Source organism: Loxodonta africana, chromosome 20 (assembly GCF_030014295.1).
Source record: "Loxodonta africana isolate mLoxAfr1 chromosome 20, mLoxAfr1.hap2, whole genome shotgun sequence".
Taxonomy (NCBI): domain Eukaryota; kingdom Metazoa; phylum Chordata; class Mammalia; order Proboscidea; family Elephantidae; genus Loxodonta; species Loxodonta africana.
In genome coordinates this window covers 71,743,783-71,886,149 of record NC_087361.1, presented here as the reverse complement: position 1 = coordinate 71,886,149, position 142,367 = coordinate 71,743,783, and the positions used below count along the sequence as shown (strand labels likewise).

The 142,367-nt window shown below is 47.5% G+C and overlaps 3 protein-coding genes and 1 pseudogene across 6 annotated transcripts; 2 read left to right on the top strand and 2 right to left on the bottom strand.

Moving 5' to 3' along the window:
• LOC100676223 (small ribosomal subunit protein uS2-like) overlaps positions 1–460 on the top strand; it is an 878-nt pseudogene extending 418 nt beyond the window's left edge.
• Positions 461–48,677: 48,217 nt separating this feature from the next.
• Positions 48,678–96,188, top strand: ADORA1 (adenosine A1 receptor). Of its 4 annotated transcripts, XM_023548274.2 has the most exons (5): positions 48,678–49,712; positions 49,803–49,878; positions 50,064–50,227; positions 50,867–50,931; positions 94,202–96,188. In XM_023548274.2, exons 3-5 carry the CDS (start codon positions 50,102–50,104, stop codon positions 94,839–94,841), a joined length of 831 nt encoding a protein of 276 aa, XP_023404042.1. In that variant the 5' UTR covers positions 48,678–49,712; positions 49,803–49,878; positions 50,064–50,101; the 3' UTR covers positions 94,842–96,188. The 4 variants fall into 4 exon arrangements, with proteins under 4 accessions (XP_023404042.1, XP_064129437.1, XP_064129436.1 ...); XM_064273367.1 differs by having other exon boundaries at positions 48,678–49,878; XM_064273366.1 differs by lacking the exons at positions 49,803–49,878; positions 50,064–50,227 and having other exon boundaries at positions 48,683–49,712; positions 50,555–50,931.
• A 54-nt stretch (positions 96,189–96,242) lies between these two features.
• Positions 96,243–108,208, bottom strand: MYBPH (myosin binding protein H). The gene is made up of 10 exons (XM_064273368.1): positions 105,873–108,208; positions 105,636–105,770; positions 104,544–104,711; positions 101,790–101,878; positions 101,209–101,404; positions 100,896–101,035; positions 99,770–99,929; positions 97,998–98,134; positions 97,659–97,845; positions 96,243–97,340 (listed from the first exon to the last, which is right to left on the bottom strand). The coding sequence occupies exons 1-10, from the start codon at positions 106,081–106,083 to the stop codon at positions 97,324–97,326; spliced, it is 1,440 nt and encodes a 479-aa protein (XP_064129438.1). The 5' UTR covers positions 106,084–108,208; the 3' UTR covers positions 96,243–97,323.
• A 1,425-nt stretch (positions 108,209–109,633) lies between these two features.
• CHI3L1 (chitinase 3 like 1) lies at positions 109,634–119,434 on the bottom strand. The gene is made up of 10 exons (XM_003410238.4): positions 118,101–119,434; positions 117,601–117,630; positions 116,324–116,525; positions 115,734–115,790; positions 114,636–114,786; positions 113,712–113,833; positions 112,447–112,570; positions 111,438–111,620; positions 110,703–110,819; positions 109,634–110,305 (listed from the first exon to the last, which is right to left on the bottom strand). Exons 1-10 carry the CDS (start codon positions 118,123–118,125, stop codon positions 110,165–110,167), a joined length of 1,152 nt encoding a protein of 383 aa, XP_003410286.1. The 5' UTR covers positions 118,126–119,434; the 3' UTR covers positions 109,634–110,164.
• Between the last annotated feature and the right edge of the window lie 22,933 nt (positions 119,435–142,367).

Here is a 142,367-nt window from a genome sequence, read left to right as displayed (position 1 = left end):
GAACCTGCCCGCCATTGCTCTGTGTAACACAGATTCTCCTCTGCCCTGCGTGGACGTTGCCGTCTTGTGTAACTAGGGCCCTCACTCGGTGGGCGTGATGTGGTGGATGCTGGCCCGGGAAGTTCTGCGCATGCCTGGCACCATCTCCCAGAGCACGCGTGGGACGTCATGCCGGGTATCTACTTCTCGAGAGACCCGGGAGAGTTGGCGAAGGGAGAGGAGGCCGCTGATGAAGGGCTGTGACCAACGAAGAATTTCAGGTGAAAGGACTGCGCCCGCTAAGTTTACTGCTGCTCAGCCCGAGATCACAGACTGGTCGGAAGGCGTGCAGGTGCCCTCTGTGTCTATTCAGCAGTTCCCTGCTGAAGACAGAGTGCTCAGCCTGCAGCGGAAGACTGAGCTGCAGCCCCCACTGCTCAGGCCACCGAGGCGGGGAGGAACAGCCACTGAGTGGTCTTAAGCTGCTCTTCCACAGTCTTTTAGAAAACGGAAGTAAGGTTGATGGAAAATAAACATCAGTTTTTAAAAAGAAAAAATAATCATTAGCAAAAATTTTGGGAAAATCGCCAAATATTTGGAAATTAAACTCTAAGTAACCTTTGGGTCATTATTTATTGAGCCCTTTCTGCCAGGCCCTGTGCTAAGTGCTAGACAAACTTTGGCTCCTTTAATGCTCACAGTAACCCTGTGAGGATATTACTATTATCACCATTTTGCAGATGAGGACCCAGAGCTCAGAAAGGATAGGGAGCTGGTAAATTGTGAGGCTAGGGCCAGAAACTCAGATCTGTTGCACCACAAAGGTCATGATCAGTATGTTAGTCTACAGCCAACTCGTTAGAGCATTCAGGATGGTGCTGCACAGAGAGCTCTGCTCGGAGTGTCCTCTTGGGCATGGGGAAGAGGGGCTGTGTGGCTGATGTTCTGCTCCCTCCTCACCAGCTCCCCATCCCAGTCTCAGGGGTGACGCTCAAGAGCCTTTCCCACGGGGAGCCTCCCATTGGATGCTTTCTTGAGCTCTTTCCCACCCATATTCCCCCGTCTTGAGGCTCTTGTCCCCAGTCAGCTCTCTTTTTAGCAGGCTCACTAGCCTTTCTCAGGTGCCGAATCCAAACTCCTCACAAGCCCTTCTGGCCTTGCTCTTCTAGGGATCCTGTCCCGTCTTTCTTCACTCCTTGCTGCCCCATCCTGATCCCAGCAGGCCTGCTTTCCGCTCCAGGGCTTCCTGGGCCTACATCCCTATTCCAGGCCCTAAGCTCCAAGCAAGGCCTGAGATGCTGTGCTCCTCAGGTAGCCTTTCCAGACCAGCACCAATGTCATTGGTCACCTGGAGTGCACCAGCACTCAGAGCATCCCCAGACTGTCCAGCACTACTCAGTGGCTCCCCTTTTCTTTATATTTTGCTTGAGAGATCCTTGAGCTAGACTTGTTGCTGTTGCTAGGCACTGTAGAGTCAATTTTCGACTGATAGCGACCCCATATGGCACAGTAGAACTGCCCCATAGGATTTTCTGTAGGGTCACTATGAGTCAAAATTGACTCGACGGCAACGGTTTGTTTTTTCTTTTTTTTAAATCTTTACAGATGCCAATTGCTAGGTCTTTCTTCTGTGGCACTGCTGGGTGAATTCGAACCACCAACATCTTTGTTGAGTTATCAGTGCTCCTTTGAGCCAACCTGGTTGGATTTTAGTCGTCGCATCATCACTTTCTAGCTTTGTGATCTTGTGCAAGTAACTTGACCTTCCTGTGCCTCTGTTTCTTCACCTGTTTAATTAGGATAAAAAATGAACCTGTCTCATAGGGTTGTTGTTGTACAGATTAAATGAGTTAATATTTGTAAAGTGCCTGGCACACAGGATGTAGTCAATGAATATTAGCTCTGTGATTATTACTATTGAACCTACAGTGTTTTATGTCTCCCCCATCAGACTGGGAGCTTCCTGAGAGCAGAAGTTGTGTGTCTTCTATCACTTTATCATCCTGGGAGCTCTCTGGGAGAAGGACTGCACCTCCCTTCAAGTGCGGGGGCTCCCTGAGGGCAGGGAATGTGTCTCCTGCATCAGAAGGGACTGCGTCTGCCCCCTCAGCCTCTGAATATCCTTCTTTGCCAGCCCCTCAGTGCTCAGGACAGGGCTGTGAATGCCAGAGGCCGAGTGGGACCCCTGGGCGGTGAGGATGTTGTGGTGAGGAGCCCTGGAGGCTCTGCCTTATGGGGAGGTCCTGCCCTGGTAAGGGAGCCATGGATCCTAGAAAGAGTTTCCAACCCAGGGCAGGATGGTCCCCAGAAAGAGCTGGGTAGCTGTAGGAACCCTGCAACCTCCAGGGGCTATTTCTCTCCCCAGGAAGTGGCAAGCCAGGGAGTTCTCCCAAGACCCTTCTGTCCACACATACCAGTGTTCTGAGGAAGTTCAGCCCAAGACACAACCCTACTCCTTTCTCTGTGTCAGAAGAAAGGAGATGCAGTGTGCACAGGGCAATGAGCAGATTGAGATGGCATTGACTCCTGCCTTGCTAACTGTGTGACCTTTCGTTTATTTAACATCTTGGAACCTTCATTTCCTCATAGGCACAATGGTCGTCAGAAAACTTGTTTCTCTGGGTGTGTTATGTGCTCAGTAAATGCTGTGGAATGAGTGAATGAATATTCATTTCATTTCTTTTGGGAAGTTTAGGGGAAGGTCTAACTAGCCCTGCCTCTGGTAAGTTGAAATCTAGCATCTGTGGGCTGAACAGGTCATCACGATGACATTTACTTCATTTCCCAGCCTTTAATCCATCCCAGGCAGACACTTAAATAAGCTCCCAAAATGGAGCCCTTGGTAATGCATTCCTGTGCTTTGGCTGTGAGAAAATCCCGTCTAACATCTCTTCTCCCCCACCCTGCCCCACCCTGATGGCACAGCGTAGGCATGTCTTTCTTACCTCCTCATAAGTCTTCTGTGGTGGAGATGAGGAATGTGGTTGACTCTTACTGGGTTGAGAGTCAAGACATCTGGATTCTAGTTCTAGCTCTTTTATTAACCCCATGTGACCATGAGAAGTGGCAACTAATGTTTATTGAGCTTCTACTGTGCACTGAAGAAGCCCTGGTTAAGCGCAAAGGGTTAAGCGCTCAGCTGCTAATCCAAAGGTTAGCGGTTCAAGCCCACCTAGCAGCTCTATGCCCACCTAGCAGCTCCACGGGAGAAAACACCTGATGATCTACTTCTGTAAAGATTACAGCCTAGAAAACCATCTGGGGCAGTTATACTCTGTCACATGGGGCTGTTTTAAGTAAAAAATCAACTTGACGGCCCCCAACCACAACTGTGTGCTGGGCCCTCAGCTAAGTGGTCTATATACATTGCTTCATAAACTTCTCAGAGCAAATCTGTGGGGTAGGTGGGAGGGCCCTCATTTTACAAAGGAGAATTCTGAGGCACAGAGAACTTAAGGAACTTGCCCCAAATCACACAGCTATTAAGTGGTGAGCTCACATCTGCCCAGCTCCACTGCTAACCAAAAGATTGGCAGTTTGGACCCACTAGCCTCCCCTTGGAAACTCTGTGGGGCAGTTCTACTCTGTCCTATAGGGTTGCCATGAGTCAGAACTGTCTGGTCGGCAATGGGTTTTTTTTTATACCACTCAGAAGTGATTAGGTTTAAGACATACCCTACGCTGTGTCATGCTGACTTCTCTAGGGGCCTCAGTTTCCTGATCTGTAAAGTAAGGGGGTAGGATTCAGTGTTCTGGAAGGTCCTTCCCAGCTCTGGCATTTTGTCACCACCTGTCAAGGCCTCTGGAAGGATCTCAGGAAATTTCTACTCAGCTTTCTGGCTTGGCTTCCCTGCCCTTCCGCGACCTTCTCTTTTGTTTGTCTATCCCTGGGCCCTCCTCACGGATCCTCTCCAGTGAGTCTGTGTGAGACAAGGAACCAAATGTTTCCCTGGAGTCAGGGCAGTCCCATCTGCTGCGTTCCCTGCATAGCGGGCTGTGGGAACACTGCGTTCCACCCTACAGACCCTGGTGCCTGCAGTGTTTTCCCTGAGCCCTGTTGCCCGCCTGCATTCCCCTTTCTGTGATTGCTTGGCCCAGCCTGCGGCAGGGCCCATTAGCTTTCCTACCTCTGAAAGCAGATGGCCTCCTGGTGGTAGAGGTGGGGCTGGAGCTGGGGCTGGGGCTGGGTGGACCTGCTTCCCAGGCCCAGGAACTTCTCACCAGGCTGTTTCCATCTCTAAAGAACCAAGCCTTGCACCTTCAGACCACAGGAGTTCACACAGCCAGACACTCATCTGTTCACATGTTCCATATCTTCACCCCCTCTTGGCTCCTTGGTATGGACTGAATTGTCCCCGCGCCCCAAATATGTGTTAGAATCCTGTACCTGTGGCTATAATCCTATTTGTAAATAGGGTTTTCTTTGTTACGTTAATGAGGCCATATCAGTGCAGGATGTGTCTTAAATCTAACCACTTCTGAGTGATATAAGGAGCCTCATAAACACAGAGAGGAGCGAGCACAAATGTGAGATGATAAATACCACGTGAAGATACCAAGGAACTGAGGAACGCTGGAAGAGACATGGACTTCGCCCCAGAGCCGACAGAGAGGAAGCCTTCCCCTAGAGCCAGTGCCCTGAATTCAGACTTCTAGCCTCCTAAACTGAGAAAATAAATTTCTGTTCTTACAGCCACCCACTTGTGGTATTTCTGTTATAGTAGCGCTGAGAAACTAAGACACTGTCTCCTCCACAGTGGCGACAGCCCTGGCTTCAAACTTCCAGCCCAGGCTCATCACAGCCTATGGTTTGCTTTTCCCCATTTACATATGGGGAAGTTGAGGCCTTGTGGGTGGCTTAGGGGACCAAACTGGTATAGGAACTTAGGCACCTCCCCTCCCCCACTCCAGGTCCTCATCACCATAAGCCTTCCAGTTGCTTTCACAACACTGTGTCTGGCTTTCCAAGTCACCAGTTGCTGGTTCCTCATCTTCCTTGGCTGTAACTAGATTTCTGGAAGTGGCTGTTCCCTTAGTTGGCTAGTGAGGCCCTCACACTTCCTGGGCCAGGGGTGAGGAGCAATGTTTCCTTGGATTCCTGACCCCAGAGCCAGCAGCACTCTCCATGTGGTGTCACCTGGTAGGGCTTGCCTGTTCAGGGGCAGCACTGTGGGCCCAGGGCAGGATTGCCTCAGAGAGGACAGCGTCACCACCACCACATCATCAACAGCTACATCATCATTTAGCAGCTTCCTGTTTACCCGCTGTGGTGATAAGTGCTTTATACACATTAACTTATTTAGTCCCTATAATGATCCCATTAGTCAGGTATTAGTATTCGAATTTTCAGCCTAGGAGTCAAGGTTAAGGAATTTGATAATGGTACTAATAGAAGGTGGAGGCAGGATTAGAACCCAGCATGGTCGACTCCAAAGTCAGTTAACAGACTTGTCCATTAAGGTCTACTACCTACGACTCAGGCCTTGGGCAACCTTGGTGACTGCCTCCTCTTCGAGTGGGTGTACAGTAGGCACTCGGAAAGTGAACACTGTGGATATGCACTACATACTTAATGATTAAACCACTTTAACCCACTGCCGTCGAGTCGATTCCGACTCATAGCGACCCTATAGTACAGAGTAGAACTACCCCTTAGAGTTTCCAAGGAGCGCCTGGCGGATTCAAACTGCCGACCTTTCGGTTAACAACTGTAGCACTTAACCACTATGCCACCAGGGTTTCCTACTTAATGATTAGCTAAGCTAATTTTTTTTTTTTAAGCTAAATAGTAAAACCCACATCATCAAAGCAAGTCCCCTCTAAGGCACAGAGTGAGTTTGCTGGGTCTTTCTCCCTCTCTAAGAAGACCTGAATGTCATAGCCCAGGTACTTTGTGACCTGGAGTAAATTCTCGACCCTTTGGACCTTGGTGGTACCCATTTGGAAAAAAAGAGGATGTCGTATGGCATGCAGAGGGGCATAGAACTATAGACTAACAGAGACTTGGGGCTGGATGCCTTGACGTTCACAACGGTTGCTGCAGCCCAAGGAATGGGCAAGCTGCATCAAGTTGCCTGGGGCTTTGTTGATTTTGAGACAGCCTCTCTCAATTTCTGAACATTCCTTCCACCCGCCAGCGGGGGTGCCTGGCACCAGTGCCCAATTCCCTGGCAGTGGATGTTGGCATGCTCAGTTGCACTCATGGCGCCTCCCTCCCTGCCACACACTGCTCCTGGCCTCGGGCTGGGGAGCAGACGGCGCCTCCTCACTCATTTTCCTTTCTCTTTGTTCTTGCTGGCTGCCCCTGCTGGTGCTTGGCTCTTGGCCTTGGGGTTTGGGAGCCAAGAGCTTGACCTATGATCTTTGACATCCCCCACTCTCTTGGCACTTGTTAACAGCATTGAAATTATAGACACACAGATTATCAGAGCTGGGAAGAATTTTAGACCAACTGCTTCATTTTAAGGAAGAGAAGCAACTAGAGAGGAAGGAGTGGCTTGCCTAAGGGGACAGATGGTAGAGTAAAGGAAGCCATATTGTACTTCCCAGCCCACCTGCCTTGTCCTCAAGGGCCAGACAATATTCATTTAATAAGCATTTAATGTCATCTACATATAATCAACACTGCCTTTACCTGGGTAGTCACTAGGTGTACATACACAGACACAGACACAGACACAGACACACACACACACACACACACAGTTCAGAGCTTCCCTCTGCTCCTCTCCTGGGACTACCAAGTTCCAGATCCTTCCATATCCCTGTCCTCTTCCCCACCACCATCAAAGCTCCTTGTCCAGTTTTCTACCTCTTGTGATCTTGCCTCTGTTAGGCCGCGGTGAGACATAGTGGGAGATGATTAGACCCCGGCCTCTCCTCCCTTCCACACAAGCCAGGGTGTCAGGTGGAGAGCGCCACCACTTAGCTATGAGCCTTTAGGCTGGTTACTTACCCTCACCAAGCCTCAGTTTTCTCATTTTGCAAACGGGGATAATAAGGCACTTAGCTCAGTGCCTGGCATACCCGTACCTGTTGCTCTCAAGTCGATCCCGACTCATAGCAACCCTATTTGGAAACCCTGGTGGCATAGTGGTTAGGACCTATGGCTGCTAACCAAAAGGCCAGCAGTTCGAATCTATCAGGTGGTCCTTGGAAACCCTATGGGGCAGTTCTACTCTGTCCTATAGGGCCGCTATGAGTTGCTATGAGCCTGGCATACAGTCAGCAATTAATAAATGTTGTTAGCTGCCATTGAGTCTGCCCGACTCGTGGCAACCCCATGTGTTACAGAATAGAACTGCTCCATAGGATTTTCTTGGCTGTAATCTTTACACACGGGGTTGCCATGAGTCAGAATCTACTCAATGGCAACCAATAACAACAACCTTTATGAGAGCAGTTTGCCAGAACTGTCTTCCATGGAACAGCTGGGTGGGTTTGAACTACCAACTTTTAGGTTGGTAGCAAACCACTTGTGTCACCCAGGCTCCTTAATAAATGTTAGCTATTATTTATTACTGTTAGTGAGACTATTATTATTCCTGAAAGCAGTGGTTCTCTGGAGGACTTTCCACCTAACCTGGAGACAGGGATTTGGGCTTCATCTCCTTTCCATGATGGTTCCCCCCACCCCCGCAATCGCACATTCTAAGAGTCCTTGTGGAGGTCTCAGTCCCTACCCTGGCCCCATCCGTTGTCAGCCAAGCCTCTAACATTTCACGGATCTTAACTTGCCTGTTGCAAGTTATAAATAACCCTTGGCCATCTGTTCTCCAAAACGCCAATACTAAGACCGAAAGCAGACACTTCCTAGATCCCTGCCTCCATCCTTTCCCATCTTCCTCTGCTCCTGGCAGGATTTTTATTTTCTCTGCTTCAGAATTTAAAACTTTTCCCATCAGTCTACCTTCCCCAACCCGAGCCTGTGTGTGGACTCTCCATCATTGCAGATGTTGAGGTAATCTCTGGGGAGCAGTTCTCTGGGAAGGAAGTGCCCATTTAATGAAATTGTACAGGAGCAGTGTGCTCCCTCCTCAGTCCCTGGTTGGGCAGGGCCAGCAGCTGTGAGGTGGATGGAATGTGCATGGAAAAACTGAGGGGACTGTGAGGCCTGTGCGACCCACATCACAGAGGGGCTCAGAAATGGTGACTTTCTGCATCTCCAAAGCCAAGCAAGTTCTCAGCCTTGTTGTTGAGGGGATGAGGTGAAAATGCTTGGGACCTTTCTTGACTTTCATTCTCACCCACTGAAAAAAACATATTCTTCAGAAGTCCTGTATGCCTCAGCCCCTCTCAACCTGCCAAAACAATAAGTAGGTAATCTGGATGGCTATACATAAAAACAGAATGGCCAGGACAGTCCCTCTTCTCAGGAAGTGCATTTCAGCAGGGGATTCTTGGAGTCACTGCCAATGACTTTGTGGTCGGCTCCCTTAGTGGCCCTAGTACAAAGGCCGGCATATTTTTATTTTTTTAATGGAAATCCGTAAGTGTGTGGAACACAAAGTTTTAATCCTTTTCTGTTAATCAAATTTTTAGTAAATACAAAGGAATATTTATAACTTATAAGGTATAAACATAACAATGCAATACACAATCTTCTCCCCACCATCCAATTTAATAAAAGGATATGGCAACATTGCTTTGAATGCTTCCCTGATCTCCTCCCATTCCCTCCTCTGTCTGAGGTAACCCTCATCATTAATTTTGTGCTTATAATTTCCTTGCTTTTATTTATATCCATAAATGACATATCATTTGATTTTATATGTTTTTGAATATTTTATGAATGGAATCAAAGTATGTCTCTTTTTTGTTACCAATTTCCTTCATCCATGTTGTGTGTGTTGCTACAATTCATTTCTTTTCATTCCTGTGCAGAATTTCACTGTGTGAAGATACCACGATTTATTTCTCAATTCTATTGTGATGGAAATTTTTTCTCTCCCAGTTGGGAGTACTGGATACTATGCTGCAATGAATATTCTTCCTCATGCCTCCTGATGCATATGTGGAAGAGTTGTTGTAGGGCACGTGCATAGAAGTGGAATTGCTGGGTCATAGAGAATATACATCTTCAACTTCTTTAAATCAGATAAAAATTGTTTTCTAAGCGACTGAACAAATTTACATTACCACTAATAGCGATGTTGTCAGACTTTAAATAATTTTGACCTTCTGGAGGGAATAAAAAGACATCTCATTTTTTAGCATTTTTCTCAGATGTTTTTTGGCTGTTCAGATTTCTTTGTGAAATTCCTGTCCAAGTGTTTTGCCCATTTTTCAATTGGATTGTCTTTTTCTTTTCAATTATAGGAGCTTCTCGTATACTCTGGACAGCAGTCCTTTGTTAGATATGTGTGTCACAAATGTCTTCTCTCACTTTGGCTTGCCTTTTCACTCTCTTAAGGGTGTCTTTTGATGAACAGAAGTTTATTTTAATGAAGTTTAGATTATTAATCTTTTCCTTTAGGGTTAATGATTTTTGTTCCTATTTAAGAAATCTTTGCCTGTTCCAAGGTCATGAAGATATTTTCTGCTGTCTTCTGGAACATTTATAGTTTTACCTTTCACATTTAGATCTTCATGGGTCTGCAGCTGAGTTCTCTATGTTGTGTGAGGTTGGAGGCCAGGGTTCATTTTTATTTTCCGTGTAGATATTCAATTGATACAATATAATTTATTGAAAAGACTATCCTTTCTCACACTTCATTGCAGTGGCACCTTTGTTGTCAGTCAGGTGACAGTACACATCCTTTTCTGGACTCTATTTTCTTCTATCTATCCTTGTATCATCTCACACTCATAGAGACTCTATAGGACAGAGTAGAACTGCCCCATAGAGTTTCCAAGGAATGCCTGGTGGATTTGAACTGCTGACCCCTTGGTTAGCAGCTGTAGCACTTAGCACTTAACCACTACGCCACCAGGGTTTCCATGAGTCGGAATTGACTCGATGGCAGTGGGTTTGGTTTTGGTTTTGGTTTTATCCTTGTACCATAACCTTTTTTCAAGATGATCTCTTCGTTTAGAACACACTTGCTAATTTCTCTCCCATTCCGTCACAAAAAAACTTGCTAAAATTTTGATTGCTATTGTACTGAGTTTGAGGACTGACCTCTTTACAATATTAAGTTTTCTAGTCCATGAACATGATACATCCTCCCATTTATTTAGATCTTCTGTAATTTCTTTCAGTAATGTCTAGTAGTCTTTTCTGAAGAGGAATTTACAAATCTTTCATTAGATTTATTCCAAGTATCTGATTTTTTTTTTTTTTTTTTTTTTTGATGCTGACATAATCAAAAACCAAACCTGTTGCCATTGATTACAACTCATGGCTATCCCATGTGTCACAGAGTAGAACTGCTCCATAAGGTTTTCTTGGCTGTAATCTTTGCAGAAGCAGATTGCCAGGCCTTTCTTCCAGGTGCCAATTGAGTGGGTTCAAACAGCCAACGTTTAGGTTAGTAGTCAAGCCACTGGCCCACCCTGCACCTCACAGCAGGCCTGGGCCAGCTCCTCCTCCTGACCAAGGTAACCGCTGGTGGCCTCGCTCCCTCTCTCAAACCTCACTCTTCTCTTCCTCCTCCTCTCCCTCTTCACACTGCTTCTCCTTAATGTGCAAAACAGTTGGATAGTAGATTTCTTACTATTGTAAATGTGAAATGCTAGATAATGAGGTAGTCAATAAGTGAGGAGTAGGTATATTGCCAAATATTTTTACTCATTTCTTGAAGCACTGTTTCACAGGTTCACGACTTAGGGAAGTACCTTGATGGGAAATTGGCTGTAGAATGATGAACTTAGCGCAGTGCATTTCCCTTTTCTTTGGATCTTGGATTGTGGTTGCTCCTGTGCCTTCAAGAGAGTTGTTTTTTTGTGGGTGTTTTATTTGGCTTTTAAAGTTATTCTCAATCTGAGGACTAATAAAAAAAATTTTTTTCATAGGTAGAAACAAAAGTCCCTCTGTAGGGTTAAAACTCTATGGCAACAGGGACCTTTTTGCCTTATCACTGAATCTCAGTTTCTAGAGCACTGCATGGCACTTACAGGTGCTTAATAAATGGGTGGCCTGTCGCTGGCTTCAACATGGGCCACTGCAGTGATTTGATTTATCCTCCGATGTTATTGTTGTTCGGTGCCATTGAGTCTACCCTGACTCACAGTGACCCTATGTATAACAGAATGAAATGTTGCCCAGTTGTGTGTCATCTTCATACTAGTAGGTACCTTTGAACCCATTGTTGCAGCCACTGTGTCAATCATCTTGGTGAGGGTCTTCTTTTTTGCTGACCCTCTACCAAGTATGATGTCCTTCTTCAGGTATTGCTCCCTCCTGATAAAGTAAGCTAAATGAAGTCTTGCCATCCTCGCTTCTAAGGAGCATTTGAGCTGTACTTCCTCCAGGACAGATTTGTTCGTTTTTCTGGAAGTCCATGGTATATTCAATATTCTTCACCAACACCATATTTCCAATGTGTCAGTTCTTCTTTGGTCTTCCTTTTTCATTGTCTAGCTTTCACATGCTTATGAGGCGATTAAAAATGCCACAACTTGAGGCAGGCGAACCTTAGTCATCAAAGTGACATCTCTGCACTGCTAGTGAACATCCAAGTCTGGAGAGATGCTACACCTGAATCACTACGGCACCTCCTGGGATTTTGATTGGAATTGCATTGAACCTATGTATTATTGATAAACATGATGTCTCTCCGTTGATATACCTCACTATTAGAAGCAACACAAGACAAGTTTAAGAGCATGAATTCTGATGCCAAACTGCCAGGGTTCAACTCTCAGGTCTGCCACTCAGTAGACTTGTGACCTTGGGATAGTTTCTTCAATTGTAAAACGGGAATGACTCTAATAATAGTGCCTTTCTCACATAGGTGTTTATGAGGATTTAGTAGGGTGATAATTGTAAGAATTAGAACCACTTTGCATGTAGTGGATTCAGCGTGTTTGTTACTTGAAATAATAACGCTACTTTATTGTTTTACAATGAAGTTTTAAATATTTCTCCATAAAAATCTTGCATATCTTTTCTTAGATTTATTCCTAGTTACTTTATATTTTGATGTTATTTTGAATGACCGTAGTTTTAAAGTTTACATTTTCTGTTTTTGCTGATTCATGGAAATGAAATTAAGCGAAATTGATTTTTTGTAACTTAGCAGATATTTATTGAGTGCTTATTATGACCACAGAAACATAGTAATGTTAATTTAGGTTACATGCATAATATAATAGAGGTTTATTTTTATGAACAATATATAGTCTAGGGTACACTGGCATTTCTATTAAGCTGTATGGTTCATTTAATAATTTTGGGTTATGTTTCTTACTTTTTAAGTCAGTATAAGATTTATTGATTTTTTTTTTTTAACATTTTATTGTGGTCTGGGTGAAAGTTTATGGAGCAAATTAGTTTCCCATTCAACAGTTTGTACACATTTTTTTCATGACATTAGTTGCAACCCCCTCAATATGACAGCACTCTACCTGCGTCCTCTGAGTTCCCTGTTTCCATTCATCCATCTTTCCTGCCCCTGTCTGCCTTCTGACCGTTGTTTTTGGGCAAATGCTGCCCTTTTGGTCTTATGTAGTTGATTGTTCTGAGGAGCACATTCCTCATGGGTGTTATTGTTCACTGTATAGGCCTGTCTATTGTTTGGCTGAAAGGTAATCTCTGGGAGTGGGTTCAGTTCCAGGTTTGGAGGGTGTTTTAGTCTCAGGGGTTCCACCAGTCTCTATCAGACCAGTAAGTCTGGCCTTTTTATGAATTTGAATTTTGTTCTACATTTTTCACTCACTCTGTCCAGAACCTTCTATAGCGATCCCACTCAGAGCAGTCCATAGTGGTAGCTGGGCACCAACTAGCTCTCCTGGTCTCAGGCTAGTAGAAGCTGTGGTTCATGTGGTCCATTAGTTCTCTGAGCTAATTGTATCCTTGAGACTTTGATTTTCTTCACTCTTCTTTGCACCAAATGGGAAGAGTCCAAAAATTATCTTAGATGGAGGCTCACAAGCTTTTAAGATCCCAGTCATTACTCATGAAAGTAGGATGTAGAACATTGTCTTTATGGACTGTGTTATGCCAGTTGACCTAAATGTCCAGTGACTCAGTCCCTTGAGGGTATTTGGTTACGGCTAAGAAATTTTCACAAGTATGCCCCCTGTGTGCTCTACTACGTATGTGGATATATTTTCAGCACATACAAATGTGTATGTAGAAATATTCCCTATCAAACCTATATATGCTTACCGGGTACTACCACATGCCATCTCACACCTGTTCAGCTTACATATCTACCTATGTAACCAAACCAAACCCATTGCCGTCGAGTCAATTCTAACTCTACCTATGTATCCACTCGTAAATTATTTTTAGTTATTACGGTTATTGGCGCCCTGGTGATGCAGTGGTTAAGAGCTTGGCTTAAGAGATCGGCTGTAACCAAAAGGTCGGCAGTTGGAATCCACCAGCCGATCCTTGGAAACTCTATGCAGCAGTTTTATTCTGTCCTGTAGGGTCACTATGAGTCAGATTCAAATTGGTGGCAATGGGTTTGACATTATTGTTATTGCAGGATTGCATATGTAATAGTATTTTCCGTTGTTGCCTTTTACTCTTACATACCTCTCAGTGTCTTCTTTTGCCTTGGTCATGTTGTGCTGGCATCCTCCTCATGTGTATTGCCTTTTTCTTTACCCAAGTTAGTATGTGTCTACCGATTTTCCCTCCCCTGCACCATCCCTGGTAACCATCAAAGAATGTTTCTTTCTGTGTGTAAACCTTTTCTTGACTTTTTTATAATAGTGGTCTCACACAATATTTGTCCTTTTGTGATTGATTTATTTCACTCAGTGTAATGTCCTCCAGGTTCATCCATGTTGTGAAGTGTTTCACAGATTCATCATTATTCTTTAATGTTGCACAGTGTTCCATTGTGTTATGTACCACAGTTTGTTTATCCATTCACCAGTTGATGGGCACTTAGGTTGTTCCATCTTTTTGCTATTGTGAAGAATGCTACAATGAACACGTGTGTGCATATATTTATTCGTGTCACGGCTCTTATTTCTCTAGGATATATGCCTAGTAGTGGGATTGCTGGATATATGGTATTTCTATTTCCAACTCTTTAAGGAAGTGCTGCAGTGGTTGTACCATTTTACATTCCCACCAGTAGTGTATGAGAGTTCCAATCTCCCCACACTTTAGCCAGCATTTATTGTTTTCTGTTTTTTGATTATTTCCATTATTGCCGGGGTGCAGTGCTATCTAATTGTTGTTTTGATTGCATCTCTCTAATGGCTAATGATCATGAGCATCTCTTCGTGTATTTGTTGACTGCCTGAATGAATTCTTTAATGAAGTGTCTGTTCATGTCCTTTGCCCATTTTTTAAAGTGGATTGTCTTTTTGTTGTTGAGGTGTTGATGTTTTCTATAAATTTTAGAGATTAGTCTCTTGTCAAATATGTCATTGCCAAAAATTTTTTTCCAGTCTGTTCATTCTGTTTTTACTCTTTTGGAGTAGTCTTTTGATGTGCATAAGTGTTTAATTCTTAGGCAGTCCCTGTTGTCTAGTTTATCTTCTGCTATTTGTACATTTTTAGTTATGTTTGGTAGTCTGTTTATGCCATAAATTAGGGCCCCTCAGTTTGCCCCTCTTTTTTCTTCCATGATCTTTATAGTTTTAAGTTTTACATTTAGGTTTTTGATCCATGTTGAGTTAGTTTTTGTGTGTGGTGTGAGGTGTGTTTCGTTTTTCTGCAAATGGATATCCAGTTTTGCCAGCACAATTTGTTAAGAGACTATCTCTTCCTCATTTGATGGATTTCAGCCCTTTGTCAAACATCAGCTGTCCACAGGTAGATGGATTTACTTCTGGGTTCTCAGTTCTGTTCCATTGGTCTACGTGTCTGTCGTTGTACTAGTATCAGGCTGTTTCAACTACTGTGGCTGTATAGTAGGTTCTGAGATTGGGAAGTGTGAGGCCTCCTTCTTTGTTCTTCTTTTTCAGTAGTGATTTTCTTATCTGGGGCCACTTTCCTTTCCATATACAGCTGGTGATCAGTTTTTCCATCTCGATAAAGAATATCGATGCAATCTGGATTGGGATTGCATTATATCTATACATTGCTTTGGGTAGTGTTGACATTTTCATAATGTTAAGTCTTCCTGTCCATGAGCCTGGTATGTTTTTCCATTTATGTAGGTCTCTTTTGGTTTGTTGCTGTAGTATTTTGTAGTTTTCTTTTACATTCCTGGTTAGGTTTATTCCTAAGTGTTTTATCTTTTGGGGGGCTATTGTAAATGGCATTGTTTTCCTGATTTCCTTTTTGGAGTTGTCTTTGTTAGTGTAGAGGAATCCGACTAATTTTTTTATGTTGACCTTGTACCCTGTCACTTTGCAGAATCCTTCTATTAGTTCCAGTAGCTTTCTTGTGAAACCTCTGGGAAAAAAAAAATCATCTTATTGTCTTTTAAAATATCTGCAGCATATGTGGTTTTGTCCTCCTTTTCATTCCTAATATTGTTGAGTTGTGTCTTCTCTTTTTTACTTGATCACTCTTGCCAGAGTTTTATCATTTTATTAGACTTTTCAAAAAACTTGACTTTATTGATTCTATTTTATTAAGTTTGGTTTCTCCCATCTACTTTCTTTGAGTTTAATCTACTCTTTCTTGAATTTCTTAAGTTGAATTTTTGGCTCATTAATTTTCAGTTTGTTTTATTTTCTAATATAAACAGTTAAGATTATAATTTTCCTCTAAATTACCAAATTAGTTTTATTTTACAAGTTTGACATGTAGTGTTTTTATTTTTAAGCTTTTCTAAGTGTTTTAAATTTCTATTATGATTTATTCTTTAATGAGTGGGTTATTTAACATGTTTATGTATCTCTCATGAAAGATATTTTCACTAGGTGTAACACTTCTGGAATGACAGTTATTTTTATTTAGCACACTTTAATAATATCTTTATTAAAGATATTATTACACTGTCCCTGGCTTTCATTATTGATAAACAGAGCTGTCAGTCTAATTGTTATTTGTTTGAAGGTTATATATCGTTTCCCTCTGGCTGCTTTTAATTTTTTTTACTTTTAGTTGATCTGAAAGTTTCACTGTGTTGTATTATTTATAGTGCTTGTGATTACCCGAGCTTTCCAGTTTTGTGGCCTGTGTCGAATTCTTCAGCTCTGGGAAATTTTCAGCTATTAATTCTTCAAATATTGCCTCAGCTCCTTTTTCTACTGTCTTCTGGTATTCCAATTTAATTTCTCTTTTGTACTTTCCATATCTTTGTCTCTCTGAACTGATTTCTGGATAATTTCTTCAGATCTGTCTTCCAGTACAATAATTCTCACTTCAGCTTTGTCTAATTTGCTGTTAAACACTCCACTTGATCTTAAAATCATTTTTTTTAATTGGGAAAATGTAACACAATTCAGAAAAGTTAAAAAATGTAAATGTACAGCTTAACAATTAAATACAAAACAAATTCCTAAGTAACCACTCTAAAAATACAACATTGCCAATGGACCAGAAGCTCCCTGTGAATCCCTTTCTAATCACTACCCCCTTCCCACACAAGCAATGGTAACCACCCTAAGTCTTATGTAATTGTGTCTTTACTCTTCTTAATACTTTTACCAGCTAAGTCTAACTTTGTCTTCTTGCTTGTCTTTTAACATAATAATACTATATGCATATTTTGAGTCTTGCTTCTTTTGTTCAACATTATATTTGAAAGTGTGGTGGTTAAGGTTGTGTATCAACTTCACTGGGCCATAATTCTCTGTGGTTTGGCAGTTATGATGTAGTTTTGAAGCTATGTAATGATGTAATCACCTCTATAATGAGATCTGTTATAATGTAATCACCTCCATGATGAATCTACTATGAGCAGGCAGTCAGTTGAAAGGAAGTTCCCTTGGCGGTGTGGCCTGCATCCAACATATGTGGACTTTCTGGTGAAAAAATCAGCTTTTGCTCACTCTGGATCCTGCAGCTGGCTCCTGTTTACCTGATCCCCAGTTCTTGGGACTTGAGCTAGCCGCTTACCTGCCAATCTTGGGATTCATTGGCCTCCACAGCCTGTGAGCCAGAGGCCCAATGTCTGACTTGCCAATCTGGGGTTCATCAACCCCTACAGCTACATGAGTCAGGAGAAGCCTTCAGCCTGACCCACGGACTTAGGACTTTCCAGCCTCTGCAACCACGTGAGCCATTTCCCAGAGATAAATCTCTCTCTCTCACTCTGTCTCTATATATACATGTGCTTCACTGATTTTGCTTCTTTAGAGATACTTGGTACCTTGCAAGAGTGGTTGTGGAGAAACAAAATTATAAAGACGAGCTTTCTAAATTGGTTCTCAAGTATGGTTAGTCTTAAAAATGTTTATGACTGTTTCTAGTAGTAAAGAGGGCACTGCTAAACCATGGCATGAAATGGCAGTAGAAATATGCAAAATATCACCAGGAATTGGTGAGAGGTGAGGCTCTGGGTGATGACGTGTTTGTTACCTTTCTACAATTTTGTCGTAATAAGAAGTATAAAGAATCTGGTTGGTTGGTCCTACTTTCGCTAGACAAAGTGGTGAAAGAAAAAGATTAGCTCAGGGCTTCAGAGTCACAGCTCAAGCACCACATAAACAACTTCAAAGTTTCCACTTGGGCCTTGATAGAAAGCCTTATTTCTTGCAGGAACAGAGTGGATATTGTCGAAACCAAACCCAGAGTCTTATTGTAAGAGTGGCTGAGTTATAATGCCAATTGAATTCCTAACCTCAAATGGTGTCTGAAGTGAGGTCATTGATTAGGAAGAAATAGGATCCTGAAACTTGGGATGGGAATATATGGGCAGATAATCAGGAAGCTGGGGGCAGTGAGCCCCTAAATTCTGCTGGGTCACTCCTGCCAACAGAACCAGCCCTCTTACGACCATCTGAAGAGATTACTCCACGTTTGTCTGCCAAGCCTCCCCAGTAAAACCATTAAGCCTTCCACCTCCATCTGATGAGATTAACTCAGCTGGGTCTGAAGAGGTTTTCTCCAAGTCATCCCCTGGGTAGGTGGCTGAGTCATTGCCTTGGACATCACCTGAGGCAGATGCCTTACAAGATTTTGCTGAATATTCTCAGAACACATCTCCACCACACAATTTTGCTTCTAGAACTATAACTAGCCTTAAGTTCCAGTGAGCCCCCAAAGGTGGAATACAAAGAGTGATCCAGGAGGAGGTATGTTATATTCCAAAAGAACTGCTTGAGTTTTCTAATATGTACACATAGAAACTGGGGGAATGTCTGTGGAAATGGCTATTAAGGGTGTGGGATAATGGCCCAAGGAACATAAATGTGATGGTTAAGATTTTGTGTCAACTTGGCTGGGCCACGATTCCCAGTGTTTATATGTGATCACTCCCATGATTGAATCTGCTATGAGTAGCCAATCAGTTGAAGGGGAGTTACCTTGGGGGTGTGGCCTGCACCCAAATTTAAGCAGATGTTCTGGCTTCTTTGCTCACTCTGGATCCTGTGCTGCCTCCTGTTCGTCTGACTGCCAGCTCTTGGGACCTGAGATATCAGCTTATCTGCAGATCTTGGAATTCCTCGATTTTCACAGCCTGAGAGCGGGAGCCCTGCTCTCTGACCTGCTGATCTTGGATTCGCCAGCCCCCGCGGCTACGTGAATTGAGAGAAGCCTCTATCCTGATTCATGGACTTGGGATGTTTCAGCCTCTACAATTGCGGGAGCTGTTTCCTTGATATAAATCCCTTTCTCTCTATATATTTATATGCTTTACTGGTTTTGCTTCTCTAGAGAACCCAGCTTAAGACAATAAATTTGGATCACTCTGAGTTTATTGATGTTGCTGTTGTTAGGTGCCATTGAGTTGGTTCTGACTCATAGTGACCCCATGTACAACAGAATGAAACACTGCCTGGTCCTGCACTATCCTCACTATCATTGCTATGCTTGAGCCCACTGTTGCACCCACTGTGTCAATCCATCTTGCTAAGGGTCTTCCTCTTTTTTGCTGATCCTTTACTCTATCAAGCATGATCACCTTCTCCAAGGACTGCCCCTTACTGGTAACATGACCAAAGTATGTGAGACTAAGTCTCGCCATCCTTGCTTCTAATGAGCATTTTGGCTGTACTTCTTCCAAGACAAATTTGTTCTTTTGACAGTCCATAGTATATTCAGTATTCTTCACCAACACCATAATTCCAAGGCATCAATTCTTCAGTCTTCCTTTTTCACTGTCCAGCTTTCACATGCATATGAGGTGACTGAAAACACCATGACTTGGGTCAGGTGCACTTTAGTCCTTAAGGTGACATCTTTGCTTTCTGACACTTTAAAGAGACCTTTTGCAGCCAATTTACCCAATGCAATGCATTATTTGATTTCTTCACTGCTGCTTCCATGGGCGTTGATTGTGGATCCAGGTGAAATGAAATCCTTGACAACTTCAGTATTTTCTGTGTTTATCATGATGTTGCTTATTGGTCCAGTTGTGAGGATTTTTGTTTTCTTTATGTTGAGGCGTAATCCATACCGAATGCTGCAGCCTTTGATCTTAGCCAGTAAGTGCTTCACATCCTCTTCACTTTCAGTAAGCAAGATTGTGTTATCTGCATGTCACAGGTTGTTAACGAGTCTTCCTCCAATCCTGATGCCCGTTCTTCTTCATATAGTCCAGCTTCTTCGATTATTTGCTTAGTTTACAGATTGAATAGGTATGGTGAAAGGATATAACCCTGACACACGCCTTTCCTGATTTTAAACCACTCAGTATCCCCTTGTTCTGTTTGAACGACTGCCTCTTGGTCTAAGTACGGGTTTCTCATGAGCACAATTAAGTGTTCTGGAATTCCCATTCTTCGCAATATTATCCATAATTTGTTATGTATGATCCACACAATCGAAAGCCTTTGCATAGTCAATAGAACACAGGTAAACATCTTTCTGGTATTTTCTGTTTTCAGCAAAGATCCATCTGACATCAGCAATGAGATCCCTTGTTTCACACCTTCTGCTGAATCCGGCTTGAATTTCTGGCAGTTTCCTGTCAATGCACTGCTGCAACCGTTTTAGAATGATCTTTAGCAAAATTTGACTTGTGTGTGATATTAATATTGTTCAATAATTTCTGCGTTCTTTTGGATCACCTTTCTTTGGAATGGGTACAAATATGGATCTCTTCCAGTTGATCAGCCAAATTTCTTGGCATAGATGAGCGAGTGCTTCCAGTGATGTGTCCATTTGTTGAAACATCTCAATTGGCATTCGGTCAATTCCTGGAGCCTTATTTTTTGCCAATGCTTTCAGTGCAGCTTGGACTGCTTTCTTCAGTACCATCGGTTCTTGATCATATGTTACCTCCTGAAATGGTTGAACATCAAGCAGTTCTTCTTGGTTCAGTGACTCTGTGTATTCCTTCCATCTCTTTTGATGCTTCCTCCATTATTTAGTATTTTCCTGATAGAATCCTTCAATACTGCAACTTGAGGCTTGAATTTTTTCTTCAGTTCTTTCAGCTTGAGAAATGCTGAGCATGTTCTTCCCCTTTGGTATTCTAACTGTGGGTCTTTGCACATTTCATTATAACACTTTACTTTGTCTTCTTGAGCTGACCTTTGAAATCTTACATTTAGCTTTTTTGATATCAGTTTATCAATATGGACCCACTAAGCACAGATCCTTCATTCCAATGTTTCAGCTCAAGAGGTTAGAAAAGGATCTAATAATTTATTTGGTTGACTTGCTGAATCATGCATTATGTGGTAGCTCACACTAAATCAAGCTGAAGTGCCAGACCTGCCTTGGTATATTGTAGAAGAAGGAGTCCAAAAGCTTAGGGAAATTGGCATGTTATAGTGTGTTTATCAGGTTAGACCCAAAACCCACACATGGTGTACCCAGAGGACATACCTTTTACCACAATGAAGAGGAAATTTGTGAAGGGAGCCCTAGCATCCTTGAAAACTGCTGTGATTACTGTTTTATGTAAATCAGATTTGACAGTGGAAACTGCCCTAACTACAATGGGGCTGATTGGATCCTGTGGTGGTAGAAGCCAAATGGCAGCACTCAATTGGCAAAGACAAAGTAGGCATGGTTACCATAACGGGGAGCAAAGTTAAAGCAGTAATCAGAATAGTTTGACTCATATGTACTTATGGCATTGGCTACTTAGGCGTGGAGTCGCTAGGAGTGAAATAGATGGGAAAACTACTAAATATTTATGTAATCTGTACAAGCAAAAGAATTCTAGGTTAAGTGAATGGCAGTCGAAGTATTAGATCCTTTCCTAACCTCTTGAGCTGAATGAACATTGAATGAAGGATCTGTGCTTAGTGGGCCCATGTCGATAAACTGACATCAAAAGAGCAAACAAAAGATTTCAAAGCTCAGCTCGAGAAACAAAGTAAATTATGGAATGGCCAGAATAGATAGTCATGGCCCCTGAATCAGTTCCCACTTGAGCCTGTTTATACACCCACAACCCCTTCAATGAAGGAGAGGCTGGATCCTCTTGAGGAAGGACCCCACTACACTGCCAAAAATGTATACTCTTAATTTTTCTCCAGCCTTCCCCAAAAGGATCTATGGCCTTTTATGAGAGTGACTGTTCACTGGGAAAAGAAAATAATCAGACTTTTCAGGGATTCCTGGGTACTGGCTCTGAACTGACACTAATTCCAGGAGACCCAAAACATTGCTGTGGCCCACCAGGTAGAGTGGGGGACATATGGAGATCAGGTCATCAATGGAATCTTAGCTCAGGTTTGGCCAACAATGGGTCCAGTGGGTTCCCAAACTCATCCTGTAGTGATTTCCCCAGTTCCAGAATGCCTAATTGGAATAGATATACTCAACAACTGACTGAACCCTCACACTGGATCCCTGACAAGTGGAGTAGGGGCTATTATGGTAGGAAAAGCCAAGAGGAAGCCATTAGAACTGCCCCTACCTAAGAAAATTGTAAACCAAAAGTAATACCAAATTTCTAGAAGGATTGCAGAGATTACTGCCACTATCAAGGACTGGAAGGATGCAGGAGTGGTGATTCCCACTACATCCCCATTCAACTCACATATTCAGCCTGTGCAGAAAACAGATATATCTTGGAGAATGACAGTAGATTATTGAAAACTTAACCAGGTGGTGATTTCAATTGCAGCTGCTGTTCCAGATGTGGTTTCATTGCTTTGGCAAATTAATACATACCCTGGTACACTTGGTATGCAGCCACTGATTTGGCTAGTGCCTTTTTCTCCATCCCTGTTTCAAAGGACCACCAGAAACAATTTGTCTTCAGCTAGCAAGGCCAGCGATATAGTTTTGATGTCCTACTTCAGAGGTATATCAACTCTCCAACCCTATGTCATAATTTATTCTGCAAGGAACTTGATTGGCTTTCCCTTCCACAAGATGTCTCATTGGTCCATTACATTGATGACATTATGCTGATTGGACCTAGTAAGGAAGAAGTGTCAATGATTCTGAACTTACTGGTAAAACATTTGTATGCTAGAGGGTGGGAAATTAATCTGACAAAAATTTAGGCACCTCCCACCTCAGTGAAATTTCTAGGGGTCCAGTCATGTGGAGCACGTTGAGATATTCCTTCTAAAGTGAAGAATAAGTTATTGCCTCTGGTCCCTCCCACAACTAAAAAGGATGCATTACACCTGGTGGGTCTCCCTGTATTTTGGAGGGAACATACATCTCACTTGGGTGTGCTACTCCAGCCTATTTATCAAGTGACTCAAAAAACTGCTAGTTTTGAGTTGGGCCCAGACCAAGAGAAGGCTCTGCAACAGGTTCAGGCTTCCGTACAGGTTGCTCTGCCACTGGGGCTGTATGATCCGGTTGATCCAGTGGTACTTGAGGTGTCAGTGGCAAATAGAGATGCTGCTGTTTGGAGTCTTTGGCAGGCCCCTGTTAGTGAATCACAGCACAATTCCTCTGCAGATAACTACTCTCCTTTTGAGAAAAAGCTTTTGGCTTGTTATTGGGTCTTAGTAGTGACTGAACACTTAACCACGGACCACCAAGTCACCATGCAGCCTGAGCTGCCCATCATGAACTGGGTGTTATCTGAACCACAGTCATAAGGTCGGATGTGCACAGCAGCACTCCATTACTAAATGGAAGTCGTATATACGAGATTGGGCCTGAGCAGAACCTGAAGTCACAAGTAAGTTCCATGAGGAAGTGGCCCAAATACCCACAGTCTCCACTCCTGTCACATTATCTGCCCTCTCCCGGTCTGCACCTGTGGACTCATGGGGAACTTCTTGTGATCAGCTGACCGAAGAAGAGAAAACTCATGCCTGGTTTACAGATGGTTCTGCACGACATGCAGGCAGCACTCAAAAGTGGACAGTGGCAGCACTATAGTCCCTTTCAGGGACCTCCCTGAAGGACAGTGGTGAAGGGAAATCCTCCCAATGGGCAGAACTTCAAGCAGTGCACCTGGTTGTGTTCACTTCTTTTGGAAGGAGAAATGGCCAGCTCTGCGAGTGTATACTGGTTCACGGGCTATGGCCAGTGGCTTGGCTGGATGGAACTTGGAAGGAACATGGTTGGAAAATAGGAGACAAGGAGGTACGAGGAAGAAGTATGTGGATAGACCTCTCAGAATGGGCCAAAGAAGTGAAGATATTTGTAGCTCATGTGAATGCTCACCAAAGGGTGACCACAGCAGAAGAGGATTTTAACAAAGATAGGATGACACGTTCTATGGAAATCAGTCATCCTCTTTCCCCAGCTACTCCTGTCATTGCCCAATGGGTTCATGACAAATTGGTCATGGTGGCAGGGTTGGAGGTTATGCATGGGCTCAGCAACATGGATTTCTACTCACCAAGGCCGAGTTGGCCACAACCACTGCTGAGTGCCCAATCTGCCAGCAGCAGAGACCATCACTGAGTCCCTGATGTGCACCATTCTTAGAGGTGATCAGCCAGCAACCTGGTGGCAGGTTGATTACATTGAACCACTTCCATCATGGACAGGGCAACAGTTTGTTCTTACTGGAATAGACACTTACTCTGGATACAGATTTGCCTTACCTGCAAGCAATACTTCCACCAAAACTACCATCTGTGGACTTACAGAAAGCCTTACACACTGTCATGGTATCCCACACAGCTTCACCTTGGATCAAGGAACTTCACAGCAAATGAAGTGTGGTAGTGGGCTCATGTTCATGGAATTCACTGGTCTTACTATGTTCCCCATCACCCTGAAACAGCTGGCTTGATAGAACGATGGAATGGCCTTCTAAAGACACAATCATGGTGCAAGCTTGGGGGCAATACCTTGCGGTGTTGGGGCATTGTTTTCCAGGACGCTATATATGCTCTAAATCAGCATCCAGTGTATAGTGCTATTTCTCCCATAGCCAGGAATAATGGGTCCAGGAATCGAGGGGTCGAAATGGCAGGGTCCCCACTCACTATGACCCCTAGTGACCCACTCACAAAATTTTTGCTTACTGTCCCTGCGACCCTAGGCTCTGTGAGTCTAGAGGTCTTAGATCCAAAGGGAGGAATGCTCCCACCTAGAGATACATCACTGATTCTATTGAACTGGAAGTTAAGAATACCACCCGGCCACTTTGGGCTCCTTATGCTTTTGGATCAACAGGCAAAGAAGGAAGTTACTGTACTGGCTGGTGTGATAGATCCTAATTACCAAGAGAAAATCAATTGATATTACGTAATGGAAGTAAAGAAGAACATGTCTGGAATACTGGTGATTCCTTATGATGTCTCTTAGTACTACCATGCCCTGTGATGAAAGTCAGTGGAAAACTACAGCAACCCTATTCCAACATGACAACTAATGGCCCAGACCCTTAGGGAATGACAGTTTGGGTCACCCCACCAGGCAAAGGACCACGACCAGCTGAGATGCCTTCTGGAGGATAAAGAGAATATGGAATGGGTGGTGGAAGAAGGTAGTTCTAAATACTAGCTACGACCACATGACCAGTTGCAGAAACGAGGCCTGTAATTGCTATGCGTATTTCTTCCTTGTATGTGTTCATCAAACACTTTTTAAAAATAAAATATAAGATGTAAACAGAGCTAGTACATTTTCAGTTGTACATGTGTTACTTTTTTCATGTTGTGGGCAGGTATGGCTTTATAATTGTCTTTATTTAGAAATGGTTTAGGGAGCTGTGTACAGGTGCCAAATTGACAAGGGACAGACTGTGGTGGTTAAGGTTGTCTATCAACTCGGCTGGGCCGTCATGATTCTCAGGGGTTTGAGAGTTATGATGTAGTTTGGCAACTGCGTAATGGTGTAATCATATCAATAATGTTATCTGATTGTCATGGATTGAATTGTGTCCCCCCAAAATATGTATCAACTTGGTTAGGCTATGGTTCCCAGTAATGTGTGGTTGCCCTTCATTTTGCGATTGTAATTTTATGCTAAGAGGATTAGGGTGGGATTGTAACACTACCCTTACTCAGGTCACCTCCCTGATCCAGTGTAAAGGGAGTTGGGGACCGCAAACCACCAAGAAAGCAGCACCAAGAGCAGAGCACATCCTTTGGACACAGGGTCCCTGCGGCTGAGAAGCTCTTTGACCGGGGGAAGATTGATGACAAGGACCTTCCTCCAGAGCCGATGGAGGGAGAAAGACTTCCCTGGAGCTGACACCCTGAATTTGGACTTTTGGCCTACTTTACTGTGAGAAAATAAACTTCTCTGTGTTAAAACCATCCACTTGTGGTGTTTCTGTTGTAGCAGCACTAGAGGACTAAGACACTGATAAAATGTAATCACTTACATAATGAGATCTGCTATGAGCAGTCAATCAGTTCAAAGAGAGTTTCCTTAGGAGTGTGGCCTGCATCCAATATATGTGGACTTGCTGGCAAAGCTCTTGGGCTTACGTTCGCTCCGGATCCTGCAGCTGCCTTGTGTCTACCTGACCTCCAGTTCTTGGGACTTGAGCTAGCCGCTTATCTGCCAGTCTTGGAATTCATTGGCCTCCGCAGCCTATGAGCCAGAGGCCTGCTCTCTGACTTGCCAATCTTGGGGTTGCCAGCCCTTGCAGCTACGTGAGTCAGTAGAAGCCTCCACCCTGACCCATGGACTTGGGACCTTCCAGCCTCTACAACTGCGCGAGCCATTTCCTTGATATAAAATTTTCCCTCTCTCTATATATATGCTTCACTGGTTTTTCCTCTATAGAGACCCCAGCCTAAGACAGAAGGTTAATCTATGTTTGTACCTGTGGTTTGTTTATTTTCACTGCTGTGAGGTATTGCATTCTATGAATATATTAGGATTTTTAATTATGTTTTTGATGGATATTTGGGTTGGTTCTTTCCTTTTTTTGAGGGGGCATTATTTTCAACAGTGCTGCTAAGAACGTCAGTGTGTTGTATGTTAGAACACACTTGCAGGAGTTTTTCTAGACTACATGTTGGAATGGAATTGTTGGGTAACAGATCATGCATATCTTCAGTTTTACTAGATTAATATCAAGCTATTTTTCAAAATGACCATTCCAGTGAATTTTTAATTGTAATTCTTTTACTGCATGTTAGAAATTTATTTGGTTCTTTTTCAAATCTGCTTGATGACATATTCCCTTGCTCCTTACTCTTCATATTTTCAATTTCTTCTTTTATTTTGTTAAGTTTATACTTACATTAATAATATTTTTTGTCTGATAATTCTAATACCGAAGCTCTACAGGTATGCTTCTGATATCACAGGGTTTTCAACCTCAGAACTACTGGCATTTCTGGCAGGTTAAATCTTTGTTGTAGGGGGCTGTCTTCTGCATTGCAGGATGTTTAGCAGCATCTCTGCCCTCTATGCATTAGATGCCAGTGGCACCTCCCCCCCGCCCACACACATACAGTATGACAACCAGATATGTCTGCAGCATTGACAAATGTCCTCTGGAGGGTAAAATTGCCCTTAGCTGAGAACCACTACACTATTTGTTTTTCCCCCCGTGGGCTCCCACTCATGTTAACTTGTTCCTTTGTGTGTTTCGTGATTTTTTACTATAAGTTCATGTTTCTTAGGAGAATTCTCTGATGCCCGGGTCAAAGGTGCTTCCCTCCAGGATTTTTTTTCATTTGCTACTGTCAGGCATCTGAGGGAACTCCAGCCCAGGGTTACAAAAATGTAAATTCTTGGCTTGAGGATTTTTGGACCACTAAAGAGAGTATGAATTTGGGTAGCAAACCTACGCAAGAGCTAGCTGGTAGTTATTAATTCTCAAGAGAGATGTTTTACTCCCTTCTGCGCAATGCTGGGTTCAAGACAGACACTTAGATTCCAGATCTTTTTTTTTCCTCATTTAACAGTTAGTACATATAGTGTATGACATTGTCTAACAACCCCAGGACATGTCACTATTCTCCCTTCTCAACCTTGGGTTACTATCGCCAGCTTTCCTTTCCCCTCCTACCTTCTAGTCCTTGCCTTTGTGATGGTATGCCCCTTTAGTCTCATTTCGTCCTATGGGTCTGTCTAATCAGGCTACAAGGTTAACCTCCGGAATGACTTCCTTTAGGGTATCCAGGGACCATACTCTCAGCGTTTCTCCAGTCTCTGTCAGGCCAGTAAATCTGGTCTTTTTTTGCGAGTTAGAATTTTGTTCTACATTTTTCTTCAGCTCTGTCCAGCACCCTCTATTGTGATCCCTGTCAGAGCAATCAGTTGTCATAGCCAGGCACCATCTAGTTGTACTGGACTCAGCCTGATGGAGGCCATGGTGGTTGTGGTCTCTTAGTCATCTGGACTAATCTTTTCCTTGTGTCTTTAGTTTTCTTCATTTTCCCTCTCTCCTGAAGGGGTGAGACCAGTGGAGTATCTTAAATGGCTGCTCACAGGCTTTTAAGACTCCAGACGCTACTCACCAAAGTAGAATGTGGAACATTTTCTCTATAAACTATGTTATGCCAACTAAGCTAGATGTTCCCCAAGACCGTGGTCCCCACAGCTCTCAGCCCAGTAATTTGGTCCCTAAGGAAATTTGGATTTGTCCATGGAGTTTCCATGACCTCATCCTGAACAAGTTGTGCTGGCTTCCCTAGTATTGTGTACAAGGTGCAGATCTGTTTTGAATACAACCTTATACTGAATTGTAGCCTTTGGGTTTCAGGTTTCTGCTGGGGGTGTGGTCTCCTTTAGACTCCCTATCTTTGACAAGCTTTATGTGCACTGCAAGATTTGTGGAAATTGAAGCTCATCAACCCTGGGCTTTCCTCTCTGGGTTCCTGCTTTCACATGGCTTTAGGCTTGTGAGTATAACTTTCTCTTTTTTTCCAGTTCTTTGCTGCTTTTGAAAAGAAGTTTAAAATTTTTTGTTTAATAGTTTTAGTTGTCTTTAGTAAGAGGATCAACCAGCAAACTATTCTACCTCAGAAACTGAAATCCGTAAGTTTTTATTAATCACAGTGGTGAAGCTAGATGAACAAATTTATGGATTTTTTAAACAGCAACACAAAAGTGGTAGAAAAACAGCTGGATCCGCATTGTGTATACCAAGTCACTCTTAGAGGCCTATGCTAGCTGTGGGTCAGTTTTGAGAACATCAGGTAAGTCCACAATGATGGGTATTTAACAAATGGAACCCCGGTATGTGCTCAGTCAGGGCACATCTCAATACAGACTCCGGATTTACGTCACTGGTGATGGTTTTCAGTGTTGGGCTCAGTTGTTTCATGACAAAAAGAAAATGGACCCAAACCTTGCCCAGAGCTTGACCACACAACGGGACATTTTAGGTTCTGGGATTTACCAATGCTTTCTAAAATTCTAGGCAAATCAAGTCTTCTTGGTGAGCATAACTCACTTTCAGTTTAATAAATTTCCTGGAAAAGAAGCCCCACTGATAGGGCTGGTGCTTGGTAATTTAGAGGCATACTCAAGTCTATTCACAAAGTGGTTAAGAGGCCTGAAGCCAGACTGCCAGGGTTGGAGTCCAGGCTCCCCTACTTAAAGTCTTTACCCATGACCAAGTTTTTTAACCTCTCTGTGTCTCAGTTTGTCTTTTGTGAAATGGGAATAAGGCTAGTACCTATCTACTACAGATTGAGTTATATGCCCCCTGCCAAAAGTTACATTGAAGCCCTAACTCCTAATACCTGTGAAGATGATTGTGTTTGGAGATAAGGTCTTTGAATATATCATAGATTAAGTTAACAGGAGGCCATACAGGAGTAGGATGGTTTCTAATCCCATCTGAGTGGTTTCTTATAAAAGAGAAGAGAAACAGAGGAAAGATTACCATGTGGTGACGGAGTTAAGCTGTAGCTGCAAGCCAAGGAATGCCTGGGGTTACAAGAAGCCAGGAGAGACAAGAAAGGATCTTTCCCTAGAGAATCTTCAGAGAGAACCTGGTCCTGCTAATGCCTGAATTTGTACTTCTAGCCTCTAGAATTGTGAGACTATAATAAAGTTCTCTTCTTACAAGCCACCCAGTTTGTAGTATTTTGTTACGGCAGCTCTAGGAAACAAATACACTACCTCACAGGTTTGTTAAGGCTTGAATGAATTAGTACATGTAAGACACCTAGAATAGTGCCTGGAACATATAAGCACTCATTAGATGTCAGCTTCCCAAAAGGTAAAAAATACAGAAACCTAAATCAGATTCATACTTACCAAAATCTGAAAATTTCTCCTAAAAGGTGTCTCTGTGTCCATCAGATAGCACTGCATTTGTTTACTATTGGTGATTTCATCGTGCTCAGATGAGTCAAGCAATGAGAAATGAAATCAGGTTCCCGTGGTCACTTAGTCCAGTGTCCTACTGAAGTTGAGCAAAGCACTTCCTCTGATGTTTCACTTTCAAGATTACAGTGTTTACAAGTCTGGTCACAACAGTCAGATATGAGCTGCCTGAGGTCTGACAAGTTGCGTCCTTGGAAGCCTTTTAATTCCCCATAGCCCTGCATCTGGGGAAGCAGCTCAGTAAATCTCTCCACCAAGTTTCCATGATTTCACCAGCCAACAGTGTTAACACAAACAATGCCTCCACACACGGCTTCATCTTCTTCCAAAATTTCGGTAAATCGACCATGGTTAAAGCACAAGAACAAAGAAAATTCGCCATTTTGGTGACTTCCTCCGTGGTATCACGCCATGAACGTGATCTACAAGGTTTATAGTATGTGCTATGCAAGCAAATGAGGCAATGCAACCTCCTTTCGGTGGGGATAAGCCGCTGAGACTCCTCTGCCCCCATTTCTCCCTTTCACTGCAGGAGCTCCATCTACCATCTGTGAGCTCAGTTTTTGCATGTTTATAGCCCCATTCTCTTCTTGGAAAGTTGAGGTCTAGTTTTGTCAGGGGTCGCTGACGGACTGCCCTTCAGGGCGGGGGGTGACAGGTTCCTGCTTGGGTTCATGGAGCAGGAGAGAGAGGCACCCCGATGAGTTTGAATCTTGCTTTACGTTTCTCTACTTTTTTTCTTTTAAGTTAACATTTATTGAGTACTTACTATGTGCCAGGCACTGTTCTAGGTACTTTCCAAATATTAATTCATCCCAGTGGGAAGGCAATAGGCTCCTTAAGACACATTTGGCTTCTCTGAATGGGGTGGGGGTAAGGAGACCCAAATTGAGATAACTGTCTGTCTTCTGCTATTCCCTGTCTCTGTTCACAGTCCCACTCAACATCTGAGGCAGAAACCTAGGAGTCATCCTAGCCCCCTTGCCCCTCCCTTCCCCCATGCGGTAGATTCTGGGGCTTTCATGGCCTCTCCCTCACTGGCTTCTATCACAACACTTGTCACGTTGATCTATAACCATCCGTCTCCATGTCCATCTTCCCCTCTTAGGAGGGAGACTGTCTAGTTCTCTTGAATACTCAATGCCATAGCAGGTTCTCAAAAGACATTTGCTGAATTAATGAATAAATAATGTTATCATTTCTACATAAGAATTTCTTGAATTAATCCCCCATCCCTACCTTTTCACTGCTCCATCTTTCTCACTGGAACTCTTACCCATAAAAAATTAAAAGCCTGTTGCTGTCAAGTCAATTTCAACTCATAGTGACCCCATAGGACAGAGTAGAACTGCCCCATAGGGTTTCCAAGGAGTAGCTGGTGGATTTGAACTGCTGACCTTTTGCTTAGCAGCTGAGCTCTTAACCACTGTGCCACCAGGGCTCTGGAACTCTTACAATCGCCTCCTAATTGATATTCCTTCCCTCCATCTTGCCCACAGCCGCTCATTTTTCTCATTGCCTCAAGAGTCATCTCTCTAAAAGACAAATCGGAGTAATGCCATTGCTCCGATTAAAGCCTTTGATGCTTCTCACGGTCCTTGGGATAAATTTGAGGCCTCATCTCTTGCCTCTGTTCCTCTGAACCCTACGTCTAGTCCCTCTAAATGGTAGTGTATGTTCTGTGTGTGTTTAGGCCCCAGTGCCTGTGCACATGTTCCAGACTGGATGCTACCATGACTTCACTACCCAATGGTGTTAAAATAAACAATGTCTTCATACGCTGCTTCATTCCCTTCCAAAATTTTAGTAAACTGACAATGGTTAAAACACAAGAACAAAAAAATTCACAGTGTTGGTGACCCCTTTCTCCGCCTGACAGTCTCCTGTCCATCCTTTCAGGATCCGCTGAAATGTGTCAGCCTCTGTGAAGCCTTCTGGGACCCTCCAACCTCAGCTCGCGGAGGATTAGACCTCCAGTGGAGCATTTGTTTACTGGCTGTAATTGTTTGCTCATATGTCTGCACCCTGATCTCCTCCTACCCCACCAGACTGTGAGCCCCCTAAAGACACAGTCCTGAGCTTGGTATCCCCAGATTCTTGGTAGGTTTCAAAAAACAAACCCCAACTTCTGTGTACAGTGGAAACTGTATCTTCAGTCCAACCAGCCTGGAAGAGTCCAAGTCCACACTGGCTGACGCGGCTGCTGAAGACAGTCCAACTCTCACAACATGGGCTTTCATTCCAGTCTCCCTCTTCTTATCCCTTCTCTCCCTCCTCTCTCATTTCTTCCTCCAGGTTCTTCTCCCTTTCCTCTTTCTCTTGTATTCACTTTCCTTTCCATCCTTCTTCCCACTGCTGTTTAACTTCTACATTAATCATATCTTGCACAAAATAATGTCATAGCAACATTAATGAATGTAAACAACATTATTATAGCAACATTAATGAATGTAAACGACATTATTAGTGCATCCACAATTCTGCCACCACAGCAAATCAGATTGTTTCATTTGTCTGTATTCTCTTCCCATCCTTGTATGTCCACATCATTTTGCATAGTTGTCATGATAAAGTAGTTGTAATTTTGTATTCTGCTTTTTAACTTAATAGCAGAAGTGTTTTCCATGTTCCTACATGGTCGTCACAATTATCCTCTTAATGGTTGCATAATACTCCACTGAATGGATGTGCCAAACTTCGCCTAACTCTTTCCTTTCTGTGGACCTTTTCAATTTTTCCCTGTGGCAGAAAGTCCTATAATAAGTATGTTCTTTTCTTTCTTTGTCTTTCTGGCTACTCCCTTTTCTTTTTCTTTCCCTTTCTTATTTCATCATTCTTCTTTATACCTCTTCCTACTTTCTTGGCAGCAGCTGTCTTTCTTAAAACAGAAATTTGCCCTCAAGTGGATAAAGAAATCATCTTAGTGGAATCCGTGACTTTGGGAAAAAAATTATAAAAAATTTGCAATAGAATGACCCTATTTTGCTAGTTTTATACCCTTAAAACAGTGTCAGTGGTAAATCTTTTTGTTCACAGGTGGTAGGAACACAGAAGGTGACCAGGTTGGGGAAGGCTCAAGCTTATGACTGAGATACATTGTTTGTAATGGAAGAAAATGAGAAACAATTTAAATGTCCATCAATAAGGAAATGGATAAATAAACCATGACAATGTCTGTTCTAGTAATATTATGTAGCACTTGAAAAGATTGTTGTAGATCTATATGTACCAACTGAGATAAGACTTTTTCTAGTAAATTCAGTTGCAGAATATTTATAGTTTATAATTTAGGTAAAACATGGCAAAACCCAAACACACATTTAGTACTATAAATTTTCTATGGATATATGTAGGAGGATACCTGGGTGGTGCAAATGGCTAACATGTTTGAATGCTAATTGAAAGGCTGTAGGTTCCAGTCCACCCAGAGGCACCTCGGAAGAAAGACCTGGTGATCTCCTTCTGAAAAATCAGCCACTGAAAACCCTATGGAACACAGTCCTACTCTACACACATAGGGTCTCCATGAGTTGGAAACAACTGAAGAGTTCCTGGTTTTTATGGATGTATACATATATATAACCAATATGCAAATATATAGGAAAATGCCTGGAAATATGCACACCCAACTAGTAATAACGGTCTCCTGTATTTAAGGGAAAAGGCCTGGGTTTGGAGGACTGATCAAAGGGAACTTGAGACTGAACTGTCATGGTTTCTTTCTTTCTTTTTTTTTTGATCAAGGAAAGTGTATTCACGTATTACTTGTATAATTAAGGAATTAATTTTGAAAACATTGCCATTGTTGTGTCTTTCTTGCTTACCATTGTACAATAACCTGCCCCTGGTTTAGGGATTGGAAATGAATAAATAAAATGTAATAAAAGAATGCTAATGAACATCTAGATGTCATGTTTGGGAAGAGCGGGCTTTTGCTTTTTTTATGGGAACGTTGATTGTTTCAGACAGCGCCGGTGGGTCTGAGACAGCACAGAACAGGATCACATCCAGGAGATCAGGGCCCCCCCAGATCAGACCCTGCCTCTCAGCCCGTCCTCTCCATCCTCTCCCAGTAGGTGGAAGCTGGGGGTTTGCAGGTTTAGCCTCTTGCACTGAGTCCTGGATGGAGGACAACAGATGGGGCCACACAGCCCTGCCATGCAGACCGAGGGGAACAGGTGGAGGCACAGGGGCCAGAGTGTGAATGCTGGCGATTCATGAGTAGTGTGGGTGGGCAGAGTGCCCAGCGCAGGCAGGGACAGCTGGGCAGCACGTGGATGGGGGAGACAGCAGGGGCATGCCTCCCCCCCCAAAAGCTGTGGAAGAGGAGGCACAAAAGGGAGAGGACAAGGAAGGGAGAGAGGGGGAACCCCTCTCTCTCACCTCCCAGGCTGGGGCAGGAGTGAGGTCAGAGGTCCCATGCTGATCTGGAAGGCTTATGGAGACTGCAGGGCGAGTGGGCATAACGGAGAGATAAGTGCCCCCCTCTGCCCCTTCACCTACCCTCCCCCATCCCCAGCTGTCTTCCACCTAGCCCTAACCCGAAGCATTTGGGCCATTCCAGCAGCTGTGCCAGTCCCTTGACTGGGTCAGGGCACTGGCAGGGGAGGGAAGCAGCTGCCATCCTCCTTTTGCAGACAGGAGCATAAGGAAGTGAGTAGGATGGGGAAGTCTCAAGCACAGGACAGGGACACACCATACTTTTCTGTCCAGAGCTCCTACCTGTCTGCTGTACCCACCAGCCTAGGTCTCTTTAGTCAAGTGATGGGGCAGGAAAGTGAAAGAACCATGAAAGTAGTAATAGTAATTTTTAAACATTTTACTGGCCCTTCATTCACTATATGCCCTAGTGGCACGACGGAGGGTATGCTAACTGGAAGTCTGGCAGTTGGAACCCACCCAGTGGCTCTGCTTCCCTAAGCATTACAGCCAAGAAAACCCTTCCACCCTGTCATGGCACCCAACCACAACAACATTGTATGCAAGGCACAGGGCTATTGGTTTTACAACGTATCACTGAAGCCTCCCTACAACCTATTAGGAGAGTGTTATAACTTCCATTTTATAGATGAGAATACAGGCTTCTTGGTTAAGTAATGGACCCAAAGTCACACACTAAGAAGGAACAGAACTGGGATTTGATGCCAATTTGTCCGACTCTAGGGACTGAACTCATTACCTTTGAGGGGGACTGAACAAAAGGTTCTAGGTCCCAGTTTCCCCAGAGGAACACCAGGTGGGTGGGTCTCAGTTAGCCTTTCTCACTGTCAGAACTGAGAGCAGCTCGCTGAGGTGCGGTGGAAAGTAAAGGAAGCTGCAAAATCCTTTTCTCCAGCGATTCTTCCAAACTGGAGCGAACCCACCTCGTTGGGTTGGGTTGGCTTAGGTGGCTCTGCCTGGAGACAAGAGCCGAGGCGTTGCTGTCAGGGGGACCACGCGCTGTGGGGCGGGCGTCCGGGGACCCGAGGTCCGCCTTGGCCTACGGCTGGGCGGCCGGCTGAGCTCCTTGGCCTCGCAGCTGTCAGCTGAGCGCCGGGAGAGGCTCGCAGGGCTGCGGGGCGAGGCGCTTCCCCGTCTCCCCTGGGTTCTGGTCCATCCTGGCAGGTGGACCACCTCCCGAAGCCTTGCGCGGTGCACTCCCGCCAGGCGCAGGAACCCAGGGCCCTGATACGGCTCCTCCTTCCTACCCCAGGAAGCCCCGAACCGAATGGGGCGGGAGGGAGCCGGAGCTGCGGGGTAGGGGTCTGGCCCCCTCCCAGCTCCTCGCCCCACGCCCGGGCTTCCGTCTGGCCAGCAGGGGGACCCCGAGCCCCAGGCAACGGCCCCGGGCCGGGCGGCTTCTTCTGGCTCTAGATGTCTCGAGGTTCAGCAGATCCAAGCATCTGCCTGAGCCTCAGTGTCCTCCCTCCGAAAAGGGAAAATAATTATACCTACTTCAGCAGCAATGCTTGTTGAAGGTCAAATGAGGTCAAACAATTGAACGTTTTTAGATTTTCTTCTCGTGGTTGTCCTATTGTACTGTATTCTGGATATTCAGCACTTAGTAAATGTTTCTGGAGCTGTACCGTGCTCCAGGAGCTGTTTGAAGCCCTGGATGAAGTCCTTCCAGCTCTTGGGCCGGGATCGTGGCTGGAATAAAAAGCCCGGTAACTGAAGCCTTTCTCTGTATCTCCCACCCCACCTAACTCTCCAGGCAGAAGGAGCAGCTTGTAGGTGAGGTGTAGGAACAAACTCTCCTGTTTGTTCCTCTTGTCTGGAATTTGGGGATTCAGGGTGGGCCCACAAAGGGATCAGGGAGCTCAGGCCACAGAGCAGTGAGGGCTGGGGCCTCAGACCACCTTTCACCCTGACCTCAGGAGAGTGTATTGCGTGCAAATTCCTTTTGCATGCCCAGTGCTCTCTGGTGACAGTGCCCTGAGTTCAAGGCAGATCTGAACAGAATAACCCCGCTAGCATTTAGAGTCCTGTGTAAAATCAGGAAATCGGGGCTGGGGATAAGACTGGAGCTGAGAGAATCGTCCAAAGCCAGAATCTGTGGCCAAGCCTGTTTACTAAAGCCCCTCTCCTTTCTTCCCCATGAGTGTCGACCAGTTCATATTGCTCGTGCCACAGGGTGAGTGCCTACTGTTTCTACTCCTGGCTGCCATTCCTGCCAGGCAGGGCTTTGGATGGAGGCATCGCTGCGAAAATGTGTTCCTGGTGATCTCTGCACGAGCCCCCCGCGGCTCCAGGGGCGTGGCTGAGGATAGGGGGCATTCTATCCCAGCTAGCTTCTCACCGAGCTGCGTGGAAACCCCACTCCTTCCAAGAAGCCTTCTGGCTTCAGTCTAAGCCTTTATCCTGGGACATGGTCCACAAAGCACCTAATTAGTAGTGGGAGGGACGTGGTAATTGGATAATTGTCTACATGGTGATTATGTTGCTTTCCAAATTCTATATGATTTGTTCTCCCTCTGAGGAAGCTCCAGGGCATCATGATGTGCTTGGGAGAAGCCTAGGTTGGGCACCGGGAGGCCTGAGCTCACAGTTCAGTTCTAGCTCTTGGTGGTTTCAGGCCTCCCTCTGAGCCTCAGTGTTTTCATCTGTTAAGAGGGATCCTAGAAGCATTGTTGGCACAACATTTATTCCAACTCATGGTGACCCTGTGTGTGTCAGAGAAGAACTGCACTCCATAGGGTTTTCAACGGCTGATTTTTTTTAAGTAGATTGCCAGGCCTTTCTTCTGAGGTGCCTCTGAGTGGTTAACAGCTGAGTGTGTTAACGTTGCACCACCCAGGGACTAACCTCTATCAGAACCCACACAATCTCTCCTGCCTCAATTTTCCTTTCTTCCCAGTGAGCAGGGGGAAGCAGAGGCTCACTTGCTTGCACACCCTTGGAGGTGATGTTTGAGGAGCCCTAAGAAGGTGAAGGTCTATCTCCTGGCAGGGATGGAGTGGGCAGCACAGGGAGACGTGGGCTTGAACATGTCCACGCCGTGGTGGAGCAGACTCCAGGTCTCCTAGGTGGTGGTGGAGTGGCGGATGGATTGCCCAGAGGCACTCCTTTGGCTGCTGCTGGGGCCCCAAGAAGCCAAGAGATCGACGGCTGGCGCCTCATGGGCTGGGGTCGGGGAGGGGCTGGCCCATGGACTCCCTGAGGAAGAGCAACGGGTGCCAGGAGAAGGCTGACCCTTTTTTTTTTTTAATTTTTATTGTGCTTTGAGTGAAAGATTACAAATCAAGTCAGCCTCTCACACAAAAACCCATATACACCTTGCTACACACTCCCAATTACTCTCCCCCTAATTTTTTTTTTTTAAATGAGACAGCCCGCTCTCTCCCTCCACACTCTTTTCATGTCTGTTTCGCCAGCTTCTAATCCCCTCCACCCTTTCATCTCCCCTCCAGGCAGGAAATGCCAACATAGTCTCAAGTGTCCACCTGATCCAAGAAGCTCACTCCTCACCAGCATCCGTCTCCAACCCATTGTCCAGTCCAATCCATGTCTGAAGAGTTGGCTTCGGGAATGGTTCCTGTCCTGGGCCAACAGAAGGTCTGGGGGCCATGACCACTGGGGTCCTTCTAGTCTCAGTCAGACCATTCAGTCTGGTCTTATGAGAATTTGGGGTCTACATCCCACTGCTCTCCTGCTCCCTCAGGGGTTCCCTGTTGTGTTCCCTGTCAGGGCAGTCATCGGTTGTAGCTGGGCACCATCTAATTCTTCTGGTCTCAGGATGATGTAGTCTCTGGTTCATGTGGCCCTGTCTGTGTCTTGGGCTGGTAATCGCCTTGTGTCCTTGGTGTTCTTCATTCTCTGTTGATCCAGATGGGTGGAGACCAAGTGATGCATCTTAGATGGCTGCTTGCTAGCGTTTAAGACCCCAGACGCCACTCTTCAAAGCGGGATGCAGAATGTTTTCTTAATAGATTATATTATGCCAATTGACTTAGATGTCCCCTGAAACCATGGTCCCCAGACCCTGCCCCTGCTATGCTGGCCTTCGAAGCATTCAGTTTATTCAGGAAACTTCTTTGCTTTTGGTTTAGTCCAATTGTGCTGACCTCCCCTGTATTGTGTGCTGTCTTCCCCTTCACCTAAAGCAGTTCTTATCTACTATGTAATTAGTGAATGCCCCTCTCCCACCCTCCTTCCTTCCCCCGTAACTACAAAAGAATGTTTTCTTCTCAGTTTAAACTATTTCTCAAGTTCTTATAAATATTTGTCCTTTTGCAACTGACTAATTTCACTCAGCGTAATGCCTTCCAGGCTCCTCCATGTTATGAAATGTTTCGCAGATTCTTCACTGTTGTTTATTGATGTGTAGCATTCCATTGTGTGAATATACCATAATTTATTTATCCATTCATCTGTTGATGGGTACCTTGGTTGCTTCCATCTCTTTGTTATTGTAAACAGTGCTGCAATAAACCTGGGTGTGCATGTATCTGTTCGTGTAAAGGCTCTTATTTCTCTAGGATATATTCCAAGGAGTGGGATTGCTGGATCGTATGGTAGTTCTATTTCTAGCTTTTTAAGGAAGCGCCAAATCGATTTCCAAAGTGGTTGTACCATTTGACATTCCCACCAGCAGTGTATAAGTGTTCCAATCTCTCCACAACCTCTCTAACATTTATTATTCTGTGTTTTTTGGATTAATGCCAGCCTTGTTGGAGTGAGATGGAATCTCATTGTAGTTTTGATCTGTATTTCTCTGATGGCTAATGATCATGAACATTTCCTCAAATATCTGTTAGCTACCTGAATGTCTTCTTTAGTGAAGTGTCTGTTCATATCCTTTGCCCATTTTTTAATTGGGTTGTTTGTCTTTTTGTAGTTGAGTTTTTGCAGTATCATGTAGATTTTAGAGTTCAGATGCTGATCGGAAATGTCATAGCTAAAAACTTTTTCCCGGTCTGTAGGTAGTCTTTTTACTCTTTTGGAGAAGTCTTTGGATGAGCATAGGTGTTTGATTTTTAGGAGCTCCCAGTTATCTAGTTTTTCTTCTACATTCTTTATAATGTGTTTTTTTTTTTTTTTTTTTTTTTTTTTATGCCATGTATTAGGGCTCCTAACGTTGTCCCTGTTTTTTTCTTCCATGATCTTTATCATTTTAGGTTTTAGATTTAGGCCCTTGATCCATTTGGAGCTTGTTTTTGTGCATGAAGTGAGGTATGGGTCTTGTTTCATTTTTTTGCAGATGGATATCCAGTTATGCCAGCACCATTTGTTAAAAAGACTGTCTTTCCCCACTTAACTGTTTTGGGGCCTTTGTCAAATATCAACTGCTCACATGTAGATGGATTTATGTCTGGATTCTCAATTCTGTTCCATTGGTCCATGTATCTGTTGTTGTACCAGTACCAGGCTCTTTTGACTACTGTGGCAATATAATAGGCTCTAAAATCAGGTAAAGCAAGGCCTCCCACTTTGCTCTTCTTTTTCAGCAATGCCTTATTTATCCGGGGCCTCTTTCCCTTCCACATGAAGTTGGTGATTTGTTTCTCCATCTTATTACAGAATGTCGTTGGGATTTGGATCGGAATTGCATTAAATGTACAGATTGCTTTTGGTAGAATGACATTTTTGTAATGTTAAGTCTTCCTATCCACGAGCAAGGTATGTTCTTCCACTTAGGTAAGTCTCTTTTGGTTTCTTGCAGAAGTGTGCTGTAGTTATCTTTGTGTAAGTCTTTTACATCTCTGGTAAGATTTATTCCTAAGTATTTTATCTTCTTGGGGGCTACTGTACATGGCATTGATTTGGCGATTTCCTCTTCGATTTTTTTTTTGTTGATGTAGAGGAATCCAACTGATTTTTGTATGTTTATCTTGTATCCTGATACTCTGCTGAACTCTTCTATTAGTTTCAGAAGTTTTCTGGAGGATTCCTTAGGGTTTTCTGTGCATAAGATCATATCATCTGCAAATAGAGATACTTTTACTTCTTCCTTGCCAATCTGGATGCTCTTTATTTCTTTATCTAGCCTAATTGCTCTGGCTAGGACTTCCAGCACAATGTTGAATAAGAGCGATGATAAAGGGCATCCATGTCTAGTTCCCGATCTCAGTGGGAATGTTTTCAGGCTGTCTCCATTTAGGGTGATGTTGGCTGTCGGCTTTGTATAAATGCCCTTTATTATGTTGAGGAATTTTCCTTCTATTCCTATTTTGCTGAGAGTTTTTATCATGAATGAGTGTTGAACTTTGTCAAATGCCTTTTCTGTATCAATTGATAAAATCATGTGACTCTTGTGTTTTGTTGTGTTTATGTGGTGGATTACATTAATTGTTTTTCTAATGTTGAACCATCCCTGCATACCTGATATGAATCCCATTTCGTCATGGTGAATTATTTTTTGATATGTTGTTGAATTCTATTGGCTAGAATTTTGTTGAGGACTTTTGCATTTACATTCATGAGGGATATAGGTCTATAATTTTCTTTTCTTGTGGTGTCTTTACCCGGTTTTGGTATCAGGGGTATGGGGGCTTCATAGAATGAGTTTGGTAGTATTCCGTCCTTTTCTATGCTCTGAAATACCTTTAGTAATAGTGGTGTTAACTCTTCTCTGAAAGTTTGGTAGAACTCTGCAGTGACACCGTCGGGACCAGGGTTTTTTTTTGTTGGGAGTGTTTTGATTACCTTTTCAATCTCTTCTTTTGTTATGGGTCTATTTAGTTGTTCTACCTCTGTTTGTGTTAGTTTAGGTAGGTAGTGTGTTTCTAGGAATTCATCCATTTCTTCTAGGTTTTTAAATTTGTTTGAGTATAGTTTTTCATAGTAATTCGATGTGATTCTTTTAATTTCAGTTGGGTCTGTTGTAATATCGCCCATCTCATTTCTTATTCGGGTTATTTGCTTCCTGTCCTGTTTTTCTTTTGTCAGTTTGGCCAGTGGTTTATCAATATTGTTGAGTTTTTTTAAAAAAAAAAAAAAAAAACAGCTTTTGGTCTTCTTAATTCCTTTAATTGTTTTCAGCTCTAATTTTTATTGTTTGTTTTCTTCTGGTGCCTGTGGGTTTCTTTTGTTGCTCTCTTTCCATTTGTTCAAGTTGTAGGGATAATTCTTTGATTTTGGGCTCTTTCTTCTTTTTGGATGTGTGCATTTATTGATATAAACTGGCCTCTGACACCTCTTTTGCTGTGTCCCAAAGGTTCTGATTGGAAGTGTTTTCATTCTCATTGGATTCTCTGAATTTCTTTATTCCATAGAAGGCTGATTCTTTAATGGATGTGTAACATGGTGGGACAAACTGCTGGCTGTCAGATGAGGGGAGAGAGGGGGGCTTCAGAGGAGAGGCAGGGCTGGGGTGGAAGGCCTGGGAGCCTGCCCTCAGGCCTCAGTGGGGAGATGGGAGGGGAGAGAGGGGCTTGGAGACCATGGAAAGCTGGACATTTCCAGGTCTGTGCTCATCCGGAGCTCCGTGGCCAGGTTTAGGGCCTTGACAGCTGGGATCTGTTCTCAGCTTCTTTTCCCTCTGAGTCATCCCTTCCTTGCCACTGCCTTCCTCGCTCAGGCTGTGAGCACGCTCAGGTCTCCTGTCTAAAGCCAATCTCTTTTTGACCCCGTTTCCTGCAGGTAACTGTCTGTCTTCGATTCTCTTCCCTGCCAAGCTCCTTCAGAGACTTATCTGCATCCACAGCCTCTGCCTTTTCCCACCTGCTCCAGGGTTACCCTTGGATAGTGCTTCTACTCCCACCCTCACCTGAGGGTTCTCTGAGATCTCCATCCCCTTCTTGTCAGCAAATCCAGCCACTCCCCCTTCAGCGCTCTGGGCTTGTTCTCCAGCCCTCCTCTCAGTGCCCTTCTTCCTGACACACCTGTTAGCCTGCTCCTCCCCTCTGGCTGCACTTTCTCATATCCCTGGTGGTCTCTGCTTCTCCTCTGGCTACTCCCTTCTCCCTACTCCTCAGCTAGCTACTCCTCCTTCTTATCTCCCTTACAGTCATCATCTCAGGAACCCAAGCTTGAAATCTGAGGGTCATCTTCGCCTCCTCATTCTCCTCTGACCCCTCTGCTTGGCTATTCAACAAGCTTGGGAAGTCTTCTTTTGAGCAATCGCTCCCTTTTTTCTTTCTTTTTTTTTGTTGTTGTACTTTAAATAAAGGTTTACAGAGCAAACTAGTTTCTCATTAAGCAATTAATACACACATTGTTTTGTGACATTGGTTGGCAACCCCGTGACATGTCAACACTCTCCCCTTCTTGACCGTGGGTTCCCCATTACCAACTTTCCTGTCCCCTCCTGCCTTCTTGCCCTTGCCCCTGGGCTGGTGTGCCTATTTAATCTTGTTTTGTTTTATGAGCCTGTCTAATCTTGGGCTGAAGGGTGAACCCTCAGGAGTGACTTCATACTGAGCTATAAGGTTGTCCAGGGCCATACTCTCAGCATGTCTCTAGTATCTGTCAGACCAGTAAGTCTGGTCTTTTGTGTGTGTGTGTGAGTTAGAAGTTTGTTCTACATTTTTCTCCAGCTCTGTCCAGGACCCTCTATTGTGATCCATGTCAGAGTAGTCGGTGGTGGTAGCCAGGCACCATCTAGTTGTGCTGGACTCAGTCTGGTGGAGGCTGTGGTGGTTTTGGTCTGTTAGTCCTTTGGACCAGTCTTTCCCTTGTGTCTTTGGTTTTCTTCATTCTCCCTTGAGCAATCTCTCTTATCCGTCTTCTGTCTGTTCCCACTGCTTCCTCTTTGGTTTAGGTTTTAATCATCTTTGGCCGAGACTGCCGTTGTGCCTGACAGGTGTTTCTGCTTTCACCCACCCTCTCCCTGCTCTAGTTCACCTTGTAGTGCCACTAGAGTGACCTTTCTAAAGCATCTCTCAGATCCTTCAGGCCTCCCATTACCAAACAATAGATCATGATATTTGTCTACTGATTTACAACCTAAAAAGTGCTTTCAAATACATGAAATAGGCAACGTTATTATTCCTCTTTTATGGATAAGAGAGCAGAGGCTGCAAGAGAGGAATAATACGTTGCCTATTTCATGTATTTGAAAGCACTTTTTAGGTTGTAAATCAGTAGAGTTGTCCGGGTCACTCCACGGTAAAGGATTAGCTTTGATTGGGTATGTTTTCCTCTACAGTCTCCTCAACTTTCCCAGAGAAGCCTCCAGAGTCATGGCCTCTAGCTGTCACTCTGCCGCCCAGCCTGAGGGCAGAGCCCCGGCCAAGCCCCTGGCCTTGCCCAGAACATGCTAGGTAGTTTCCTGCCTCCCTTGCTCAGGCTGTTTGTTCTTTCTGTCTGCTGACGGGATCCTCCTCCATGCCACCAGCCACAAAACTTCACAAAACTCAGAGTCCTACCCCTCCTCCAAGGCCAAGGTTGAGTGCTGCTTTCTCCAGAAACCTCCCCCGCCCAAGCTGGCTCTCTGTGCTCTCTCCTTGTCTGTGGCCCCTGGAACACATCACCGGGGACTCTAGCTAATTCTGAACAGGGCTTGACACCAGGCCTACACCCTAGCTCCCACGCTGCGAGCTCTTAGAGGCACCTTGGGGAGACGCCATCTTCACAGTAGACCCTTAAGAAATCCCAGTGGAAGGAAAGAAGGAATGAGGGCCCTTGAGATTATTCTCCTCCAGGAACCTCTTTCAGGCCAATCTGGCTCAGCGATTCCAGGCTTCCCCTGACCCTCACATGCCTGAGTGCATAAAACACATCCCACCTGGCTCAGGTAGTCTCAGCTCCACCACACAGTTTCCCTTTAACCTCTCTCAGTCTCCATTCCACATCAATTAAGGAGGAACAACTTCTGCTTTGTTACCGCGCCCCCCCCCCCCAACGTGTGGAGGGCATTCAGTGGGATGCCGTAGGTGCGAACTTCTTCATAAACATCAGAGTGCTGTGAGGGGCTTTTATTATTACATAAGTTTGTGTCCAGCTGATTTTCCCCTGGGTATATTTGCAGCCTGGTCCCTGTGCTGTGAGATATGGGGAGGAGGTGAAAGTCAAGAATGCTCACTTCACCAGGTCCTGAGCTTCAGGGGCTGGGTACTCAAGGGATTTTCTGGGGGATAAGAAGGCCAGGGCTCAGAACGTGGCTCACTTCCAGGCCCCTCCCAGGGTACCAGGCTCTACCCCCGATGCACGGTTAGATTTGGGACTAGTTTATTTCCTCTCTGGGCCTCAGTTTCCTTACCTATACAGTGGAGGGGTTGGACTGGAGCTCAGAGTTTCAAGCTTTTTGAAACTATCAAGCTAATAAAATCTTATACCAGAAACCCATATATCTAATAAAGCAGAGCTGCTCTGGCTAAAGCAGGGCTGGGTTCCTGAGCTCCATGAAATGGCCCTTCTTCCTAGGCGTAGAGGCCCCAGGCCCCTCTGCCATCCCCTAAGGAGACCTCAGTGTACCTATCCAAACCTCCAGGTGAGAGAGCTATGGCCAATCCTTCCAGCACTGGCATTAGCTCTTTTTCACAGCTGTTGTAGTTCCACAAGAGGAAACCCGTGTCAGTGGAGTTAGAAAAGACCAAGGTTAGATGTAGGAAGAACATTCTGGTGCTCATAGGAGGGGCTGAGTAATGGGGTCATTTATGCCTGATGTTTGGATTCCCTGGGTGGTGCAAATGACTAAGTGCTCAGCTACTAGCCAAAAGGTTGGCGGTCTGAACTCACTCAGAGGTGCCTTGGAAGACAGGCCTAGTGATCCGCTTCTGAAAGATCACAGCCTTGGAAACCCTATGGAACGGTTCCACTCTGCACACTTGGGGTTGCTGTTTACTGGAATCTAGCTGATGGCAACTGACAACAACAAGCTTGATGTTTCCCACTTGTTTGTGAGCTCTCTCTGGAGGCTGTGGGGGTAGACTATGCTTTTTATCTCTGTACCCCCAGTGCTCAGCTCAGTGTCTGCCATATAAAAGGGGCTCAGTATGTTTGCTGAATAGAATCAATGAACGAATGATGAGGTTAAGAAATGAAAGCTACCCCCTTAATTCTGAATTTAGGACTGGTTCAGTGCTGTCTGGAAGAACATGGACTAAATGCCCCTGAGCTATCCCACACCTCCCCTCACGCACAGACACACACAGACACCCACACAGACACAGGCATACACACACAGACACCCAACAAAAACACACACGGACACACACACAGACGCAGGCACACACACGGACACCCACACAAACATGCACACACAGACACCCACACAAACACACACACAAACACCCACACAGATACAGAGCCACACAATCACACACAAACACATATACACACATACACCCACACATGGACATACACACGCACATATATACACACATGGATACACACAGGTGCATATGGATGGGCACACACGGGCACACACACACACAGACACACACAGCCACACACAGACACAGACACAGGCGTACATGGATGTGCACACAGACACACACACACAGTGTAATACTCAGCCTGTATTGAGATTCTAGATCTTCCCATAGACGCAGTACTTCCACCACATAAGTCTCTGACCAGGGAGAAGAGAGAGGGAAGGAGGACAGGGAAAACAAAAGACAGAAAAGAGAGAGAGACCTAGATTCCAAATCTGAGGAGGAGGGTGGAGGAAAAGAGGAGTGGCTTTAAGGGAGGATTTGGAAACCCTTCAAGGAAGACACTGCAGGGGCTTCCTCGCCACCCAGAAATCTTTTCGTCTTAACCTCCTCTTCACCCAGGCCAGGGACCAAAATAACCTCCTGCCCTCTGGAAAAGGAACTCTTGTGGAGCGGTGGTTAAAGCGCTGGGCTGCTATCCGTAAAGGTTGGTGGTTCCATCCCACCAGCTGCTCCATGGGAGAGAGATGTGGCAGTCTGCTTCTGTAAAGATTTATAGCCTTGGAAACTATGGGGCAGTTCTACTCTGTCCTGTAGGGTCGCTATGAGCTGGAAGGGGGCAGAGGCCATCCTAAAACTTCATCCAACTCTACAGGCGTGGTGGGGGCAGGGCCAAGCTTTGCTGCCCCCCTTCCCTGCAGATGTCCTGAGGTGTGTGCAGGGATGGGCTCGGTCTCCTTGAGTGGGCCCCATTCCTGCCCTGGAGAAAACTGAAAAACTAAACCCATTGCTGTCGAGTTGATTCCAACTCATAGTGACCCTATAGGAGAGAGTGGAATGCCCCATAGGGTTTCCAAGGAGCACCAGGTGGATTCTAATTGCCGATCTTTTGGTTAGCAGCCGTGGCTCTTAACCACCAGGGTTTCCCTGACCTGGAGGACTTACTGGAATTTGCAGCACTCAAAGTGTGTGAGCCGGGCTGCTCAGCAGGGTGGGTCCTCTGGAGTGCATCTGCCTTTACCTCCCCTACCCCCACACATCCCTGCCAGCAGTAGAGAGACTGCAGGCCTGAGGGGCCAGTGGACACCTAGGACAGGGGCTTTGGGAGGAAAGGAGTAAGGAGCCAAGAGGAAAAGGGGTGTTGGTGTGAGGGCCAGGCCCTGGGGGTATTTATACTTGCTGTGATGTTGAGTTGTCCACAAATTCACATGCAAATTAGAAGCTTTTCAATGGGCATCTTTAAGGGTGCTTAAACCTGGTGCCTATGGGATTTGGTGCAAACTTTCGCCCCACTGGCTGGACAGAGTAGATTTCATAACTGTGCAGTCCCCTATCTTTCCCCCTGCCTTGTGCTCCCTGCCAGGCTTTTTTAATATTATTTTTATTGTGGTGAAAATATACACAGCAAAACATATGCCAACTAGCTGTCTTTTTGATAACGATCTCCTGTGACTCTCTGTGAGTCAGCGCATTCAGTCCTCATAGCCATTCTGAGATGGGATTCCTAAACAGATGAGAAAACCAAAGCTCAGCAGTGAGGAGGCAGGTCAAGCACGGAGGGTCACATGTCTGCAGAGGATGCGTAGACTCTGGCGTAGGGTGGGCTATCTAGTCATGGGGTCCTGGACAGGCTAAATGTACATTCCGATACTGTGTTTCCCCCTGTTCTGCCTACGCCACCCCACATTGTTGTCTCCCCAGTGTCAACCTCTGACTTCTCCCTCAACTCCCGCCCCCCCAACCTCCCCTCCTCTCAGGCCTAGTATCTGCCCCTGGATGGGGTAGTCTGGATTAGAAGGTTTTTAGGTGGGCAGGGCCAGCCCCCATGGTGTCTGTCTGTCTTTCCCACCTTGGAATGGATTTATCAGCTACAGAAGCAGAAAGGATGTTAGACATCAATTTGTCTAAGTCTACGGATGAGTAAATCAAGGCCAGGAGAGGGAAAGTGATTTCCACACAGCCCAGTTGTGGTAGGGTGGGGCCTAGAGGCCAGCTTCCAGCTCTTCTGACTTGCAGTCAAATGCTCTCTTCACCCCACCAGGCAGCCATGCTCCCCAGGAGCACCTGGCACTCATACTCCCGGCTAGAGGACTCCGTGGAGACTGTGCTCTTCCCAGAGCAGCTTCCTGGGAGGGCCCTGCTGTGGCCAGCTCCTTCCTCAAGCAGGCTGCTCTACTCCTCTGCGAGGCCTGCCCCTGGGACTAGGCAGGGGTGGAGGCAGGGGAGAAGGGGAGAGAGTTTTCGCTTATTTTGCCCAGAACTGGGAACAAATAAATTACTCACAGGTATGCGAGTGTGTCTATTACATATGCACAACCCACGGGTAAGAGGAGTTGGGAGTGGGAGTGTGTGTATGGCAGGGGGTGGTCAGGCACCCTCTAGAGCTGAAGGTGCTCCTGAGAGTCAGACGGAGTGACCCCAATCACTCACCCCCTGCCCCAAGCTCTGACAACTGGGTGAACCTGAGATGTTGGGGGCTGGGTGAATACTAGGCAGAGCTCCCATGGGGTGGCTATGAGGAGGGAACACACTCAGCTAACACCTAACAACAACATGAGAGGCTGGGGGATGAGAAGCCTTGAGCCAAGAAGGACTTGAGCTAAGGACAGGGCTGAGAGGCAGGGGGATGGACGCAAAGACCTGCAGGTTCACTTGAGGAGCAGGCAGAACGCTGGGATGCCGGCTGGAAGTTCTGAGGAAGTCCGCAGGGGAAGCGGAGGAGAAGAGGTGGAAGCAGAGTTCACACTTCCTGGTTTCTCCAACGTCACCGCTCTAGGAAAGAATCGCAGTTTTGTAGCCTGAGGCGCAGATTCCTTGCTTCCCCTGAAGGCAGAAATGGAAGTTTTCTTTCCTGACACTGGGCTTCCTCCTCCACTGAAGAAGACTCAGCCTGCTCCCCCGCCCCTGCTCCCCCCAGCTAGTCAGGTTGTGGCAGAACATGTCCTGGCATCTTGAGATTCAACAAGATGGCAATGCCCTAGAGGCCAGGGCATGCCCAGGTGGCTCTGTGGGCCCCATAGCCCACTCTTTTTTGCCCTCCTAGGACTCCTTCCCAATACCAATGAACAAGGATATCTCAGGTTGGAATCCCTGCAAGGCACCCACTGTGAGCGTGGATGGGTGTGCCCCCAGGGGGGTCCTGGTCAGCACCTGTGAGGCACCTAAACTAAAACTTCCCCGAGGCAGCCAAGAGGGGGATGGGGAACAGTGGGGAGAGCACCTTGTGGGGAGTCGGAGTTTTCACGCTGGTGTTTTTTGGGGTTCTTACTCTGGCTCCGTTATGATTTGCTGTGTGACCTTGTGGAAGTCCTTTGCTCCCCGAGTCTCCTTCCTCTGTACCATGAGGGACTGGACAAGATACTTTCTGGCTTCGGTACGTTGCTATGAAGAGGGAGAAGGGGGAAAGGAAAGGGGCACAGAGGGGGTGACATTGACGGAGAAGATCTTGGGAAGCTAGGTCACTTCTTTGAGCCTCAGTGTCCTCATCTGTAAAATGGAATTTGCTAATAGAGGAAAAGGCAGCTCTGAAAGACGAAAGAGAAAGGAATACGTGTGATGACTCAGGCTAGAGCCTGCAGAACGCCGTGCGTTCCAAAGATGTTAGTTCCCGAGAAGGTGCGGGGACGGCTTTCATTTTAGCGCAGGGTTTTCAGATGGAATCGGGGAGCGAGGCTCAGGACAGGCCGGGGGCGGGGAGGAGGAGGGGGGACGTCAGCGAGGGAGGCATTCCGGAGCCCTGCAGGTGACATGCTGCGCCGCTGTGAGGAGTGGAGGGGGCTCTGGGGATAGGTCAGGGCTCCCCCGAGCATCCCCCATCCAGACAGGACGGAGTGGACACCGGGAGGCTGCACCTCTGTCTTGTTCCAGGCTGGATCAATACACCAGACCCTTCGGAGAGCTCACCTCTTCCCAGCTTTTCTCACCCAGAATCACTTCCTTTGTTTAGAGGAGGGGGTTGGGGGAGGAGACCGAGGGAGAGAAGGGAGGGGCCCGCGGGTGCCGCCCCCGCCCCCGCCCTCTCCTGTTGTGCGGAACCGGATTGTCACTCAGCTCCCGCGCCGGGGGCGACCGAGGCGCCGGCGCCGGGAGCCAAGTCCTAGCCAGCTACCACCCCCCCAACAGGCCAGTCCTGGATTCTCCCCGTACCTCGGAGCGAGCGGCAGCTGAAGGCGTCGAGCCGCGGGGCACTTGGGCAATAGAGCTCGGGTAGCCAGGCGCTCTGCCAGTTTTGGTGACCTTGGGTAAGTCTGTGCCTCGGTTTCTCCCTGGCCTCCCCAGTGGGGTGCAGGAGAGCTTTGAAAGAAGCGACTGGAATGTCTTCCTTGGGGCAGGCGGTCTGCAAGGGTCCTTGGCAGAGCTGGAGCGGGACTGGGGACAGCTAGAAGCCAGGTACCAGCAATGTCTCAGGTAGGTGGGCGCAGGGCACGTGTGCACACATGCTGGCGTCTGGGGAGCCCGCGCCCAAGCCTTGTCCTGGGCTCAGTGCCCCAGACCCACGCCTGCCACACCAGTCCCAGGTGCGAAACAGGGGCGCTACCTCTTTAAAAGCGTCCTGGGCTGAGCCTCTGCTGCACCATGTGATTGCTTGAAAGGCCGGGCTGGGAGCGCTGCGGCGGGAGCCTGGAGGACGATGAGCTGCGGAGCGGTGCCCAGAACCCAGCCCTGCCCGGCGCGGCTCCGGAGGTCTGGGCGGCTCCAGGTGCCCAGAACTTTGGGCACCGCCTCTGGGACCCCCTGCCAGCCAACAGGCAGGATGGTGAGCTCCCTGCATCTTGTTTTGTGGGCATGGGTGGACAGAGCTAGGCACAGGGGACCCCTGAGGGGTGTGTGTACGCTGGAAGCTGCCTCACACCTGATAAAAAAAGAAGCCGGTGGAGGAGTGAGCTATGCTATTTTAAGTTGCGAATGGAACCTCTAGGGGTAATAAGGGGAAGAGACAGAGATTAGGCAGGGGAAGGACCCAGGGACCCTCTCCAGCCAGGGCAGGCACTGGCCGTGCCAAGCCGGGCACTGTTCCAAAGGGTGGCGGGAGTCCCAGAGCTGCCTGGACGCCCCTCCCCACCCCAGGCTTCCCTGACCACAGGTGCCTGACTGCTGATGTGCCCAGCCTGTGCCCGCCATGCCGCCCTCCATCTCGGCCTTCCAGGCCGCTTACATCGGCATCGAGGTGCTCATCGCCCTGGTTTCCGTGCCCGGGAATGTGCTGGTGATCTGGGCGGTGAAGGTGAACCAGGCACTACGGGATGCCACCTTCTGCTTCATCGTGTCGCTGGCGGTGGCTGATGTGGCAGTGGGCGCTCTGGTCATCCCGCTCGCCATCCTCATCAACATAGGGCCACAGACCTACTTCCATACCTGCCTCATGTTCGCCTGTCCTGTCCTCATCCTCACCCAGAGCTCCATCCTGGCCCTGCTGGCGATCGCTGTGGACCGCTATCTCCGTGTCAAGATCCCGCTCCGGTGAGTCCACGGCAGCAGAAGGTGCCCACGCTCCCCATGCTGGTGCCCTTGAGGGCCATGTAGAGAGGATGAAAGGTAGACCGTAAGACCCTAGTAAGCCCAGCGATCTGGCTGCATTGTGCCCAGTCCTTACCCCGCCTTCCTGTCATCTGCTCTGCAGGGCCAGACTGAGCTGCAGTTGGAGAAGCAGGAGGGGCTGGGTGGCTGGAGGACCGTGAACTTGGCACTGCCCAGGACCCAGAGTGGGCGCTGCTGCTGTTCTCCTGACGTGGCCAGGGAACCCGAGGCTGTCTGTCAGGCCTGACGTGGTTGGTGGTGGGATTGAAGGGGCCACCAAGACAGGGTCCCAGTGAGCGCGAGTGGAAACGAGCTGAGCTCCACCAGTCTGCTGGGAAGCAGAAGGGCAGAGCAGAGAGCTGGGGCTATGGTGAGGACCAGCTGAGGGTGGTACATGGGGCCAGGACTGCTCTCCCCAACCAGACACAGGCAGGCTTCCTGGAGACACTCTTTCGTGTTCTTATTCTCAGGTATCTCTGTGCCAGCCAGTTCCACCCTCTGGGGCTATCCTGCTGAATCCAAGTGCTCTGATTTCCTCTTCCCAACTCCCACTTACGGGGTCTCTGCTCAGGCAGGAGGAGAGGGCCGTGCCGGCACCTGCTCTTAATGTTGTAAAACCGTGTGTGGCTTTGCCGGTCACAGCAGAGCTGCCCAGGGCTGGTGCTGTGAGCCTTCAGTGCGGGTGTCTAGTGCACGTTGGGGCTTCCAGCCCAGGCCTGCCAGGCCGTAATCTTGTCACCAGGCAGTGCCTGGGCCACCAAGTGCCAGTGAGTACCTAGGCACACTGCCAGGGACTGGCCCTGCTGGGACACTCTTGTCCGGCATGCTTGTCCTCTCTTTAAATTGTTGTCACCAGTAGATTCCCTTTCTATTGGGGAGCTCTGAGCATGTCCGGCACCTGCCAACCCAGGCGTAGTTTCCGTATCTGGGACACGGGGCCCTTGGCCTCACTTGGCTGCTTTCCCGGGCAGGCCTAGGCACCCACGACTCTCCCCTTTGCATTACATTTGTGCACACGTAACTTTTCAAAACCTGTTCTCATGCGCTATTTTTCTGTTCTCACCATGAGGTGGAACAGGAGCTGGTAAAGGGGAAGCTAAGACCCAGAGGGTCCCCTGAAACTGACTGGGAGCAGGGCCTTGATTCTGCTCCTGCCTTCCTTCCTGACCCCCTGGCACCTCCATGCCTGTTCCTCACCTCCTCTACCTTCCTCACAATCTGCTGGTCTCCTAGGGAAGGTGGGCTGAAGGCTGCAGCTCAGGGGAGAAGAAAGGGCTAGGGAGCAACCCAGAATCCCTGAGTTCCACCCCTGAGGCCCTCGTGCACGTGGCACATGCGTGGCTGCTGCCGTTAGTCCCAGGTCACTGTTGCAGATGAAGCTGGCCTGAAACCATTAGGAGGGGCTGGGCCTCGCCCGGCCGTTATAACTAAGTGTTGCCACGTTAGGAGACGCTCACAGATGCGCAGATATGGGAAGGCTGCTGGAGAAAGTCTGGCTGCCTTGTGGGTGCAGAGGTGGGCCAGAGGCCTGGACCTGAATGAAGTGACAGAGGTCATGGCGTGCAGGGCGTGTCTTCCTTCCCGTGAGCAGAGATGGCTGTGCTGGCGGGAGTGACAGGCTCCTGCCTCAGGAGGCAACCCCTGCTGCTCCTTGCTGCTGCCTGGAGAGCTCAGTGTTCTCCTGGAGGAGGAGGCAGGGGCAGGCATAAAGGCTGGTAATACTGGTCTGGGTTGAAGTCCTTATTATGGATTTCTAGCTGTGTGACCTTGGGAGAGTCCTTGCCTAACCTCTTTAAGCTTTAGTTTCCTCCTTTCTAAAGGGGGGCACTAATAATAGTACCTACTTTCTAGGGCTACTGGAAGTATATAACGGGCTTGTACATACAAAGCACTTAGTAAGCAATCAATAAACAGTAGGTTTATGTTTGTAATTTTATTATCATTATTAACATATAGCTTAAAGTGGGGCTGGATGGGAAAGCCCTGTGTGCCCCCTCCACCCCCTGTACAAACACACACTCATGCTCTCATACAGGCAACACACACACACACACACACACATATACAACACTTCCAGGGAGGTGTCAAGTCCTGTTAAGTTTTCCTTATTACATTTCCCAGTCTTGGTGGACGGTTGTTGCCTCAAGGAGAGTGACCAGGCAATGACCACCTCTTGTTTGTTTCCACAATTCTCCAGAATGCTCAGCACAGCGTCCGGCACATAGCAGACACTCAAGGAACATTGACTGGATGGGGCTGGATGAGTTTCCAGAGCTCATACGGTTGAGCCTCAGGAAGCCCTTCCAAATGTCCAACCTCTCACCTTCTTGCTGTGGACCAGACCTGTCTCCCCTTCTCCCTCAGGGCCCTGGCCATAGCTGCCCTCATCAGCCCAGACGTGGCCTCTTCAGAGCCTCGCACCAGCAGTGCATGAGTCAGAGAAAGGCTGCCAGGGCCCAGTTCCCCAAGCAGGGATCCCAGAAGCTGAGCTTAGGTGGTGGGCCGCTCTGGGCCTGTTCCCGTCACTGCCCGGGGCGGGGGGGGACCAGCAGGAGGGACAGCATGCTGTGCTCCCATCTGACCAGCTGGAGTCAAGAGGTGGCTGTGTCTGTGAGAACAGCTCTCAGCCAGAGGAGCCCAGGCACCCTGCTACCTGAGCAGACAAGCCAGTCCAAGGCGGCTGTGTCCTGGGCTCCAGGGAGTAATACTGACCAAGCGTGAGGCATGAATCGGGCATCTGAATGACAGAGTTCAGCTCGGGCCTGCACCAAACCAAGCATGGTTTGGGCAGAGGGCTGGTCAGTCAGCCACAAATTTTATTTCCTCCCGCTTGGCAGAAGGCCAAGACAGAAAAGAGATTCACATCATGTAGTGTGATCTAGTTATATGTAATAAAAGCACAAATTGTTGATTCATCAGTAACCTGTGGTCATTTACATGTATTTTGCATGTCATTTGCATGGCACCTCCACAGGCTTGTGGCAATTTGATGCCCAATCCAGGGGGCAGGTTGTAGGGAGGAGTGCCAACAGGGGCTTCCTGCCTAAAACCCTTCCTGTGGAAAGGACACCCTAACAAGGGGTGTCTATGGGCAGATGGGTTGGGGTGGGGTGAAGGGGTGGCAGGTGTTTGGGAGTTGGACAGACCTGACTTTGAACTCTACCCTGTCACTAACTAGCTGTGCAAACTTGGACCAGTTATTTGACCTCTCGGAGCCTTTTTCTTCTTTTATTGGTTAAATGAAGGAAGGGATTGGATTTGAGGTCTTTGAGGTTCCTTTCAGCTCTAACACTGTGGTTCTTCCTTATCATGGTTCCTACCAGTGCTTCACTGGGATCCTGGGAGGGTTTTGTTGTGTTGCGTTTTTTAGTTCCTAGTGATTGTGTGCTAGCCAGGATGCTATGTGTTTTATTTGCTTTATCTCATTTAATGCTCACAGCCTCTCCCGGTAGAGGTTACTGTTGTCCCTCTTTCACGAATAATTCTGTAGATAAACTGAAGTCTGAGGCTCAGAGAGGTTTAATGATTTGCCCAGACAAACAGCTTGTCAGGAGCAGAGCCCAGATTTGAATCCAGACCTGTTTAGCTGATATCTCAAGCTAAGAGTTGGAGTCGACTCGACAGCAATGGGTTTAGTTTTGGTCTTAAACCAAGAAGCCCTATGCATCTTGAGTCATGCCCCGGAAGCTGTAGGATTTATGGAGGAGTCTTGTCAAGGCTGTAGTGGGGTGACTTTTCTCCTCTGATCTTTGCCAACAGGCTCTGCACTCCGCTCAGCCCATGTAGTGCCCCCTCCTCCCTGCCCAGTGGGTACCTTCTCTCCAGTGGGCAGCAGAGCCCCGGCAGGCAGCACTACCTCTGTCCATAGCTGGAAACCTGCCCAGCTGGGCCGCCAGGCCCGGGAAGCACAGATGGAGTGGGGGAGGACCGGCATGCTGGGCCAGAGCTTGGGCAGGGAGGGAAAGCTGGTAGATGAGGGTGTGCTGGCTTTCAGAGCATCCATTTAGCCTTCCCCACTCTGGTTAGCTGGGCTGTCCTCTACAACTACTCCAGAAAAATTGCTCTCTAGTCCCGCTATCTGCTTTCAGGACAGGTAGGCCATCTCCAGCTCCTCTGTCTAAGGATGGATTAGTCATAGGACTAGAGTGTCTGAGGGAGGATAGGAGCTGGAGCAATCCTGGAAGCCTTGCCCCATTTTGCTTGTAGATGAGGAAACCGAGGCCCAAGGAGGGTACATGCTGGCTCATGGTCACTGTCACTCAGCCTTGAGCTCTTCCCTCCTCTGAGTCCTGCCTCCCCACTTTGGATGTAAAAGGCTAGGGCAAGATTTTCTCAAGGAACAGAGGAGAAAAATGCAGCCTGGGCAGGTTAAGCCAATAAGTTAGTTTAGAGGGTGAAGTAGGTTTGCGATTAAAAAATAATTTGAATTAGAGATAGCCTTTAGCGTAGGTTCTGCTAAAGACTGTGTTGAGCAAGGGGGTTGAAGAAAGCTATAGATTCGTTTGAAGGGTGAAACCTTCACCCAGTGGCCTTGGAATGGTTTCCAGGAAGTCTCAGTGTATGTTAGAGGCCGACTGCCTAGGTGTTAACACTTTCTGAAAGCGGGGGAATGGCCGAGATGCCGGGGCCACAGGAGCAGAAATCACCACCCTGTCATTTGATGTTAACTTCTGAGCATAAGAGCAATCCATGTTTACTGTTAAAAATTTGAAAAATATAAGAATAAAAAAAAAAAAAACAGTGCTATCGAATAAGAAGGAATAGAGATGATAAAATCACCAGTGATCCCACCGCTTCCAGCTACTACTGTAAACATTTGGAAGGTCCAGAAAAATCTCCCCAGTATGTATATATATATGTATAGGGAGAGAGAGAGAGAGATAGGAGTTATTTTTACATTGTTAAGATCATCTATATATATATCCTTGGTGCTATATCCCATTTTGGAAACCCTGGTGGTGCACTGGTTAAATGCTACGGCTGCGAACCAAAAGGTCGGCAGCTCGAATCCACCAGGTGCTCCTTGCAAACTCTATGGGGCAGTTCTACCCTGTCCTGTAGGGTCGCTATGAGTTGGAATCGACTCGACGGCAATGGTTTTGGTTTTTCGGTTTTATATCCCATTTTAGAAGCCTGTTGGCGGAGTGGTTAAGTGCTCGGCTTCTAACTGAAAGGTCGGCAGTTTGAACCCATCAGCTGCTCCACGGTAGAAAGATGTGGCAGTCTGCTTCTGTAAGGATTTACAGCCTTGGAAACCCTACGGGGCAGTTCTACTCTGCGCTGTAGGGTCACTATGAGTCAGAATTGACTTGACTGCCATGGGTTTATGCCCCATTTTATTCACTTAATGTTATAAGTGTTCCCTTAAGTCCATAGACACTACTGTTTATGATGATGTAGTATTGAATTGTATTGCTACTCATCTTTTAGCTTTCAGCTAAAATAGCCCCTCCCTGGGGAGGCCCCCCTGAACCCCTGCCCACTCCTCACCTGGCCCAGGTTGGTTTCCTTTGCTAGGCACTCAGGTTGGATCCTCTTCTTCTACATCACTCGTCGCCAGCGTAGCTTTCTACTTAATGTCTGCCTTTCTGGGCTTGGCAAGTGCGAAAGATTCAGCCAGACCACACTGGCCTTCTTACCCATGTACCCCTGAGCCTGGCACACAGTAGGCATGCATGAATATTTTGAATAAAAAAAAATTGGGGTATCATATTTTATTTATTCATCATTGGGCATTTAAATTATTACCAATTTTCATATTATTGCAGGTGGCACTGCAATGGTACCTCCAGTTCACATGTTCATAGGGTCAGAGCTGAGTCTAGGACCCTGGGTTGTCCCTCCCGGTAAATAGCACAGTCTCTGTCTGTAAGGATTTTCTTATGAGGTTAAGTATTTCCCAACTCCTTTTACTCCGACTCCCCTCCTCGCCCCAATTTCACCGACCTTATGAATGCCCGGAGCGGCATCTGGCACTCCTCAGCCCATTTGCCCTTCTGGGCTTGGGAGGGCAAGACTGTATGGGCCCCAGGTCTCATCCTTACTGCTCAGTCACTATTCCCTGAGGCCTGGCTGTCCTGTTTCCTTGTGTCTTGGTGAGGAGAGCAGCTCCAGGATGGGGGCCTGGTGGGTGGTACTTCTTGGTTGGCCCCATTTGGGCAGAGTGGGCACAGCACACACATAGGGAGGCAGGACGCTGAGAGACACAGCTCCTTGGGCTGCATAAATCATGTCTTCAGCCTCAGCCTCCCTCACTGAAGCCCAGAAGAGCCTCCCAGCAGCTGTAGAATAAAGAAAAGGCTGGGGTAGCAGGTGCTGGGGATGGGAACAGGAAGGGAAGGCATGGGTGGGCTTGGCACCCATATCCTTGGAAATGCTGGCTTGGGGGTAGACAGGGGAAGGAGGGCAGCTGGCTAGGATTTTCTCTGACCCTAGAGAAGAGGAAATCGAGGCACCTTCTCCTGCAGTGTTCATCCCCTGGTGGCTTTTCCCCTAGCAGGCCTACAGAGAAGTATGGGAATAGGGCTGGCAACATCCATTTATCTATTTCATAAACATGCTTTGAGCACCTGCTGTGTGCCAGACACTGTGCTGGACCTGAGGATGCAGAGCTGGGCGGGCTGATCTGGTCTCTGCGTCTGTCTGGAAGCTCTTGGCCATTATTGAGATTGTGGATTCCTAGAGACCAACGTGGCTAAGGGAGAAACTCCCAACATAACTGGGGTGGGAGTTGGGGTGGCAGGAGGCTGGTACCTAACACCTTGCACTGCTTGGCTGGGCAGCTGGACCCTACTCCATACTCTCTGTCTCAGCCCAGGTCAGGTGGCAGGAGGTCCCTTGGGGCTGTCTTCCTGTTGCCGCCAGAACTTCTGTGTCCATTGGGAATGGAAGGCAACTGGCTTGTCCCCACCAGAGCCCTAATACAAGCCAATCAAAACCCAAGCCTGTTGTCATCGAGTCGAGGCCGACTCATAGTGACCCTATAGAATAGAGTTGGACTGCCCCATAGAGTTTCCAAGGAGCACCTGGTAGATTTGAACTGCCGACCTTTGGTTAGAAGCTGTAGCTCTTAACTACTACGCCACCAAGGTTTCCGGCCCTAATACAGATGAACCTATTCATTCATTCATTCATTCGACAAATGCTTACTGAGTGCCTCATATGTGCCAGGCACTGTTATGGATTCTTGGGATACATTTATTAACAAAACAAAGACCCTTGAGGAGCCTGCCTTCTAATGGGTTAGAGGATAGATGCTAAATAATAAACATGGTATGTAACTTATGTGGAGCATTAGAACAGGGTAAATAGATTGGGAACACCAGAGCAGGGGAGAGGAGGCGGGAGAAAGGGTTGCAATTTTTTAAATAGGGGGGATCAGTGAGGCTTCACGGAGAGGACGACGTCTGAGGAAAACCTTGCAGGAGAGGGACTGTACCACACAGACACTGGGAGAAGAACCCACCCTGCAGAGGAGATAATTGGAGTGAAGGACCCAGGGCAGGAACATCCCTAAAGTGTTTGGGGACTAGCTAGGAGGCCTGTGTGGCGGAGACGGGGTGATAAAGGGGAAGTGGTCCAATGGTATGACTGAAAAGACAGCAGTTCTCTGGCCCTTGCAGGGTGTTGAAGTAGGGCTTCGAAGCGGTTCGTTCGTAAAAGGCTTCGAACGCCTGCTCAGAATTTGCATTTCCACCCCAGATATACTGAATCAGAATCTACATTTTAACACCACCCCTAGGTGATTCTTATGTATAATAAATTTTGAGAACCACTGCTCTATTAGTAAGGAGCCCTGGTGGCACAGTGGTTAAAGCGCTTGGCTGCTAACCAGAAGGTCAGTTGTTCTAACCCACTAGCTGCTCTGAGGGAGAAAGATGAGGCAGCCTGCGTCCGTAAAGATTACAGCCTTGGAAACCCTGGGAGGCAGTTCTACTCTGTCCTATAGGGTCACTATAAGTTGATTCTGCCACGAGTCAGAATCAACTCGACTGAGTGGGAGTGGGTTTGGATTTTTGGTTTGGCTCTACTAGTGGTCCTCAGAATTGGTCCCTAACCAGCAGCCTTAGCATCTCCTGGGGACTTGTTAGAAATGCAAATTCTCAGCGGGGGTTTGAGCTGGAACAAACGGGTTCAAAGTGTTGCCTTGAAGCCAACTAGAAGGGTTTTGGCTTTTACTCTGAGGGAATGGGGAGCCATTGCAGGGTTTAGAGCGGCGGAGTAACATGACCTGATTTAGGTTTTAAGGGAACACTGTGGCTGCTGGCTAGAGAATATGCTGTAGCGGGCAAGGGTGGAAGGAGGGGATTAATTAGAAACTATTGGAGGCAAGAAAAGGGGGCGGCTTGAACCGGGGCAGTAGCAGAGGAGGTGGTAAAAGTGATTAATTCTGCGAGTGCATTTTTTTTTCCTCATGTAAACTCAAAATTTAAAATTCCTTTTGTAGAGTCAAATAGGTTCTGCACTGTTTACGGGGTGATTTCTGAGTTGTAAAAATGATCTGGGCCCCCCTCCCCCATTTTTGGTAATTCCTGTCTTCCCCCTTTCCGTTTTGGCTGCCACGAGCAGACAGACAGAAAGCTCAAGGAAACCCTTTTCTTGTATCTTAGAAGCTGATGTTAACTGCTCCAGGTCTGTCAAACAGATGTGTTCTATGCACACTTTTAAATTTTAAAAACTTTTTATTTCCTTTTGCTTGAGGTAACATTTTCATAGAGTCAAGTGCATAAATCGTAAGTGTATAGCGCAATAATTTTTTTACAAATGTGCACGTCTACGTTGCCACTGCCCAGATGGATATTTAGAACATTTTCAGCACCCCAGAAGGGTCCCTTGTGCCCCTCCCAGGAAGCATTCTCCCAAAGGTATCCACCGTTCTGACCTTTATTCCCTAGATGGATTTTGCCTGCTTTTGAACTTTTCAAATGGAATCAAGCAATATGCACTCCCTTGTCTGGCTTCTGGCACTGAAAATTATCTCTGAGACTCATCCCTGTTACTGAGAGAAGCAGCAGATTAAAAAAAAATTTGTTTTTATTTCAGTGTAGAATTCCGTTGTAAATGTACCATGATTTCTTCAAATGCTGGGTAGATTTTGAAGACAGAGACAGAGGACTTACTTATGGATTGGATGTGGGATGTGAAAGAGTCAAGGATGACTCCCAGGTTTTAGACTCAAGCAACTGGGAGGTTGGGGCTGGCATCTGCCAAGGTGGGAAAGGCTGCAGATGGTGCAGGCTTGGGAACAAGGAAGAAGAAAGGGAGTTGAGATTTAGCTATGTTGAGTTTGAGGTGTCTATCAGATATCTCAGACAAGCAGGCAGTTGGATATATCAAGATGGAGTTTAGAAGAGGGGTCTGGGCTGGGAAAATAGATGTGGGAGCCATCGGCCTGCAAATGATGTTGCAATGCATGAGGCTGGATGAGATCCCCAAGAGAGAGAGCACAGATAAAGAGGACCAAGGATGAGCAGTGAGAGGCTGGGGAGAAGAGGAGGCACCCTCAGAGGGGACTGAAGGAGAACCAGGGATGTAGGGAGAAAACCAAGAGCCAAGAGTGCGGTATCCTGGAAGCCAAGTGTAGGCAGTAGATCCAGGAGGAGCAAGAGATCAGCTGTTCCAAATGCCACCAGTGGGCAAGCGAGACGAGGACTGAGAGTTACCATTGGATTTAGCAAGGCCACTGGTGACCTTGACAAGGGCAGTGTCAGTGGAGCGGAGGGGCGGAAGCCCTGATTGGAGCAAGCTCAACAGAGAAGAGGAGTGGAATGGAAGGCAGCAGGGATAGGTTGCTCTTTTGAGCAATTTTTTTGCAAAGAAGAACAAAGTAGGGGGCAGTAGCTGGCAGGGGAAGCGGGTACAAGGCATTTTACTTGTTTTTTTTTTTTTTTTTAAAGATAGAATGGATGTTACTGTAGTTGTGTGCTGGTTGAAATCCCTTGGAAAGTGAGAAACTAACAGCAGAGCAAAGGAGAGAGTTTCTGGGGTGACGTCCTTGTTTAGGAGTCCCTGGGTTAATGCACTTGGATACTACCTGCGAGTTTGGAGGTTCAAGTCCACCCAGAGGTGCCTCAGAAGAAGGGCCTGGTGATCTACTTCTGAAAAATTAGCCATTGAAAACCCTGTGGAGCACAGTCCTCTGACAAACACAGGTCGCTGCGGGTCGGGATCAACTCAACGACAGCTGGTACTGGCCCTTATCTAGGCCAGTCGGGTTGGGGCCTAGGGCATAAACGAAGGGCGTGGCATCAGAGCAGAGCATGGCGCTTCACCTGCCGTAACAGGCAGGAACGCGGAGTACGTGGGGCAGACGCTGGCAGGTGGTGTTCTCTCCCGACGGTTCCAGTTTTCTTAGTGCAGTAGGAAGCAAGGTCAGCAGCTGAGGGTGAGGGTGGGGGGGTGTTGGAGAGAGGGTGACGTTGGAGAGAGGGTGACGTTGGAGAGAGGGTGATGTTGGAGAGAGGGTGACGTTGGAGAGAGGGTGATGTTGGAGAGAGGGTGATGTTGGAGAGAGGGTGATGTTGGAGAGAGGGTGATGTTGGAGAGAGGGTGATGTTGGAGAGAGGGTGATGTAATTCCCTAGGAAGTGGGAGAGTGACTAGACTCAGGAAGCTGAGCATGACTGGGGGCAGCACTAAGGGCTGATGAATTTAAAGCGGGACCAAGCACTGTGGCCGTTTATCACCCGCCACGTTCAGCTGCACGACGTTGGCGCGGAGGAGGTAGAGAGTCCGTTCCTTCTCTAACTCAGCAGGGCCAGATTGTGTCACACGTCCGGGATTGGACACGTCACGGTCGAGCAGTCAGCCCTGGCCCCTGCCCTCACAGAGATGACTGGGAGGGAGGGACAGTGCGCGTGGAAACACATAGGTGGCTGCAAGTACAGTTAGGGGAGAATGTGAGGAAGAGGAAGCCATCCTGGTGTTCTCTGCCACAGGCCCTTGTTTGCTTCTCCAACCCCCACCCCCGCCCCGTCTTAGTGTCCCCAGGGACCCTTAGTAGGGCCTTGTAGACCTTGTGGTTCATGGTCAAGAGTTTGGGTTTTATTCTTCATGCACTGTGAAGCCTCTGAATAGTTTAAGCAGGGAATGACTATATAATCCAAATTACATTTTAAAAAGGTCAAAAATCCTTAACAAAATATTAGCAAATCAAATCCAGGGAAGTAAAAAGGATAATACATCACAACCAAGAAGTGTTTATTCCATGTATGCAAAAGTGGTTTAACATTTGAAAAACCAATCAGTATATTTACCGTATTAATACAACATAACATCATGCTACGTTACGTCACGTCACGTCATGACACGACACGACACGTCACGACATGACACGACATGACACAACATGACACGACACGACATAACATAACAGATTAATATAAGGAGGCCCCTCTGCTTGCTGTTTGTAGGATGGATTGGAGTGGGGTAGGAGAGGATGTGGGAAGACCGATTAGCGGCCCTCGCAGTCGACCGGGATAGGGGCCAGGCAGGGAGCAGAGATGGAGAGAGCTGGGAAGATTTCAGGGATGTTGGAGTTAAAACCAGGGAGCAGAGGTGGTTTGGTGGTAGAATTCTCACCTTCCATGCAGGAGACCTGGATTCAATTCACATGCACAGCCACCGTCCATCTGTCACTGGAGGCTTGTGTGTTGCTATGATGCTGAACAGGTTTCAGCAGAGCTTTCAGACTAACATGGGACTAGGAAGAAAGGCCTGGCAATCTATGTCTGAAAATCAGCAATGGAAACCCTATGACTCATAACAGCGTGATGGGCAACCGGTCGTGGGGATGGGGCAGCATTTTGTTCAGTTGTGCATGGGGTCATCATGAGTTGGGGTGACTTGATGGCAGATAACAACAGCAACAACAGAGTTAGAACCAACTGGTAGTGGATTGGATCCCTGGTGGCATAGTGGTTAAGCGCTCGGCTGCTTGCCTGTTAACTGAAAGGTTGGCTGTTCAAACCTACTCGCCACTGTGTGGGAGAAAGATGTGGCAGCCTGCTCTCATAAAGATTACAGCCTTGGAAACCCTACCAGGCAGTTCTCCTCTGCCCTAAAGGGTCTCTGTGAGTTGGGATCACTGAGATGGCAAGGGATTATGGTAGTGGGTGGGATGTTCAAGGCGGGAAAAGAAGTCAAACGTGACCCTCCAGGTGTCTTAGTACCCAAAGGCTGCTGTAACAAAATACCAGAAAATTATTCTCTCAAGGTTCTGGAGGCCGGAAGTCTGAATTCAGAGCGTTGGCAGGGATATACCCTCTCTCTGTGGGCTCTAAGGGAAGATCCTTCCTTAACTCTTTCAGCATCAGTGGCCCCAGGCGTCTCTTGGCATTCACTGGTTTGGAGATGCATCTTCACCTGTCTTTCTTGTGTGCGCCACTCTATTTCTGTGTCTGTCCTATTTTATAAAACTCTATTTAGAAGGAACTAGGATTAGGACCCAGCCTACTCCTGTATACCCTCGTTCATTTAACTGATAACATCTGCAGAGAAACCCTGATTTTCCCAAACAGGGTCACCTTCACAAGTACAGGTGTCAGGATTTCAACAAACCTTTTTTTTTAATTTTTATTTTTATTGTGCTTTAAGTGAAAGTTTACAAATGAAGTCAGTCTCTCATACAAAAATTTGTATACACCTTGCTATATACTCCTACTTGCTCTCCCCCTAGTGAGACAGCACACTCCTCCTCTCCACCCTGTATTCCCCGAGTCCATTTAACCAGCTCCTGTCCCCCTCTGCCTTCTCATCTCCCCTCTAGACAGGAGCTGCCCACATAGTCTCATGTGTCTACTTGATCCAAGAAGCTCACTCCTCACAAGTATCATTTTCTGTTTTATAGTACAGTCCAATCCCTGTTTGAAGAGTTGGCTTTGGGAACGGTTCCAGTCTTGGGCTAACATAAGGTCTGGGGACCATGACCTCCAGGGTCCTTCTAGTCTCAGTCAGACCATTAAGTCTGGTCTTTTAACGAGAATTTGAGGTCCACATCCCACTGCTCTCCTGCTCCATCAGGGGTTCTCTGTTGTGTTCCCTTTCAGGGCAGTTGTGGGTTGTAGCCAGGCACCATCTAATTCTTCTGGTCTCAGGCTGATGGAGTCTCTGGTTTATGTGGCCCCTTCTGTCTCTTGAGCTCATAATTACCTTGTGTTTTTGGTGTTCTTCATTCTCCTTTGCTCCAGGTGGGTTGAGACCATTTGATTCATCTTAGATGGCTGCTTGCTAGTGTTTAAGACCCCAGATGCCACTCACCACAGTGGGATGCAGAATGTTTCTTAATAGGTTTTATTATGCCAGTTGACCTAAGTGTCCCCTGAAACCATGGTTCCCAAACCCCTGCCCCTGCTACTCTGGCCTTTGAAGTGTTCAGTTTATTCAGGAAACTTCTTTGCTTTTGGTTTAGTCCAGTTGTGCTGACTTCTGTATTGTGCGTTGTCCTTCCCTTTACCAAAATAGTTCTTGTCTACTATCTAATTAGTGAATATCCCTCTTTCTCCCTCCCTACACTCATAACGATCAAAAAATATTTTCTTCTCTGTTTAAACTATTTCGTGAGTTCTTATAATAGTGGTCTCATACAATATTTGTCCTTTTGCAGACTAATTTCACTCAGCAAAATGCCTTCCAGATTCTTCCATGTTATGAAATGTTTTACAGATTTGTCATCGTTCTTTACCGATGCGTGGTATTCCATTGTGCGAATATACCATAATTTAGTTATCCATTCATCCGTTGATGGGCACCTTGGTTGCTTCCATCTTTTTGCTATTGTAAGCAGTGCTGCAATGAACATGGGTGTGCATATATCTGTTCCTGTGACGGCTCTTATTTCTCTAGGATATATTCCAAGGAGTGGGATTACTGGATGGTGTGGTAGTTCTATTTCTAGCTTTTTAAGGAAGCACCACATCAATTCCCAAAGTGGTTGTACCATTTGACATTCCCACCAGCAGTGTATAAGTGTTCCAATCTCTCCACAGCCTCTCCAACATTTATTATTTTGTGTTTTTTTGGATTAATGCCAGCCTCATTGGAGTGAGATGGAATCTCATTGTAGTTTTGATTTGCATTTCTCTAATGGCTAATGATCATGAGCATCTCCTCATGTATCTGTTAGCTACCTGAATATCTTCTTTGGTGAAGTGCCTGTTCATATACTTTGCCCATTTTTTAATTGGATTATTTGTCTTTTTATAGTTGAGTTTTTGTAGTATCATGTAGATTTTAGAGATCAGACGCTGATCGGAAATGTCATAGCTAAAAACTTTTTCCCAGCCTGTAGGTAATCCTTTTACTCTTTTGGTGAAGTCTTTGGATGAGCATAGGTGTTTGATTTTTAGGAGCTCCCAGTTACCTAGTTTCTCTTCTGGTGTTTGTGCCCCATTAGTAATGTTTCGTATACTGTTTATGCCATGTATTAGGGCTCCTAGTGTTGTCCCTATTTTTTTCTTCCATGATCTTTATCGTTTTAGATTTTATATTTAGGTCTTTGATCCATTTTGAGTTAGTTTTTGTGCATGGTGTGAGGTATGGGTCTTGTTTCGTTTTTTTTTTTCAGGTGGCTATCTAGTTATGCCAGCACCGTTTGTTAAAGAGACTGTCTTTTCCTCATTTAACTGATATCGGACCTCTGTCAAATATCAGCCTCTCATATGTGGATGGATTTATGTCTGGATTCTCAGTTCTGTTCCATTGGTCTATGTATCTGTTGTTGTACCAGTACCAGGCTGTTTTGACTACCAGGGGAGTATAATAGGTTCTAAAATCAGTTAGTGTGAGGCTTCCCACTTTGTTCTTCTTTTTCAGTAATGCTTTACTTACCCAGGGCCTCTTTCCCTTCCATATGAAGTTGGTGATTTGTTTCTCCATCTCATTAAAAAACGTCATTGGAATTTGGATCGGAATTGCATTGTATCTATAGTTTGCTTTTGGTAGAATAGACATTTTTACAATGCAACAAATCTTTTGAGGGACACAATTCAATCCATAACACCAGGTTTATGGTTTAAGCCACTGGGCGGATGGTGGTATGGTTTCTGGAGATGGGTACAGGTGGGGAAGGAAGAAACTGGGAAGAGGTTCAGATCTTTTCAGGTGCACTGGTGGAGGTGATGTGATGGTAGGTCCACTTGGGGTCTTCTCTCTCACTCATTTCCAGCTCTTCCATCCCCTTGTGTGGTCAGGCAGATAGGCTGCTTCTTGCCTCACACAGCCTCAAAGAAAGGGTCTTTCAAGCATCCAGCAGGCTTCCTGGTGTTCCCAGTGGCTCCATCCTCTCTAGTCGTTGGCTCCCCACTTTACATCTCAGGAGGCTATTGGCTTGGTTGGGCTGGGAGCAGTAAGAACACGTGGCTCTGAGCCTCCAGAAGGTGACAGCAGGGGACACTCCATTCAGAATGGGGCCCAATGACTTCTGAGATAGCCAAGATGTCATAACCCCCACTCCAAGTCTCTGCCCATGCTCAGTAACATGTGGAAGGAGTCCTGTGCCTGGACACCGTGGCTTGTGAAGACTCACTTCCTGTTCTGTGGCTGGAACCCATCTGGTGGTCTGGCCTACTGGGTTGTATTAATCCCTGGATGTTTCAGCCCCACAATCAGGGTCGTCTCCTAGCCACAGGGCACCGAGCAGCCCAGAGAAGTGGCCTTTTAAGCTAATGCAGGAAGAGGATGGCAGACCAATAAACAGGCAGTTACCAAGTACCCGCGCTAGCTCACCCCTGATCCAGGAACCCCACGGACGGCCTAGGGGCACACTGGGTCAGCTAGAAGCAGCCTCGTCAGCTCTTCCACTTGGAAGCAATCTCCCTTTGCTTCACGTAGCAGCAAAAGCTTGGCAGTGCGGATTGGCAGGGTTGGTGTGGGTGTAGAGAGCCAGGGCTCACAGCTCTCACCAGGCAGCCTGCTCTCAGAGCCACAGTTTCCAATTCTCAACTCCTCACCCCTGAGAGAGCAGGGGCCGAGACCACAGCGTGGCAAGTGCTGGTTCTTAACCTTTTTATTCTACCCCACCAGCACCAAGGAAAGAGCCCTGATGGCATGCACAATGGTTAAGTGCTTGGCTGCTAACCAAAAGGTCGGGCAGGGGCTGGGAGCAGTAAGAACACGTTCGAACCCACCAGCTGCTGCAGGGGAGAATGATGTGGCAGTCTGCTTCCTATAGATTATAGCCTTGGAAACCCTATGGTGCAGTTCTCTGTCCTATAGGGTCACTCTGAGTGGGAATCAACTCAAGGCACACAACAACAAGCAGCAAGGTCTCTGAGGCACGTCCACCCAGCAGGGATGGTAACTCACGAGGCAGTGGTTCTCTGGGGGACAGTGTGTTTCAAAGAAACTCCTCTAACCTGGATGTTTTTAATGATTCCACTTCCCAGAGAGTTATCTCATTCTCCTTGCCCCAGCTGTTATGTAGCTACACTACTGAAAAGAAGGCTGAGAGCAGTCTCCCCAGGCAGACAGGAAAACAAACAAAACCCATTGCCGTTGAGTCGATTCTGACTCATAGTGACCCTATAGGACAGAGTAGAACTGCCCCATAGGGTTTCCAAAGAGCAGCTGGTAGATTCAAACTGCCAACCTTTTGGTTGGCAACCAAGTTCTTAACCACTGTGCTACGGAGCCCTGGTGGCGTAGTGGCTAAGAGCTCAGTCTGCTAACCAAAAGATCGGCAGTAGGAATCCATCAGCCGGATTTGTGACCGCAGTAATCCCGCTGGGTTCAGGTTAATGTCAAAATGAGTTGCTTGCACCAGGTTCTGTGGGATCAGGGTGTGGTTCTATCAGTCTGTCTTCCTTATTTTCTTCTAGTACCAAACATGTGTCTATAAGACATTGGCGGTTCAGTGGTAGAATTCTCGCCTTCCATGAGGGAGACCTGGGTTCGATTCCCGGCGAATGCACCTCATGCGCAGCACAAACTAGTGGAGGCTTGCATGTTGCTGTGATGCTGAAGAGGTTTCCGTGGAGCTTCCAGACTAAGATAGACTAGGAAGAAAGGTCTGGCGATCTGCTTCTGAAAATCAGCCAATGAAAACTCTGTGGATAACAATGGTGTGATCCGAAACTGATCATAGGGATGGTGCAGGACCAAGCAGGTTTTCGTTCTGTTGTGCATGGGCTTGTTATGAGTCAGGGGCCAACTCAACAGCAGCTGTGCCTGGCTGGCACTTAAGACCTGTTGCTGTTGAGTCGATCTCGACTCATAACAACCCTATATGACAGCATAGAACTGCCCCATAAGGTTTCCAAAGCTGTACCAAACCCATTGTCATCAGGTCGATTCTGACTCATAGCAACCCAACAGTCTTAATCAGTGTTAGTGGAGTGAAGGACTGCAGACACTGTAATGGAGGAATGGTGCCTTAGTGGGGAACTGAGTGGACAGGTTGGCTAGTTCACTTCCACCTGCAGAAAGCAGGGCAGGCAGTGGGGAAGGACAACATTCCCAAGTGATCAGAGGAGGGTCTGCGGCACAGAGAGATGGACGCACTCACCCACGCTTCCCTGGAAAGTTGGGGGGGGCATCCTGGTCTCCCGGCTTACAGCCCAGCACCCTTCTGCCCCTATGCTGCCCTTTTCTAGGAGGAGAAGAGAAACTGCCTCCCTCCCCCAATTCCGGGGTGTGAACAGGCCCTCCACTGCATTATATCCTCCCAGGGCTTCATTCAGAGCAGCTCCCGAGGAAGCTGGCATCTGAGGAAGACAAGGGGTCCCTGGGGGCTGGCAGCTCTATAAATTGCGTCCAGGGAGGAAACCATTCAGGGATGTTTGGGCGCTTGCTGTGTCTGGCAGACACGCCTGTGGCAGAGCCCTGGTCTTTTGCAGAGTAAACACAACCTCCCCCTTCCCTTAAGAAAAACATCACATTATGGATTCCTGGGGCCATACTTGGGGGGGCGGGTAGAGCTGGCTTAATGACGATGACACAGGTAACATTCAGAGCTGGGTGTGCCAGGCCCCAGGGGCTGGTGAGAGGCCAGAACAACGGGTGTGAAGGCATGAAAACCCCCAACCCAACGACTTTTAATCATTGTAGGAGGCCACAGTGGCTTCAGAGTCTTGGTAGGGTGTGTGTATTCATATGTGTACGTGTGTATACGTATGTGTGCGTGTGTGCTCATATATGCGTGGGGATGTTATAGCTTGTCTTTTTTTTTTTCAATAATGCTTTATTGTGTTTTTGTTAAAGTTTACACAAGTTTGGGTTCCCACTTAACAATTGCTACACAAATTGTTCAGAGACACCAGTTACATTTTTCATAATGTGTTAATATTCTCATTAATTCCCTTCTGGATGTTTTCCTTCCAGTGATCTGATTTTCCAGTCCCCTTTCATCTTCGCTTTGAAGTAATTTTTGACCGTTTGGTCTCATATAGATGATTTTTTAAAGGTTCGCAGTACTCACTGGTAATATTCTTTATTTTATGAGCCAATCTAATATTCAGCTAAAAGGTTCCCTCAGGGGTCGTTTTAGTTCAAGGCTTAAAGAGTATCTCAGGATGATAGTCTCGGGTTGGCCCAGTAAGTCTGGACTTAAGAATTTGAGTTCTATTCCACATTTTTCTCCCCTTCTGTCGGGGTCCATCTTTTGTGGCCCTGATGAGAGTGGTTGTTAGTGGTAGCTGGGCACCACCTAGTTCTTCTGGTCTCAGGGTACATGAGGCCGAGGTACGCGTAGATTGTTAGTCCTGTAGACTAGTTTCTTCCCTGGGTCTTTGGTTTCCTTCTTTCTCTTTTGCTCCATACGAGATGAGACCTATAGTCGTATCTTAGGTGGCCTCTAGCAATAGCTTTTCATTTTTATTTTTACAAATCAAAGGCTTCCAGACCTTTCCTTGAACTCTGCTTGGTTCACACCCCCCCACTCCACCACCCCACTTCACCCCCCTCCCTCATTCTCCCTGGTCCAGAGAAGAGTCCCAACCAACCTAATATTCCTTGTTTGGTTCCCCTCTCCCTCTTTCCCCCATTAATCCTCCTTGACCGTACACAGTTTACATGTTCAAGTTAAGAAGTGTTTTCTGAGGACACAAGTTCTGTCCCCAAGGGCACAGACCCACAGTCTAGTCGGGGAAAAGGACAAGTTACCAGCTGCCATGTTGGCAGGAGGCCTGAGCAGGCCTGGCCCACACCCAGGTACACAGGACCCAACCTGGGATGCTCAGCCCATACCTCCTTCTACCTATGCTCAAACTCCCTTTCCCTGTCTCCAGCCAGGGCTTAGAACTGAGGAGAAGGAGGAAAGAAGAGATTTGGCATCTAAGACCACCCCCTATATACCCAGACACACAAACACCCCAGAAAGCTGTCACCTTCCCTTGTTTCATTCCTGTTCATTCTTTAACACTTAGCTCAGATGATACCTCCTCCAGGAAGCCTTCCTTGCTTGGCCTTCATGTCCCCACAGCTTCCAGTACTTCCTTTTAACACAGCCCTTGTCAAATTGCACTGTGATTCTCTCCCTCACTGGCCTGTGAACAATTTGAAGGTGAGGTTCAAGCCCATTCGCCTCTATAGCCACAGCGCCCAGCCCAGTTCCTACCCGTTTCAGTATCCAGTAACTGGCCCGGTAAATCACTGAATGAACAATAATGGTAGCAAGTGACTCTTTTTTTTTTTTTTTAAATTGAATTTTTGGTGAAAGTTTACACAGCGATTTAGGTTCCCAGTTGACATTTTCCACACAAATTGTTTGTCGACGTTAGTTACACTTATCACAGTTTGTCAGCATTTTCTTTAATTGTGTCAGTACTCATCCATATGTGCTCAGCGCTGGTAAGGAGTAACAAATACTCTTGAGCACCTAGTATTTGTTTTTTGTTTTGTTTTGTTTTATGCTAAATACTTTATAGGGATTGTTTAAATACTTGAACGATCTTGTGAAAATATACTAATAGCATTTTATACTAATAGGATAATATATCCCCATTTTTTGACATGAGGAAACTGAGGCTCAGAGATATTAAATAACTTGCTAACAGTAAAGTAGGTGATAAGTGTAACCCAAATGCTGAACGAGTAATTGAATAGATGAATGAAAAGGCCTGTATTTGGCTCCAACATTTACTGCTAGATGATCTCGGGTAAATCACTTACCTCTTTGTGTCTCAGTTTCCACAGCTATACAATGGGCGTAATTTCAATCCGTCCATCAGAAAGTTGTCTGTGAGGCAGTATTCTCAGAATGGGAAGAGAGAATGGCTTCATTGTTTAGGAGTGAGCTGGCTCTGGGTGTGTATTTTGGGGCTGGGAAGTGCTGTGTCCCAGCCTGCCCTCCCAAATCTGGTCTCTGGTCTGCAGTTCAGTGTACTGCCCAAGGGCTGGCCTGACCGTGTGGCTGGGAGGTGGCAGAAGGAGCTGATGTTGACTCACTGTGGGTGTGTGAGCCAAGCAGAGACACCTGAGGCAGAAGGAGCTGCTAGAAAGTGAGGAGGGTCAGGAAGTTGTGGTGACGCACACCTGCCAGAGGGGCTGAGTTTGCCTTCGGGATGGATGTTTGAAGAGGAAGCCTTTTCCCTTCTGGGTGTTGCACCTCGGTGCCTGCCATCTCCTGGGAGCTGTAGATAGCTCTGAGTGGTGGGAAGCTGAGCTGTGCCCCCAGCTGCAGCGTGATTCGTGCGCAGTGGGGGGCCAGCACCAAGGCTCAACACCAAGAACTCCCTGACCACACCAGGTGTAAGGTGTTCGGCCTACCTCAGGGCCGGCAGGGAGGGAAGGAACAGTGTTGAGTACGCAGGCTGGCGCTGGGCTTTAATCCCTCAATGCTGGGCAGCTCCTGTGTTTCAAGGGACCCAAATAGGAGTTGAGCTGAGTCCGTGTCCTTCCTTTGCTGAAGCCCATGTAGGCCGGGAGTGGACACTCTTTAGGCCCCACATTTCCTGTCAGAATGTGGCCTGAGTTTGAACTCAGTCTTGTCAAGACTTGAAGAAAAATGTTCAAAGGAAAAACCTGTAAGGAGAATCAAACAGAAGGGAGCCTGCCCCCTACCAGAGGGAAGATGGGGAAGAAGTGACCCCTCAATCTGCCCAGTGCAGAAGACAGACTTGGGGCTGGGAACTAGGAGTCCTGACTCTGGGCCTATTCTCCACCATGCCCACTTGGACAAGCCACTTCATCCCTGTGGACCTATATCCTTCTCTTTAAAACGAGACTGAGTCCCTGCGCTGCTGGGCAGCGGTGGTGCAGAGATAGAATTCTCACCTTCCATGTTGGAGACCTGGCTTCGATTCCCAGCCAGTGCACCTCAAGCACGTCCACCACCCGTGTCAGTCGAGCCTTGTGTGTTACTCTCATGCTGAACAGGTTCCAGACTAAGACAGAGTAGGAAGAGAGACCTGATGATCTACTTCCGAAAATCAGCTAAAGAGAACGCTATGGATCACAGCAGTCCAATCCCATTGTGCGTGGGTTCCCCATGAGTCGGGGCCAACTCGACAGCAGGTAGTGACAACAGTCCCTGCCCCACTTCTCAGGACAACTGCAAGAGCCCAGTGAGCAGTGTGACGGAGCCTGACAGGAAGGAAGGGGTGCCGAGAGGCTCAGAACTCCAGTGCTCCTGGGAGCGGGGGCACAGCGTGGGCTTCGAGAGGATTATATGTGAAAACAAATGTGTAAGCCGAACATCTCCTCCCTCCAGTGTCCTGATTCCTTTTCTTTCCTATTGTTTGGTGGAAGGGAGGACGGATGGCTTGTGTGTGTTTGTGTGTGCGCGCGCGCACGCACACACCTTTCCGTCTGTCTCTGTTGTGGCTGGAGTGGAGAGTTGGTATGGCCATCCACCAGTGTGGGTTGAGGGGTTCCTTTACAGCACGCCAGGGCCTTGGGGAAATGTCTGTGGCGGGCCTGGGAGCGGTAAAAAGCCATATACACAGGTAAGGTATGTTATTGTCACTGTTCTGTGTTCAGTGCCTGGGGCACCTGCCTGTGAAATGTCAGTTGGGCACCTCCCTCCCTGCTTCATGCTCCTCTGAGCCCAGGAGGCTGCCTGGCTAGGAAAGGATCCAGAGAAAGGGAGAAATGCAGCCAGTGGGGAGGGAGCTGACCTGCTATCTCCTGAATGTCAGGTGCAGCACTGGGTGCCTTCCTTAGTAGCATATTTAATTTTATTTAGTTCTGCATGGCTGGTATCAACACCATTTTACAAATAAAAAAACAGAGGACCAGGGAGATAAAATAACTTGAAAATTGCTCCCCAGCTGGTAAGTAACAAAATTGGAATCTGAACAGGTGCTTGTCAGGTTCTGAAGCGAATGCTCTTTGTAATACATCCCACTCCTCCTGTGCCCCTGTCTTCAGGGGCTCCAGACTGTGGGGAAGTGTAGCCCCTGTCCTCAGGGAACTTCTAGGCTGAGGGAGAGACAGAGGGTGCTGACCAAGCTAATAGGGTTGAGACTTCTGGAACAGAGACTGCAGGTGGGCTTGGGCCTGCAGCCTGGTTTCCTTTAGGTCCCCCCTGCTTTCTCTCAGGCCCAGGGCTGCATGTGCTCATTTGTGTGGCTGCCTCAATCACAAGGGAAGCTAAATCAGGAGGTGTTGCTAGCATCAGGGCAGCAGGAATAATTCCACGAGGTCCACGGAGGTGAGAGTGGTGGAGGCGGGCTGGAGAGATAGCTGAGCAGACCCTGGGCAAGGTCCCAAGGTGACCCACCTTGCCACTGTCCCAACAGGTAGATGGTGTCCTGGAAAAAGCACTGGACCTGGAATCAAGTGAACTTGGGTCCAAGGGTTCAGTCTCAGCTCGAACACTAACCAACTAAGCCATGGTCTTGGGCACTCACTGAACTGCCTGGGCCTCAATTTTCCCATCTGTAAAATGGTGACAACATAACGTTGCAACCCGATGTGTGTAGCCAGTAGGATAGTTGGCAGGAAGCACATTGTGATTGACACTGCACTGCTACTGTTGCTGTACTGAGCAGGGAGCCTCTTGCACCTCTCTCTTCCCGATCCTGGTTTCTGGCCTTTTCTCACCCCATATTAAAAAAAAAAAAATTTTTTTTTTTTTTTTGTATGGGGGTGGAGAGTGGCTGTTCATTAAGAGAAACTGGTTAGACTGGTGGACTTGAGCTGGACCCTGCAGGGATTTGAATCCCTATTTTCTGCACCATCTAAGACAATGTCTTTCCTTTTTCGGGGCTTCCACAGTCACCCTCTTCACCCTCCTCCCCAAACAAGGGTGGGGAGAGCTACTTATGTCCCAGATACTAGGCAGAGTGCCACTGGGCCTTGCTACCCCAAGTGCCATCCCAGGTCCAGCAGCCTTGGCATCTCTTGGGAGCCTGTCAGACATAATCTCAGGCCCCACCCTAGACTTGCCGACTCAGAATCAGTTTTAACAAGATCCCCAGGTGATTCAAATGCACGTTACAGTTTGAGGAGCATGGATAATAAGGGGTACAGGGAAATGTAAGACCACACTCCTTGTCCTCAAGTTCCTCGACAGGCTCACAGGAATGTCAATACAGGGAACACAAAATGTGGGCTTTGTTGCCTGCTTCCTGGGTTGGACATCCAATTCTGGCCACTAACTGTGCGACCTGGGGCAAGTCCCTGGTCTCCTCATCTGTGGGAAGGATGATTGTGAGAGATTGTATGCAAAACTCCATGTCCAGTGGTAACTATGGAAATGCTGGGAGGTGGGCTGGGCCAATCTTAGCTCCACTTTACAGGCGAGGAAGTGAAGGTTTTGAGAGGTGATGCCATTGGCTAACCCAGCAAGTCTGAGGTGGGGGTGAGATTTGAACACTGGCTTCCTATGCCGGTCGCATTATTACCCTGATCCACTTGATTCCCTGGCCAATCAGTGTGACTCCAGCGGTGGAGGTTGGGGGAGGTGGAGATGTGGGCACTGAGGCCTTCATGAGACTTGAAAGTTGGAGCCCCCGAACTGGACCTTCCAAGTGGCCCAGATTGCTGTTAGTTATATCAGGTGTGGGAGGGAAGGTGCCTCTGTGCCCGTCACGCTGTGTGCCCCCTGCTGCCACTGCTCACGTCCCCTGGTGGCCTCAGGGCTCATCCTGTCTGATTCTTGCCCGGCTAAGCTCCCCAGGGGCCATCACTGCAGCTCTCTGCATTTTCTCTTTCCAGCTCTGAGCTCTGTACTTTGAAGTTTTCGTGAATGGTGGATGGAAAGAAAAGGCTTTGATTTAATAAGCTCTCTCCTCCCCCACAGACATCGTACGTAATGTGAGATTCCCCCATCCAGGGTCCCGGCAGCTGTGCGTGATTTACATAGGCTTTGCCGAAGTGGGAGAAGGGGTGGGAAAGGAGTTTATTGATCAGCCCTCAGTGAGACTGCCTTGCCAGGCCCCTGCCCTGGGATGCTGCCAGCCACTACGAGCCACTCCATTCTCTCCGTGCAAATGAGAGGGACCCAGGCCAGCTTCCCACCGAGGAGGAGAACAAACTGTTCCCCACCTCCACACAGGGCTGGCAGCGAGGAAAATGGGCTGGTCCTGCAGCAGGAGGAGGTGTGGTTAGACTTGCAGTTCTACCTTGATGTGTTGGGGCTGGCGATTGAGGCAGGACCTTCTCTCTGCAAGGCCCAGTGGGAGCTGGGTGCGGGACTGCCTGCCTGCAGACGGAGAGGTTGTTGTTGAGTTCAGCGAGAAGCCTCAGCCTGGCCTCCCCTCACCATCGTTCCGACTGACCTTCCTCAGTATTACTGAGTACCTCTTGCGTGCTAAACCAGTGGCCACCGAGTCAACTCCATCTCGTGGTGACCCCATGTGTGTTGGAGCAGAATTGTGCTTCCTGGGGTTCTCAGTGGCTGATTTTTCTGAAGGAGATCGCCAGGCCTTTCTTCCGAGGTGCCTCTGAGTAGATCTGAATGGTTAATCTTTTGGTGAGTAGCTGAGCACTTTAACTCCTTACACTACCCAAGGGCTCCAAGTACTGTGGTAGCTCTTTGGAGAGCAGCATTGAACGAGACATGGACCTTGCCCTCAGGGTGCTTGCACTTACATGCAGGGAGGAAAACAAAGAATTTTACTGATTGTCCCCCATGGGGAGAAGGAGCGAGATCCGACATCTTGGATAGTCCTGGGAAAGGGATCCATGTCCTACCTGTATCTACTTGTGCAAGCCTGGGTACCCCTGTACCTTCCCTGTATCCTGGCCCCTTCTTCACCCCAGTCCATCCCTGGAGTTGAGGCAGAAGAGGGGAAAATTTTGAGCAAATGCAGGGACATGGGAGTGGTAAGTTGGGGGTGGGGCTCAGGGCAGGCAATTGTCGCTCATCTCTTCTATGGGCTGCTGCCTTGTGCGGGGGTGGCTGCTGGCTGGCAAGAACTGGTTCCTGGTTGGGCCTAGCCTCCAGCTTCCTGTAAATGCCACTGTAAGCTGCAGAGCTCAGTGAAGACCTGTGCAGTGGGACATAAGGCAGAGAAAGCATCAGGAGACACCAGCAGGGATGACAGGAAACTTCCAGAGGCTACGGTGGTTACAGCTGTTGCTTGGGTTCAGAATCCCACAGACCTGGATGTAAGGCAGGGGGACAGGCCAAACCTGAGAGAATGTGACTGCAGCTTTTTCCAGGCCCCAAGAATAGCACCACCTTGGGTTCCGTTGCAGCGTGAGGGACTGAAGTTAGACCCTGCAAAGGACTTTCTGATGCAGAAGTACCAGCTATGGAATGGAGATCTGAGGGTTGGGGCGGACTCTTTCTTTGGCAAGATTTCCAAGGTGGAGAGCTCTCCCTGTCTTTTCTATCCTTCTCCCACCTCCTGCCATCTCTCACATCTTCTCTAGAGCAGAGGGCTAGAGGCTGTGGACTTTAGGGACCCCGGAAGGCCCAGGACAATAAGAACAGAGCAGTTGCTCCTCAGAGCAGAGCATCTCCTCTGTTCCAGGCCAGGGAAGGTCTGGGAGGGCAGCTCCTCTGGTAACTTCTGACTTTCCGCACTAGGACGTCAGACCTGCCTCCTGTGTCCCCACCTTGGCAACTGCCTTTGGGGTGATCTGAAGTCTATGAGCTGGTGGGTTGGATTACGGTCCCTTGGTGGAAACAGGCCTTCAGGCAGATGCTGAGTACCCATGGTTGCAGACAGGCCAAGAGATGCTCAGGGGGAGGTGGACACAAGGGCATAGGCCCCCCCGAGTCTGCCTTCCCCAATCTCCAGCTTTCATTCTGGCCACCGACTTTGAGAGCTTTGCTTAGGTCATCCAGGGCTCAGCGCTGGGCTGAGCCAGCTCTAAACCCCCACCACTCCCACCCCACGCTCAGACACTTCAGCAGGGGCAGATCAGGAAACACAGGCTAATTGTGTACCAGGGTTGAATTAGGTGGGAGAGCTGACTGCAAAATAGAAACTAGAGCCATGGGACTGACCTCCCATAGTGAAACAGAAGGAACTTCTTGTCTATGTCCTTGAGCCCTCTTTTGTATCTGTTAAAAAAAAAAAAAAAAATTTTTTTTTTAAGAGTTGACTAAAGGGTATTTTCCAGTAGAAACAAGGTGTCCTCGCAGTGGTGATAACAGTAGGCACCCTTTGCTACTATTCATCGAGTGTCTAGATAGGTTACCTGCACTCAGCCTCCTCTTCCATGAGCCTGCAAAGCTGGTCTTCTTATCCCAGCCTGCCAAGGAGGAAACGGAGGCTCAAAGAATGTTATACTTGCTCAAGGCCATGAGTTGTTTACTGATGTAGCCACAGTCTGAACTCAGTTCTGACTCTAAAGCACACTTCTTTCATTCATTCACTTAACAAATACTGTTTATTTCTCTTTCCACTCCGTGTTACTCCCAATCTCCCTGGAGCGCCCAGCAGGCTCATGAAGTCATTATAGTGGGGACTCCCTTCTGCAGAGTTACACATGTCTCTCAGCTGGAGGCCCGGGCTGCTCCTCCCCATACTGGCGGCAGGAGCTTTGCTCTTTGTGTTCCTCCCTCTTCTGCCAGCTCTGAGCACAGCTTTCTATATAGGATGATTCTGACACGTTCCAGCAGAGGGGAACCTTGACCTGTCCAGAGCTTGGAAAACATGTCATTGAGCAGCTCATCATCCAATGAAGACATGGATGCCCCAATGTGGAGGGGTCTCCCCCAAGGCCAGCTCACGCCCGGCAGACCCCAGACCGGAACCCAGATCCACCAACTACCATACCAAAATATCTCAAGGGAGCACTGCCCTCCTTTGGGTCTCCTGATGTTACTGCTATGTGTTCAGAAGCCCCCTCAATGGACAGTGTGGGCCCCTCCGCACTCTCTCAGCCGGGGTAGTTCTGCAGGTTTCCAGTCCCTCCAGGCCTGCCCTCTAGGTGTGCTAGCCCGGGCTGTCAGATTCTCTGCTACCTCTCGTAAGGGGACTTTCTGCAAAGGCCCAAGAGGCCTGTGGGGAGCCAATGCACCAATCAGCCTCCCTTCCCCCATAGCGTAAGTTCTTTCCGCTTCGCCGGAAAAGGAATTCTGCCTCTTTGACCATCGTGGTCATCCCAGTAAGGCCTCACTGCGCCAGCTACTCACAGGTCATTAAATCTGTCCATAGATGGGGTGTTTTTTCCCGTCCCACCAGATGACTCAGAAAGTCACCCACGGCAGGTGGGGCTGTTTGGCCCAAATCTCAGAGCAGGGATTGGCTGGGAATGCTGAGGTCTGGGTCCCCTTCCTGGTTACAGTTTAGGTCAGACATTCTCCTCCTCCAGGACCACTCCCTTCTGGGATGTGGGGCTGCACTGGGCTCAGCGGCCTTTCCATGGGCTGGGGGGAGCAGCTGTATCTTCAAACCACCTAGGGCATTGTTCCAAGGGGCGTGTAGAATATTGGCTACACCTTGGACTGGGGAAAAGCTGTGGGAGGTGGTAGGCAAATAGACTTTGAAAATGTGCCCCCCAAACTCTGAAGACCTCCTTCTGTAGACCCCACCTCTGCAGCCTCCTCTGGATCAGAGCCACGGAGTAAACCAAACCCCTCTTTATAGAGATGAGAGAACACGCCTAGAGAGGAGATGCCTCGTCCCCAGGCATGCAGGTGTGTGGCAGAGCCCACGATGCCAGTTATCTGTAGGGGCTTTGGGCCTGGGGGCCTACACCAGGACTTTGACCTCGTGTATTTTAGCAGGTGCCACTCTCCCATCAAACTGGGACTTCCCTTGGCTCAGGGGCCCTGCCTCCCCCATCAGACTGAGAATTTCTTGAGGTCAGAGCTGTTTCCTCTGCTCTCACCCGGAGCCCAGAAAGAGGGCTCTGAGTCTGAAGGAGGGTAAGTGGGGGAGATGTTCACATTAGCGACCTTATCGAGCCACATAAATGAACTTAATTGTCTTTACCACCAGCCAGCCAGCAAAGTTATTTGTCTCAGAAAGTGACCAGGAGCTATTTCCAAGGCCCATTACGCAAATAACCTAATCAATTTACCTAGCTCTTTTCTTTCAAGGAGCTCAGGATGTCTGCGCCTCCACTCTTTGTTCCTACAGGCTGTCCTCAGGGGTGCCAGACTGGTCCCCCTTCTGGGGACTGGTATATACTGGTGTCTAGAGGTGGTGAGTGACACCACAGGGCCAAAGGGAGCAGGATTCCAGGCAGGATGACTAGACCCAGGCACCCTGGCTGCCTCCCCAGAGCCCCTGAACCAGACTCCCCTGGGCAATGTTACTGTTAAATATTTGGCCCTGGAGTGTGCCGAGTGCCTTTGATGAGATCTGGTTTCCTGTTCTCCTTTGGGAGGAAGAATTTCTCTGCAGGAAGTAGTTTAATAGCCTGAAAAGCTTACTTCTCTGGCTTTGAGACCCAAGTTTCCAGTTACAAGTGGCTGAGATCCTTGATAAGAAGGGAGGCAGGAAGGCGGTGGGTCAGAGCTAAGAAATATAGCTCCTTCTCAGATGCCAAGGGCAAGGGCAGGGGAGGTGGAATTATTCAGTCCCTGACTGTCCAGAAGGCAGGATTGCAAAGACGTGCCCACCCCTTACAGCTCCCAGCAGCCCTCAGCCTCCTGGCCCCTCTGCCCAGGGACAGCCAGGCCTGAGGAACCTGCCCTGGCCTCAGTAGTTGACAGGAGGTTTCATCACCCTTCCCTCCATACAGAATCATGTTTTTAGCCTTTTCCAGACTCACCATGTGGATTCTCTCTCCTCATCTGAGTCACCATGAATTTATTAAGACTCTGGTCAGTTGTCTCAGACCTCTGGCAGGAGTTCTTTGTGATGACTACCCTCAATCCCTCCTGCTCCAGCTTCACTCCCAGACAGCTGGGGTCTAACTAATCAGTTGCCATGAAATTGATTCTGACTCATGGGATCCCACGTGTGTGTCAGAGTAGAACTGTGCTTCAGAGGGGTTTCAATAGCTGACTTTTCACAAGCAGATCACCAGGCTTTTCTTCCAAGACACCTCTGGGTGCGTTCGAACCACCAACCCTTCAGTTAGTCAGTGCTTAACCATTTGGCCACCCAGGGATTCTTAACTAGGAGCATGGAAATCCTTTTAGGTGTCTACACTTGAGGGCTTTTTATGCCAGGGATTGGTTACACAGGTGATGAAGCAGCTGAGAAGGCAAACAGGACAGTGAGAGAACCCAGAGATGAGCAACAACAGGAAGCTACCCCATGGCTGAAGAGGCAAAGAGATGAGGTGATGTTCCTGGAGCCCGGGAGCCAGTGTCAGCTGATGGCAGCTGGAACCATGCTGGGCCTGTCTGGTGGGGGCTAGAGTCCAGGAGGAGATGTAACCATGGCCTGAGACATGACTGGGACAGAGAGAGAGAGAGATAGAAATACCCTGGATTCTCGCCCCTGCCCTCCAGTCTCCCACCAATGCTTCCATTGACCCAGCTGACCCAAGAGCTTGGGAAATGCAGATTGCAGGGGTCTGATGCAGAGCAGGGCAGGGTGGCGGTAGAAGCTGAGGGCAGGTAGCTTCAGGACCATCTCACCATCTTGTTTGTCCAGTGACAGAGTGGCTCTTCGGACTGTAGATCAAAAGGAGTTCTTTAGGACCTCTATTACTACCCCAACCCACCTCACCACCCTTCCTCATTTCTCTGTCAAATGCTCCTGGGCCTGCCTTGGTCCCAGGGCCTGCTCATCTCTGACGGCCCTCTGAGCTCTTCTTGCTCTAAGGAGGTGTGTTGTTCATGTTCTCAGGTCAGCCCCAAACCTGTCCCTATGGTGTCCAAGCGGGCCTTCCTCTAAGGTATATTGTTCATGTTCTCAGGTCAGCCCCAAACCTGTCCCCATGGTGTCCAAGCAGGCCCTCCTCTAAGGTGTGTTGTTCATGTTCTCAGGTCAGCCCCAAACCTGTCCCCATGGTGTCCAAGCAGGCCCTCCTCTAAGGTGTGTTGTTCATGTTCTCAGGTCAGCCCCAAACCTGTCCCCATGGTGTCCAAGCAGGCCCTCCTCTAAGGTGTGTTGTTCATGTTCTCAGGTCAGCCCCAAACTGCCCCGTGGTGTCCATGCAGGCCCTCCTCTGAGGCTGTAGCAGGGAGAAGCCACCCTCTGTGCAGAGTGGGGCCTCCACTGGATATGATCTCATCCATGAAAGGGGACTATTCATGGAGCAGAGAACCGGGAACAGAGCTCGGGCAAAGGACTCCTGCTGAGATTAGCAAGATTAGATGCCAAGGATATGTTAGTTGCTGGCTGGTGCCTGGTGGCTCTTGCTCACACCTCTTATAAGAGGTCTTCATCACAGCAGCCTTATGTCACAGGACATAAGCAGCGATTGGTAGGTGTCTGATTCAGCAGCAGACTCCCTGCAGCTCCCAGTGCAGCAGGCATGAACAAGAGGGTGATTTTTCTCATCCACAACATGGTGTTGTTCCAGGGTAAGGGCTGTTTGTTTTCAATCTGACCATCTCTAATTGAGCACCTACTATTTAGTCCTCCTCTCTATTCCCTGAGGTGTACTCACATGGCAGCTTCTCTGATCATTTCTGAATAAATGGATGTATGGACTCGCTTCTCTATTTTTACGTGTATTCATTCATTCAGCACAGTCGTTGAGCACTGTTCAAGGTACTGGGGATGCAGAAGGGACACAAAATTAAAGCTCTGTTCTAACAGAGCTTACTCTCTGCTAGAGAGAGACAGGTAACAAATGCAGGAACTATGTATGTTATATGTATGTTCTAGGTGTGGTATGTATGTACATGTATTTGTAGACACGTACATGTAGTTATGAAACAGTAAGCTCTATTGAGAGAATTAAACATGGCGAGAGGATTTCAGATGCAGGGGTCTATTTCAATAGAGTGGTCAGGGAATCTAGACTGAGGAGGCAACATCTGAGTTGAGACCTGAAGGAGGGCTTCTTAGACATCTCGAGGAGATGAGCAGGAAGAGCAAATGCCCTGAGATAGGAGGTGCCCAGATATGCACACAAAGGCATTTCCGCTAGTGTGGGGTGGGGTCCAGTATAAGGGGAAGGACTCCTTAGGGAGACTTGGGGGATGGCACCACCCTCCACTCAGTGGTCAGGATAACTCATTCTCTTTCCCTCACCCCAACATCCCAGCTCAGCAGCAGGTTTTGTTGGCCCTGTCCCCAGATAGCTCTCAAAGCCATTTACTTCTTCCCTCTTGCATTGCCACCAGCTAGACCATACTGCCTTCATCTCTTGGCTGAACACTAAAATGGCTTCCTGGTTGGTTTTCTTGCTTTTGCTCTTTCCCTTCCACAGTACCTTCGCCACACAGCAGCCTGAGTAATCTTTTTCTTCTTCTTTTTAATATATTTTATTATTTTTTTAGAGCAGTTTCACGTTTACAGAGAAATTGTGCAGTGAGTCCAGAGAATTCCCATACACTCCTTCACCCCTGCATGCTGTTTCTCCTGTTACTGACATCTTGCATTCCTGTGGTACACGTGTTACAGCTGATCAGCCCGCGTTGGTACATTATTTGTAAAAGTGAAGGCCATAGTTTGCACTGAGATTCCCTTTGTGTTGTACAGTCCTATGAGTTTTGACAAATGCGTAGTGCTGTGCCCACTATTATAGACAGTAGAGTTCCACTGCCCTAAAAATGCCCTGTGCTCCATCTATTCATCCCTCTCCCCTGGAACCCTCAGCAACCATCAGTCTTTTCACTGTTTCTATAACTTTGTCTTTTCCGGAATGTCATATACAGTAAAACCTGTGAAAGGTGGAACCTGTGTAAGATAGAAGCATGTCAGAGAAGGAAAACTCAAACATTTTCCACTAATAGAGAGCGATAGAAAAGTGGTAAGACCCTATCAAAGGCGGAAAAGTCGCGAGGCCCGGAAACCCAAGGCACCCCACTGAGCTCCAGCTCTTACCAGTTTCACTGTAGTTGGAATCAGACAGTATATAACTTTAACAGACTGGCTTTTTCACTTAGCACTACGCATTGAAGTTTCTTCCATGTCTTTTCGTGACTTGATAGCTCATTTCTTTTCAATGTGGAGTAATTTTCCACCCAAGCCATCTTTTAAAAACAGAAATTGGATTATGACACCCCTTTGTTTAGAATGGTTTCCCTGTGCACTTAAGATAAACCTCAGCACCTTTCCTGTGGGCCTCGTGGTCCTAGATGGTCATCCCTGCCCCTCTCTGACCTGACCCAGCCTTGATCCTGAAGCTCTTTCCTCCACGTGAACCCTCCGTCCCTTGAAGCCCACTCTGCCCCTTGAAGCCCACTCTGCCCCTTGAAGCCCACTCTGCCTCCACACCTGGACACTGGCTGGGCCTCAGCTGGGTGGGCTTTGCCCAGACCTTTGCACGGTGATCAGCTTACACTTTCCTCCTCGGAGTGACCATCCCAAACACCCAGCCCACATCAGCAGCACCCCGGCCCCATCCCTCCCACTCATGGTATCCCATTTATTTCGCTTGGTAGATCTTTTCACTCTCTGAAATGATCTGGTTTGTTTACGTATCTGTTGTCCGTCTCCCTGCTTCTGGAATGTGAGTGCCTGTTTACTTCCACATTCCAGAGCCCAGAACCTAGTACTTGGCACCTGGAAAGCGCTCAGTGAGTATGTTTAGTGACTCAACTGCTCAGCTGCCCCCAGTGGAAGCCAACAACTAAATGGACAAGACTGTCAACAACTAAATCCCTAGGAACTCATGAACATACCAGGCTGATGGCTCACAAAGAGGTCGGACTTTAATGGATGAGTTAGGGTCCCAGGCAGGGTAAGACAGTGTCCTCCAAGCTACGTAGTCCAAGGAGGGCTCCTGGAGGAGTGAGGCTTCCCTTCTGGGCCCTAACCACAGCTCTCTTCTCCTACTCTGGGCCCCTACCATCCGATTCTCCTTCCTCCTCTATCTTCTCAGATGGCAGAGCAGGGTCCAGCATGGGCTTTGGACTCGGACAGATCTCTGTCTTAGAAATTCCTTCTCTGCCTCTTACCTGCTGAGTGACCTTGGACATGTTTTTTAGTCTCTCTGAGTCTCAGCTACTGCATTTAGAAAATGGAAATAATTGTAGTACTTAACTGATAGGACTATGTTGAGGTAGCTATAAAATCGGTGCCCAAAACAGAAATCATGCAATAAATGTCAGCTATTATCAACATTATTCTGTTGTAATACATAGGGTTTTCACTGGCTAATTTTCAGAAGTAGATTGCCAGGCCTCTTCCTAGTCTGTCTTAGTCTGGAAGCTTCACTGAGACCTGTCCACCATGGGTGACCCTGCTTGTATTCGAATTGCTGGTGGCAGAGCTTCCAGCATCATAGCAACATGCAAGTCACCCCAACGCTGCAAACTGATGGCGTAATGACAAAAACAATTATCAACATCGTTGTTATCATTGTTATTATTGTCTTGTGATTGTTGCTGTTAACTGCTGTTGAGTTAGCCATGATGCAAGGCAACCCCATGCACAATGGAATGAAACGCTGTCTGGTTCTGTATCATCCCCATGATTCGTTGTGAATTGGACCATTGTGTTGCATAGAATTTTTTTTTCTATTATCTCTTTTTTATTCTATTTTATTTTTTACATTTACTTTGTTGTTGTTGAGAACATACACAGCAAAACATACACCAATTCAACAGTTTCTTCATGTACAACTCAGTGACACTGATTATATTCTTCAAGTTGTGCAACCATTCTCACCCTCCTTTTCTGAATCGTTCCTCCCCTATTAACATAAACTCAGTGCCCCCTAAGGTTCCTGTCTAGTCTTTCAAGTTGCTGTTGTCAATTTGATCCTGTATAGATAGTTCTTAAAAGAGCATAATGCTCAAGGCAGAGATTCTTTACTAGTTAAGCTATACTGTTGTTTCGTTTTAAAAAGACTTCAGGGGGTATTTTTGGTTTACGGTTTAAAGATTATCTCAGGGCGGTAGATTCAGAGGTTCATCCACTCTCCATGGCTTCAGAAAGTCTGGAGTCTATGAGATTTGAAATTCTGTTCTGCATTTTCCCCCTTTGATCAGGATTCTTCTATAGAATCTTTGATCAAAATGTTGAGTAATGGTAGCTGGGCACCATTCAGTTCATCTGATCTTGTGGCAAAGAAGGCAGTTAGTCACATATTCCGTATCCTCCTCCTGTTCCTGACTCTCCTTCTTCCTTTGTTGCTTCAGGCAAATGGAGACCAATTGCGTCTTTGAGGGCTGCGTGCAAGTTTTTAAGGCCCCAGGTACCACGCAGTGAACTAGGAGGTAGAACAGAAGCACTAGACACATTAGGCCAATTAACTGGCAGATTGCCAGGCACTTCTTCCTAGTATTTCTTAGATTGGAAGTTCCTGTTAAGCATCGTCATGACGTGCAAGTCTCTACTGACAGATGGGTAGTGGCTGCACGTGAGGTGTGTTGGCCAGAAATAGAACCTGGGTCTCCCACATGGAAGGCAATAATTCTACCGCTGAGCCACCACTGCTGCCATCCTTATTATCGGCTAGTTAACTATGGCTTTTGGACTCCCTCCTCACTTAGCCTCCAGAATCTCTCTCTCCTCATTTAGCAGCCTGGCCAGGACATTCAGGGAAGCACCAATGGCTACCTCTGCCCTGCCCTATTTGGATGCAGGATTTGCAGACCCCCTCACATCTGTCAGTTTGTCATACTGTGGGGGCTTGTGTGTTGCTGTGAGGCTGGAAGCTGTACCACCAGTATGCAGATACCAGCAGGGTCACCCATGGTGGACAGGTTTCAGCTGAGCTTCCAGACTAAGACGGACTAGGAAGAAGGACCCAGTGGTCTAATTCTGAAAAGAATCAACCAGTGAAAACCTTATGAATAGCAGCAGAACATTGTCTGACATAGTGCCAGAAGATGAGCCCTTCAGGTTGGAAGGCACTCAAAGGATGCCTGGGGAAAAGCTGCCTCCTCAAAGTAGAGTTGACCTTAATGATATCGGTGGAGTCAAGCTTTCAAGACCTTCATTTGCTGATGTAACATGACTTAAAATGAGAAGAAACAGCACAAACATCCATTAATAATTGGAACCTGGAATGTACAAGTTATGAATCTAGGAAAATTGCAAATCGTCAAAAATGAACTGGAACGCATACAGATAGATATCCTAGGCATTAGTGAGCTGAAATGTACTGGTATTGGTCATTCTGTATTGGACAATCATATGGTCTAGTATGCTAGGAATGACAACTTCAAGAGGAATGGTGTTGCATTCATTGTCAAAAAGAACATTTCAAGATCTCTCCTGAAATACAATGTTGTCAGTGATAGGATAATATCCATATGCCTAAAAGAAGGACCAGTTAATACTATTATTCAAATTTATGCACCAAACACTAAGGCCAAAGATGAAGAAATTGAAGATTTTTACCAACTTCTGCAGTCTGAAATTGATTGAACATGTAATCAGGATGCACTGATACTTACCAGTGATTGGAATTCGAAAGTTGGAAACAAAGAAGGAGGATCGGTAGTTGAAAAATATGGCCTTGGTGATAGAAACGATGCCAGAGATCTCATGATTGAATTCTGCAAGACCAACAACTTCTTCATTACAAGTACCTTTTTTCATCAACATAAGCAGTGACTATACACATGGACCTTGCCAGATGGCATACGCAGGGATAAAATCGATTACATTTGTGGAAAGAGATGATGGGAAAGCTCATATCGTCAGTCAGAACTAGGCCTGGTGCTGACTGTGGATCAGACCATTAATTACTCATATGCAAGTTCAAGTTGAAACTGAAGAAAATTAGAACAAGTCCACGAGAGCCAAAGTATGACCTTGAGTATATCCCACCTGAATTTAGAGCCTATCTCAAGAACAGATTTGACGCGTTGAACACTAATGACTGAAGACCAGACAAGTTGTGGAATGACATCAAGGACATCATACATGAAGAAAGCAAGAGGCATTAAGAAGACAGGAAAGAAAGAAAAGACCTAAATAGAAGTCAGGAGAGACTCTGAAACTTGCTCTTGAATGTTGAGTAGCTAAAGCAAAAGGAAAAAATGATGAAGTAAAAGAGCTGAACAGAAGATTTCAAAGGGCAGCTTGAGAAGACAAAGTAAAGTGTTATGATGACACTTGCAAAGACCTGGAGATAGAAAACCAAAAAGGAAGAACACAACATTTCTTAAGCTGAAAGAACTGAAAAAAAAGTCAAGTCTCGAGTTGCAAGACTGAAGAATCCTAAGGGGAAAATATTAAACGACACAGGAAGCATCAAAAGAAGATGGAAGGAATACACAAAGTCACTATACCAAAAAGAATTGGTCAATGTTCAACCATTTCAGGAGGTAACATATGATCAGGAACTGATGGTACTGAAGGAAGAAGTCCAAGCTGCACTAAAGGCATTGGCGAAAAACAAGGCTCTGGGAATTGACGGAATACCAATTAAGATGTTTCAACAAACGGATGCAGCGCTGGAAGTGCTCACCTGTCTATGCCAAGAAGTTTGGAAGAAAGCTATCTGGCGAACCTACTGGAAGAGGTCCATATTTATGCCTATTCCTAAGAAAGGTGATCCAACCAAATGTGGAAATTATGGAAGAATATCATTAATATCACACGCAAGCAAAATTTTGCTGAAGATCATTCAAAAGCGGCTGCAGGAGTACATCAACAGGGAACTGCCCGAAATTCAAACCGAATTTAGAAGGGGACGTGAAAACAGGGATATCACTGCTGATGTCAGATGAATCCTGGCTGAAAGCAGAGAATATCAGAAAGATGTTTACCTATGTTTTAATGACTATGCAAAGGCATTCAACTGTGTAGATCATAACAAATTGTGGATAACATTGCAAAGAATGGGAATTCTAGAACACTTAATGGTGCTCATGAGGAATCTGTACATGGATCAAGATGCAGTCGTTCTAACAGAACAAGGGGATACTGCGTGGTTTAAAGTTAGGAAAGGTGTGCGTCAGAGTTGTATCCTTTCACCATACCTATTCAATCTATATGCTGAGCAAATAATCAGAGAGGCTGGACTATATGAAGAAGAGCTTGGCATCAGGATTGGAGGGAGACTCATTAACCACCTGTGTTATGCAGATGACACAACCTTGCTTGCTGAAAGTGAAGAGGAATTGAAGAACTTACTGATGAAGATCAAAGACCAAAGCCTTCAGTGTGGATTGCACCTCAACATGAAGAAAACAAAGATCCTCACAACTGGGCCAATAAGCCACATCGTGATAAATGGAGAAAAGATTGAAGTTGTCAAGGATTTCATTTTACTTGGATCCACAATCAACACCCCTGGAAGCAGCAGTCAAGAAATCAAAAGACCCATTGCATTGGGCAAATCTGTTGCAAAAGACCCCTTTAAAGTGTTGAAAAGGAAAGATGTCACCTTGAAGACTAAGGTGCGCCTGACCCAAGCCATGGTGTTTTCAGTCACCTCATATGCATTCATATGCCGGACAATGAATAAGGAAGATGAAAGAAGAATTGACGCCTTTGAGTTGTGGTGTTGGCAAAGAATACTGAATATACCATGGACTGATAAAAGAACAAACAAACCTGTCTCGGAAGAAGTACAGCCAGAATGCCCCTTAGAAGCAAGGACGGCTAGACTGTGTCTCACATACTTTGGACATGTTGTCAGGAGGAATCAGTCCCTGGAGAAGAACATCATGGTTGGTAAAGTAGAGGGTCGGTGAAAAAGAGGAAGATCCTCAACAAGAGGGTTGCAACAATGGGCTCGAGTATAGCAACAATTGTGAGGATGGTACACAACCAGGCAGTGTTTTGTTCTGTTGTGCATGGGGTTGCTATAAGTTGGAACTGACTCGATGACACCTAACAACAACAGCATTCTCTAATTTCCACCCCTAAAGTGAGCTTACTCTTGCAGGAGCTGTGATATGAAATGCTTTTCTTTTCAGTCAGGACAGCTCTAGGCAACCCTGAGAAAGTCCACGGTGGCCCCACCCGCACCTCTTTCCTCAAGCTCTCCCTTCCTCTCTTAGGGTCTCTGCCACCCCATTACTGCAGGTACCCAATCTTTTCATGTTATCATCAGCAAGAAGAAGATATTGACTACTGAACTAATTCACACTATGGTGTTAGTGTTCCCTTGGCTTTAAAGATAACACAGAGAGAGGGTAATTATTATTATTTTTTTAATTGTACTTCAGATGAAGGTTTACAGAACAAACCAGTTTCTCATTAAACAGTTAGTACACACATTGTTCTATGACATTGGTTAACAACCCCATGACATGTCAACACTCTCCCTTCTCAACCTTGGGTTCCCTATTACCAGCTTTCCTGTCCCCTCCTACCTTCTAGTCCCTTGCCCAGGGCTGGTGTGCCCCTTCAGTCTCGTTTGGTTTTATGGGCCTGTCCAATCATTGGTTGAAGGGTGAACAAGAGGGCAATTCTTAACCCAAGGAATGTCTCACCAGTGGTGGGATATTACGCTGTGGTTAGGGAGAATCTGGAGGTTGTGGGGGTTTCCTTGGTTCTTTTACTTACATCTTTGAGGAGCTGTATGCCCTGCTTGCCTTGTGGGCAGTCCCTACTTACCATTTTAATGTCTCTGTTCTGTTTTTCTCTTCCTCCCTTCTGAGACAGCACACTCCTGAGGCAGCCATCTCTCTGCCAGTCCCCAGCACAGCCCTGGGGGTGGAGAGGCCTTGGACTCCAACTTAGGGAGGGACATCCTCAAGTGTGGAAGTGCGTTCAATATGGCCTACCCTATTTGCGCCTCAGGTCTTGTAGCCTTTGCTTCTCTTTCCCACGTGTAGGGAGAAGGAAGTTTCTCCTCTGGCTCTGGGAGGCAGCCCTTCCTGTGAGAGCCTGCCCCCCCGACTCCAGGCAAGGTCCTGGGTCCAGCCTTTTCCCACCAAGGAGAAAATAGCAAGAAAAACAGATGAGAACTGATACCCTAAGCCCCAGGGCCTGCTGGGACCTGGTCCTGGAGGAGCCCCAGGAAAGCTTTAACCCCGGGGGCTCCAGGCAGACAGGGTGAGGGGGGAGAAGGCAGGGGTGGAGGAAGACACCTCTGTAGTTAGAAGTTGCCTCCTCCCTCTGACCACCTGGGTCCCTGTCAGCATCCATCCCCTCTCTCAGGAGGTCATCACTGCCCAGCTGTGGGTCCTGGGCTAGACACCCACGCCCTGTCCTCAGGCTGGACAGCAACACCAGCAATCACCTCGCCCATCCTCCTGTCTCTGGCAGTACCCTCTTTGAACAGGGTCAGTATGTTCCCATTTTAAAGCCCTTAGGTAAGAGATATTCCCAGTCTGCCAATCATCCCCACATCTGAACGACCCACAGTCAGCCTGGTGCTTGCCTGAAGGAGCACTGGTCTTGGATTCAGGAAACCCAGGGAAATTACTGCCCATTTGTAACCCTCGGGTTCCTCATCTGGGAAATTCCATTATCTGTGGTGCTCACCTCCCAGGGTGGTTACGGGGATTTCCTGAGACGTGAATGTAAAAGACTCTGTGAAGGATAAATGTGACATAAACGGTAGGTGTGATGGGCAGTGATGGGGATGCCTGGCCTCCTTCCTTCCTTTTGCAGCTGCAACCACATGTGGTCCTGGCGAGGGTTACCTGGAGCCCAGCCCCGCCCTGGCCTTGGGACAGCCGTGGCAGTGCCCCTCAGCCTTCTGTTCTCTCCGCAGAATGCTCTGTGGCCCTTTGCCCTCTCCCCATAGACTCGTGGCCAGAACTTCTGAGAGGGCATGTGGGGTGCACACTGTCATCATCGGAACAAGACCTGAGCAAGAGGTTTTCATAGCCACCAGGCTGTGTTTGCTGAGCATCAGGAAATGCTGGAGTTTTCTCAGGTGTGAGTTTTTCGAGGGGCTCGGAAGGCCAAGAGCTCAGGCAAAGAATAACTACAATAGCACCTCCTATTGGTGGGGTAAGGAGCCCTGCTGGTGCACCAGTTAAGTGCTTGGCTGCCAACCAAAAGGTTGGCAGTTCAAACCCACCCAGCAGCTTTGTGAGAGAAAGACCTGGCGATACGCTTCTTTAAAGATTACAGCTTAAGAAATAGGATGGGGCAGTTGTACTTTGTCACATGGGGCTACTATATGAATCAGAATCAACTTGACAGCACCCAGCAACAGCAACACTGATAAGGTGTTTACAGAACATCTTAACGTTTGATCCTCACCCTCTGAAGCAGGTGCCACTGTCTCATTTCACAGAGAAGAAATTAATCTGTTAGGTTGCAGAACTGGAGCCTAAATTCAGGTCTTCTGACTAGCAGTGTATGCACCAAAAAAACTCCTCAAACCTGTTGCTGTTGAGTTGATTCCATCCTATGGTGACCCTGTGTGTTACAGAGTAGAACTACTCCACGGGGTTTTCTTGACTGGGTGGGTTTGAACTGCCAACCTTTAGGTTAGCAGCCAGTCGCAAACTGCTTATGCCTCTCAGGCTCCACCAGACCCTGGTTACTCTGCTGAGGACCCAACAGTAGGGAATGGGCTTCAGTGACGGCAAGAGGGTGAGGATAAGGATTATATTTAAGGAAGAAGTTCAGTGAGGCGCAAGTGAACTGGCCAGCTTTCAAGGCTCTTTGGTTGTTTGTGAAAACAAGGATCCTACGAACACGAGGCGGGAGGAGCGCCATACAGAAAGGGCTGGAGTCAGCTGGGGCCCTCAGTTTCCCCAGGGAACGATGATGAGATCAGAAGTGAGGTTCCCAAGACCCTTCTAGTGCTCGTCTTCTAGGTGAGGTGGGTTGGAAGACAACTGGTTTCTCCACCTTTCAAACTATTCCCCTTCCCATCCCTGTAAAGCCTTCACGGAGCAGGTGGGCTTTGATGGAGGGGTCTAGGAGAGATGTTGTCCAGGTGAGAGGGCCCTTGAGAATCATCACAGTGAAGGAGAAACCTGCAGAACTACAGATAGTTGGGGCCTCCCGCCGGCACACCATGGGCCTCAGAATCTATTGACGTGCTCAGAAGGGCGCCCCATCCATCTCAGAAGCTGCACACACACACACAAATACACACACACACACACACACAAACTGGGCAGGCTGCTGCCGCTGAGTCAGCTTCTCAGCAGAGCTGGATGGACCCCAGCCTGGGCACTCACACCATGGCAGTGTGCGGGCATAGGATGCGGTGTCTGCGGGCTGTTTTGATTTAAAGGAAGAGGGGAGCCCAGAGATATTGAAACCCTCAGCCCTCAGTGGGGTAAGGGGGAGGCCTGCAGCGCCTAGCTCCGTGGCCAGTGCCTTCTGGCCCGTGGGCAGCCTCGCCTATTTACTGCGTGCTGTACAGATGCTCTCAAAAGGCTGGAAAGCTCTGCTCCTGGACATCATCCTGTTTATCTCCTTCAAAGTACCCAGCTCCTTCTAAATGCCTGGTTTATTTCCTTTCTTTTAAAGTGTTATCCGTCTCTTCACCCAAAATCAAAGCTACGTAAAGGCAGGGACCTTTTATCTTATTCCCGGCACAGAGAGCGATGCCTGGCATGGAAAACACTTAACGTTTGCAGAGTGAACGCATAAATGCATTCAGGGGTGAATGAAAGGAAGCATCTAGCACGCAGCCACTGCTCAAGGAACATCAGTTTCCTTTCCTAAGAATCATTCCCGACTAGCTTGGGGTTGCAGAGCTGGTTCCTAGTGTCCTCGAGATCAGCCCCTCAGGTGTAAGTACTGTGCAGTGATTAGAGGGGTCAGGAGGGTAAAGATGGAGGTGGTGGATGGGGCAGTGCAGGGGAGCATGGGCCAGGGCCAGAAGAAGGGGAGCTGTGGGCAGGTAATGGCAGTTGTGTCATATGGCCTAAGGGAAGGGATGGTTGTTAATCACCTGGCTGTTTGGGTCAGTGTAGATGTGTGTTAGAAAGCACTGGGCAGAGCCGCCACCTTCTGTGTGGACTTGGACAGATCACTTGACTGTTCGAACGTCAGTTTCCTCATCTGTGAAATGGGCGCTCATTCTGCCAGTGCTTTCCTACGCCAGTGAAGTGATGATGAGATGTCTAGTGCGGATAGGCCAAGCACCCGTGAGCAATTGTAGGTGGCGCAGTGGTCAAGTGCGCAGCTGATAACCGAAAGGTTGGTGGTTTGAATCTACCAGCCACTCTGCGTGAGAAAGGTGAGATAGTCTGCCTCCATAAAGATTTACAGCCTTGGAAACATTGTGGGGCAGTTCTACTCTGTCCTACAGGGTCGCTATGGGTTGGAATCAACTTCACAGCAGTGGGTTTGGTTTGGTTTGGTTTAATCTTAATTAAGAAGTCCCTAGTAGTGGATGGAGCCCTGATGGCACAGTGGTTAAAGCACTCAGTTGCTAACTGAAAGGTCGGCAGTTTGAACCCACCAGCTGCTCTGTGGGAGAAGGATGTGGCAGTCTGTTTCTGAAAAGATTTACAGCCTTGGAAATCCTATGGGCAAGTTGCTATGAGTCAGAATTGACTCGATGGCAGTGGATTTGGGTTTGGGTTTTGGGGTAGTGTAAACAGTTAACAGGCTTGGCTGCTGCCTGAAAGCTTGTGCTTTAGGTTCACCCAGAGGCACCTTGGAAGAAAGGCCTGGTGACCTACTTCTGAAAAATCAGCCACTGAAAACCCCATGGAGCACAGTTCTACTCAGAGACACATGGGGTCGCTGTGAGTTGGAGTTGACTCTATGGCAACCAGTGTTCTAATGTTTATTGAAACTCCTAAAGGAGAGCCTTGTTATTTTCTGTTACTGTTTTTGTTATCCCTAACCAGGTTTCCTTCCTCTGCAGGAGAAGCATCGCAAGATCTGGCCTAAGTCTTAGATCCTGAAGACTCGGCTGCCTAGATATGCACCTCCCAACTCACGGGGCCCTGGGGTGGGGAGGGCCTTCTCCTAGAGACCACAGGGGTGGGGTCGCTGCTCTAACTCTGCCCTCCTCTCGCTCAGGTACAAGACGGTGGTGACCCCCCGGAGGGCCGCAGTGGCCATTGCCGGCTGCTGGATCCTCTCCTTTGTGGTGGGCCTGACCCCTATGTTTGGCTGGAACAACCTGAGCCAGGTGAGACAGGACTGGGTGGCAAACGGCAGTGTGGGCGAGCCTGTGATCAAGTGTGAGTTTGAGAAGGTCATCAGCATGGAGTACATGGTCTACTTCAACTTCTTCGTCTGGGTGCTGCCCCCGCTGCTCCTCATGGTCCTCATCTACCTGGAGGTCTTCTACCTGATCCGCAAGCAGCTCAACAAGAAGGTGTCGGCCTCCTCCGGCGACCCGCAGAAGTACTATGGGAAGGAGTTGAAGATCGCCAAGTCGCTGGCCCTCATCCTCTTCCTCTTCGCCCTCAGCTGGCTGCCCCTGCATGTCCTGAACTGCATCACCCTCTTCTGCCCCTCCTGCCACAAGCCCAGCATCCTCATCTACGTCGCCATCTTCCTCACGCATGGCAACTCAGCCATGAACCCCATAGTCTATGCCTTCCGCATCCACAAGTTCCGGGTAACCTTCCTTAAGATCTGGAACGACCATTTCCGCTGCCAGCCTGCACCCCCCATTGAGGAGGACCTTCCGGAAGAGAGGCCAGGTGACTAGACTGCACCACCTGCCCCCACCAGCCCCTCGTCCAGTGTGTCTCAGCCTGGTTCCCACCTCCCCACTCTCCCACTGGACCCCCAGCCTTCCCCAGCTTAGCTGTGGGGTGTGGGTGCAGGGGGGAGGTGGTGCTGAAGAGATGCCCACGGCACAGGGGCCCTTCCACAAGGAGCTAGTAATTGCTCTGCACCTCTGGGCCCTGGAGGAAGGGCAGACCTGGGGAAGGAGCCAGGCACCCTGAGGGGAGAAGGGAGGTGGCATAAGCCTCCCCACCTGCCTGACCCATGAGTAGTCCCAGGCTTCAGGGCCAGGCAGGCCCCAGGGAGACTGTAAAGGAGCCATCAGGGTGGGAAGAGGGTGCTAGGATGTTGGTGGTGCAGCCATGGGACCAAGCTTAAGGAGAGGATTCCCTCTAAGATGAAGGGAAACAGGGGAAGGTCTTGGCCTTGCTTTCTCTCTTCTTCTATAGGAGAAGGTGGCCAGAAGCAGCTAAGGGGCAGGAGACAAGGAACTCAGTCCCTACCTCCGAGGACTCAGCTCCCCACCCTGCTGGGTGCCTACTCTCCTCACCCTGGAGGGGCCCAGAATTGACTAGGGAGTGGCAGAAAGAGTGGGTCCAGAAATCATTCCAACATTTGCTTTATTCTCCACCAGCTCTTGGACCGTGGGTGGGTACTTGGAGTGGTGCCCAGAAGGTCCCTCCTTTAGTCCTGGGGAGTGTGGAGTGGTGGATGTGGGCCTCAAACATCCTCCAGGCGGCAGCACTGAGCCCTCAGTCTTGCAGTGAGTGTCCCAAGGAGGTGCCTGGAGTGTAACTACCTGCCATCTCAGCTCCACCAGCCCAATGAGGAGCCTGGACTGTCCTAGGGGACACATATCTCTGCTTCCTCTGGCCAAATGGAGAGGAGCCTCCCATATGTGCCAATCTTGGGAACATGCTGCCTGCCTGGGGAGGGGGTGCAGGAGGGGAAGGTCTGCCTCCAGAGATTCCCAGTGCGACCATAGGCACCCCTAGGATGAGGTGTGACAGACAGGCCCAGCCCAGAGGAGACCACCCTGGGAGTGTGAGTGGGGCAGTCTTGCTGGCACTTGGTGCTCCTGGCACTGAGCACAGTTTTCAGGGGCTTCTGAAGAGCGGTTGCAGAATCTGGGCCTTTAGGACATCTGGGGGAGGCTCACCCCACCCCCTGCAAGCCTGGAGCCTCTTGTATACAGGAGGGTGGGGGGCCTGGTTGTCACAGTGACTGGGTTCTGAGTGTGAATTCCAGGCCCTTTCCTCTCTCAGAGCTGGGGTCTTCCCTGGCTCCCTTGGGGGGCCGTGTGACTAATAAAAGACTGTGAACCTTCCAGGAGAGCAGGCTGCTGGCTACACCCACCCGCTGTTGGAGGGCAACAAGACAACCCTGGCAGAGAGGAAGCCATGGTGGGGGCCAGGGGAGCTGCTGGGGTGGGGGAGATGTGGAGGTGTTCGGAGCTAGGAAGGCTCCAGAGGGGTGTCTGTTCCTATAGTGATGCACTCGGGGTAGCAAGATCCTGAAAAATCACAGCATGTCAGGAAAACCCTCATGACATCTGAGACCCCACCCACTGGCATCTTCCTCAGGTTGATGCATTTGACACCCCCCTCGTGGTGACACAGTGCCTCTTCCCTTGCGACGATGCTCCCTGTCACAGAGGCCCCCGCACTGTACACCACACATCTTTATTGGGGTGCTTCTCACCAGCGCACAGCTCTCTGTTGGGGTGCTTGAATCTTGGCACCTTCCAGGCCCCCCTTGTGCCAGCGGAGGCTGGCTGGGGCCTGCCAGGCCCACTCCTGGGTACTGGGCCCCAGACTGTTGGGGAGGGAGGCCAGGCTGCAGAGAGCTGCTCCATCAGCCATCTCTATGGAAATGGGAGTTATGGGCATCTGCGGAGTTTGATTCTGGGCCTCAGAGGCTGGGCCCCTCAGGTCTGCAGCACCTGACAGAGAACACGTCTTCTGAGCCCCTGACATCAGAAGAGGTGCAGATGAGGGAGGGGAGGGCAGCACCCCTCTTCTCTTCCTGGGCCCCCCAGGGGCCCAATGCCCAGGCCTGAACACCAGCTCCTCAACTCCAGGATACTTCCTTCCTTCCTTCTCCAGAGCCTCAGGGCCCCACAGAGGAGAGGCTGTCTCCTGTTCTGATGAGTGGCCCTTGCCCTAGGTCACTCAGAGCCAGGACTAGACCCCTAACTCAAATTTGTCCACTAAGCCACCCCCCTGCCAGGTCTCACCAGGGTCACCAGCCCGACAGCCTCCCCTGCGTGTCTCTTGAACAAGCCCAGAGCTGCATGTGTGTTAGTTGTCTGTGACTTGTACCCAGACCTGAGTACCCCGCCCTCCCCAGCCCCTGTTTGCAGGCCTCTCTGCCTTTGGTACCACCCCCCGAGGGAGCAGAGGGGTGGCCCACCCACTTACCTTCATCCTCGCCATAGCCACTGCCTCTGCCTCGGTCACTCTTCAGTGCGTGGCTGATGCTGTAAGAGATCTGCAGGTTAGAGCTCTGCATCCTGCGGGGCGGGGGCAGGGGAATAAGACAGGGTGACAGTGACATGCCCTCACTGTGGCCATTTATTGTTGGTCCCCAGGGCTGACTTCACTACCTCCTTCCCCATGTTGGGCCATGCTCCCCCTTGGAAGTCCTTTGGACAGCCTGACTTCCATCTTTACTAGCCCGTCAGTCGTGCCTGGGTTTTCAGTGCTCAGCCCTGTCTAGTCCACCTTCTAGAGGTGGTGCCTCATGTTCTCCTGTTCATGGGAGGGCCCCTAAGAAGCGACCCTCCTCCAGCTCTCACCTTTGACCTCCAGACGGCAGTCCACAGATGCCTCCCCCAGCACGTTGATGGCCTTGCAGGTGTAGACACCAGAATCGAAAGGGCTGGGCTTGCGGATCTCCAGGGTGCAGACACCTTGCTCGGAGAGGGCCCGGTATTTGGGGTCCCCTTGGATGTCCATCTTGTTTTTCATCCAGATGATCTTGGGCTGGGAGAACAGAGAGGAGGGCTGGGAAGGTTGTGGGCTGGGACCGGGCACTTGAAGGCTCAGATATAGGTGGAGATGACTGGGAGGATTCCTCAACCGGCTGTCACCCCCGACCCCACCAGCCCAGGGCACAGCGAGCCTGGCCCCCTCACCTTGGGTGATGCTCGGACACTGCAGAACAGCTGAGTGCTGTAGCCAGGGGTGGAGGTGTGGTCAGCCAGGGGCTGGGTAAATGAAGGGGCTTCTGAAAAGTCTCGCTCAATAAAACCTTTAGATTTGGCAGCAATATCTGGGTTTAGAGGAGAAAGCGGGGTCAAGCAGTGAATTTGAGGCTACAGGAGTGGAGGAGGCCTCTTAGGACTAGCCTCATCCATTTTCCTAAAATAATCACCATAGCTTACATCTATCCATCACTGGATCTGCACAGCGGGCCTCTGTCATCGTCTGATAGATAAGAAACTCAGCCCCTGAGTGGGTGAGTGATTTGCCCAGTATCAGTGAGTTTGGGGCTTGAGAAATGGGAGGTCGCAGGAGGACTGTGGCTTTCTGGGCAAAGAGCTGGTGGTCTGGGGAAGATCTTAACATCATGTGGGGCAGGAGCTGATCAATTGCATCCTTGCCCCTATCCTCTGGAGAACAGCCCCAGGACACCAGATTCCTGAGATCTTTGGGAAGCAACCAACCAGCCAGTTGCCATAGAATCAGCTCCGACTCAGAGCGACCCTGTGTGTGTCAGAGTAGAATTGTGCTCCATAGGATTTTTATGGCTGACTTTTGGGAATAAATCACTAAGCCTTTCTTCTGAGGTAACTCTGGGTGGACCGAACCTCTAGCCTTTCAGTTAGCAGCGGAGTGTGTTAACCATTTACAGCACCCAGGGACTCCTCGGGAGCACTGCATGGGCAATTTGTGGAAACTTAGAGAAACGGCTCCCTGGGTGGCGCAAACGGTTAAGTCCTTGACTACTAACTGAAAGGTTGGCAGTTCAAGATCACCCAGAGGTAGCTCAGGAGACAGGTCCGGTGATCTGCTTCTGCAAGGCCACAACCTTGAAGCTCTATGGAGCAGTTCTACTCTGCACACGTGGGGTCACCCGGAGTAACAACAACAAAGAGAGAGACAGTCTCAAAGAGGTATTGCTTCAAAGATAGCTGAGACCATGCCTAGGTCGGTGGGAGAGGTGAGCTGAGAAAGGAGAGGGTAGAAAACTAGCAAGACGAGATGATCTCGGCAGAGGGTGGAGATCAGCAAACCAGAGATCTCACATTTCGTTTTTGTCTTCAGAGACATTGCTGGCTTTCCTTTTTTAAACAACATTTTCTTCTTAATTCTGTGCAGCCCAGGCTGGTGTTAAAGACTGTGCCTTCCTGAGCCACCTCTGACTCCGAGTTGGGGAGGGCCTGGTAGCATTCGGGGTGACAGGGAAAAAGGGCTCAGAAGTTAACATGTGACGCAAAAGGGTCGGTCAGGTGCTTGGGCAGAGACAGTAAACACCCATATCTCTCTGTCCATCTGTGTGGTGTTCCATTAGGGCCGTGAGGCTTGGGATTTTAGCAAAGTTGCCAGAGTCCACCTCTCCACTTGCACACTGCCCTTCAGAGTTCCCTTGGGACACTGTGCATGAGACCCAGTGACCACTAAGATGTTGGCAGGCAGGCAAGCAGCTTTAAAATAAGTACACGGCCTCCTGAGGGGGCCACTCAGCACACAGTTTGCTCTGAGGTGTTTGTGAAAACCGATTCGCCACATCTATTACGTTACAGTGCGAATGTGCACGTGCAGAGCTATGGGGCGGGTGTGGGAAGCAGAGCACGTTTCCAGGAGAAGGCACCAAAAATAGCCCGGAGAGAGGGGTGGAAAGAAGACAGTTCCGGAGGCGGCATGGTCAGCCCTGGCTCCGTTTTGGGTGCGGGCCCAGACCCACCTGCCTTCTTGATGTGGGCCAGCTCCTTGGTGACGGCGGCTGAGGTGCTGAGTCCACACTGGTTTTCTGAGAAGACCCTGAAGGAGTACGTGTTGCCGACGATGAGGTTGGAGATGGTGCAGGTGGTCGGGTGGTAGCGCTCCAGCACTGTGAACCATTGCTGCAGGACCCCATCCCGTTAGCCTCACCTCCCTGCTGGCCTGGCAGCCTTTCCCTCAGATGGGCCATTCCACCACCACCCCCTTGTAATCCTGGGGGGCTGAGCTGTCCAGCTTTTGCCCTGAGGGACTTTAAATTGGGATGAGGGGCTGCTGGGTCACTCACATGACCTCTCTGGGGTTCTCAGAATTCTAGAGCCTTACTACTCAAAGGGAGCCTGGTGGGGCAGTGGTTAAGTACTCAGCTGCTAACTGCAAGGTCAGCGGTTGGAACCTACCAGCTCCGCAGGAGAAAGTCTGCTTCTGCAAAGATAACAGCCCTTGAAACCCTATGGGGGCAGTTTTACCCTGTCCTATAGGGTCGCTATGAGTCGGAACCAACTTGACTGGCAACTCAAAGTGTGGCCCGTGGACCGCAACCTCAGCGTCACCTGGGAGCTTACTAGAAATGCAGGATCTCAGCCCCTATTCTGGACCGACTCAATCAGAATCTGTTATTTCAACAAGATCTGCCGGGGATTCAGGTGCACTTGAAGGTTTCGGAGGCACTGCTCCAGAGCAGTGGCTGAAACAGTTGATGCAAACTGTGAAGCACTCAACTACTAACTGGAAGGCTGGTGGTTGGAACCTGCCCAGGGGCAAATCAGAAGACAGCCCTGGCAATCTGCTTCCGAAAGGTCACAGCCTTGAAAATCCTATGGAGTACCTCTACGCTGCACACAAGGGGTCGCCATGAGTTGGAACCAACTTGAGGGCAACTAACAACAAAGAGAGCTTGAAAGGCTTCTGAGAGCCCAGGCCAGCCCCACTTGCAGTCTTGATAAGGAAACTGAGGCCCAGAGAGGGAAAGGGTCTTGACAAAAGCCACACAGGGAGTCAGGTTAGGGGAAGTTAGACCAGGACTGGGTCCGTAGATTCAGTCCTCTGACCCCAATCAGCACCCCAGCCTCCAACACAGCTGGCCTCACCCCTGTCTTTTTGTCTGCCTTCTGTACAGTGTAGCCCAGGAGCTCTGTGTTGCCCGTGTCCTGGGGCGGTGTCCACTCAAGGGCAGCGTTGCAGCCCCAGACATCCAGTAGCCTGATGCTGCTAGGGGGGCCAGGTTGCTCTGCAGGACCAGAGTGTGAGGGGGAGCGGGGTTAAGGCAGGGCCTTGCCACAGAGTTCCCACCCCTAAGACTTGGATCCTGTTACTCCTCTGGCCTGCTCCCATCAGCCCTCAGCACTGGGCTAGGAGATGGGGGCTCCCCAGAGAGGCAGCTCTCCCTCCGTGGCCCCATACCGATCACCAGGATGTCAATGGCTGCCTTGGCCTCCAGGCCTTCCAGCTGCAACGTGAGCTCATAGTGGCCTGAGTCGGAGCGCTGGGCTTTGCGGATGAAGAGGATGGAGTCTTGGTCCCCGGTGCGCACAGTGGCCTGCCGGCTGTCCAGGGCCTGGCCGTTGTGGGTCCATGAGGCCTGAGGCCGGGGCTTCCCCTGAGAGGGAGGAACTCTCAGGCTGGGTGCAGGGAGGTGCTTGTGCCCCATGCCCACCCAATCAGGAGTCTCTGAGGCTGTGCCCAGGGCAGCCTGTCCCACTGGCCCTTCCCAGGAGGCACAGCAGAGGCACATCACAGGCAGTGCCCAGAGCCATGTCCCCAGAGGTGTCCAGCCCTGGGAGACCACCTGCCCTGTCCTTGGGCTAGAGAATCACAAATGAGTCATGTGTGTGGCTTGGGGAGAATGAGGTGGTCTTGATAGGTTCCCAGTGGACACTCATGGGGATCCCAGCCTTTCCTGGACCCCCTGACATACCTCAGATGGGGGTCCATATATCTACTCCTGAGAGTAGGCTCTTACCCTTGGCAGGAGGCTCACCCACCTGGAAAGGGATTTGCAGGTTGACCGCCTCTCCCACCTGGCGGATGTAGGTCTGACGAAGGTGGCGGGGGACACGGATCTTGGGGGCCTCTGTATCAAAGTCAGAGTCTAGGCTTAGCATAGCAGAGGGGTAGTTTGTCAGGGGCTTCTGAGTTGGGGGAGGGGACAGCTGATGAGGGTTGTTGGCCTGGCAGGAGAGCCCCTGGGAGTGTTTGGCCATCTGGGGCTGCTTCCTTGTGAGAAGGGCAAAGCTCACTCTTGAGGTCCAGGGCCCTGAACCCTTTAAGGTCCTTGGGGACCAGAGAGCCAGGAGGCCCCAGGGAAGGCATGGCTCCGTGGTGGTGTGAACCGATAAGCATCTCATGCATTCGCTTGGCGCCTCCACCCTGCCTGGCTGGAATTTTCCCTGCAGCCCTGGCATTCCCAAACTCCAGATGGACCTGCCTGGCTCCCTGGCTCCCCCTGGTGGAGAGCAGGTGCTGCACCTGCTGGGACTGCATTCCTGAGGCAGGGAAGAAATGCTGTCTTCCTCCTAATCCAGTAGCCCCTACCCGCCACACCTACCATCTCATGCCCCACGAGCTTCAGAGAAGCCCCTGGGAGGCCCTGACACTCATTTCTCTCTCTCCAGATCGTATTGGGAGAATTAGGATCTCTCTCTTTTTGGGTTGGGCTCTTCTTAAAGGAAACCCTGGTGGCGTAGTGGTTAAGTGCAACGGCTGCTAACCAAAAGGTCGGCAGTTCAAATCCACCAGGTGCTCCTTTGAAACTTTGTGGGGCAGTTCTACTCTGTCCTACAGGGTTGCTATGAGTCAGAATTGACTCGATGGCAACAGGTTTTGGTTTTAGGTTTTCTCTTCTTAAATGAGGCCAGAGCAGACGTAACTCCCTCTTCCTCTGTCACCCTTCCCGTGGTCTTTCCATCTCCCAGTTGAGAAGTCCTTCCTGAAGCATTACTTCAAGCCCCTGCTATGGTAGGGAACCTATTTCCTGACCACCACCTAATCAGGTGCACCCACTGGAGCCGCTGGGCATTCCAAGGGAAGCAGTAGCTGACCCTGCCCTGTCCCCAAGCCTCCTCAGACAGGGACTGGGGCTGGGGCTGGGGACTGAGGCTCCTTAGTGGCAAACAGGTGGCAGCAGCTGGCACACAGGACGGAGGAGGAGGAGACAGTGAGAAGGAACACTGTGTCTCCGAGGATTAGATGTGCAGGCACTTGGCTTTGGAAGTGTCAGGTGTGGAACGCTCCAGGGGCAGCTGCAGGGGGCCAGGAATGCTTGGCAGGTCCAGATGGCCAAGGAGGGACAGCTGAGCAGCTGAGGATTCTGGGCATGGCCCCCGCCCTGCCCTACCCGTGAGGAGGGCCTGGCTGCTCCCCACTTGCTCACAGCCTCCTCCCCGTCTTCTCTCCAGGAAATCCCCTTCTTTTCTGCCAGAGGAGTTTTTATGGAGAAGTGGGTGCAGAGGCTGGCCAACTCCTTCAGTCTGGGGCCTCTGACAAAAGGGCCCAGCAGAAGAAGGTCCAGGACCCTCCCAGATCACAGCCATTGAGACCATAATGAAGCTGCCAGGCTGGGTGTCACCCAGACTGAAAGTATGGGAATGTTCTTGGGTTTGAAAACCACTAGACGACACTCCACTGAGGCCTGGGGAGCTGGATGTGGGCATGAATGGTCTTGAGAGGGAGTCAGGTTCTGCCATTCAAAGCCTGGGTGACCTTTAGGGAGTCCCTGGGCCCCATGGGTTATGTTTTTTTTACCTGTAAGGTGAAGTGCTTGGCTTGGATGGACTAGCTGTGATAGTCTACAATTCTAAGGTCCCTAACTCAATGGCTCCCACGTCTCTCAGGCCTCAGAGTTGAGAGAGATTTTCTTGAATCCAAACTTGACTCCTCCTGTGGCCATGAAGACCCCCCTTTCTGCAGGCCTTGCCCAGAGCTGTGGGGTTCTCCCCCAGCCTCTGCCAGGAACCAGCCGTCGCCTTGATGGGGGAGCAAGAAGGAAGGTGGAGAAGGCCTCAGGCACCTGCTTGCCTGTGTCTCTCTTCACCCTGGGGCCCTGGGCTGTCCCCAGAGACCTCAGATCAGACCAAATGACTCACTGCCATTAACAGACTGAAACCTGATCAGCCCTGGGAGAGAACAGGGGTAGGACTTCGGCTAATGCACCCTGCAAATAGAAATATTAGCAACTGGGGCAGCAGCTGGCCTCCTGGGTCTCCAGCGTGGCCCTGCCCTCGGGGACAGGGAAACCTTCACAGGCCTTTTGCAGGCCTTCTTTTTCCTCCCATCAGGGACATGGTACAACAAGGGGTGAGCAAATCCCCATATTGGGAGAACCTGGATCTCAGGCCATATCAAATGAGCAGCAAGTGGCCAGAAAATGAATTCCCGAGGCTGCAGGAGAGATTAAGATTAGGTAGGAGGAACAGTGGGCTCTTAGCACTGGGACCCTGAGTCTGGTTTCCGGAGGGTGTTTGAGCTTTCATTTCTGGGGATCAGGGAGCTCCTCCCACAATGTTTGGGGGCTTGACCACTCATGGAGATGGCCCCTTTGACCTCTAGAGGCCCCTTACTGCTGGAGCACCTGGGACTTTCTTAAGGCAACGTGGGGAAGGCATGAGCCTTGTGTGTATGAATGTGGGATGAGGGAATCGCTGCCCAGTGCCCTCTGTCATTGGCCTTGGTTTCTCCAGCCATCAGTTAAGGTGTCTGGGAAGGGCTGGGGCACAGGGGGTGAAAGGACAGGCTTTTACCAATGATCTCTTGGATGTGGATAGGCTGGTCCAACACAGCCGGTGGGCCGGCCCCCGCGGAGCTGACCGCAGCCACGCGCAGGAAGAATTTGTCTCCTAGAGCCAGGTTCCGCATGGTCTGCTGGGTCACCATCATGGGCCGGGCGTTCACAGGCACCCACTCTGAGGCTGAGGGAAATGAGAGAGTGTGAGATCTTGGCCTGCATGACCATGGGCACCAGGCCATGGGCCACTTGTAACAGGGCTTCCTTTTCTTCTTGCTGGTGATTGGAAAAAGCTGGCTTCTCTCTCTGGGCCGTATTTCCTCCAGTCTTTGCTTTATCACTGTCAAGTAGCATTAAAGGCACCTGATCTTAGATCCTAGCTATCCCCTGGAGTCACAGCCAGACATGGGGTTGCTGAAGCCCAGAAAGTGTTCGACGCATTTGCAAAGCCACACAGCAAGGTAGGGGCACAGACAAGAGGCCAGACTGAACTTGGCTGCCATGGAGTTGGCCAGAATGCCCCCCTTTCTCCTCATTGCCTCTCACGGTCTCCCCTCCACCCCTAGCTTCTCTACCCTCCATCTCATGCCCTGTCTTCCCCAAGCAGGGTGCTCTGAGATTTGGCTCCTCCTTTTTTTTTTTTTTAACTCCTCATCAGAGTACAGCCCCAGTGCCCCTGGCCCTTCTCTCTCTGTTACTCAGAGGCTCCCAGGAGCTGGAGGACCAGGGAGCTCCTGAGGTCATTTCGGACATCCCCCTGCCTTTCAAAATACATCAGTGGAACAGGGGCAGATTAACCAGTAAGCAAGGTACACACAGGCTCACTTGTGTTCACTTATTAATCTGTAGTGTGCGGTTTCACATGGGTCTCACCTCATCCTTGATACAGTGAAAAACAGGTCAAATTGTACGCTACAGATGAGTAAGTAAGAAAGCACAAGTAAGCCCGTGTGTACCTTGCTCGTTGGAAAATCTGTCCCTGGGTGGAGTAAAGGGACCACCTCACATGTCACCCCCAGACTGGCCAACTGCAGGGTCTAGGGACGTGTCCCTGCACCCCTCAAGCCCATCTCCCCTGGATGTTTGCAGGGCTTAGCCCAGTGCGCACCTCCCTCTTCGCAGAGCTCCAGCACATAGCCCTGCAGCCCCAGTCTCCCAAGCTTCTCCGGGGGCTCCCAGCTCACAGTCACCGAGCTGTCGCTCACATCCTCCACAGTCAGCCGCAATGGGGCACTGGGAACATCTGAGGGAGAAGCCAGAGTGAGACCAAGGGTTCAAGGTGCAGACCTCCCCCCTCCCCCACCACACCAGGCTCCCCTCCTCCACCTGCCCCGTCTCTCATCACCTTCGCTTGGGGGTACAGGCTTAGCAGCTGTGGGGGCTTCTGGGTCAGGTGCCTCGGTGACAGGCTCCTGTGGCTGGGGAGCCTGCTCCTCCCTGGGGGGCTCTGGTGCTGCCACTTCTCCGGAAGCCTCTGGGGTGGGCACCTTGGTAGGCTCAGAAGCTGATTCCTCTGGACCACCAGCGGGGGCCTCGTAGGTGGCTTTTCCTGTCATTGCTGCGTTGACTGAGGGTCAGGCTGCAGTGCACAGGGGTTGGCAGTGCAGGGTCTGGGCCTCCAGGGTGCCTGGGACACCTAGGTCCAGGCATATATAGTCTAGGGCTGCCCCACCCCCAGCCAAATTATTCCCAGCCGTGGGGTCAGGTCAGGCAGGGGGGCTGGGGGATGGGGAGGTGGCTAGGCCAGGAATAGCTCTGGAGGAGGAACCACAGGGCCCCTGGAGGAGCACGCTACCTCCTCCATCACCCAATTGGGTCTTGGCAGCCAGGGTGTTGGTGCCCAGATGGGGGGAGGGCACAGATGAGTGAGATGGGACGTTGCTGGGGGCCTGTGCCAGGGGTCAGGGCCATGGGAGAGAGTGTTCATCTAAAAAATGAGCCCAGATCAGACTCGGTGTGTTTGGCTTCTACGGCTACTTGTGCCCAGGCCTTCTTAGACTGAGTGCTGGGCCCAGGCAGTCTGAAACAACCTTCTCTGAGGAGCACCCCTGGTTTTGCCCCAGGGTCCCTCACTTCCCCATCCCCACATTTCGTGGGGTTCTCTCTCATGTTGGGTGAGGTCAAGAGCACTACAGAGGGGGGAAATGGGATGCCCAAGGCAGGGTTGGCTGGAGAAAAGCCCTCCAGAAATGGGACTCCAGGGAAGAAGACTTCTGAGTAATGCTTTTGTGAGTGAGGCTTTGAGAACCCAGCCCCCTCTATCTCTGCTCTGGACCTCAGTGTTCCCATCAATCACAGAGAACAGGGTGCACAGCCTGCTAGCCCTAGGGAGTACAGCAAAGTCATAAGGCAGATCGAGAAGAAACCCCAGAGGAGGACAGTGCTCTGAAACTTCTAGACTCTTTGAAGTAGAAGGTGGGCTTGGACATTTGCAGTGGGGGATATGAGGCAGGTATGACCCAAATTTTCCTCACTGATTCAGTGATTTATTCCTTCATTCAATAAAACTTGAAGTCTGGTAATAATTTAAAAGCCTGGAAACACAATGTATTTGGGAGGAAGCCAGCAACAAGACCTCTCATTGCTGGTGGGAGTGCTTACTGGAACAACCATTTTGGAAAAAGTAAGACAATATCTAATAAAGTTGAAAATGTGCATACCCTCTGACCCAGCAGTTCTGTTCCTGGAGACACACACACACCAGTAGAGAAATCCTCATGTATGTGTCCCAGGAGACATATAGTTTATAATAGCCAAAATCTGGGGGAAAACAACTCTCCACCAACCATGGAATGGGTAATAACTGTGGAGTAGCTATGCAACTATAAAGCAAAATATGGAATAAAATGAACTAACTTCAGCCACACACAATAAATAACACAGATGATCTTGCAGACACGATGGTGAGCAAAGAAAGCAAGACACACTGACATGCCTATGGTGTAATTACAGCTACGTTAAATTCAGAAACAGGCCAAACCAAGCTCTCTTCATTAAGGTACATCCAAAGATGGTGAGACCGTAAGGGAAAGCACAAACAGGTTATCTCAAAAGTCAGCAGAGCGCTGCCTCTAGGCCCAGGGTCAGGGATGTATGTGATTGTGCTGGCTTCCGGGGTGCTATTGATGTCTTATTTCTTGCCCTGGGTGGTGGTTACACAAGTTTTCACTTTATAACAGTTCTTTAAATGCAACAGACCCACCTTATGCACCCTTTAGCATGTGTGCAGTGCAGTATTGTCGTTAGCTACTTTTGAGTCGACCATGTGTTACAGAGTAGAACTGCTCCATAGGGTTTTCTTGGCTGTGATCTTTATGGAAGCAGTCTGCCAGGCCTGTCTTCCATGGAGCCACTGGGTGGGTTACAACTGTCAACCTTTAGGTCCACAGCTGATCACAAACTGCTTGCACCATCCAGCCTCCTTGCATGTATGATTTATCCACTATTTTAAAACAAATGAAAAAACTTGTAATGAGCAGCAGGTCTGGGCTACGTCCTCAGCCCGAGTAGGGGGTACACTGGCTGCCTCTCACCCCTGGCCGTTGAGTGGGGGAGTGGCAGTGGACGACCTGGGGAACCCCGGGGTCCAGTCCTGCCTGGGGGCCCGTGCCCTCTGCGAGGTAACTCAGTGTCCTGCTGGGCAGGGAGCAGGCCCTGGAGACCCGATCCCCATCCCAGTCTGACTCTGCAGCTATAAGCAAATGTGACTAACCATGCAGGACCCTGAGTCAGCCCTGGGGAGCCTGTCCCAGGCCGGGGGGGGAGGGTGCCTGGAGGGGGGTGGGGGTGGGGCTACCCAGGAGGGCTCCCAGCCACTGAGGTTTCAAAGCCCCTGTGGGGTGGGGTGGGCAGTGGGCAGGGATTAGGGAATGCTTGATCCTACCTGCCAGCAGTGAAATGCCTGTTTCCACCCGAGACCCTGGCCAAGTTCTCACTTTCTTTGCCTTTAGCAGGACTGTGACCTTGGGATCGGTTGCCTCTGGTCAGCTCCAGCTGGTTCAGATTTCAGGGCAGCCACCTCACCTATACCTCACACCAGGGTCATGAGCCATCAGGCCAAGTCACAGATCACCCAAACATCAAGGAACCCAGAGGGAAGTTCTCTTTGGTTTTGGAACAAGTGCCTGGACTCTCTTAGGCTTAAGGCATATCCAGGAGCACAGGAGTTCACAGAAACTGGTGAGAGGCCCTCCAGTCACAAGGGCTGGGAGACAGATTGGTCTTCACGCCCATCCTGCCCCATCCCATCCCCCCCACTTCATGTGTCAGGCCACCTGAGCGAAGGTGCCTTGGCCTCTGCAGAGACTGTCACAGGAGTGAGGGCTGAGTGTCCTGTTTCCCTCCAGAGGGTGGTGCTGGAACTGCCGGTCGATTTCAGCCCAGCAATGGTAAGGTCAGGAGCTGCCTGGCATTGGGTTGTTGTTAGCTGCCGTCAAGTCGATTTTGACTCATGGCAACTCCATGTGCATCAGAGTAGAATTATACTCCATAAGATTTTCAAGGTCATGGACTTTCAGAAGCAGATTGTCAATCCTGTCTTCTGAGGGGCTCTGAGTGGATTTGAACTGCCAAACTTTCGTCTAGTAGTCAAGCACTTAACCATTTGCACCACCTGGGGACTCCTGGCACTGGGAGTGTCTCTCAAGTGCCCTGCAGACAATTCAGCCCTGGGTGGGGGGGTGGAGGGTGCATGAGATGCCCTCTGCTTTCCTTCTGGCCCTGAGAGTCCAGGGGTCAGGGCTTCTACCACCTTCTGGGGGAACGGAGGAGATGAAGAGATTGAGTTAAAGGGCTTCCTTCCCAGCACCTGCTGGGCTTCAGAAGCAGAAAAGTTTTCTTTCAATAAGGAACTTAATTAGGAAGCTGATGACAATGATTTTAAGATCTGCAAGGCCACCAGCCCTCTTGAGTTAAGTTCAAGGCATATGAGGCCGAGGGTGCTGGCCTCCTGCTGGGGCTTGCCTGGGCACCATAGACACATGGTGGCTTCACCCTCTGCAAACTCAGGCCACCATGCCTCAGAGAGAGGAATCCAGGAGAGGTGGAGGAGGTGAGTCCAGCAAGCCCAGGGAGGCCACAAAGATGGACTGAAGCAAGTGCCACACGTTGTTAAGCTTTTGTACTTTATTGAGCAGCTGTGGAATTAGGAAAGGGAAGTGGGATGGGAGACATGATTATGTTCCTGGGGAAAGGCTTCAAGTTGGGCTTTGCATAGAGTATAATTAGCATGGGCCCGGCTTCTTGTAAGGTGTCTGGCTATTTGAGGCAGAGCTACAAATGGTATCTTTTGGCAAGTAGGCTGTGGTCTGGGAGTTGAAGAAATTCCCTTGTGCAGGGCTTGGGGTCAGTAAGCATTTTCATTAATTAGCAAGTGTGTACTGATCCTGTGCCTTACACGGTGCCGGCTTTGAGGCCTTCACTGGCCCGCAGTCCCACCCCACCTCTTGTTCCCCAGAGCTGAGCCCAAGTCTCAGAGCTGTGGCTCTTTGCACAGGATCCAAGGAAGGGAGACTGAGGCTCAGCTTGGGACTCAACAGAACAGTGATCAGGCTTCTGGCCAGCTGCAATTAGGCGCGTGGCATCCCTGGCCCCACTGTGTGCAGAGGGAAGGGACAGCGGAAGGGCCAGGAAGGGAGTCTAAGCTGCAAGGAGAGCATTCTTGATGGTGCCCGTCAGGGGGAAGCGCTGATTCTGGCCACAGAAGGAGCCCCGGAAGTCATCCAAGTCCAGCGCCCATACCATGGCACCTGCCAGCTGCCTGTTCCTCAGGTACTGCACCTAGCAGGGAGGCCCAGATGGGGCAGGGTTGGGCTTCCTGGGAGGGGGGTTCTCTGTGGGCCCCTCCCCAGGGGAGAACAACAGGCACCTGAGACCCATAACACCCCTTAGCCCTCAGTGCAAAACCGTTGCATGGAGTCAAGGCTGCCCCTAAAGGACTGAGTAGAACTGCCCAATAGAGTTTCCAAGGTTGTAATCTTTACAGAAGCAGACTGTCACATCTTTCTCCCAGGGAGCGGCTAGTGGATTCAACGCCAACCTTCCAGTTAGCAGAGGAGTGCTTAACCACTACACCACCAGGGCCCTTCCCTCATTGCAAGGGGGCCCCAAATCTGGCTGCTTGGGACAGAGCCTCCCTCTCCTTTTTCTCCTGGGACGTGGCGTTGGGGAAGCCTACCTTGCTTTTAATGCTTTCCTGGTCATCATACCCCACCCACTGGTTGCCCTTGGTGGCGTAGGGGACCTGCTGGCCAAGGAGTCTGTGGACTGTGGCTCCTGGGAGGAAGTCACAGACCTATGCAGAGAACGGGGCAAGGGTAGTGTTAAGGTGTCGTCCAGGGAGATGTTGCTCTTTAGGTGGCTCCCAGCCCGGCTTCCTCCTGCAGCCTCTCTCTCCCAGTCCTGCAGGGCCCTCATCTGCCCCCAAAGGCTGTAGGCCGTATGCAAATTTATGTAAAGCAGATGCAGACATCCAACAAAGTTCTCCAGTGACTGCTAGAACCCAGAGCTTTAGGAGGGTTCTCCTTGGCTTCCTCCGTCTTAAACAGGGGTACAGGAAATCGGGGGCTGACACTGAGGCCTGGCCCGCGGACACACAGCTAGAGCAGCAGAGGGCGCACTAAAGCTAAAGGGCCTGCCCTTGGCCATTGCTCTCTCCTGAGCTGGAGGGAAGATCCCAACTCAGGGGACAGAGGGATATCCCTGAAGCTTCTCACTAGGGTGGTTGTAGAAACCGAAGTGTCTGCAGGAGACTGTTAATAGCAAAAGTTCTGCTCCCTTCCTCTTCATCAGGGATGTTAGGTCAATGGGACATTTTTTATTCCCAAAGAAGCAAAAGTGGGGGTGGGAGGATCACCTTTCCTAGTGCTGCTGGTGGCATTGGGGAAACTTACCTTTTCCCCAACCCCATTACCTCATAGTAGGCGAGGATGCCTTCCTCCTTGGTGAAGCGGCCTGCTATTCCTGGCCCCGAGGTTGGAGCTCCCACCCCGGTCTCGGAGGAGGCCAGGGTGAAGCTCTTCCCAAAGGTGGGGATGCCCATTACCAGCTTATTGGCTGGGGCCCTCAGCCTCAACATGTACCCCACAGCGTAATCCTGGGTGGGAATAGGAAGGGACAATACCAGGGAGACTAGTTAGCTGGGGTGGTGGTACATGGATGGGGACACAATTAATGCTGCTGCCTTGAAAAGTGAGGTTATAGGTATATGGTAAATCTGGGGTTTCTCTTCCTTCTGGGAACCCATAATGTCACTTTAAAATGCATTTTATGGTTTCTTTCTCAAAAAAATTCCATTAGGTATGCAGTTGTTACGGTTAGCTGCCGTGAAGTTGGCCCCCAACTCATTGCGGTCCATAGGGTTCTCATTGGCTCATTTTCAGAAGTAGATTTCCAGGCCTTTCTTCCTAGTCTGTCTTAGTCTGGAAGCCCCACTGAAACTTGTTCAGCATCATAGCAACACACAAGACTCCAGTGATAAGTGGATGGCTGTGCTTCAAGTGCATTGGCTGGGAATTGAACCCAGGTCTCCCACATGGAAGACGAGAATTTTACCACTGAACCGCCACTGCTATTAGGTATAGAAAGGGATTCTTACCATTTGACAGATCCAGAAATAGGTGATTTGCTCTGATTACACAGACCAGATGCCCGCCTCCTTAGCCACCAGCCTCCTCAACCCCAGCTTTCTTTACTCTGCCCTCTGCCTTCACTCTATCCACCCTGCATACCAGTCAGGAGAGGTCCTGGTCCTTTATGGAGGTATAACCTCCTTCATTCTAAGAGCCATGGAGAATGGACAGACTTTGGGCCTTAGTTTCCTCATCTGTGAAGTGGGCCTCATACTGAGGAGTAGATGGGTGGTGTGTGAACACGCAGGCCTTGTGGACCCCCTCCTGGCCTTGCCCCTTCCAGGCACTCACAACATTGCTGAACCGGTCAGGACTTGCATCCTCCTGGCCTTTGAACAAGGGGCTGTGATGTCCTGTGGTCTGACGCCAGGCTCCATGAAAGTCGTAGGTCATGAGGCTGATGAAATCCAGGTGTCTGTAGAAGAAGGGGATGAAGGAAGGGTAAGGCAGGAAATTAGAAATGCTCATGGCCTCCACTCCACCAGCTCAGTGGGATGGAAAATAGGACAGGCAGGCAGCTGAGAGAAGAGCCATGGTCCCCAGATCCCAGTGGTTCTCCGTTGTCATCTGTTGTCCTAGCTGCTGTGTTGTCTTCCTCTGTGCCACAGTAGGGTGTGGGGTCAAGGTCCCACAAATGCATTTAATGAAAGAATGGGGTTCTCCTTTTATGCCTCCAGCGCATACTTGGGCATGGGGCTCCATCTCGCCATCCTGCCTCCACTCCTGCCTTGGTAAATGCAGATTAAAAGTAGCATCAACAGATGCCGAAGGTTAACCTGAACCCAAGGATCCAGCGGAGTGGGGCAGAACTTTTCCACATCCACACTGGTAGGGTCATGGGGGCTGTGGGCTGTAGGCGGATTTTGTGTATGTGAGCTTTGGATGTTTGTGGCAAATGGTTGAGAGCTAATTCTTTCCACCCTTTAAATGGTCAAGTTATGCAATGAGTCTGTACCTCCCTAAGACCCTACAGAAGATTCTAAGGTCAAGTTGAAGAGCATTTGTTCCTTATTTCTGGGTTTCCCAAGATCCATGCCTTTGTTCCAGTGAGAGGTGAGCGGCTTGGTTGTTGACCATTCACATGTGCATATGCAGGGGCACGGTAAAGGGGGGTGGGTGAATTGGAAAGGGGTTGCCTGTGTGTGAAAGCACCTTGAGGACTCCCCAGCATTCCAGAAGTGAAGGGTACTATTACCTATGTGCTGCCTCTCCACAGCCTAGCACTCTGCTGGAGCAGGCACTGAGAAAATGCCCACTGGTGGGTGGCTGGCTTGTATAGCTTTTCCTGCTTTCTTTGCCAAAACACATTTATAACAACTTTCTCAGCTGGTCAACACAGCATCCCAAGTGAAAAAGGCAGGGTAGGGATTATTATCCTGTGCTTGACAGATGGGGAAACTGAGGCACAGAGTGGGGAAGTGACTTGCTCAAGGTCACACACTGAGCTTCTGGAATCACTGGGACTCTAAGTCCAATGCCCTATATGGAGTGCTGGGGCAGGGTGAGGGAGAGAGGGTTGTGTACAGACGCTGCTGGGATGACTGAGGCAGACTTACTGGGATATCTGGGGGATGTCATAGCCACTGTCAAGGGTGACCTTGCCCCCGGACACTGCTGCGCTGAGCAGGAGCTGCTGTGTTCCCGACTGGGCTTCCTTTGCAAACTCGGCCTTCATTTCCTGGATGGGACACAGGCAGGTGAGTGAAAGAGGGCCATGTTCCCCTGACCCAGACCATGTGAAACGGGAACTTGTGAATGGAGCCTGAGGTCTTGGCCACCTCAATGGCTTTGCCCATTTGCTGTGATCCCCAACCTCTCTGGGGCTCATGGAATGATAAGTGGCCCATCAGTGGTCCCACCCTCAAGGATACCCATCCTTTTCCCAAAAACTGGGCCCATCTCCTCCCCCATACTTCATTGCCCTTGTCCTGGAGGGACTATCAGAACAGTGAGTGACCCCATTTGGCCCACAGATGATGTTGGGAGAAGCTTGCCTTTGGGTCTGTGCTTTGTTCACGCTGGTATGTGAAATCACAAGATTAAAGTGATTTATAATTGGTATTGTGGGCAATTTGCTTAGACTATTGTTCTGCCCCTGGGATAACTGGAGAAACCTGGGCCACCCCCAGATAGGTCTGAATGTCCCTGGTTACAGTGCATGCTGGCCACTGGGGGCATCGGTTTGGTACTGAACAGTGGGCAGCAAGGTACCAGTGAATGGGCAGACGTCACCTTCCGCCTCTTGGGACCCCAGCCCACCTCCCACCAGGGTCACAGATGTCTTCCTCGCTGTGTAAGATCCTCAGGGCAGTTTGTCTGGTTCCTGGTCCAGGGTCCCAGGGCCCCACAGTAGGGGGGCCTCAGGCCCTCTTTGTCTGCCCTCAGGAGGCCATCAGCTGAAGACTGCTTCTAATCCACCCTCCCCCTGATGCCTGTCCACCTCTCTGCCCCTCACCTCCTACCCCACTCTCAACCAGCACCTTGACCAGGGTGGTGAAATGCCTCTTGTCTCTCCGTCCAGGGTAGAGCCAGGCCAGGTCCAGCCCATCAAAGCCATGGGTCCGCAGAAATGGAGGCACCGACTTGATGAAAGTCCTGCGACTCTGGGTCTTAGAGGCTATTCTGGAAAATCTAGGACCAAAATCGCCCCAGTAGTGGGCTTAATGCCAATATGCTGGGGGCCTTGGCCCCCTCGTGAGGTTTCTGAGGCCTGGGGGCCGGGAGCCTGAGTCCACCCAGCTCTGGGAGGGCATGGTGAGACAGATCCACCCCAAGGCATCTTAGCAAGAGCATGGGCTGTGGAGCCAGACATTTTTGGTTTCCCAGCCTGGCTCTATTACTAGCTAAAACACTTTGATAATGTTATAACCTGAGTCTATTTTCCTGTATATAAAATAAACCAAAACCAAACTTGTTGCCGTCGAGTTGATTCTGACTCATAATGACCCTATAGGACAGAGTAGGACTGTCCCATAGGGTTTCCAAGAAATGGCTGGTGGATCTGAATTGCAGACCTTTTGGTTAGCAGCTGAGCTCTTAACCGCTGCACCACCAGGGCTCCTTATGTAAAATGGGGCTGATTATAATACCTCATAGTACTGTTGTGACAATTACAAGGCATGTTGACTGGAAAGGGTGTGGACACATACATATTAAGCCCTCAATAAATGGAAGCTATTACGGTCATATCCCACCCCTTTTCAAGCCCTGCTCCAACTCCACCCCTTCCCGGAAGTCCTCCTAGAGTCTCTATACCCCCAGATCTTCCCATTCATTTCCATCCCTCTCATCCTAGCCCCAGTGGCAGTAGCCCCAAGCTGTTCTTTGTTCTCAGGTGTGAGGGGAAGTAAAAAGGTCTCTGTCAAGGGGCCAGGAGATCCACTATAGACTTGCTGTATCATTCTTGGCAAGTCTCTATCCCTCTCTGGGCTCTGCTTCCTTGGCTGTACCCGAGGCCTAAGGCCCCTGGCAACAATTTAGGCCTCTGTGCCCAGCCAGTCGGGGTCTCCTGCGCCCCCATACAGTGGGTGAAGTAGACCATCATCTTCTGTAGTCCTGCTCCAGGGAGTGGGTCCTACCTCTGAGAACCAAAGGTCCATCCTCCAACAGACAGCAGGGTCTTCAGTTTGGGGTTCCTGTGAAGCACAGAGGAGCGGAGGGTAGTAGTGGAGCAAACCTCTGGTGACACTCGGTGGCCCCATGTCTGGGAGGTTCTAGCCGGTTTCTAGCTCTCGATGGGAGGCTAGATTAGGTCTCTGAGGTCCTTCCAGCTGTGAGATGCAATGACTCTAAGAGGTTATAGACTTTGTGGCAGTTACTCTGAGACATGCTGCCCTTTCTCGCTCTCCTTAGTGGGGAAGCTAGGGATGGCAGAATAGAGTGATGACCAGTCTCCGTGCTTCCTGGAGAGGCTTCCTTGGGGAAGAAGAGGGCTCCCCACCTCCCAGGGGAGCTCAACCCCTGCCTTCTTCTAGAGTCAGCCTCTATCACCACCCCAAATACTTGCCAACACCTGCCCTTATCACCTCCTCCCATGGAGGCCCAAGCCCCTCCAGTCCTCCACCCAGAGGTGGTGCTGTGGGCCCTCACCCATCCTCCTGGGCAGAACCTCCCTGGCCAGCCAGACTAACCCTCTATCCCCTCCTCTCCTGGTAGCTAGTAGCCCAACCTGTTCTTGAGCGAGTTCAGCGTGTCATAGAGTGTCACATCATTCCACTCCCAGGTGTCGATCTCATTGTTGCTTATGTTGGCAAAGCTGTAGATGACGTGGGTGCAGAGAAAGGGGTCGATGGCATCTGGGAAGCAGCTGGCATCACCCTGCCGGTACTGGGACCAGCTGGTATAGTAGCAGACCAGCTTGTATGCAGAGCCTGAGGGAGAAGTCTGGGGTGGGGTCTGGGGCTGGGATTCAGCCAGGGACCCTTTGTCTGAGAGGTGGGCTGAGCTGCAAGAAGGTGTGGGTAGGGAGCAGAGTTGGGAATGAAGACAGAATTCTAAATGAAAGAGGCTAGCTCAAGCCCTGCTGCCTCTGGGGATTTCCCTGTCTGAGGGAAATCAGGCATATTCCAAAGATGCTTAGAAGAGATGAAACGCTGTGGTTGAATCTACTGCAGACTAAGAACAGGGTGCTGCGTGGGGTGAGGATGGGGCTGATGAATAAAGGTGAAATACAGATGACTCCATGCCAGCAGAGAAGGCTTCCTGGAGGCAGTGGCTTTGAGGGAGAGGAGGGGCTCAGGCAAGGCAGCCAGTGTGGGGAAACAGCCTGGCCTTTAGGGGACAACCCTGTGGCACTTGCAGTGGGGCCCTTGATCCGAGAGGCTCTGGCTCATCTCCTTAGTGCTCCTAACTCATAACCCACTGCCCAGCAGTGGGTAAGCTGGGGCACAATATCAAAATGGACTGACTAGGAAGTTCTTCTTCTTCTCTGACTCTAATGCTGCCTGCTGCAAATCAAGCTCTTTCTGCCATCTTGGTTATAGAGGAAGAACCAAAACCAAACAAGCCCATTGCCATCGAGTCGATCCCAGCTCATAGCGACCCTATAAGACAGAGAAGAACTGCCCCATAGGGTTTCCAAGGAGCAGTTGGTGGATTCAAACTGTTGACATTTTGGTTAGCAGCTGAGCTCTTAACCACTGTGCCACGAGGGCTCCAGAGAAGAATTGTGGACAGCAATCATCCATGTGGCTCCTGGGCTTGTGTGAATGGTTCCCACCAGGGCCATTATTGCACCTGAGCCTTTAAAAAACTTTTTATTTTAAATAATTTCAAATATATAGAAAAGTAGAGACTATTATAAAAATCATTCATATACCTATCACCCTGGTTTAACAAATGTGAGTCTCTATGAGCCATTTGAATTGCAGAAAGAACTGGAAAAGTATCAAGATTTCCACCCCACTCCCATCTCCTGTGACTTAAAGCAGATTACAGGTTACTCACAGCACTGGAGCAGCACCAGGACTGCAAAGCCTGCAGGGAAATCCAAGGTCAGACCGTCCTCAAGTGCATCTTCCCTTCCTCCCCCTGGCTCCCCTAGGCAATCAAAAGGCTGACAGCAGCATCTTTCCCCAGGCCCTCCCCGGGCTCTGTCCCACTCCCCTTATATCCCCCCTTTTATCAGGGGTGTAATGAGGGTAACAAGCATCCAGGGGCGATCTCTAAGTTGTGCCCCCCTCCTAATTTCAAGTTGAATAGATGTCTTCCCCTCTCTTGTCTGGCTGCCTCAGTCAGACACCTTTTATGTTTGTGGCGCCTCCGAATGTTATTCTGCTTCTCATCTGGTGCCCCTTGAGCTTGCACCTGGGGACAAGTGCCTCCTCCCGCCCCACTTTGCTAATGCCTCTGCCTCTTATCCCCCCCCCAGAAGGTTGTAGGCCTAGCCGCCTGGACCCTTCATCCTGAAAATCCCAGCCCCAATCCCCCTGGGCCAGCCCAGAGACCTGTCTGAGCCACCCTCAGGCACATTCCGGCCACGGCAGAGCTTCTTCCTGCACTTCCCGGGGAGGGGGGTTGGTGCCTGGCTGCCTGGGCCTCCAACTTCCTTTTTATACCTATCTCACCGCACTCCCCCGCACCCCAAACTATCCTGTTACCAGATCTGAGCTGTGTGTCAATTGAGAAACTAGGAGGCTAAGGAGTGGAGGGGGAGGGGCGCTTTGGGCCATGAAGGAGGATTGAGAAATTCTGGAGTTTTGAAACATTGGTGCAGGTCTTTAGGAGGCACCTCCCAGTAGAGTAACCTTCAGGGCCAGGATCTGGGGGTTCCCGGGGTGTGCGGCTGGGCCTCCCCCCGCCTTGCTGTCCTCCCCACGGTTTCCCGGCCTTCCTGGCAGCTCTACCCCAGCATCTCCAGCCCTCAGTCCAGGCTCTCGGCCAGGTTGAAAATGGGCATAATCGAGTTACGAAACCCTCAGTGCCTTGAACAAGGCTGTTTTTTTTTTCCTGAACCCAGCATCACCCTGCCTGACCTAGCTTCCCCCTCCAACTTTCTCTTGGTCTCCAGGCCATTTCCCACAGCCTGGTTGAGAGTCTAGGTAAGGGCCAGAGGGCCTCGTGGGGAGGAAAGCAAAGAGCCCTGAGCTGAGGGCCCCCTTTCAGATCCACATCCCCTCCTTTTTTATGCTGGGTATTTAAGGGAAAAGCCTGGAGAGCAGTGGGAAATTCTCCAAAGAGCTCTGAGGCCTCTTGTTTGAAGAATGAGAGGCTCTGCTGCAAGACTTGAAGTCTCATGGAGTAAATGCTGCCCTTTCTTGATTTCCCGTGAGGAGAAGTGACATAGAGAATCTCACAAAATGGATAATCTCCAGTTCTCTGCAGTGAGGCTTTGAAACACTAGTCTAATGCCCTCACGCTGGTCAAATCCATCAGTGCCTTTCCATCATTCTTAAGATGCGAACACAACTTCTTAAGGCCCTGCATATCTTGGCGCTTGTTTGTGATACATTTTTGGCCAGAGATCTAGCACAATTTCATTCTTTGCAGGCTATAAATTAATTAACAGGCAGCAAGTGAAATGGTCAGAATTCTAAGAGCCGGAATGGGTCAGAGGGCTTCTCAACAAAGTCCCTTTATTTTTATAATAACATTGGGTAATAATCATATGTTATTCACGCTGGCTTCAAAGCCCTCTTGGTGAGGTCTCCTTCCTTTCTCCCGCTCCTCCTTGGCCTCCCTTTCTCTTCCTCCAAAACTGGAACAGCTCTCCTCTTCATTGTACGAGTAGTGGATAAAAAGTTGTTTGTCTAGAGTCATGCTCTGTGAATATTAAAGGGTTGCCACTTCTCCCTTTTAAGGTGACTGCCTGCTTTTGTTGCATCACTATGAGTCGGAAATGACTGGAGGGCAGTGGGTTTGGTTTTGGTTTTGGCATCCTTTTGTACTCAAGATGATTGACAGCAATGACAGCCAGTGATAACTTTTCCTTGTTCATTTGGGGTGCTGAGAGGCGGACTTCCTTTAATCTCTAATACAGGAATTACAAAGCAGCATGCATGCAAAAATTTTCATAACAGGGTTCAGGACGTTAAGAAAACACCTCCTATTTTCGTTCTCTTCCTTTGTTAAAATTATCTCATAGGTTCAGATTGGCCCAAACCTTGATGTCCTGTGCTCCCCCAGCTCAGTTTATTAATGCCACATGTTCTCACGCGAAGGCAGCATTGTCATGACAAATGGCCAAGACATCTCCTAGGACTCAGCAGAATTGGCCAAGGACCCTGCAGCTCACTACCTTCCAGGCTCATCTCACTCCATGTCCCTCCCATCCCCACTCCCTACACTCCAGTCACGCACACCTTCTTTCAGTTCCTTATACTTGCTATATACTCTCCACCACAGGGTCTTTGTATGTGTCATCTACTTGCCTGTCAGTAACAATGAAGGGTCTGAGATTTTACCCTACTTGCAGCGAATGAGATAGATGGCCAGTTTCCTGGATGCTGGGAGAAGACATGAGACTCCTAGGTCAGAGATAAAGGACTGTTATTCTTCATAGCACAGTACGCGACATGAGCTTCGTGTTCTCATCAGTTCCTCTTGACCCCTGAGTCCCACAGGGGTCCTGTTGGAGCAGCCCAGGTGGATGCTGCACACCAATGGCTGCATCACAGCAAAGGAACCCTGCGTTTAAGGAACCCATATCTTTTATATTGGGCAGTAAGCCTCCCTCTTCTTTGCCCTGGAGGGAGACATTATCCTTATTATCCTGGACAGTAAACAAACCTGTCTTTTGCTCCAGAGGGAAACATCTCTATCTTCCAAGGCTGTGTGCAATACACACATCACTGAAATGTAGTCTAGAACAAAGGCAGTCAGGGCCTCTGTTCATAAAAAAATTATAAGACCTACAGAAATGCAAGAGACCCATGCAGAATTGTCTCCCAACATTGCCCCTTGTTGGCCAGTTTATTCCTACTCATTCTTCAGATCATAGGTCAGGTAGACACCTCTTCTACAGAAAAGGCGGACTCCTTGATGAGAGAAGAACCCCTACTGTGCCTGTCAGAATACTATGTACCTTTCTTAACACCCAACTCAGTTGTAATTTTACATTTTTGTGCAGATGCAGATGTTTTATTAACATCTATTTCCCTTGCTAGACTATAAACTCAATAAAGACAAGGACTCCAAAAAAAAAAAAAAAACAACTCAGTGCTGTCAACTTGATTCCGACTCATAGCGACCCTATAGGACAGAGTAGAACTGCCCCATAGAGTTTCCAAGGAGCGCCTGGTAGATTTGAACTGCCGACCCTTTGGTTAGCAGCTGTAGCACTTAACCGCTACGCCACCACAGTTTCCAAGGCAAGGACTAGGCCAATTTTATTCACCATCGTATCTATCCCTAGTGCCTCACATGTAGTAGGTGCTTAGTACTCATTGAATAAATGATCTCAAAACGGTACGTAACTTCACTCTTACTATTGAGTTTGGAATCTGATGTTCTCAAAAATTTCATCTCATTTCAGAGTTCTTGCCATTGTGTGAATAACCGACTCAAGAGGTACCACAAAATAACAGGAATCCTGACTTAAATGCCCTGCTTAAATCTTTCTAAGTCCCCATGAGACACTGGCTATTCATTTACTCATTCAACTGATGCTTACTGAGCACTTACCAGTTGCTGTGCATTGTGGCAGGTCGTGGGACAGAAAGGGGAGTGAAACAGCCTATCTTATAGTTCAGTCCAATCCCTGTCTGTAGAGTTGGCTTCTTGAAGGGTTCCAATCTTGGGTCATCAAAGTGTTCAGGGACCGTGACTGTTAGGGTCCCTCCGGTCTCAGTCACACCATTAAACCTGGTCTTTTTACGAGAATTTGAGAGCTGCATCCCACTGTTCTGCTGCTCCATCAAGGATTCTCTGTTTTGTTCCGCATCAGGGCAGTGATTGGTGGTAGCCGGGTGATCACATAAGCTTCTTAATGATTTCCTGATTCAACGTTGTTAAGTTGATATTTTGTTTTACTTGACCAGTTTGTTTACATAAGCATGACAAGAGCTATTGATTAATATGTATAAGCATATATATTAATAGATATAAATTCTTCTGTTTTGTGTGATTAACAAAACTAGAGCCATGTGATATTAAGGTTTTATGGTTAATTTGTGTGTGGAGGCTTTTATTTTCATGCCTCAGAAGAATTTTTATCATCCTTATCCAAACTATTTTCTCTAAAATTCCCGTATTTGTTAATATTCTTGGCTTGCCAGGAAATGAAACTCTTTAGTGCCTGTAAGGCCAGCATTTCATAAGCCATAAAACTGTACCAGACAAGTTTTCCCGGGAGGGCTTCATAGGTGTCATTCCCACGTATAAAATGGAATCTTTGCTCCATAATAGGGGCTTATCACAACTAATTAATGGAATTGTTGACATAGTTGATACCCAGAGATATTCTGGTGAGAAAAGGGACAGATTCTTCTTGAACCCATGCAAATAAACTATATAGCCATTCATTCTCTCTGAAAGTCAACACTCTGGTTAATTTGGCTAGTTTTTTCTTTTTTTAATTTATAAAATAGAAATGTTTTAAGTTGTGGTAAAAATATATATGACATCTGCGATGGTTAAGCTTGTGTATCAGTTTGGCTGGGCCATGATGCTCAGCGTTTTTATGTGGTCACCCCCATGATGGGATCTGCTGTGAGCAGCCAGTCAGTTGAAAGGGAGTTTCCTTGGGCATGTAGCCTGCATCCGAATATAAGTGGATGTTCTGGCTTTTGTCCTCTCTGAATCCTGCAGCTGCCTCCTGTTGGTCTGAAGTCTGGTTGTTGGGACTTGAGCTATCAGCTTATTTGCCGATCTTGGGATTCATAGATCTTCACAGCCTGAGAGCAAGAGCCTTGCTCTCCCACCTGCCAGTCTTGGATTTACCAGCCCCTGTGGCTATGTGAGTCATGAGTCTGGAGAGGCCTCTATCCTGATCCACGGACTTGGGACATTCCAGCCTCTACAACTGAGTGAGCTGTTCCATTGATATAAATCTCTCTCTATGCATATTTATACTGGTTTTGCTTCTCTAGAGGACCCAGTGTAAGACAACATCAAAAAACAAAAACCCATTGCGGTGGAGTCGAATATAACTGTCCCATAGGGTTTCCAAGGCTGTAAATCTTTACGGAAGCAAACTGCTGCATCTTTCTCCTGTGGACCTGCTGGTGGGTTTGAACCACTGGCCTTTTGGTGAGCAACTGAGCCCTTTAATCACTGTGCCACCAGGTCTCCTTATATATAACACAGTATCGGCCAATTCAACATTTTTTACATGAATAACTCGGTGACGCTGATTACATCAGTCATCTTGTGGAACCATTACCCAAATCCATCGCTAAATTTTCCGTCACCATAAACAGATACTCAATGCTTCCTGAACAATGAGCTGATACTCAGTGCTCCCTCCTGACCCTGGCAACCATTAATATTACCTTTGGTCTCTATACATTTGCCTATTCTGGACATAAATAGGAAATTTGGTCATAAAAATAAAGGAGCTTAGTAAAGGCACTTTCAATATTATTTAACCTTTGCTAGCATTTCGATTGCCTTGGCTGCTAACCAAAAGTCGGTGATTCGAACCCACTAGCCGCTCCACAGGAGAAAGATGTGGCAGTCTGCTTCTGTAAAGATTTACAGCCTTGGAAACCCTATGGGGCAGCTCTACTCTGTCCTACAGGGTCACTAGAAGTCAAGTTCAGCATTGCTTTGTGGAGTTACCAGGTGGTATAAATGGTTAAACACTCAACTGCTAGTGGAAAGACCGGCAGTTTGAACTCACCCAGAGGTGCCTTGGCAGACAGGCCTGGCGATCTGCTCTTGAAAGGTCAGAGCTGGAAGTCCTATAGAGTAGTTCTACTCTGAACACATGGGCTTGCCGTGAGTCAGAAGCTACTCGATGGCAACTAACAACAGCATTGCTCTGTAGGCAAGGCTAATCAATGCATGTCATTATAATCTATAAAATTATTTAAAAATTGTCCTGATGATATATAAGCTTATAAGCTATATTAAGATCAACCTTTTTTTATTTTGAATTTTGAAAGTTCTGTTGGGACGAAATGCCATTTAAAGAGTTCTTCATTCTGGTTTGTGTACGTATAAATCTGTTAAATTGAGGATGACAGATAGATTAAAGTGAGTTTTTTCCTTATAATGATTAAAATAAAATATAAATCACAAATCAGTTCGTTTAGTCCATAAGCAGCTGAGTGCTTAACCGCTGCACTACCAGGGATCCTCATTTACTTCTAGGTAATTAATTTTTGTTTTATTCATCTTGGGCTAGGCAGTCTACTTCTACAAATTTGTGTGCTTTTAGACCAAGAGTCGGCAAACTTTCTTTGCAGAGGGGGAGATAATAAATATTTTAGGCTTTGCTGGCCATATGGTCTCTGTCACAACCACTCAGCTCTGCCATGGTAGCATGAAAGCAGCCATAGTTGGTAGGTAACTGCAGGAGCATGGCTAAGTGTCAGTTTGTTGTACTGTGGTGGCTTGTGTGTTCCTGTGATGTTGGAAGGCATGCCACTGATATTCAAACACCAGCAGGATCACCCACACTGGACAGGTTTCAGTGGAGCTTCCAGACTAAGACAGACGAGAAACAGCTTGGGGATCTACTTTGGAAAAATCAACTGATGGAAACCTTATGAAGCACAACAGAACACTGTCCAACTCTCTTGCTTTAGAAACATCATCAAGAGGGATCAATTACTAGAGGAAGATATCATGTTTGGTGAAGCAGAGGGCCAGCAAGGGAAAAGGATACCCTTGGTTCAGATGGATGGGCACAATAGGCCCAGTAGTGGACTTGGACATGCTGGCAGTTTTGAAGATGATACAGGACTGGGCAATGTTTCATTACGTTGTACATAAGGTTGCCATGAGCCTGAGTTGACTGGATGGCATCTTATCTACCTATCATCTGTGTTTCGTTGGAATGAAACTTTATTTATAAAAAAGGTGGCTGGTTGGAATTGGCCTGAAGCCATACTTTGCTGACCCCTGTAGAATCCAGACCCAAACTGCTCTAGAAATGCTGACTCAATCATCTGGCTCAGCCTGACAGGTCCATGATGATGATGTTATCTTATACTGGGAAGCCAGTATCCATAGGTGTATAGGCTGGGGTGTTAATAGTCAAGAGTCCCAGCTTCAGCTCTTTATTGTTGTTCTTTTGATGCTTCTTCTAGAACACTCAACCTGAGGCTTGTAGCACAATGGACTTAAATATTCTGGTAGCTGTCGATTGCAAAGATAAACGGATGCAAATGAATGCAAAGAGAAAGGAGATATCATCCGTGACTGATAAGGTTAAATGGTTCTGGTTAATCAGCAAGAACGGAGGAAAGTAGAGCCCTTACCAGGGTATAATATGCGACTTGTGAGAGAAAGAGAGAAAGAGTGAGGCCATGAACAAGTCTCCAGGGCCATTATTTTATCACACACACAAAAAATGCCACCCACTGAGAAGAGTATTTAAACCTAGAGAGAGAGGTGATTTTGTTTTAAATGAACGTGTTGACAATTATTGTCAGTCTTTGTATGTGAACATCAGAATGTTTCTTTTCAACCTGAAATGTATGATTTTTTTTCAATACAAGCATTGGAATATTTATATTAATACATTTTACTTAAAATATTTTACTTATGTCTACTTAACCTAGCAAATCTGAATGTTTCTTTTGATAGGCAGGAATTTTTTTCTTCCATGATCTTTATTGTTTTAGATTTTATATTTAGGCCTTTGATCCATTTTGAGTTAGTTTTTGTGCATGTGAGGTATGGGTCTAGTTTCATTTTTTTGCAGATGGTTATCCAATTACGCCAGCACCGTTTGTTAAAGAGACTGCCTTTTCCCCAATTAACAGACTTTGGGCCTTTGTCAAACATCAGCTGCTCCTAAGTAGATGAATTTACATCTGGATTCTCAATTGTGTTTCATTGGTGTACGTGTCTGTTGTTGTACCAGCACCAGGCTGTTTTGACTACGGTGGTGGTATAACAGGTCCTAAAATCCAGTAGTGTAAGACCTCCCACTCTGTTCTTTTTCTTCAGTAATGCTCTACTTAACCAGGACCCCTTCCCTTTCCACATGAAGTTGGTGATTTGTTTCTCCATCTCACTAAACAATGCCATTGGAATTTGGGTTGGGATTGCATTGTATCTATAGACCGCTTTTGGTAGAATAGATATTATCACAATGTTGAGCCTCCCTGTCCATCAGCAAGGTGTGTTTCTCCACTTATGTAGGTCTCTTTTGGTTTCATGTACTAGTATCTTGCAGTTTTCTTTGTATAGGTTTTTTATGTCTCTTGTTAGATTTATTCCTAAATATTTTATCTTCTTGGAAGTTATTGTAAATGGTATTGATTTGGTCATTTCCTCTTCAACGTTCTCTTTGTTGTAGAGGAATCCAACTGATTCTTCTATGTTTATCTTGTATCCTGATACTTTGCTGAGCTGTTCTAATAGTTCCAGTAGTTTTCTTGTGGATTCTTTAGTTTTTTGTGTGTGTATAAGATCATAATCTGCAAATAGAGGTACTTTTACTTCTTCCTTACCAATCTGGATGCGCTTTATTCTTTTTCTAGCCGAATTGCTCTGGCTAGGACCTCCAGCACAATGTTGAATAAGGGTTGTAATAAAGGGCATCCTTGTCTGGTTCCCGTTCTCAAGAGGAATGTTTTCAGACTCTCTCCATTTAGAATGGTGTTGGCTGTTGGCTTTGTATAAATGCTGTTTATCATGTTGAGGAATTTTCCTATTTTGCTGAGAGTTTTAATCATGAATGGGTGTTGAACTTTGCCAAATGCCTTTTCTGCATCAATTGATAAGATCATGTGGTTCTTGTCTTTTCTTTTACTTATGTGATTGATTACATTGATTGTTTTCTAAACAACGTTTTTAAAAATGCATGACAATAAGTAGCAATCATTATTATGATCTTTAACTGTTTCCCAAAAAACGAGCTTTAGTTAAAATGTAAAAGTATGCCAAAAGCACATGTGTTAACAGAATATGTCAGTGACAAAAATGAACTTGTGTTTCTAGGAAGGGGTTAACTTGGTTATATAAACAGACAAAAAAATCCAAATTCTGGTTTAGCTCTTTTGTGTATCATTTGTGTACTGATTTGCAGTAAAGCATATAATACTAATGAACAAATATCATTGCACCAACTTTACTAAAAAATTTAACATTTGTCATTGCTCCTTTCAAGCTCATCATTTGTAACTATTATTATTATTTTTCCAGTTGCTGTTGAGTTGATTCTGACTTACGGAGACCCCACGTGTGTCAGGGTAGAACTGTGCTCCACAGGGTTTTCAGTGGCTGATTTTTCAGAAGTAGATGACCAGGCCTTTCTTTTGAGGCATTTCTGAGTGGACTCGAACCACCAACCCTTTGGTTAGCAGCCAAGCACGTTAATCATTTGCACCACCCAGGGACTCCATAGCTATTATATTGAAACCTGTGAGAGCCAGAACTTGATGGGACTGCCTTGGTTTTCCAGGTCTCACAAGTTTTCCACTGTTGACAGGGTGCTGTCTTATCACTTTTCTATTGCTTTCTGTTATGTAGTAGAAAATATTTGAGTTTTCCTTCTCTGACAGGTTTCTGCTTTACACGAGTTCCAGCTTTTGAAGGTTTTACTGTATAAACTCATGAAAATAAAGTTTGCTCCCCCTTAAACCTTCTATACTTACAGTACAACTTCAAACTAGTCTTTTATTATATTCTTTTATATATTTACACGAAGCCCTGGTGGCATAGTGGTTAAGACCTATGGCTGCTAACCAAAAGGTCATCAGTTTGAATCCACCAGCCACTCCTTGGAAACCCTATGGGGCAGTTCTACACTGTCCTAGAGGGTCATTATGAGTCGGAATCAATTTGATGGCAATGGGTTTTTTGGGTCATATATTGACACAAGCAGACATTTTTAGTTTAAGATAAAATTATTCTTTTTTTCCTTTGATAAGCAAAAATATATCCATTATCTTTCAAATGTATACCATTACTGTCACAGACATTATTTTACATTAAAAAAAAAATCAATATGTACATTAATATAACCCAAAGGTATTGTACAACTCTTCAACATTTTAGCTGATGGTTGTACGGTTTTGTATTAAATAACCACAGGGGTATTTTAAAATTATGTTGTTTAAGTATTTAAAGGTTATTAATTAATTAATTAATTAAAGAATTAATATTAGTTTAGGTCTTAAAGTTAACTAAGGATCTGGAAATTACAACTTAAGTTGACACATTAAGTCCATACGATTTTTTGCATCATAAGAAGTAATCACTTTTTATAGAGATACCATTTTTTATCATTAATTTAGCCAAACACTTTATTTTGCAATTTTATAATCTTAAATAAATTAACGTTAGTTTGTCTGACTAGCAAAAGCAGTACAGGAAATTTAGGAAATGCAAAATAATTGGGATTTTTATGAGAAAAGAAACCCAAGAGCTGTATAAACTAGAATATTGTGTTCACTTTGTTTTTACATGGTTGTAAAATCAGAGAGAAGGCAGTGAGTGGTTTTTAAACCAAAATTAGTAAATCTGTCTAATTTTTTTTGGAAGATTAGAATAATGCATGAACTTTTCTTCTTATATAATTATATATGTAACCTGACCCTATGAATGCCAGTAAATTTCCATTAGTCAGAAAAGATTGCCTTAAACTAGCCCGAGCAAGATTTGGTCTCCCTTACACGTGTCTGTCAGTTTGTTGTACTGTGAAGGCTTTAGTGTTGCCGTGATACTGGAAGCTATGCCACTAGTATTCAGATTCCAGCAGGGTCACCCGAGGTGGACAGGTTTCAGCTGAGCTTCCAGACTAAGACAGACTAGGAAGAAGGACCCGACAGTCTACTTCTGAAAAGAATTAACCAGTGAAAACATTAAGAATAGCATCGGAACATTGTCTGATATACTCCCCAAAGGTGAGCCCCTCAGGTTGGAAGACACTCAAAAGATGACTGGGGAAGGGCTGCTTCCTCAAAGCAGAGTTGATCTTAATAACGTGGATGGACTCAAGCTTTTGGGGCCTTCATCTGCTGATGTGGTATGACTCAAAATGAGAAGAAAGAGCTGCAAACATCCATTAATAATCAGAACCTGAATGTATGAAGTATATGTCTAGGAAAACTGGAAGTCATCAAAAATGAAATGGAACACATAAACATTGATATCCTAGGCATTAGTGAGCTGAAATGGACTGGTATTGGCCATTTTGAATTGGACAATCATATGGTCTACTCTGCTGGGAATGACAACTTAAAGAGGAATGGAGTTGCATTCATTGTCAAAAAGAACATTTCAAGATATATCCTGAAGTACAACACTGTCAGTAATAGGATAATGTCCATACACCTACAAGGAAGACCAGTTAATATAACTATTGTTTGAATTTATGTACCAACTACTAAGGCCAAAGATGAAGAAACTGAAGATGTTTTACCAACTTCTGCAGTCTGAAATTGACTGAACATGCAATCAGGATGCATTGATAATTACCGGTGATTGGAATGTGAAAGTTGGAAACAAAGAAGGGCTGGTAGTTCAAAAATATGGCCTTGGTGACAGAAACTTTGCTGGAGATCACATGATAGAACTTTGCAAGACCAACGAGTTCTTCATTGCAAATACCTGTTTTCACCAACATAAACAGCGACTATACACATGGACCTCATCAGATGGAAGACACACAAATCAAATTGACTGCAGAACAGACCATCAATTGCTTATGTGCAAGTTCAAGTTGAAACTGACGAAAATTAGAAAAAGTTCACGAGAGCCAAAGTATGACCTTGAGTATATCCCACCTGAATTTAGAGAGCAGCTCAAGAACAGATTTGATGAGTTGAACACTAATGACCAAAGACCAGATCAGTTGTGAAATGACATCAAGGATGTCATACATGAGGAAAGCAAGAGGCCATTAAAATGACAGAAAAGAAAGAAAAGACCAAAATGGATGTCTGAAGAGACTCTGAAACTTGCTCTTGAATGTCGAGCAGCTAAAGCAAAAGGAAGAAATGATGAAGTAAAAGAACTGAACAGAAGATTTCAAAGTGCGGTTTGAGTAGACAAAGTAAAGTATTATTATGACATGTGCAGGGAGCTGGAGATAGAAAACCAAAAGGGAAGAACATGCTAAGCATTTCTCAAGTTAAAAGAACTGAAGAAAAAATTCAAGCCTCGAATTGCAATACTGAAGAAGTCTATGGCGAAAATATTAAACGAGGCAGGAAGCATCAAAAGAAGATAGAAAAAATACAGTCATTATGCCAAAAATAATGGGTTGACTTTCAACCATTTCAGGAAGTAGCATATGATCAGGAACTGATGGTACTGAAGGAAGAAATTCAAGCTGCACTGAAGGCATTCCCAAAAAACAAGGCACCAGGAATTGATGAAATACCAATTGAGATGTTTCAACAAATGGACACAGCGCTGGAAGTGTTTACTCATCTATGTCAAGAAATTTCGAGGACAGCTACCTGGCAAACTGACTGCAAGAGATCCATATTTATGCCTATTCCCAATAAAGGTGATCCGACTGAATGTGGAAATTATCTAATGTTATCATTGATATCACATGCAAGCAAAATTTTGCTGAAGAGCATTCAAAAGTGGCTGCAGCAGTATTTCAACAGGGAACCGCCAGAAGTTCAGGCTGAATTCAGAAGAGGATGTGGAGCCAGGGATATCATTGCTGATGTCATACAGATCTTGGCTGAAAGCAGAGAATACCAGAAAGGTGTTTACCTGTGTTTTATTGACTATGCTAAGGCATTCAACTGCGTGGATCATAACAAATTATGGATACTATTGCTGAAAATGGGAATTCCAGAACACTTAATTGTGCCCATGAGGAACCTTTACATAGATTAAGAGGCAGTTGTTTGGACAGAACAAGGGCATACTGAGTGGTTTAAAGTCAAGAAAGTTGTGCATCAGGGTTGTATCCTTTCACCATACTTATTCAATCTGTATGCTGAGCAGATAATCCCAGAAGCTGGACTATATGAAGAAGAATGAGGCATCAGAATTAGAGGAAGAATCATTAACAACTGCTTTATGCAGATGGCACAACCTTGCTTGCTGAAAGTGAAGAGAACTCGAAGCACTTCCTGATGAATTGCACCTCAATGTAAAGAAAACAAAAATCCTCACAACTGGACCTATAAGCAACAACATGATAAACGGAGAAAAGGCTGAAATTGTCAAGGATTTCATTTTACTTGGATCCACAATCAACACCCATAGAAGCAGAAATTGAAAGATGCATTGTATTGGGCACATCTGCTGCAAAAGACTTCTTTAAAGTGTTGAAAAGCAAAGATGTCACCTTGAAGACTAAGGTGCACCTGACCCAAGCCATGGTGTTTTCAATCGCCTCATACACATGCGAAAGCTGGCCAATGAATGAGGAAGACTGAAGAAGAATTGACACCTTTGAATTGTGGTGTTGGCGAAGAATATTGAATATACTATGGACTGTAAAAAGAACTAACAAATCTGTCTTGGAAGAAGAATGCTCCTTAGAAGCAAGGATGGTGAGACTTCTTACATACTTTGGACATGTCAGGAGAGATCAGTCCCTGGAGAAGGACATCATGCTTGGTAAAGTACAGGGCCAATGAAAAAGAGGAAGGCCCTCAAGGAGATGGATTGGCACAGTGGTTGCAGCAATGGGCTCAAGCATAACAACGATTGTGGGCATGGGCATATCGAGGCAGTGTTTTGTTCTGTTGTACTTAGGGTTACTATGAGTCGGAACGGACTCGATGGTACCTAACAACAGCAACAACATTCACAGAAGGGCCAGCTGTGACTGTTAATTGACCTCAACAAGGACACAGCAACAGGAAGAACAAATCAGGAAAATCATCGCCCAAATCCAATTCTGAAGGGAGAGGTCCGACAAGAACCACCTCATCTCCTGTTTCCTGATCGCCATAATTCCTGCAACATCTTCATTTTAGAATTCCGCCCCCTCCCACCCACAGTGTGCCTGTCGGCCTCCATCTTGCTGCCTAGGTCATATATAAGCCTTCATAGCTTGGGGAGTCAGATCTGAGGAACTTCCTCCCAGTTCCTTGATCTTCGCATTGCAATAAAGTTACTTTTTCTTTCTCAAAGACTAGTGTCCAGATCATTGGCAAGTCTGAGTGTACTAGACAAGGACCCACCTTCCCAGATTTGGCAATAATTTTAGCTCCCAGTGTGAGGACACAGGGTCACACAGACCCTCTGTCTGGAGACTGACACCCCCTCAGTGGTGAGCAGAACCTCCACTGATCATCAGTGTGCAGCAAGCCTCTTGTTTGGGAGGATCGAATGGGTCTTCTTACCACAGCCGAGGTGGCGACTGGCCTGAGGCAATTTTACTTTGAGAATTAGAAACTAACTCATGTATGAACGACCACCAGGTAAGTGCCCTCAAAATTTCTGTAAGCATAGGTGCTTGGGATTGGAGGAGGGGAGGTAGATGAAGGATTCAGAGTAGGACTAAGATATTCCCATTAAGGGAGATCGAAGCCCTGTTAAGACATCCTCATTACTTTCCCTGAAACTCCCCCTAGATGACGGCAGAGAATGGGCAGCCTAGTTTCTGGCTGACCGTGGTCCAGGTTCTGGTTCTGAGGTGGGGAGGTATCTAGAGGGTTGCAAGTGGGACTAAGACATCTCCATTAGGGGTGATTGAAGCCCTGCTAAAACACCCTCATTACTTTTCCTGCCTTTCTTTTTCTGAGGTGGAAGGGCCTCTGGAGGATTGCAAGTGGGACTAAGACATACCCATTGGGGGGATTGAAGCCTTACTAAGACATCCTCATTACTTTCCCTGCCACTCTCTTTTTAAGTGTAGGTTCTTGGAATCTGAGGTGGGAAGGTCTCTGAAGGGTTGCAAGTAGGGCTAAGACATCCCCATTAAGGGGGGGGATTGAAGCCCTGCTAAGACATCCTTGTTACTTGCTTCACCACTCCCCCCAGCTGACCGCAGAGAACAGGCAGCCTAACTTCTGGTTGCATACTTAAAAATTGGTCTTTTAGTTCTTTTGTAACACTGCCTGGCCACAATACCATCTTACAGCTAGATTTGTTTTGCAAAAGAGAGGGAAAGTGGGATGAAATCCCTTACATACAAACTTTTTATGTCTCTCTAGCAAAATAACCCCCCCTCCCCCAAAAAAAGATGTAAGCTAATGGTGCAGGGGAAAAAGGAAGGGGAGAAAAGCCCACCTGGAGAAGTCTGGGGCCAAAGCCAGGCCAGATAAGCAGGATGATCGATAGGGGCCAGGGTCTTCTGGTTCCACCCAGCCAGAGGCCCAAGGCCATATGTATATGAATGGGAAGATAGTTAAAGTGTAGAGAAGACTAAACTGAATATTTTAAAATGGTTATGTGTTTAGGCTTATGTGTTTATCTGAATGTATTATGAATTTTCAATGTTTCAGGCCTAAATGTGTGACAGAAATGAATATTGGGTATTTAGATTACAGACAGTATGTAACCCCACCTTCAGCCAGTACTTAATCAGATATGTTAAAAGTAGAGCTGGGATTTGCCCGGAAGAAACACAGGCTTTTTGTTTCAAGCCAGTAGCAGATTTGCATTTATCTCTGTCTATGCCCCCTCCTCCTTATCCACCGGGAGGTGTAGGCCTGGTTCCTAGCTGGCACTGGCACCACCGGCCCCAGCACCTGTGGCCCTTGTGCCCACTGCAGCAGCAGCAACTGCTACCCCTTTGGCGGGCTCTCAGCCACCCCTCTGTCTAATTGCTCGCTGGACCCTAATGAGTTAGAAACTCCCAGTCCTGCCCAGGGAATAGTCTCACCAGCACATACCCGTAGTGGGGTGCAATTTGGCCAGGGAACCACTCAAGTCTCCTCAAGGCAATTTCCACTGAGACAAATACCTGCTGGTCTAGATCAAAATGGCCAGCCTAGAGGGCTTGTCTGGGTCCATACACCATTTTCCACCTCTGACCTGTAAAATTGGAATATTCTTTTAATTCTAGAGGAATGGAAGATGGTCTTAGAAAAGGCAGGCCAAGAGGCCGACAAGTTACATGACCTCAAAGCGCAAAATGGTATTAGACTTCCAGCAGCTCAGACTGTACCTGCCACATATATCAGCTGAGGGCAGGACAGCTAGGGGAAAACTGTTTGATAGTTGGTTTATAGCAAAAGTGAATAAAAAGTTTATAGCAAGGGGCCCCAAAATAGAAGAAAAGTTCAGGATGTACAACAAAGCCTCAAGGAAAATCCCTCCAGCTTCCTAGAATGAGTGTACGAAGCATATTGGCAGTTTACTGATATAAATCCTAAAGACCCAGAGAATGCTAATGTGACCCTAATACCTCACAACATGTTTCCTCCTTTTCAAAATGGGTGATTGAGAGTTTTACATAATTAACACTATGATGATACTCTAAATAACCTATGAGTTTTTTTTCTTTTTTTTTGCCTACCTTCTCCTTTCTGTATACTTCTGTAAATGACTTTTTTTTGTTCAGTCTGGGCACCTGTGACTTATGACCCCCAACAGAAAGATTAGAGTCAAGATGTCCAACATGTGTATCTTTAGTCTGATGAGATGTCCAGTATGTATCTCTTTAGTCTGATAAGGAGTCTCTTGTAATTTTAACATATAACTCATCCTGCCATCTGTGGGTTACATGCTTAACAATGATACATAAGCTCTTATGTAAAATTGGCTTTTGGGACTCCATGAAGGCAGCCAATGTTGCTGTCGGGCTTTCTGTTGGTGTCACCTCCTAAGAAACTTTCTCTTTCTCACTTGGAGTACATTTCATTGGCTCGACTCTTTCAGGGCACAGACCCTAACAGGGCAACAGTAAATTAATAACCATGACTTTCATCAGCCAGAGTGTACCTGGCATCAGGCACAACTTGTTGAGATTGCCTTTAAGGTCTTCAATAATTGGGCTCAGTACAAGGAAAAAAAGGATGATAAAAAAATGAAACAGCAGGCTGTGCTCCTGGCAGCAGCTCTCAGAGGTAACCCACCACCCAGGCAGACTTTGTGTGGGGTAAGTCCTCGTGGGCCCCAAAAGGGCTGGTGGCCAACCCAAGGCCCCCTAAAATAGCAGGGTGGAGAGCTGCCAAACACAGGCAGTGGTGGCACATAACTTCAGGGCCTGGTGAGATTGTCACTATCCTTACCTTGCCCCAAACCCTGACAGGCCTGTGACAGCAAAGAGCATCTCGACTGGTGGGCTTGGAAGAAAGACTACTAGAGATGCCTTTTTTGAATAGTGTACTATGGCCTATAGAGGTGGCAGTTATATGCTGTCTCAGGCACCAGAAGGGAGAGTCTCACATAATTAAAAGGTTCAGGTGGCCAAACAAGCGACTAGAACAAAACCCCCACCACCTGCCTTGCTTTAATTCCTAATCTTCAGCTACCAGAAAACCCCTAGTGCACTGAATGTGATATAAATAGAGCTTGTGAATGGAGCTTTGACCTAAATAACAAAGCAGAAGATGGGTGGTTGTACAATTCCAAAGGACAGGTGTTGATACCAGGACACCTGATACACTTGATAATAAAGGCAGCTCACGATAGCACACATGGTCGGTGTGCTATGTTTCACTGGCTAGCCAAAATGATTAAAGGGACTAATCTACAAAAGACTATCCAGAAAGTAGTGCAAACAATCCAAAAACAGGCTCACTACCTCCTATGTGTGGGGAAAAAGCCTGTGGGACCAGACCCAGAGAATACTGGCAAGTAAACTTCACAGTTATACCAGCAGCTACCCACCCACTGCTGTCGAGTCGATTCAGACTCATAGGGACCCTATAGAACAGACTAAAACTGCCCCATAGAGTTTCCAAGGAGCACCTGGCAAATTCAAACCGCTGACCTCTTAGTTAGCAGCTGTAGCACTTAACCACTATGCCACCAGGGTTTCCATCCAACAGCTACAGGAGGTTTCAAATATCTCTTAGTGTTTGTAGACATGTTCACTGGATGGATAGAAGCCTTAGCCTGCTAGACAGAAAAGCCATCAGAGGTAAGCAAAGCTCTTCTCAATGAAATCATTCCTAGGTTTGGTCTACCTTACTTAATTCAAAGCAATAATGGAGGAGATTCTGTATCCAAGCTTACCCAAGAAGTTTCAGGATATTTAGGAAGTCGGTGGAAATCACATGCTCCCCGGAGACCATAGTACAGAGAAGATGAATCATGCTCTAAAGGAAGCAAGAGCTAAACTATGCCAAGAGACCAACATGCCTTGGATCAAACTGCTACACTTTGCCCTGTTGAAGGCTCTAGAAGCAGGCTCCAGTTGAGTCCCTATGAAATGCTATATGGGAGACCTTTCCTTAAAGCAGCCTGGGGATGCAGTGCTTCAAATGATCCTCAGTAGTCCAGGAACTTAGTGTTTCCAGGTATCTTAGGTCACTATATGTAACTCTGAAAGCTATTAACCAATATGCTTCCAGTCATGTTTTCCTTCCCAAAGAAACCTAGTTCTCATTAAAAAGTGGATGACCATCATCCTCGCAGCCAGCTTCAACCCAAGTGGACTGATCCTTACAAAGTTCTTCAAGTCACTCACACCTTGGTGAAGGTAGCTGGAGTCAAGAGTTGTATCCCTACAACAGGGTGAAGTACGCGCCCACCATTCCAGACAAGCCCTTAAAGACTTCACCCACCAGCGTTGGTCACCAAAGGGCAGGCTATTTATGGGAGTGCAAAGACAGTGACAGCCAACTCCCGGAGCCCTTGAAATAGAAGTGGGAGTGCGAGCCTCTGGAGTACTTAAGACTCAACTTACAGATAAGTGACCTCTTTCTGCTAGTAGCCTTTTCCACCTTTATGTCTTCTTTGTCTGCTACCCCCAGGAAAATTCAACCTAGGTCCCTAAAACTCCATCCCATGTTAGCAGGAACTAGCCAGACGAGTAGCTGACCTAATCCCTTAAGATTAAGGAATTGCTACAACTGGGGTGGGGGGGATTGTAACCTGACATTACAAATGCCAGTAAATTCCATTAGTTGGAGAAGACTGCCTTAAACTAGCACAAGCCAGATTTGGCCTGCCCTACATTGGCAGAGGGGCCAGCTGTGACCATTAATTGACTCCAGCAGAGGACGCAGCAACAGGTGGAATGAATCAGAAGGAAAATCATCACCTGTACCCCATTTTGAAGCTAGAAGTCCAGCAAGAACCACATCACCTCCTGTTTCCTGGCTACCATAATTCCTGCAACATCTTCCTTCTGGAATTTTCCCTTCCCAGTATGCCTGCACGGCCACCATCTTGTTGCTCAAATCATATATAAGCCCTGCTTCCCACAACTTGGGGAATCAGATCCGGGGACTTGTCCCAGCTTCTTGCTCTGAGCATTGCAGTAGTTGCTTTCTCTTTCTCAGAGACAGGTGTCCAGATCACTGGCAGGTCTGAGTGCTCCAGACAAGGACCCACCTTCCTGGCTTTGGCGACATATATGAGTTGTTTAATAGTAATGTTTTGCTTCATTTTGTAACCTTGTAACCAAGGTCATTGGGAGCCCTGGTGGCACAGTGGTTAAGAGCTACAGCTGCTAACCAAAAGGTCAGCAGTTTGAATTTACCAGCTGCTCCTTGGAAACCCTGTGGGGCAGTTCTACTCTGTCCTATTGGGTCTCTATGGGTCAGAATCGATTCAATGGCAAAGGGTATTTTTGCTTTTTTTTTTTTGGTCAACCAAGGCCATTAAATTCACACTCAAAATCTTTTTCTTTTCCGCCTTTTTCCCCTTGAGTTACAGTTTTAGTGTGAAACATCCTTAAAGAGTCAACATATTTAAACTACAAAAGTAGAAAATTTTTAAAAGGAATCGTTGAATTCTCTTACTGTACACTTATACAAGTGCTTAATTTGATAATATTGCTTTTAGCAAAAAGTTATTTGGAGAAGGAGTCCACTCCATTAGATGTTAAAAGATCTTATAATATGATTGATTAGTTCTGTCCAGAAATGGATAAACTGTATCAATTTGTTTGCTCAATTTTTAAAATATTTATAAAATAAGGAACTTTGTCAATCCTTGTGCAAGTTGGAGGAGCTAACTGTGATAGAATAACAAAATCTAAGGCAAAAACAGGAACCACCAGTATCTTTTAAGAAAGTTGATCTCTTAGGACAGATAATTAAGCAGCATTAGGTTGGGGGGTGGGGCGAGGAATCATCATTGTTGAAAATGTGAATAAATTGGGAGATTTCCTTTTGAAGTTAGTAGGGCAATCTCTCTCTCAATGTCCATATCCTTTACAATAACAATATCTTTCAAAGTGTATGTAAAAATTTCTGAAGAGACATCTTATTTCGAATTGTTAAATTACTTAGAGAAATTAAAGAAAGCTGATTTGTTTCCTTTCGTCTTTGGTGTAGGAATTTTACTTTGGCAGCAATCTACAGCTGCTGAGGTCATAATGAGTAAACCTTAAAAGCCAGATCTTTGTTATGAGGAAGGAGGCTCTGGGCTTAGAGTTACAAGTTAGGACAAACATGAAACATAAACCCAGAAGGTTCTATCAACAGTCATGGAAATGCCCCAAACTTGTCAACTTTGGATTTTCAAATGCCAGGAAATATCAAAATCCTCAGACAAACACATTTACCCAAAAGAGACTCCCAGGGGAACCAGATTCCAGATACCCTGTCCACTACCTGTTGCTGTAAAGTTGATTTTTGACTAACAGTAATGCTGTAGGACAGAGTAGAACGGCTCCACGGGGTTTCCAAGGCGTAATCTTTTTTTTTGTTTTTGTTGTTGATGAGTATACATGGAAAAACATACACCAATTCAACGATTTCTACGTGTACCATCGAGTGACATTGATTACGTTCTTCTAGTTGTGCAACAATCCCCACTCCCCTTTTCTGAGTTGTTCCTTCCATTAACATAAATTCACTGCCCCCTAAGATTCCTGTCCAATCTTTTGGGTTACTGTTGTCAATTTGATCCCATATAGATAGATCTTAAAAGAGCACAATGCTCCAGGCAGACTTTAGTTAAGCTAAACTACTGTTTGGCTTTAAGAAGACTTAAGGGGATATTTTTGGTTTAACGTTTAAGGATGATCTCAGGGCAATGGTTTCAGGAGTTCATCCAACCTTCATGGCTCCAGAAAGTCCAGAGTCCATGGGAATGTGAAATTCTGTTTTGCATTTCCACCCCTTCCCCTGCCGCTTTGATCAATACTCCTGTATAGAATCTTTGATTAAAATGTTCAGTAACGTGAACAACCACAACAAGTAAACTGCAAAAAAAAGGAGGGGGAAGATTTCTACAGTCTCTTCACAAATACATTTTCAACCTAAATGCTTATTTTTCATAGCAGTTTTCTACTCCAACCAAAATGATGACCTTTTTTTCAAATGTATCTTATACTCTGTTTTTGCCTCTCTCATTCACTTGAAATGTCATTTTCCTCACCCTCTTTCTGCCATTCCAGCATTCTTCAATTCCAATCAGTTCTCTGAAAATCTTCCCTGGACTTTGCCTCTTTAGCTGAATTTTAACAGCTATCATTGTAAAAAAAAAAAAAAATTTTTATCATTGTACAAATCACGTGGCAATTGGTCACATTCTATATTTTGTGATTTATTCTTTACTAAACTATGTGCAGCATTTTTATTAAACTTGTGTTTAAAAATGATGTTGTAAGCTTCAGTGAGAGTAAGGATGGGACCATGTCTTATGCTTTATAGTCTCTTTCTTCCATCAATTCACTACACGATAGCTTGTCAGTGTTTGAGCTGCTGATGTTAACAGGAAGGTTATATATAAAGGTAATTAAACCTGTATAACCTTAATTCATACAGCCACGTAATAATAATATTTAGCCAAGTTTACCTCCTGAGCATTTCCCCACATTTTCATGATGTGGTTACCTCCTCACCCACTGTTTATGTAGCTACTCTGTATAATTACTTTCTATTAAAAACGGTCTAAAAGTCATCCTTGGTATACGTTAAACAGAAATTTTGTATTATTAAAAATTTTCAATATCTTATTTGAAGTAAAAGCATCCCATTTTCTTGAGAAACCAAGAAATCCATCAAGGCGTAATGAAATACAGGGTTGCATTTTGAAACCCTGGTGGAAATGGAGGACCTTCTATGACTAACAATAAGTCAATAAGTGACTTGTCATCTTATTTCCTCCAGCCATGGTGCTGAATGCTACGTGGAACCCATAATCTAGCTGAAGATTTAAACTCTCCTCACTCTGCCTCCCAAGTTACCATCACCTTTTCAGTTATGTCACCATCTCATTGTATGATTTAGGGTTTTCTGAATGTATCACATAAGTTATTTATTTTTAATTAATTTTCATAACCTTCATTATGATTCTTAATACTTTGAGGTACCTGCCATAAAAGACTCAGAATCACTGCTCTAGACCAAGATACAAATTTTTAGCAATATACCAAAACCCAAGCCCCTTGCTGTAGAGTTGATTTCAACTCATAGTAACCCTAAAGGACAGAGTAGAACTGCCCCGTAGGGTTCCAAGGAGCACCAGGTGAATTTGAACTGCTGACCTTTTGGTAAGCAGTCGTAACACCTAACCACTATGCCACCAGGGTTTCCAGCAATATACAGTATCGCTTTTATTCAACTCACTGAAACTGTACTCCACCATGTGTCTGTCAGTTTGTCATACTGTGGTGGCATGTGTGTTGCTGTGATACTGGAAGCTTTGCCACTGATATTTCAAACACCAACTACCTGGACAGCAGAGCTTCCAGACTAAGACAGACTAGGAAGAAGGACCTGAAAGTTTACTTCAGAAAAATTGGCCGGTGAAAATCTTATGAATAACAGTGGAACATTGTCAGTTATAGTGTTGGAAGATCAGCCCTTCAGGCTGAAAGGCACTCAAAATACGACTGGAGCAGAGCTGCCTCCTCAAAGTACAGTTGACCTTAAGATGTGAATAGAGTCCAGCTTTTGGGACCTTCATCTGCTGATGTGGCACGACTCAAAATGAGAAGGAACAGCTGCAAACACCCATTAATAATTGGAACATGGAATGTACGAAGTATGAAACTAGGAAAATTGGAAGTTGTCAAAAATGAAATGGGATGCATAAACATCGATATCCTGGGCATTAGTGAGCTGAAATGGACTGGTATTGGCCATATTGAATCAGACAATCATATAGTCTACTATGCTGGGAATGACAACTTGAAGAGGGATGGTGTTGCATTCATTGTCAAAAAGAACATTTCAAGATCTATCCTGAAGTACAATGCTGTCAGTGATAGGATAATATCCATACGCCTACAAGGAAGACCAGTTAATACAACTATTGTTCAAATTTACGCACCAACCACTAGGGCGAAAGATGAAGAAATTGCAGATTTTTACCAACTTCTGCAGTCTGAAATTGATCAAACATGCAATTAAGATGCATTGATAATTACTGGTGATTGAAATGTGAAAGTTGGAAACAAAGAAGGAGGATTGGTAGCTGGAAAATACGACCTTGATAATAGAAACAACGCTGGAGATGGAGTGACAGAATTTTTCAAAACTAACAGTTTTTTCATTGCAAATACCATTTTTTCAACAACATAAAAGGTGACTATCCATGTGGACCTCACCAGATGGAATACACAGAAATCAAATCGAGTACATCTGATGAAAGAGACGATGGAAGAGCTCAACATAATCAGTCAGAACAAGGCCAGGGGCTGACTGTGGAACAGACCATCAATTGCTCATACGCAAGTTCAAGTTGAAGTTTAAGAAAATTAGAACAAGTCCACGAAAGCCAAAGTATGACCTTGACTATATTCCACCTGAATTTAGAGACCATCTCAAGAATAGATTTCACGCATTGAACACTAATGATCGAAGACGAGATGGGAAAGTAAAGACCAAAGCTGATGTCAGAAAAGACTCTGAAAATTGTTCTTCAATGTAGAGTGGCCAAAGCAAAAGGAAGAAATGATGAAGTACAAGAGTTGAACAGAAGATTTCATAGGGCAGGCATAGAAGATTATAGTAAAACATTATAATGAAATGTGCAAAGACCTGGAGTTAGAAAACCAAAAGGGAAGAACACCCTTGGCATTTCTGAAGCTGAAAGAAGTGAAGAAAAAATTCAAGCCCAAGTTGCAATCCTGACGGATTCCACAGAGAAAATATTAAATGATGCAGGGAGCATCAAAAGAAGATGGAAAGAATACATGGAGTAACTGTACTGAAAAGAATTGGTCAATGTTCAGCCATTTCAGAAGGTAGCATATGATCAAGAGCTGATGATACTGAAGAGGTCCAAGCTGCACTGAAAGCACTGGCAAAAAACAAGCCTCCAGGAACTGACAGAATACCAATTGAGATGTTTCAACAAATGGATGCAGTGCTGGAAGCACTCACTCATCTATGCCAAGAAATTTAGAAATCAGCTACCTGGCCAATCAACTGGAAGAGATCCATATTTGTGTCCATTCCAAAGAAAGGTGATCCAACAGAATGTGAGAATTATCAAACAATATCATTAATATCACACACAAGTAAATATGGATTACACGTCAAAGTAAAGAAAACAAAAATCCTTACAACTGGACCAATAAGCCAAGTCATGATAAATGGAGAAAAGACTGAAGTTATCAAAGATTTCATTTTACTTGGATATCTACAATCAACACCCATGAG

What these genes read in the sequence shown, in the direction of transcription:
- CHI3L1 (XM_003410238.4), bottom strand. Translation starts at nt 118,125, where the DNA reads ATGTGCCTGAGGGTGGCTCAGACAG. An exon ending in CTGACCGGTTCAGCAATGTT is followed by an intron (nt 111,621 to 112,446) that starts GTGAGTGCCTGG and finishes ATTCCCACCCAG; the next exon opens with GATTACGCTGTGGGGTACAT. An exon ending in GCATCCTCGCCTACTATGAG is followed by an intron (nt 110,820 to 111,437) that starts GTAATGGGGTTG and finishes TTCTCTGCATAG; the next exon opens with GTCTGTGACTTCCTCCCAGG.
- ADORA1 (XM_064273366.1), top strand. Translation starts at nt 50,591, where the DNA reads ATGCCGCCCTCCATCTCGGCCTTCCAGGCCGCTTACATCGGCATCGAG. An exon ending in CGTGTCAAGATCCCGCTCCG is followed by an intron (nt 50,932 to 94,201) that starts GTGAGTCCACGG and finishes CCTCTCGCTCAG; the next exon opens with GTACAAGACGGTGGTGACCC.
- MYBPH (XM_064273368.1), bottom strand. Translation starts at nt 106,083, where the DNA reads ATGACAGGAAAAGCCACCTACGAGGCCCCCGCTGGTGGTCCAGAGGAA. An exon ending in GCCTGTACCCCCAAGCGAAG is followed by an intron (nt 105,771 to 105,872) that starts GTGATGAGAGAC and finishes CTTCTCCCTCAG; the next exon opens with ATGTTCCCAGTGCCCCATTG. An exon ending in GTGTCCGAGCATCACCCAAG is followed by an intron (nt 97,846 to 97,997) that starts GTGAGGGGGCCA and finishes CTGTTCTCCCAG; the next exon opens with CCCAAGATCATCTGGATGAA.